The following is a 109,025-nucleotide window of genomic DNA, read 5'->3' as shown; positions in this document are numbered from 1 at the left end:
TCCACACATTCTCCAGGAGTGAAGGCATACATGTTAGGTGTCCTTCTAGTGCACATATGTAAATTACAGTGAAACAGTTATTATCATATAAACTGACATGGACTCATTATAGACAGCTAAGTTAGGTAAAAATATTGTAGGCAGTTGGGCAGGGTGAGAGGCCAATGTGGCTGAAGGTGTATTCACTAAAGGCCAGGCTTTAGGAAAAAAAGGAACTACTCATTCATATACTTTCCCTACCGATAAGCAGCAATGACTGATATTCTAAATAGGCATCAATCACCTTGGGGTGTAGAGAACCAAACCCCCTTAATGAGCTCCTTCCAGGAGAGTCCTTATCTGTTCCAGGTAGGCTTGCTACTTTTTCTGAATTCAATCCCCATTTAATCAATATCATCTAAGCCTCTTATAATTGTTCTGGTTCACCATAGTTTTGTCCCACCTCATACCCATCTTGTGACTTTCCATTGGATCAATATTGCCTAAGTGAGTGTACTTGTAATCTTATTAGTTGACTATAGTTTTATCCCACCTTGAACCTGCCTTCCCTTGTGACTTTGATCAGTAAAACACCCATTGAGAAGTGGGGTCAGCATGAAACTCACTTTCTGGGTAACCTCCTGTCCTTCCTAGACAGAAACTTTCTTTCTTTCAATGAATTCTTCCTAGTCTTTGTTTCTTTTCTTTTTCTTTCTTTCTTTCTTTTTTTTTTTTTTTTTTTTTTGTACTAGGAATCAAACTCAGTGCCTCAAACTGACTAGGCAGGTACTGCACCACTGAGCTATATCCCCAGGCCATTCTTCCTGTTTTTTTGGTTTTTTTTTTTTGTTGTTGTTGTTTTTGGGGTTTTTTTGTGTGTTTTTTTGGTCTTTTTTCTTTTTATTGGTACAGGGGATCGAACTCACGACTGCCTGCTTGTAAGGCAGGCACTTATGCCGCTGAGCTAAATCCCTAGCCCCCATTCTTCCTACTTTTAACCTCCATTGTTCCTAGAATGCCTTCCTCAAATTTAGAGAACATAAATGCGGCATTTTAGTCATATAGCAAGTGTGGAGTTTCTTTCCTCTATAATACTATGAAGTCAAAGAATGAAATTGCAGACAGAAAGGAGATTAAAGGGAAACTGTTATTGGAAATATAAGAAAAAATAGCTCATGCTAGGTATCCAGGAGGGATCTCCTAGAGTGAAGTTACCCATGCTCCCTTTCTAGTGCGGAACTTCTTATGGATAAGTGCAGCACAGGAATCACTCAATTTAGTGGCCACATGTTACAGGGTACTCTGTATTTTTAAAAAAGACTAGTTGGAATTCAGCCTCCTAAACATATTACTTAGTATGTAGAGTTCAAAGGAAATCTGTATTTTAAAGAAAAACTGGTTCTTCTGCATTTTAAATTCTTCGAAACTCAAGAAGCTTAAGGGGTTGCAACTCTCTTGCCAGAAAGGAACTGCATTCCATGTTGCATGAGACAATCCATTGTGGATCAAAGTCCTAGTCCACTGTCTATTCTCATTTTAATTCTTATTATTGTGCCTGATCACTCAACTCTCACAGGCCCTTTTGCCAGTCAGCTACCTCCTCAGAAGCTGACTAAATTGTCTCTTACAAAAGCAGCTGTTTGAGTGAGATGGACTGCAGAAGTGGTCCACATTGGCCCTCTCATGATTAACATAAATGCATCCTCTTTGCTCAGTGACTGACTGAAGAATGACCATACAAATTAAGTTAGTCCAACTAAAATAAAATTAAAGACTCTTCTTGTTTAACTACTGGAGATAAAAGCGGAAACTACGAGGGCCACTTTGCTACCCTGAAGGAAAAATTGAGAATGACGAGAGACAGGAGGCAAAATTTGAAGAGTCACAAAGGAGCTGGATGGGATTTCAGATCAAACCAAACCTGAATCCTTACAATGTGACTGGGCTTTTGGCATGTAATCTAGAAATTCCTTATGTTATCTAAGTCTTTTTGAATTGTGCTTTCTGCTACATCTTGAATATAAATTTGGTTTCATGAAGAAGAGAATAAGTAACAGATTCAGGAATATGAAACTGGCTATGAAGTAAGTAGAATAGAAAGCAGTGAGAAGAACTCTAGACTGGACAAGGAAATTGGCCTTTCGTTCAATGGCCATGCAGCTGAAACTTCAAACACAAGACCTGATAATAAAAATTTGAGATGTGGGGGTATATTGATTGCTTACTGCAACTTTCCAAAAGATGTCACTGGCAAGAGGCAAATTTGATAAATTTGTAATTCAAGATATTTAAGAATATAAACTAGACATGGTGGCACACTCCTATAATCCCATCATGCTGGGTGGCTGAGGCAGAAAAACTACAAATTTGAACTCAGCTGGGCAACATACAAACTTAGCAAGTCCTTATCTCAAATAAAAAATAGAAGGGTAGGGCATGTAGCTCAGCACAAAGACCCTAGATTCAATTCCTGTTACTGAAAAACTATATAAAAAGTCTTCTGGATTCAAGCCATACATAATCCACCACACACACCATTAAACGTAAGGACAATGACCACAATTGTACCAACACTGGGCTGCAGACTAGAAGTGAGGGACAGAACACCAATGCCTCCTCTCCCAAGATATCATTATCAATTTTCCTAAGGCAGAAACCTGGAAATAAGCAGGACTGTTAAACCAAAGGATCAAGACAATAAAGCAGAGCAAGCAGAACCCTCGTTGCAGACTAAAAGACTACCCTAGACATTCTGGCTGGCTTTGGTTACAAGCCAGACAGAAATGGCTGCATTCTTGGTACACTTCAGAGTGTTCCTTTAGCTTCAGCCTTAACGTATGATGTTGGACATTTCCTGTTCATCATTCTTTTTCTTGGATCTAGTTCTGGTCAAGATGTATCTCTGCATGACTTTGGCTTCCTACTCCACTTTTTTTTTTTTTTTTGGTTAAGCCAGGTCGAACACATCCATAAGTAGAAAATGAAAGAACCCAAAGTGTAACCTTAGAAGGAGGTCTAAATGGGTCTTATTAATTTTTATCACACAATATCTAAGTGGGCAGGAAAGTGGTTTTCCTGACTCTTATTTTCCCCATAAATTATACTTCTTCAGTCCCCAGAACAATTGGATTTAAAATTATTCTGAAGTACACCAGAGTTCTGTGAAGTAGGAAGTCAAGAAGGGCAGGCAGGATCTTCTGATCTTCAGTGACTTGTGTACTCTGAATCTTGCACAATTACGGATTCAAAAATGACTACATATGTATATACATATAGGAAAACCATTTTCTTAGGCCATATAACAGGGACCTGTTCTTAGCTATTTGTACAATTATGTTTCATAAAACAAAAAATGTCTAATAGAGACCATTGGCCATAAGGAGGAAGTGGAGGATGACAGCCACTCCTGAAGCAGAAAACTCTCCTAGTGAGGCAGGAGACCAGGGCATGGCAAAGCTGGCTGAAGAAGGAGGCATACCCTGTTAGTCACAAGATCTCAGGGTACCTGAGCGTGACAGTTCTCAAAGCCTAGCGTGGAGACCTCTCACTAGGACTCCAGCAGTTTTGCTACAGAAGAGCTCAACCTGACCTTAGCTTTAGGAATGGGTGACATAAAAAGGACATCAACACTGAGCTCTTGCAACTGTGGTCCCAGCCTCACACTGTAGAGTGGGTTTTTCCTACATTTTCTTTGCTGAAACTCACTCTGCTAAGTCTGTTTCTTTTCTACCTTTAATAAACATAAAGCCTTGCTACTGTCTTACTTCTTTTGACCAATTCTTTGCTCAAGGCAGAACCTTAAAATGACCTCTAAAAGGAGACCCTAAACCCCATAACACTCACACAGGAAGTGGATGAAGAGAGATCTGGGGACCCAGGTCCACACAGTGTCTTCTGGAATAGTAGCAAGGTTCTACATCAGCTCCAAAGGTAAATATTAGCAAAAGCAGGCTCCCCTGCAATTAAACCATTTAAAGGATTTAAATAACCCTACCAGCAGCTTCCAAATCTGTGACCCAGAGAAAGAGATGCAAAGCATGCAGGAAGGGAGGGTTTCTGTATCCAGAACAGGTCTGGTGTTCAAGGTCACGGAATATGAGTCAAAGCCCTCTGAGGTTACTTGGTCCCTCCACTCTCTAGCAGATTTAAGGAAGGGTTAAGCTGAGGCTGGGATCACATCCATATATAAGGGCGAAGGGCAATACAGCCTAGTTCACACAAAGTCAAGTCCTTTTGAAGTGATATTTTACCCTATAGAGAGAATTATTTGGGAGAGCTTAAAGATCCAGATCATTAAAAACTGAAGTACTGAACAAAAAATGATGGTATACGCCTGGGATTCGAGCACTCTAGGAGGTTGAGGTGAGAGGATGAAGTCTAGCCTGGACAATTCAGTGATATAACAACAACCTATCCCTGTAGGGGACCTGGCCAAGACCCCCAGCTAGCTGTCTGTATGAGGGCTACAGCAAAGGATGAAATAAAAGACAGAGACAATATTAGGAATGCATAAAAGGAGGGGCTGGGAAGTCAGTGCCTTCAGGATGGGCAAAAACAAAGACTCTCCAAGCTTCCCACTATTGACTGAGCACATACATACATTTCGGAAAGGGCTATCAGGGAATAGCAGTGGTGCTTGACTATGATGGACTAGTAAAAGAGGAACAAAGCATTCTTGCAAGAAAAAGGCACAGGTGAAAACAGAACATTTCTTCCCCCAGTGAAACTTTTAGTACTGCTACTGCACTGTTCTAAAGATCTTTATCATCCTGGGAAGGTCCTTACCTTGCTCTAGGGGTGGCAGGGAGTCACAATCCTTGAGACTTCAGCCACAGCTGGAAGAAAGCAAGAGTCTTTTGGACGCTAGCCTCAATTTATAGTTTGTGGTTCCTAACATATCCCAAAATTTAAATGTAAACATAAAAAGGGGCAGGGATGTAGCTCAGAGAAAAATGAGTTTGCTATTCCTGGGTTCAATCCACAATACTGCAGAAGGAAAGAAAAGATTGAAGTAATAGAGAATGAAGTCTCTAATAGTCATGGATGCTCTTTTAGTTTATTTAATGTCATTTACTATTTAACAAATATTACTTAAGTATCAATTATGCAATAAACACTAAACAAAGTACTAAACATGCAGAGAGCCGAATAGGGAAGGCCTGTGTCCCTACAGCTTACCCAGGGCAGCAGTCCCAGGGATAAGTGGGTAGGTGTGTGATTATCTCCCATTGTTATGGGTTTTTTGTTTTTTTTTTTTTGGTACCAGGTATCAAACTCAGACCTAGCACTTGTGAGGCAGGCACTTAGGCCACTGAACTAAATTCCCGGCCATCCGGTTGTTGTTGTTGTTTTGTTTGTGAGACAGGGTCTCTCTACGTAGTTCAGGCTGGCCTTGTAGCCCTGGCTGGTCTCAAACTCACAATAATCCTTCTGCTTCAGCCTCCTGAGTGCTGGGATTACAGGCATGAGCCACCACACCAGGCTTTCGAAGCCTTGAAAGGTGAAACAATTTTTCTCTATGTTGGGACTTTTCATATAACATGTTATGGCACTGCTGGTGCTCAGTGTTCAGACAGAAGAAATTTTAAAACATTCTTTCCAGGTACAGTGGTGCTTGCCTATAGTCTCAGCCATCTGGGGAGGCTGAGGCAGGAGGATCACTTGTGTCCAAGAGTTCAAAATCAGCCTGAGAATATTCCATAGACTGTACTGATCTATACAGAGAAATGTACTTAGATCTAGTATGGATAGAGATTTCAATCTTATGCAAAAATTGATGGGACAAGAAAAAAGTGCCTTTTTTATCCATATGCTATAACAGCCTTAGGAGATGAACCAGTGGGATTCTCTGAAGGTCTTGGGCTGATAAAAAAAAAAGAGCCTTATAACAGGGCAGAGGACCCAGCCAGGACTGCAAGTCCAATTTATTCCTCATTCTGATGATATCTTGAGCTCCAATTTGGCCCTTCTTCACCTCCTACAAGTACAAAAGTATAACTGAGGGTGAAAACAAAGACCTAAATCCTGGTTTAAGGAAATCATCAGCATTATTGTGTCCTCCTGTCCTTAGGATTGGATCTAAAGTGACCTCCAACAGTCTCACATGTAGGGCTTTCAGAAGGTGATTGTACCATGAAGGCTCTAGCTTCACTGGTGGATTAATCCGTAGATGAGCTCATAACTGGAAGGTCAGACAGTACTGGTAGGCCATGGAAACAGGAGGATTTGAAGGGAGTGGATCATGGGTGCAGGACCTCAGTAGCTGTCCGTGGCCCTCACCCTTCCTCTCTAGCTCTGCTTCTGTACTTCCTCACTTTGCTTCCAGATTGCCAGAAAGTGAGCAGCTTTCTTACGCCTTGGAGCCAGCCAACCAGGGACAGAAACTGTGAGCCAAAATAACCCTCTCTCTTCTTCATGCTGTGCAGTCAGTGTTTTGTCACAGTGATACAAAGCTGAATGACTCATAAACATTGGCTCAGAAGAAATGGACAGGATTATGAAACTAGAGTGGGACAGTATTTTCTTTTGTGACTTTTATCTTTCCCTGTTCACATACTCAGTACATTCCTTTGAACTTTCTAAATTCCTGTATTGAAGAATGCTTCACTGGATTCAGCCATGTGAGTGCATGGCAGAGAGCTAAAGCAGAATTTCTATTAATGATTCATATGAGCCCCACAACTCACCCCTGAGGCCTCACAATCCCAGGGAATGCATGATAGGCTATAGGCTAATAGTTCCCACTGTCACAGCTATTAGAAAAGTGAGAAAGGTATGATTTCAGCTATCAGTACACAGCTAATTCAGCAGTGGTTGATGAGAATAAACCTTCTTCCCTCATCTTTAATTACAAATAGTACAAAGAATTTATTCTATTCGCAGCCAGACAGAAGAGAAAAGACTTGAAGATAAGATTTAGGACAAAAAAATCTCACAGAGGCTGGAGTGAGCTGCTTGGTCATCAGCAGAGGAAAAGGCCACATAGGCACAGAAGTGCCTGCAGAGCCCAAATGTGTGCAACAGCAGAAGGTACCACCTAAATTTCTTGTTTAATTGTAAGAACTAGAGGTGAGACCTGAAAAGACCATTTTAATTCTTGGAAGAATCATTTAAAATGCACACAGGTAAAGCGTAGAAACCTCTGATCGAGGAGACTCTTACCTTTGGCTTGGCAAAATTGTCTTCCTGAGGAATGGTTTGATTCATGTAAGGTGCTTAGGGCACACTGATGAATAAAAACTCACACCTCATTCCCTTCTCTGTAACATTTCAAGTTAGAGAAGCCTCTGGAGAGAATAGTTAGCTATGAAAAGACCAAAGTAATTCTGGGTGTAGGACACACACCTGTAACCCCAGCACTCTAGGAGGCTGACAGGAAGATTGCAAGTTTGAGCCCAGCCTGGGAAACTTAGTGAGACTCAGTCATATTCATACATACCAAACAGTCACAAAACAACAGGGGCTTACAAGACACCTGAAATAAGCTTGGAAGAAACGAACCCAAGAGCAGCCACAGCACTGAGAACAAAGCAGACAGGATGGTCTTGCAATGGAGTTGATGGAGCTCCCAGGAGGAGCATTTGGGAGATCCCAAAAGGGAAGCTCCCACATCAGCAGCAGTAGAGGAGAACAGGACATCTGGCAGCTGTGACCTAGGTTCAATTCTTGGGAGCTCAGAGCTGTTCCACAGAGCACCCCTCCACCAAGTGCTGGGACTCCCTCCTGCACCATGTCCAAGCCCCAGCAAGATGGCTCGAGGCAGCCATGCCCAGGCCCTGGAATTTCTGTCTTCAGGATGCATTAAGGGCTGAAAGAAGGGCAGTTAGACTTATTCTTGTTTATCACATTGTGTGCAGCTCAACACTGGTCACCAGGACACTATGGAATTGAAGGATAGCATTTTGCAAAGCTGAGTAAAAGCCTTGAGAGACATAGAGGTGGGAGTGTTAAACTGTCTCTAAGGGAATCAGCAGATGAAAATTCAGGATGCCAAGAGTGGGTTGGGACAGATACTGGGGCTCAAGCTCATCTCTCCTGTTCTCTGCATAAACATAAGGCCTGAGGCTCCACAAGACAGGAACGATGTGACTCACCAGTGGTAAGCCATGGAGACTCAAAGCCACCTTCACAGGCTGATTCCATTGGGGCCAGTAAGTATCTGCTGCCCCCTTGACTCCAGCCCACCCATCAGCTTCTGCTGATGATGCTGGAGTTTCCCACCCCAGTGCTCATCTGCGACCTCATATGGCCTGAACCGAATACAGACACTTGCAGGGTGTCTTTTCTGGAGGAACTGAGGGGACAAAAATCTGAGACAAATCGTATCTGCTTCATAACGTCCAGCAGCTGGTGCTACAGAGAGCAAAGACCCACACATGCCCTAACAGCCCAGATAGTGCTTCCCAGCCCCTTCCTGTCACAAACAAAGGCTGAAAACACAGAAGAGCAAGGAGAAAAAAATCTAGGCTAGAGATTAGAAACAAAAGAACCAGTATCAGATTCCGAAATCCAGGGTGGAAACCAGATGCAAGGTGATGGACACAAGTAAAATAAGAAGGAAACAGTTCAGACCAGGAATTAAATGACCCTCATTTAATAGTCCAGGTGCACAGTATCCAGTCAGACCAGGGCCTGGTTGGCAAGTACAAATGTCCAGAAAAGATGCAAGGCACCTGGACTGGGAGTTCCACAGAGGTATATCAGAACCAGTGCCTCTCAACTGTTTAGTATCTTGTTCATTATTTATACAAGAATTGAGGGTAGCTCGACCAAAAGTTTGAACAAGAGCTAGAAATTCAGCTTCCCAGAATGCCAAATGTGCTTATTCTCTGTGTGTTCACCAGGGTACTGGGCACTGGAAGCAGCAGAGTCCTAAGCTCTTCTCTCCTAAGGCAGCAGCAGTCAAAGGCCTTGGACCACACAGAGGAGCCTGGGGGACAGCTAGGCACACCACTGAGTTGTGCTGGTCCACTTGGCCTTCTCCTCCTCTCACACTGCCTTAATCCTCCAGGGGCGACTGGCTACTGGAAAATTTCCAAAACTAGAATACGTCCTGTATGATGATTTCTTTTTATGTTACTCAAAGAGAAAGGCAAAATGAAGGACAGAAGACTGGCAGGGCAACTCAAAGCTGAAGTGAATGAGGAAGAATGAAAGCCAAAAAGGAGGTTTTTAAAATTTATTTTTCAAATGCTGGGTGTCAAATCCAAGGAATTGTGCATGCTAAGCAAGCACTTACCATTTAGCTACCACCAGCTAATTTTTTGAGATAAAATAATGGGAGTCTAGAACACTTGATTTGTTTTAACAGGTTCTCACTAAGCTGCTAAATTGCCCAGACTGGGCTTGAATTTGTGGTCTTCCTTCTTCAGTTTCCAAGAGTACCGGGCTTGCACCACCATGCCTAGCTCGGATCAAGAAATGACTGTTACATTTAACTCTGATGAGGGATTTTAGCATGAATCCTAACATTTCTAGTAATTATTTGCCTTTCCCAGATATACTTAAACAAAATTAGAGTGATGACATGCAATTGAATTATTTCCAAAAAGAAAAAAGAGCAAATATACAGGCCAATCATATAAAGGGAAAATCTTAAAATAAGGTAAAAATAAAAGAGCTGCCTCTTCCTGTAATATGATTAAGGGAGTCACAGACCACACATAGACACAGAGACAGGAACAGATGGAGAAAGGCTTTCTCAAAAGCCCACACTCCTTAGCTTCTGTTGTACTGAAATATGTATTAAAATTCTAAATGCCTCTGCAGTAATTTTCAAACACCGTCCTTTCCATGGGAACACCCATACAGCAAAGTGGTAGGGTCCTACAGTACCTCAAAGACAGTAAAGAATAAGAGGGTAGTGGTCTTCAAAGTTTGAATTTCTTAATGTTTAGAGAGCAGTTCATTTTATCATACTATCTAGATATTTCCCCAAGAATAGGGTAGTTTGCAACAGTTTTGCTAAGGAGTTGCACTTAATAGAACATTCAGTCTTATTCTTTGTTTGAAAATGTACAATTCTTGAATAAAATAAAATATAAAAATTCTGGAGTCATTTGATCTCTAAAAGTTATTTCCACTGATTTGCTTTCTCCAAACAATAAATAATCTAGAAAAACTAACTGCAAGTTAAAATATAAAGTATGCATCAGGTAACTTATTATGGCTTGTGTCTAGATGTTCACCCAAAGCCTCATACAGTCAAAGATAGGCTTTTCAGAGGTGGCTGAATCTAGCGTGTGTGATGCTGGGATTAAGGATGTGTGATTATTAAATCAGGCTATTAAGTTGTTTGGCACTATCCTAATCCTGGTAGCCTAGATAGTACATGAAAGGGGCAGAAAGATGCTGCTAAGGTCCCTTGCTTGCTTTGCTACCTTTGGCCTGCCATTAACTGTTTCTCCTCTGCAATACCCCTCTGCCATGCCACCCTGCCTTGAAGCCAACCAGCTGTGGACTGAAACCTCTGAAAACTGTGAGCTAAATACACCTTTCCTTCTTTAACTTTGGGTGTCGAGTATTTTGTCTTAGCAATGATAAAAGTGACTAAGACACAAGTGTTATGTAATCCAATGTTCTATACACAATGTGTATACATAAATATAATTGTATAAAGATGTCACTTAAAATTTCATCATGGTTAACCAATGTAATTCTAACTTTCTGTAAACCACATTCATAATTCATAAAGTTACAAAGTCTTTTGTAAGCTATTCACCACTAATTTTTATAGCCATAAAATTAAAAATCCCTGTCTTTGAGGAAATGATTGTATTTTCTATGAATTTTTAAGTGGCTGGATAAAGGTCAAAACACTACTGTCCACTGGTTTAGAGTCCCTTCTTGCTGGACGTTCCCTCCTCCAGTTACTTCTGCAACACCCACTCTATGTCTCGGAGGCCTGCTGGTCCCGTGTCTGAACCACAAGGAATCTCAGACCTCAGTTCAAGATTTCAGATCTGGAGGTTTTCTGGCTGGAACCCACTCCCATCCCCATCTTTCTGCTCCCAAAGTCCCCAAACTGCCACCAAGGGCCAGATTACAGCTCCTCCATCTTCAAACTTCTTCTGTACTACTTGCTGGCCCCTTCATCATGGCATGATGCTTCAAAATAAACATTTCAACTATACGTTTGTCCACCATAACAAGAGTATACTTCAAGAGGGCAAAATACATCTTATGCTTCCTTGTTTCCCCCATATGTATCCAGCTATGATATCCAGAATCTGATTTGGAAGTTAGGCATCTTTTAAAATATGTCCATCTTGCCGGGCATGGTGTCTCATGCCTGTAATCCCAACACTTGGGAGGCTGAGGCAGGACGATCATTGCAAGTTTGGGACCAGCCTAGGCTACAAAGTGAGCTCAAGGCCAGCCTGAACTGCAGGCTTTTTTGAGACCCTGTCTCAAAAAAGACAAAAAAAAATAATGTTCATCTTGATCATTATATTCAAGATTTCTCTGACCTAACATTTACTGGGCCTTGTGACAGGACTGTACCCTAATGAGGGAATATAAGCCGACTCCAGTATGGCTACTCCTTGTAAGTGATACAGGTGAAACTGTGTTCTCCCACTAAATTTAATTGGGAAAGTGCTAAGTTCCAGCTCAGTTGTATTTGGAGATGGGACCTCTAAGAAAGTGATTCAGGTTAAATGAAGTCAGAATAGTGGGGCCCTGATCCATTAGGATTAGTGTCTTTACAAAGAGACACATCAGATTGTTCATGGTGATATACGTCTGTAATCCCAGCATTCTAGGGTGTTGTAGCAAGATCATACATTCAAATTCAGCGTAATCAATTTGGTGATTTTGTGAGAATTTGTCTTTAAATAAAAAACAAAAAACCAGAGTTGGGGGAAAGCCAGGATTGCAGTTTAACACAAAATCTCTCCAGGGTTCAGTACTGAGGCCAGGGGCAGAGTCATTCTTTCTTTACATATTTGCACACAGGAAAGGCTATGTGATGTTGAAGCTTTGTTAAGATAGCTATCTGAAAGGCAGGAAGAGAGCCCTCACCAGAAACCAGCTTTGGTGGCACGTTGATCTGTGGAAAATAAATGCCCGTGGTTGAAGTACCCCTCTATGTATTTGTTAAAACAGCCTGAGCTGAGACACAGGAGTTTCATCATAGAGGCAGGCTGTTTTGTTTGCAGAATGTGTCTCAGCTCACATGAGATCAGGGGAGGTGTCCTCTACATAACTGTTGTGACAATGTAGTAAGCCTGCAACTCTTGAAAATCCCGAAGCACCCTCTGCCAAACCCCATGCAATGGGCAGCTGTTCTGGGTCCAGGATACTGGTATAGATTGTTTGCTTGTTTAACAGGGTCTCACTATGTAGTCCAGATTGCCATTGAGCTTATGGTGATCTTCCTGCCTATCTCCCAAGTTGCACCATGCCTGGAAACACTGGTATAAGTTGATGGGGAGATTGAAATGACAAATGACAGCAATATCCAAAGCAACCCAAGAAAGCACTCATCTGTTGAAAGTATTTGGCAAGGGAAGTATCACAGTCATGAGCAAAAGAGTTTTCAGAATCCTGGCCCAGTGAGAGGTCTGGGATTCACCTAGAGCCCAAGGCTTTCAGAAAGTCCCCCAAGCAAGCCCTGCATTCCTGTGCTTTCTAATACCTAAGGAGCACAGAGAAGAGCAAGCTTAGCAGTATCAGCATGTGTTCACCAAGACTCTTCCCTCCTCAGCCAGGCTCCTAAAGAACGAAAAATAAAGTAGGGAACAGATTGCTGCTACAGTGGTACACTTCTATGTCCTAGCACTCTAGGAAGCTGAGGTAGGATATGGCAAGTTCAAGCCCACCCTGGACAATTTAGTTACTTAGGGAGAACTTGCTGCAAAATTTTTAAATATTTTAAAAATAAAGATTGGGAGCCAGGCATGGTGACACACACTTAGAATTCTGGCACTTGGGAGGCTGAGGCAGGAGGACGGTTATGAGTTCAAAGTCAGCCTGGGCTACATAGTGAGTACAAGAACAGTCCCTGAACTACATAGCAAGACACTGTCTCCAAAATAAATAAATATAAGATTTGGAATGTAACTCAGCACAAAGGCCCTGAGTTCAATCTCTGGTACCACACACATGCGCACACACACACAATGATGAGAATAGAGGGTCATTAAACAGCAGAATTCAGCCACAGGAGTTGCGGAAGCATCAGACCTCCTTATACAAAAGGCTTCCAAGGTGCATGAAATGAACAGGGACAGGTAAGTTACCCTGTGACCTCTGACCTCTAATTACCCCAACACCCCTAGGTATTGGAAGCTTATGGGTAGTCACTGCAGTGTCTTTTTCGTCTGATCCATCTTTTCTCTAAGGTTTTGTGTATTTCTATATCTCCTTCCCCTGCTAAATGAGTAAGCATCTCCCTGCATATCAAGGTCATATTCCCAAGAGAGTCCAATTTGACCCCCAAGCCCTCCCTAGAGGACTGCTTTCTCGAAGGGCCCCTTGCTGGTGCTGCAGGCAGCCTGCCTGGCCCTTCCAGGCCATAACCTGCGGCAGAGTGGTGGGGAGGGGTGAAGATCCCAGCATCCTGAGGTTGGCAGCCCTGTCTGCAAGAGCAGGGAGTTCTCAGCTCTTTATACCAGAACGTAGCGAAGGGCTCAATTCCCAGTGGTCAGTTCTGGTGGTCACACAGTAAGAAGCCTGCAGGAGACTGGTCTTAGAGTTCAGTGGTGCTGTGATCCATCAGAGACCTTATGCCTTTCTGGCAAGTTTCTGGACAGAAGTCAGAGCAGTTTAATGAATGCATCATATCTTAAGACTTCCCCTGAAACCCTCAAAAAGTGTCCTTATGTCTCAATAATAAAAAGAGTCACGGTCTCACCTCCAGCTGCAATAGTGGTATGAGATGGTAGCAATGTTGACAGGAAAATAGACTCCAGTGACAAATTAGAGAGATGTGCACCATGCCCCTGCTCTGGCCAGTGAACAGTCCACTGCCACACAGCAGTGTATGCCAGTGATCTTCAGCTGAGACACTGTGTTGGACAAGTTATATAAGCTTTTTGAGGCTCATGTTCCTAAAATGGAAAATGAGACTGCTAATACCTACATTACACAGCTGTAAAAATTAGTAAGCAATATTATATAAGAAAGTCCATTTCAGTGATGGATATATATTCAATACACATCTGTCTCTTCCCATCACCTACAGAGTAAATCCACAATAAATATTTGGTGGCTATAAACATCACTTAACTGGAGTGTTATCCTCTTGAATCTTGCTGGGTATTTGTAAAAGAAAAATAAAGGATTGATTTGACATGCAAAGTAAAAGTAACATGAAGGTTGGCACACTATGAATTAATTTAAAATGCAATCATACCCTATTGTATTTAACAGAGAGCTCACCAACTACATTAAAGTATCTAACTCATTTCTGGCACCTGATTACCCACTGTTACTTTCCCCAACTGGCAACTTATGAATAGTTTTTCCTGCAACTGGGGCAACTATAATTCTTTCATTTTGGCCTTTTGGCCCTCTCCCTCTCCCACTCCCTCTCCCTCTCTGTTTCCCTCTCCCTCTTCCTCTCTTGCATGCAGAGTCCATCTCATCTCCCATAAAGCACAGTAACTATAGTTTTGCCTTCAGCTCTCTTCCTCACAAATGGTTCACAACAATAGTTAAAGTCTGTTTTTCACACCTACAACTTTGACGACATACACAGTGGATTCAACTTACATTTGATTTCCTGGCTCTTTCCCAAATTATCCCTGATTATATCACCTCCCAGTTCTATTTATGAATCTTTTCCCCAGGCAATTATACAAAAAACCTTTGGTTTTTTCTTTTGCCTGCAAGTTGTCATCAGAGATTCCTGCTCCCTATCCAAGCAAGACCCATGAATTCTTCCTAAAACTCACAATTCATCTCAGAGCCCTTCTCCTTCAGGAAACTTGCATAGCAATGGTATACCAACAAAACTGGTCCGCCTGAATGTTCAGTCTTTCAACAAGTCTGCAAACCCATCAGACAGGGATGGGGCCTCTTGCCCTGAGATTTGAGTGCCTCTGTTCTCATTATAATGCCTGCACTATACGGTTGTGAACACCTGGAAAGTGCTGCCACCATCTTGAAGGCAGTTCCTTGGTGGTACTTCTCAAGTGGAGCAGGACAGCCTCACCATCACCACGTGACACTGGTAGAGTAGACAATGCCTCAAACTCCAAGGGGGAGAGTTATAGGCTTGTACTCCCAGGCCCTCCTGCTTAAGTGGCCCACAGTACTATTTTTGCTGGGACACATTATTTAAAAATACATAAACTATGTAGGGATTTTTTTTTTGGTTTGTTTCTGTTCTGATAGAATGAAATGGCTCTCTCTCTGAATCTCTCTGTGTCTCTCTTTGCCTCTCACTCTCTCTGTTGCTCTCCATATGTGTGTGTGTGTGTGTGTGTGTGTGGGTGTGTGTGGGTGTGTGTGTGTGTATTTTATGTGTGTATTTTGCTTGTTTGTTCACTCATCTTTTTGAGACAGGATTTCACTACACAGTTTAAATTGGCCTTGAACTCTCTTTGTAGCCTAGGATGGCCTCAAACTCACAGTGATCCTCCTGCCTCAGCCTCCTGAGTACTGGGGAATACAGGGATGTGGCAACACACCTGGTTCAGATGCAGTTGTTAAATACTGTTTTCTATCTTCAATTGGTAGGACCCACTGATGTGGAACCTGTGACTGCAGAGAGCTCTTGATTCCATGTGCTTTTATTTTTTTCTCTATTTAAGTTTTCTCGGGACTGTTAGAACATACCTGAACTTGTATCTAGTTAGACTAAACAAGAGTAAATTCTCAGTAGGTATTGCCAGCCCACTCTCTAAGAGGTGGCACCAACTCCTCCCCCCCCCAGCACTGTAGGATCCTATCTATCTCCGCACATGCTCACAAGTACAAGCGAGATGTCCTCAGCCTTAAGCACGGCCCGGCTCTTGTACTTGGTGAAAGGCCACAGGAGTGTCCCACAGGAGATATTTACAAGCTGTGAACACCAAGCTGCAGGGTGGGATAGGACAGAGAGGAAGAGGGAAACAAAGAGAAAGGGTGAGAGTATTGTCAGTACATTGGTGGACAAGTGTACTTTATTTTTAATTGCTGACTTGGGAGGAAGTAGGACCTCTGAATCTCATCTCCATTGGTGTTCCCTAGCTTCTGAAACAATGTTGACACGGTGAATCCAAAGTGGTCTCCATAAGACCTTGTTTCTTTATTTATTTTTCTTAGATGGGGTCTCCTAATGCAGTTCAGGCTGATCTTGAACTCAGTATATAGCTCAGGCTAGCCTCGAACTCATAATAATCCTCCTGCCTCAGCCTACTCAGTAAGGGATTACAGACATGCACTACTAATGCTTAGCTCCATAGGACTTTTTGCTCACCCTGAGGAAGGCATCTTTTGAAAAAATTAATGTCCAGAATTAGTGAGTGTGGGGTCCATGACATCCTTCCAGTGCCTTCCAGAACAGCTCCCTGACTCTGGCAACTTCTTCAAAGGATATTATATGTGGATTGGAGAACAGCGTCCTAGTCCTCTAAGGTCCCTCCTCAGCAAACCAGCATCAGCAGCACCTGAGGGTAACTTGGGTCTCTTGATTCCATGTGCTTTTATTTTTTTCTCTATTTAAGTTTTCTTGGGACTGTTAGAACATACCTGAACTTGTATCTAGTTAGACTAAACATGGAAATTCACTGTGTATTCAAGATGAAGAGCCACTGAACTTGGGGGACATAGTACCTATCACTGCCTTCATCAGCAAATGCTGGAATGACAGTCATAAAGCCAGAGGGTGCCACACACATGGATCAGTGGACCCCGCCAGTGAAGTAAAGGCTCTGGAAAAGGTGGTGAACCGGTGAAGGGAGCTAGGTGCTGAGGTCAAGATTGGCTCTGGTTTACCAACGATGTATCAGGTTGTACCCTTGGAAGAGGATGTAACATCCTGAAGTTAGTGCTATTACCAATTAGTGGAAATGTGAATAACTGCATAAGCCACCCAACAGAGAGACTGTAACAATAAAACAAAAAGAGAGCAAGAGCTTTAAGGGGGAAAAAAGCATAACAATAATACCATTATGAGACATTAGAATGATAGTTTATACAACTCAACTACTAAAGTAATCATTACATATAATCTTGATTATTAATTGTAAACAATACAATGTAAAAATCTTATTAGCAAAGAATTCCATTTAATAACATTAGCAGGGATATTTTCTTAGAAAATATTGAGCAAAATAGCAGGTTTTAGAGACAGATCCACAAATGGATTTGAATCCAGTTTCACGCAATTGCTGAGTGAGTAAATTATTTAGTGTTTTTTGCTTTCCATTTTCTCACTGAAAAATGAGAACAGCAAAGTGGTCTTTGCAGGCTATCATAAGGATTAAAAATCAACAGATTTAGAATTTCAACTATACAAAAGGAGTATGCTCTAGAGCTCTGTTCTACAAAAATATGCTCATAGTTACAATACTGTATCATATATTTTAAAGTTATAGTAAAAATACAAGTCTTTTGGTGTTTTTATCACAATAAAAATTTTTAAATAAAAATATGTATAAAACAGATGTCACTAATAAAAGGGAAAAATAAATTTAATAAAATTATTTTCTAAAAAAAAAAAAAGATGTCACCAGGAGCCTTTAATTAGTACTTACTTGTTTTAAATTGTTGAAATATCATCTTCCTTTTATTTGTGCTTCTCTTTCAATAAAAATAATGCTTATGTTTAGCCAATAACTCTGGTTATGCAAGAATTTTCTGTGGGTGAGTGAGAGGTCAGGGAATCTATGACTTGTTCCAGATTTTGCAAGTAACTGATCAGACCCTTTCCAGATCACAGCTTCCCTTCTCCCAGCTGTTCAAACCTGCAGCCCAGCCCACCTGTCCTGTGCAACCTTCTGGGGTTTCACCCTTCAGGAAGAGAGCCCTAAAAAGTCTGGGTTTGAACCCCAACAGTGTTGAGAATTTGTTAACTCTAATGGTTAAAGCATTAAACCTCAAAGTGAGCTTACATTTTGATTTATTGATCTTTCACATTTTTAGGACTTTTCCCCTTAGCATTTTATTAGAAAAATGTTCAAATAGAGAAAAATGAAGCAAATCATACAATGAAGCTCCATACAACCACCCATTAGATATTATGAGAAATATTTTTGGTGCATTTTTTCATATAATTACCCATCTATCCATCTCTCTACTTCCTCATGATCATCTAACTTTAAAATACATGCTTCACAATGCACTAGATAATAGGAAGTCCTGATTTGTAGCATCTCTTGATTTCTGTAGCATAAAAAAGCCAACACTGGGGCTGGGGATTTAGCTCAGCAGCGTAAGCGCCTACCTTGCAAGCAGGCAGTCGTGAGTTCGATCCCTGGTACGGATAAAAACAAAAAAGACCAAAAAAAAAAGCCAACACCAAGCTACCAATGTTACCTCAGTGAGCACAGAGCTGGGAAAGGGGCCAACAGTCGGCTCTCATAGGCTGTGTGAGCCAGTCACACCGCCTTCTGTTGTCAAATGTTTTATCTTTCTTATTCCTTTTACATTCTTACTTTTACTGGTTAGTGCCTCAGTCAGAGACAGCAGAGTGTCTTGCATCACCTCTCCCCTTTGTGTACACTCCACCTTTACTACAGTCATCTGGGACCACTGAAAGTCCCCTTGTACGCTCAGCAACTCAAGCAGTTGGCAGGCTCAGCCCCTCCCAGGAGCAATAAACCCAACTTCAAAGAGCACTTAGGAGGACTACCAGGAAGGGATCCTCTTAGAGAAAAGCGAAAGGTGTAGCAAGGAGAAAATACTCCCTCCTTTTGGCCTTTTTTTTTTTTTAATTTAGCTTTCTTTAATTTAGCTTTAAAAAATGTTTTATTGCTGTATGTTTGCAATCTATGAGTACATTCATCACGTTGAATTTGATTTTTCCCTTTCTCTACTCTTTCTGTATTTTGCTTTTGAAGGAATGTTGGAGAGCCAGGTGCTCACATCTAATTTCTGGAAGATATCTCTGTTCCTAGAAAAAACAAATTAGGGGGTGGGGATTTAGCTCAGCAGTATAAGCGCCTGCCTTGCAAGCAGGTAGTCATGAGTTTCATCCCTGGTACCGATGAAAAGGAAAGAGACAAAAAAAAAAAAAACAAATTAAACTACATCTTTCCTTCCTATATCTTGAGTGTTTATGTTTATGAAACTCAAAAGGGAAGGGAAAATTACCTGCAAATGGGCTACTAAACAGTACTGGGCTTGTAAACAGGGAAAAATGAGGCATCACTACCTCAAATGGGATCCTTTTTCTCACTCATAATGGTGGAATGGATAAGAAGTTTGTACACCAACTGAACAGTGAAGAAAAATTTTATCTTTAGCCAAGAATAGAAGTGGGAGGTAAACTTGCATATGAACTTCAGCAGGCCACATGGTTTCAGAGACTTTGTATATGGAAACAAGACACCTCCCAGACCCTAAATGAATACCCACCTCTCCTGGCATGGTGTCACTTCTAAGGTTACTTCTGAGCCCTCTAGAATTTTCATTGTTGTCACCCTCAAGTCTTTGTTCTGCTGGGGCAAAATGGACCTACCAAAGGTGAGGTGGTTGCTTATTTGTTTGTTTTGTGGTACTAGGGATTGAACCCAAAGTCTTCACACTAAACTATGTCACCCAGCCTTTTTTTTTTTTTTTTTTACTTTTTACTTTCTGACAGGTTCTCGCTAAGTTGCTAAATTGCCCAAACTGGGCTTGAATTTGCAGTCTTTCTGCTTCATCCTCCCAAGGACTGGGATTACAAGTGGGTGCTGTCATTCCTGGCATGAAGTCTTATAAAGTAGCTAATCTGCGGTGCTCAGTAGTACTACCCTGTTGATCTGAGCAATAAGAATTAGAAGCAGGATAATAAGCAGCAGAAAGTAAAATTACACTTAGGATGACCATAAGAAGTGCTTTTCAAATACACATTTCAGTTGGAGTTAAGGACATCTCAACAATTAGAAATAGTCTCTTTCTAACAAAGAATTAAGATCAAGTTGAGTTTGAGTCTGAAGTCAGTCAGCTATTAGAAAAAGAGCAAACTACTGGTCAGCATTACTCTACCTAAAACATACCCAGGTACACAGTAGGTAGTCAATTAATTCATGGTGAAAAATGAGTCCGTTTTTAAAAGATTTTCCTTTGGTCTTTATTTTTCTTCAGAATGTCAGTTACTTATTGCTGCATAATAAGATTCTAAAATTTAATGGTCTAAGATAATGGCCTCAGAAGGTCCCTCAGAGAGGAGATGGGAACCTCAACTCGCTTAGGGAATAGGTTCTTTATTTACCACAGAAAAAAACTTTGGGATATGTCAGGGTCAGACATAGGCCTACTGTATTTGGTAGTGTTAGGGGTAAGAACTTCAGCTTGACAAGCTGAGCAGGTACGGCTCTCACAAGGAGGATCAGACTGCCAAGCATCTAGGATCTGCTGTGTTTGTGTGTGTGTGTGTGTGTGTGTGTGTGTGTGTGTGTGTGTGTGTGTTTTGTTTTTTTCTAGCTGTTAATAATGAGTCTGGGAAAAGGCTTTTGATCTTAAGCTGGTCTCTGTGATTATCACTGCTCAGGGCTGTCTCAGTTTTGTGGAATCTTTTCTGGAATTCAAGGTGACTATAGGTTTGGACCATGACTGGAGACTTCTGGACACTAACTGGTAGCTGCATATCTCTTATTTTGAATGTCTTGTACTCTCTTAGAAGGGGGTAAGATGACTTCTGTAAATTCAGTGTTAGTTAACTTTGTATCAACAGTTTTTAGACAAATGTTTCCTAAATGATGAACATGTCTTTGTGCAGGGCTGAGGAGGGATCTAACCCAAAGGTTTAAGGTAACAAAGTGAATTGATACACAATGAAGGTCACGCTTTTTCCTGCCTTTTAGGTATCCGGAGGCACAAGTGGAAAGTCCCTAGGTTTTTTTTTTTTTTTTTTTTTTAATTAAAAATGACTTTTAAGTTCTTGACTGAAAAAGAAAACATAAACCATGCTTTTGATGAACAACAGATTAAGGAGTTGTCCTCTGTACTTTGTGGGCTATGTCTGGGTTAAGACAGGACATTAAGCTTCTCTCAGTTGGCCTCCAAGCATCTGCTGTCAGCTGGTGGAGTGATTGAGGGGGTGCCCCAGCCACATGCTCATGCAATTTGTGCTACAGCGCTATCACCCGAAAAAACATGGGTCCAAGGTTCGAAATGCTGTTTGGCCCAGGGATTAAGCCAGGAAAAGAAATAAGAAAAATATCAGAAACACAATGAGTTTTTACCCGTGACAATAGGATTTATGAGTTCCTGGGGTCATCAGAAAATTTTTTTCTCCTTAGACAGACTACTGCTGAGGAACACTTGTAGTATAGAATACTTCAGCAAAGGCCTGGGCTAACTTCATTCAGGGAACAGATGTTCTGTTCTCTGGTGTTACTGTTTCCTGATGTTTGATTGACACCTTCATTTTATTTCCCCACTATTGTTTGTTTTATTAGTGCTTCCCCTCCCCCCAGAGGTTCTTAGTCAATGCTGCCTGAAAAATCAAATAAATATCTGTCTGCTGAGTTTCTTTTGGCTGAGGGTTTTATTTTTGTTTTTTATCTTTAGAGACGTTTCTAGTAGGTTGCAAGTGGCTAATCTGGTAAACTCCTCCTGGTCAGGATCCTGGCTGGTGACCCAAGTAGCTTAAGGTTCTACAGCTATACGCTGCAGGAACCATATTGTTCTACGTTTGCCTTTATCCTGAGGCCTGCAGTCGGAGGCCATACCGGACTGTTTCAGAAACAGTGGCAACTGTTAGAGGTAATACTGTGCTTTCTGTATTTTGGCTCCACCTGTACTTCTTACAGAACGGTATCCAGATCTTTACCCAACAGCTGGACTTGGAGATCACTCTGTGGATTTTGTCTTTAGATACTTCTCTCTGCATCTTATGGAAAGTCTCCTTGTGGGAAAAACAAAAGCCACAAAATGCTTCCAATACCTTCTGTAAATAAGGTACACCAAAAACGTCAGGTGGCTTTTTAAATCTCCATTTCACGGGTGCGGTGTTGCATCCAATAATCTTAGCACTCTGGGAGGCCAAGGTAGAAAGACCATGAGTTTGAGGCCAGCCAGCCTACACAGTGAGACGTTGTCTTGCAAAATAAAACCAAAAATATCTACTTTTCCTGCCTGCAACCGTTCGTGGTAACTGTTACAACATCCCAGTAAAACCACTGGGTAGACTCGTGGAGGTCTGGCAAGACCTTGGAACCCACCGGGTGGAGGAAAACCAAAGGCGGGGCCCACTGCGTGCTGCTAGGCTGCAAGCGGCTAGTCTGGTAAACTCCTCCTGGTCAGGCCCGGCTGGTTACCCAAGTGGGTTAGAGCTCCACAGGCCACCCAGCCCTCCTCCCCGGTGCAGACAATGGCTCAGCCCGATCACTGAAGTCCAGCCCTGATCCTAACGGAGAAGGCAAGGTAGCCACGCCAGTCCCGTCAACCCCGAGGCCTCAGCTAGGGGACGCCGCAGGCGAGGTTACGAGAGCACGTAAGAGAAGGGCGCACGAGCTCTGGAAATCGCGAAGTTGGAGAAGCCTAGCGGGCTGTAACACCGCGACCTGCATCCCCAAGACCGATGCGACCTGCGCGAGTGCGCAGGCCAAACTAGAGCCTGCACAGACCTCCAAGGAGCTCCACCAGCAAACTAGCGATGCGGCCGCCCCGCCCACTGCCCCTTCCCCCGGCCCCGCCCTCCAGGCCCGCCCCGCCCACTGCCCCTTCCCCTCCAGGCCCCGCCCACCAGGCCCGCCCCGCCCCGGGGCCTCCGGGTAAGAGGCGGGGTGAGCAGGGCAAGAGCTGCGGGTGGCTCAGGTCCAGGTGGGCGGAAATGCGGGAGAGGGGCGGGGCTCAATCGCGGCTCAACCGCGGGGGCGGGGCACGCAGCCGGGGGCGTGCCGGGGGCGGGGCGAGCGCGGAGCCCGGCCGGCCTGGAGCTGGACGGCGGGCGGCACTAGAGGGAGCTCCTCTGCGCCCGGCCCGCTCGCCCGTCGCTCTGAGCGCCGCCTCTCAGCCGCGCCGCCGCGATGGCGGAGGACAGCGAGTCTGCGGCCAGCCAGCAGAGCCTGGAGCTGGACGACCAGGACACGTGCGGGATAGACGGCGACAATGAGGAGGAGACGGAGCACGCCAAGGGGTAGGCGGCTGCGCGGGCACCGGCGGACTGACAGGGTGGCGCGCGCGTGGGCTCAGCGCGCCCAGGCTCTGGAGCGGGGCCGCGGCCGCTCGGGCCCGCTCCCTTCCCGCCGTCTTTCTGTGCGGCGCAGTCTGGCCCCAGGCAGGAGGAGGGTGGGCTGGGCAGCTGTCCCCGGAGCTGTCACCTGCAGCGTCCCCACTGCCGGCCTCGCCCACCCTGCCGGGCCCGGCCGTCCGTGGGCGCGGGGCCTCGCCGCGTGTGCTCGAGACCGTTCTCTGTGAGCGCAGGTCGCCCTCGGCCCGTGGCCAGTTGCTCAGGTTCCTCGGGCTCTTCAGGGCCCCCCGCCACCCGCTGCCCGGCGGGCGCTGACATCTGGGAGCGACCGCAGAGCGCCGTGGGGCCGCACCCGCCGCCCTGGCCGCCGACGCTGTTCAACGCTCGTCCGATTACTCTTCCTCCGCGCTTGCCCTCCTTTCTGCCCATGAAGACTTCCTTTGCCTTTCTGTTAGAGAAAAGAGTGCTTCTGGTTAAGGCTGCTATTGAAGTTTTCTTTCAAGAGGCAAGGGGAGGTCATTTAAAATAAAGACCAGTGTACTTTCAGAGGTGCCGCTTTGCATCACCCTTTGGCCCTGTTGGATTCTAACTACATACTGGCAGCGAGCAGTTATTATTGCCCCCTTAGAAGTGAGATTTTGCGAACCCTGATGACTGTAGAAGTGGGTCAGCCTAAAAACAGATGAGGCCTGAGTCACACAGATGGCTCGTTTATTCAGTTCATGGGGAGATTCTTCCAGTGATCGTTGATTGAGAATGTAACGTGATGGCATTCTATTTTAGGTCACTTTCAGATTTATTTAAGAAAGAAATCTTTACTGACCTTTATTGCGTTTTAAAATGGTAAATGACAGGTTAAGAAAAAGAAAAGCTGACTACACATCTCTCCCATTGAAAAGTTGTTTAAAAAAAAGATTTGCAATGAACATTTCAGTGGCAGCTGCAAGTGCTGAGTGTTATTCAAGTCTAGATTTTTTTAAAGAGGAAGATAAATTGTACAGAAACTCAAGCCTGAGTTTCTTCATGCAGTGACAGAAACTAGCCTGTGGTAACAAAATATAAATATGTTTTTGAAACAAAAATCTGTTGTTAGAAATAGGCCTATAGTAAATGCAAGCAGGTGGATTTCTGAAATAAGTTCAGCACCTGTGTATTATCTTTCTGGGAGATCATAGACTTCCCTCTTCCCCCTTGCAATTTCTGCTTGTTGTTCTTTGATGTCCTAGGTTGAGGATTTGATTACAGCTTCTTTGATTACAGAGTACAGAATGTCTATGGTACAAAGAACTGCTCATCTGTGTAAGCATTGATTTGATTGAGATCATCCCCTGACACCTTGCTATAGGCTGTGTGAAGTTTTCAGAATAGTTTCCAGAGGCATCTCAGAACACTCTGCAGAAGTTTCCAGTTTTGTGCATCAGAAAATTAATTATGTTTTAGTACAGTTAATCAAAACTTAGAGATGCCCAGTGGGCTGAAGTATTTTAACCAAAAGCAGGTAACATGATAACAGTTTCTACTGGGGAAAGATTAATATAATGAACTTATTGTAGTCTGTTGAAATGTAAGGCGATTAGTAAGACTCCACGTTGCTGCTCTTGTTGGACTGCTTTTTTGGATTTGAACTTAGAGAATGCCAGATCTGGGCGAATGATTGTGTTTGATTTAGCTGGTGTTCCTATGCTGCTGTTCCATATAAACTTATATTGGTAAATGTTAAAATTTGTAAAACTCTTTTGTATACTTGACCTCTACATTGTCTTTCAGTTTAAAAAAGTAACAAATAATGAGCCTTTGGAGGAATGAGTAGGTGAATGCCTTCCTTCTAAAGAGGCAATCACTTTAAGGCTGTTAGACAGTATTCAGTGCGCAGAGCAGAGTGAGAGTCAGTAGTACTCTTGTGGCCTGAAACAATTAATTTACTCCTCCCATTCAGTGTAATGGTTGTTTTAATATATGGTATTGAGCTATCAGGCCTCAAAGGAAAAATTGAGATTCTTATTCTTGGAATATTCTTATTCAATTTTTTTTTGAGATTTTTATTCCGCACCAAAATGTAAATATCACTGTGTTTGCTTTTTTTTTTTTTTTTTTTTTTGGTAGAATTTTCTTTATGGACCACAAAAGGCATTTCATTTTATGAATAATGCTGAAAGCCCATGAATGAAACATATGTGAGTTATTTTGTGTTAAATAAAAAGCAATAGTGTTAAGTATCATAAAATACTTGAATCTTACTTCTTTATATCTTACCTTCATGATAAGGTGACCTTTAACTCTTTGGTCTACCCTAGTAAGGCAATGGTATACCACTATAAAAATGTCATGAGTTCTTAAAAAAAAAAAATGGAGAAGGGGTGAGATTACCAGCTTCAAACTAGCAAAATTGTAAAGATTAGCTTTATTATTTTTAAACAGTGAATGGCAGATTAGAACTAAGTTAATAGAGGATTAGATCCTTTTGATAACTTGCTTTAACCCATGATTTACAATTAGGAAAAAGTAAGTAGAGCCTAAAAACCTTCAAGCAAATTGAAAGTTCTAAGGTAATATTGTTTATAGGTTTCTTTCCATGCAGAGACTGTCTACATAAATAAAATTAGTCTCAGCATGCCTTTCCATGGGAACTATGAAAGAGTCCAGATGACTGAAGGTTTCTGTTCTGCTGTGGTGGCGGTGTTTACAGGCAGGAGAAGTTTACTGGGTTTGAGGTTAGGTAGTACTAATTTAAGTCCCTGGAGTAGATTGTACTTGAGGGTTAAGGCATTTTAAATTAAATTTTTTCTTAGAAATATTGAAGAGTAAGGAAAAAAGGATAAAATAAAGTGCGAATAGAAGGAAAAAGATGGAAACAAAGATTGTAAATGGAGAGGTGAGGAGGGGGTTAAACAGAGAGTAGGGGAATGGGAAAAAATTTATATCATGTACAGGTACAAGGTCTCTATGATGAATGTGATTGGTTCATGTGTCTAAAATGTATCAGTAAAATCTGATTGAAGAAAACATAAATATCAAAGACTTAGATTTGACTAAATTGAATACTTTGAAATTCTTTTCAACAAAGATCATAACCTCTTTTTAAAATTCTTTTAACATAAAATATAACCAGGTTAGGGAGAAAAATTGAAGTTACTCTCTGTGCAGTGTATTTTAGTGTATTTGACTTTATTGTTGAGCTTATCTATGGGAATGCGTCCTTAGCTGTATGGAATTATTATATACAGCTAAGTTAGGTAAAAAATATATGCAGTCAGGTAGAGCTGGGTCCTCAAGAGAGTTAGTACAAATGGTGAAAACATTACAGCTGTGGTCAGAGGCACATCTGTTGGAGCCTAGGCCTCAAAATAAAGAGTGACCAAGCCTACCTGCTTCCCAGAGAGATAAACAATAAATTAACATTGACATCAGTCACCCTGTTGGGTGCCCAGAACACCCTGGTTCATCTGTTCCTGAAAAGGTCCTTCTTCTTTCCATGTACACTTGCTATGTGACCTGCTTCTCTAGTAGATCAATTCAGCATTACCTAAATGCTGAATTTATAATCCTGTGGCTTGATCATAGTTTTGTCCCGTGTCATGATTTTGTACACAGCTTGTGATTTTGCTCACACCTCATCATTTTTGCTCTATAAAACTCATTCTGTAAAGTGGGGTCCACAACACCCATTTTTCGGGTCTCCTCTTTGGTCTCAAGAACTCTCTGTCTCAATAAATATTTCCTACTCTTAATCCCCATTGTTCCTTAAAATTCATTCTTTGATTTAAAAAAAAAAACACCAATTTGATATACCTAAAACATCTGAGTGTTGAGTGTTACATTTATTTCTCGATAACAGAATCAGTGAGAAAAATACACTCACTAAGGTTTCTCATCGTGAAAAAAATTTTAAGACATAACTCAAAGTTACCCTTTCTGAAATTTGATCTATTATCAACTGCGTAAATCTAAATGGAAATAATAACAACCCTTACCCAATGGACTTCCTCAGTTCACAGAATACAGTTATAAATGATTAAGTATCAGTTGAGGCTTGCATCTGATAAAATGATTTTACCTTGTGACCCAGACACTTTTCTAGAAGTTGAGTAAAATACAGAAAATTCAAAGTATAGAATATGTGCTCAGCCATCTCTATAAATTAGCTCCACTGTATAATTCTACAGAAATTGCTTTTAAAATTCAGTTCTTTTCCAAGTTCAACAAACAAGATTGACTGGTTTTTTATCAAATCACTTTCACTGAGTAAAATATGCTTATTAGAACTTCAAACAATCTGAGAGAGAAATTTCTTGTCATCCCATTTTCTAGAAATGCCAGTTAAATTAACAGTTGATGTCATATTTTATAGTTTTTTGTGTTATTAACATAAATAAGCTCATATAGCATTTTATATGGAAGGATTGTTGTTTGGAAGACTTCTGGGATAATACAAATGCCCAGTTTGGTAGTCACTAGTCTTATGGGGTTATTAAACATTTGAAATATGGCTGGTAGGACTGAGGAGCTGAATTTACTTTTTTTATTATTATTTTTTAGATAAAATCTCCCTAAAGGTAGCTCAGACTGGCATTGAACCCAAGATCTTCCTGCATCAGCTTCCCAAATTCTGGTAGTACAGACATAAACTACCACGCTTAGCTCTGAATGCTGTATTTTATTTTAATTAAATTTAGATGGTCCTTTGTGGCTGGTGGGTACAGTATTAAGACAGCTCATATCACATCCTGCCTTTGAATTTTGTTAAGTTTCATAGTACTCAAAATACTTCTTGTTTATAGTGGCACAGTTTGTTGGCACAAATCTTGGAAATAGCCCAAATGCCCATCAACTGATGAACCGACAAAGATGTGAATTTTAATACATGGAGTACTACTCTACCATAAAGAAGGCTAAGCTCAAGAGATTTCTAGGTAAATGGATGCTCCTTGAGGCCATACTCTCAAAATAAATCAGACACATGTAAATACTGTATGGTTTCTCTGGTATGAGAGAGAAAATCTGTAAATAAGGGCCAAAATGTATAAGTATTGTGAAATAGTAAGAAAATGTTCAGGTGGGGAGGGGAGCAAGATGGGGGGAGGGAAGAAGGGAAAATTTTAGAAAATGAGAAAAGGAAAACATGGAAACGAAGCTTTTATAAATGATGATGGAGGAGGGGTTAAAGCGAGGATAGGGGAATGGGGAAAAAAGAAACAAGTTAAAACAAGTTATAACAAGTACAAATTCTCTGTGATGTGTGTTATTGTTTTGTGTAAAATGTACCAATAAAATCTGACTGGAAAAATATGTTTTAGACCACAAAATAGAGCCAGGCATAGTGGTGCACGCCTGTAATCCCAGCACTTGGGCCGCTGGGACAGGAAGACCACACTGTGAGTTCAAAGCCAAGCTGGGCTACACAAGCAAGTGCAAGGGCAGCCTGAATTACGAAGTGAGATTCTGTCTTCAAAACAAAGCAAAACAAAATACTTTATTTTCCTGTCTTACAGCATGTGTCAGATTTTTGTTGTTCCTTTTTGTTTCTTCAGAGGCTTATCTTTAAATTTTGAACAAAAATGTTTTTAATTCATATTTCTCTATCGATGTTAAAAATTAACCACTATATAAAATATTCTCTTTCACAAGACAAAAATATGTGGGCTTTGACTTGTCTTTGCTTTCATTTCTTAGCTTTTGTTGATAACTTGAAATTTTAGTTCTATATGACTTCTTTAATTTTTGCCCTTGTGACCCAAAAACATTTTTCTTAACTGTTTCATTGTACTTCACATCCATATTACCAAAATTTTTCAGACTTTCTTGACAGCTTTACTGTTTTTATTGCTTACCATTTTTCTTTGTAAGCCACATCCTGTCCTTTGCTTAAGTACTTCCTCATGTACATTTTTTTCTTAAAGTATATATGAAATATTAAACTAAAGTGTACCCTAATGTGAATTGGAGGAGAGACATGACCAGTCCAAGAATACATATGTAGTGCTCAGAACCCTGCCTATGGATTTCTTTAGAGAACTCTTTATCAGAGTTTTGTGTTGTATTTGAGACAGGATTTCACTACATAGTTCAGGCTGGCCTTGGACTCACTATGTAGTCTGGGCTGGCTTCAGATTTCCAGGGATCCTCCTACCTCAGCTTCCCAAGTGCTGGAATTTTAAGTGTGTACCCTCACACGTGGCCTCCAACAGGTTTTTGATAGGATGACTTGTGTGTCACGTCAGTGTGGGGAAAATGAAAAAGTGACAGACTATTAAGAACTTGCTATAGCTTTGGGCATCTTCAAGAGAGCCCACTCCATACTCTAAACACTAGATGTGCTTTTATCTTTATTTTTATTTTTCGTCCCTTTTTGCCCTGCCAAAACTTACTCAGTAGAGTCTCTTTTTCCCCTACCTTTCTTTTTATTTTTGCTATCTCTAATAAATGTGAAACTTTGCTACCATATTTGTTTGTTTTACTCAATTCTTTGTTTGAAACAGAAAGGATGTAGAAATCATCTCTTAAGCAGAGACTCCAGCACCCTAGAACCCGGTAACAGATGTTGCGTTTTCTGAGTTCTTATAGGTCTAAGAAGTGGTAGAGCCACACATAAGCTTGTTGGGACATGCATCTAATTTTTTTTTTTAATTTAAGGAGAAAAAGAAAGAAAAACAGAAAAAGGGTACAAGTTATACAGAATTTCAGAAAAAATAAACAATAGGAAATCACTAGTTAATAGATTACATATTGTTATCTTAGAAATAGTTGTTCAAGTTAGAAAATTAAAGCATATAAAGTGGACTTTCAAACAGTGAGACTGCAAACAGTTTTGTTCAATGATCCAACAAAATTCAATAATATGGTTATCTATCTTATACACTGTACAATGACAATTACACATTTTGGGTTTTATTACTCCCACAGTTCTGATTACTTTTTTTTTTTGAAGAGAGTAAAACCAAATTGTGACATAACAGAACAGAGTCAGTCAAATCAAAAGGATGGACATAATAGATAATGTAGAAACAAAATACTAGATGATCAACAATGGTTACCATACTGCCTCTTGCTATCTTAAAAAGATTTGCCTATATCACAAAAGCGCCTGCCTTTCAAGCAGGCAGTCGTGAGTTCGATCCCTGGTACCGATAAAAAGGAAAAAGACAAAAAAAAAAAAAAAGAATTGCCTATATCATCAGTTATAATAAAATTGAACAAAACAGTAAAGAAGAAAACCAAAACATTGGAGACATTATAGGACTTTAAAAGAAGATAATAGTCAACCGGAATGGGCGTTGTAATGAATCTTATTGTCTTTACAGTTGTTGCCTATACTTTTGAACTTGGTACTATCAAGCAAAGCAGAATAGAGGAAAATCAGTCAAAGCAAGAACACATCTAATTCTGTAGCAGTCAGTTTCTTTCTAACTCTCCAAACATTTTTTTATTATTTTCCTTGCTTCAGTGGCACAGGTATTTTTTCTGGTAATCTGCAATCTGCTTCCTTTTTCTTTCTTTTTGTTTTGAGACCAGGTCTCACTCTGTAGTTCAAGCTGGCATTGAACTCACTTTGTAGCCCAAGCAAGCCTCAAATTGACAGCAATCCTCTTGCCTCAGCCTCCCCAGAGCTAGGATTACAGGTGTGCCACCACACCTGGCCTCCTTTTTCTTTTATACATAATTTTATTATTTTTTCTTTTTCAGCCAAGAAGCTTCTATGACTTTGTCTCTATTTTATAATCAAAGAATTTTCATGTTCTTTTGCTTCTAGGATCACCTTTTCTTTAATATCTAAACAAAATTGTTACTGTGTAGCTCCTTCTAAAAGTGGCTCACCAAATAAACTTGGCTTTTCTGGAACTCACAGCTTCTTCTGGTGTTGGAGTACAGATTCTTCTTGTCTAAAACAAAGAATTGAACAAAGCAAGCAAATACAGTGACAAAGTTTTTTGAAAAAGTAAAAGTGAAGGCTCAGGGAGAAACCAGCTCTGTAGAATGAGTTTGGGCTGAGTAAAAGGAAAAAGCAAATCAAATAATACCCTGGAGGAATATAGGGTGGGCTATTGTGAGAAAAGCCACCATAATGAGCTCTTTTTGGCATCTGTGTCCTTTTATGTTGTCTATATCTGGAAGAAACCTTTAAGAACTTCTACTTACAGAGCCTGTGATCCCACTCCTCAGGCTGACGTCAGATCTAGGCCACCCTATTGAAACCTGCTAGAATTCTCAGGAGTCTACATGCAGGACTTTGAGAACTGTCCTGCGAGTAGATTCCAGGTTCTTGTAATTAATAGCTCATAAGGATTTCCCCAGCCAGCTGTGCCACGCCCTAATCTCCTATCTCAAAATGACTCAAGCAAATACATGGTTATAGGGTTTTCCTTCGATATCTAAGTTTTCATGTTCCTCAAGTATGTCCAAGCCATAGCCAAGTTTCCCATCCCTGGGTTAGAGATCCTTAAACTTCTCTTCTTCTTCAGTGTTTGACTTTGGAGTAGAACAGTTATTTGTCTTTCATTTTCCTCTCAAAAGCTCACTAATATGGGCTGTTGTGCATATCATTTACCAAAGTGTTGTGAATTGTGAAACGTAATGAATTCAAATTTGGGGTCATAACTGTCTGTTGTTTCTCACCGGGAGGAATTTGTCTCTGTCCATGCTCCTCTATAGGCCATCATGTGTGGCTTTCCCCACAATGTTCTTCTCTCTGAGAGTATTCTCCTAATCTGGCTCTATCACTTGTCTAAATTCAAGGTCAGCTCACATACCCTTTCTTTCCTGAAGCCCTCTACAGTCATGATGGCCAGAGTTGATGGCCAGAATCCTTTATATGTCCTTCCCATGGTTCCTTTCCCATCTCTCTCACCCAGTCTTCCCAATCTTCTGCTCAGGCAGACCCTCATTCTACTGCTGAGGGAATCGTGGTTGCTAGAGATGTGTCTTGTCCAGGGGCACAGGACTAACAGGTGGGAAACATAGTTCTTTTCTTTTTTTTTTTTTTTTTTTTTTTAATTTTTATTTAAGGAGAAAAGAAAAGAAAGAAAAAAAACAGTGAAGGGGTACAAGTTATACAGGTTTACAGAATAAAAAAATGCGCAGTAGGAAATCACTAGTTAATGGATTACATATTGCCATCTTAGAAATAATTGTTCAAGTCACAAAATTAAAGCTTGTAGAGTGGACATTCCAACAATGATACTGCAAACAGTTCTGTTCAATGATCCAATAAAACTCTGTGGTATCATTTTCTATCTTATACTTTTAAATATACATGCAGTTATATAGTTTAGAGCACTTTCTTTTCCTCTCTTTTGTACAGTGACTATTACACATTTTGGGTTTCATTGCTCCCACAGTTCTTGTTGCTTTTTTGGAAGAGAGTAAAACCAAATGTGACATAACAGAACAGAATCGGTCAAGTCAAAAGGGTGGACATAATAGATAATATAAAAAACATAATACAAGGTGATCAACAATGGTTACCATAATGCCTCCCGCTATTTCTAATAGAATTGCCTATATCATTAGTTGTAATACAATTGAACAAAACCGTAAAGAATAAAACCGACAAAACCAAAACATTGGAGATATTGTGGGTCTTCAAAAGTAGATAAAAGTCAACGAGAATGGGCGTTATAATGAATCTCATTATCTTCTCAGCTGATGCCTAAACTTTCGAACCTGATACTATCCAGCAAAACAGAATATAGGAACCTCAGTCAAAAACAAGATGGTGAGAGTAATACAGGGTTTCAAATCGAGATAATAGAAAGTCAAAGTGGGTTACTATATTATATCCTGCTATATTTTTCCCTGTAATTAAATGGATAAAAATAAAAAAGTAAATAATGGAGTGGAGATTGAGAAAAAAAGAGGGCATAACAGCGAAACAGGGCAGATCAAAACATAACCATTTAAGCAGAATAGTGTTTCACCACCAGCTAATCCTGACCCAAAAATGGTTACCATATTGACTCCCTCCCTGAAGTCCTTGAGTACAACTTCATATACTGTAGCATTAAGTATATCAAAACAATGTAAATCCATTTAAGAGAATGACAGCATTATAGAGTATTTAGAATCGACTAACAGAAAATGAACAATGGTCTCTGTATAATCTCCTTGTCTTTAAAAGGTTTTTTCTTATACTATCGTACATAACAAAATCCAATAAGCTACAACCTGTTTAGACCATTGGAGACAGAAGAACAAAAGCTAGATGAGACTTCAAAACAAGATGGTACTAAATCAGCATTACCTATTAAGATGTCATTTTCTCCAAAAAAAGCTGTTCCTATCATCCAATCTTCTCTGTCTCATTTCTGTTGAGCTCTTTTTCTGTCAGTAGCTGTCAGTTTGTCTTCTTCGTTTTGTTCTCTGCTCTATTCGTTGTGGCCTCCCCGCCCCTATTTCTGGGTTCTTTGTATTTTTCTTTTTTTAGAATATCCTGCAATACTTTCTGTAGGGTTGAATTGGTGGTTGCAAATTCCCCCAGTTCCTCTTTATCTTGGAAGCACCTCGTTTTTCCATCAATTTCCAGGGACAGTTGTGCAGGATATCTCAATCTTGGCTGTAGATTATTATCTTTCAAAGCTTGAATTATTTCTCCCCATGCTCTTTGTGATTTGATGGTTTGTGAAGAGAAATCTGCTGTAATTTTGATGGGTCTTCCCTTGTAAGTGATCTGTTTCTTGTCTCTTACAGCTTTTAATATTCTGTTCTTGTATTGAATTTCTGGAATTTTTATTATTATATGTCTGGGTGTTTCTCTGTTAGGGTTGTAGGTAGCTGGGGTCCTGTATGCCTCATACATTTGAGTATCTTTACCTTTTGCTAAATTAGGAAAATTCTCCTGGATTATTTCTGTGAGTAGCTTTTGTAGTTCACTTGTTTGCGTCCCTACTTCTTCTTTTATGTTCTTAATCCTTAAGTTATGGCTCCTCTTATCATCTTCTTGTCTTTGTATTATTGCTGTGTGTTTCTTTGTTATTTTTAAGAAGTTTTTCATTTCATTCTCCCATGTTTCAAGTCTGCCCTCCAATTCAGATAGTCTGTCCTTAGTTTCTTTCAAGCTGTTATGCCAGTCTTGGGTAGACTTCTTGATTTCTTGATAGTCCCTTTGCACCTGCTTCACATACTCAATGCTTTCTCTGTTTTCTCCATCAAGCAATTCTCCCCTCTTTTTCTGTTCTTCCACTCCACCATCTGCTTTTTCCTGGGTGGTGCTTAGCATTTCTCTAACTATTCTGCATACTTCTAGCTTCAGGTCATTGATAACTTCATTCCTGAATTGGTCTATGAGGCTCTCTAAATGGCGCTTAATGTATATTGGTACAGTGTCCACTATTGCCTGATTCTCAGGATTGGGGGTCGAGGAGCCTTTTTTGTTGCTTCCCTTCCCCATATTTTCTGTTCCTTATAAAATGTAATCTTACACAGGAGGCCCGGCTTCCCTGCCTGTCAGCTACAGCTTGATCGAATTGCGCTGGCTAGTTGTTCCAGCTCACTGCTGCGCCCCAGGGAGTTGCGGAGGAGGCAGCCTACGCGGAAGTCGGTCGCTCCTCCAGGCCACCGTCAGGCTCTGGGATCTGGGCTAGGCCAGCCTAGGGGGTCCGCGAGCAGCGTCCCTCCGGCCAGGCACCTTTCACCAATCCCGTCCGAGAGGGAACCGTGCGGCTGCAGTTGCCGCCGCGCCCTGCTCTTACAGGACTGCCCGCGCCCAGAAAATCCTCCGCTGGAGTCAGACTGCGGTAGGGAGTCAGTTCCTCGCTCACCTCGCCTCCAGTCAGCCTTCCTTCCTGTCCGTCGCGTTTCCGACTCCGTTCCCGAGCTCGGCGGTCGCGTCTCTCCTTGCTGAGCCGCTGTGGAGGTAGCCGGCCGCCGCATGGCGGGAAATCCAAACCGCGGTTTCCAATGGCGCGGAGTCGAGCCTCCACACCGAGATTTTTCTGTTCCTATTTTAGCGCCAGGACTGTATTCCAAGTTGGATTCTCTCAGCCCAGTTTGTTCCTGAGTCAGCAGAGCATATCTCTACTGGTTCGTATCTCCTTAGTCCGCATCATTCCTGGCCTCTGAGCCGAGCCTTTAGAGAGCGTTCAGTAGTTGCTGTTGTCTGTCCGCCATGTTCTCCAGAGTCAACATAGTTCTTTTCATCTGTTGTTTAACATGTGCAGAGTATCTACAAGTTGGCTCAAGTAAAAGATTTTATTTAGACATGTACTAGGTAATCTCAAAACAAACTATAAGTGACAATTATTAAAATAAAGGACCCAATGTTTATCTCTCTAGCCTTATCCACCTTTCTGTGTCCTTTTCTCAGTCATCTATTCATGATTCAAAGAGTCTCTTTCTAGTTCAGATTCTCCAGAAAGCATCTCATTGATTTCTGGCCACTGGGGCTCATTCAGGTTTGATGAGTCAGCTGGGTAGAAGACAGGAGGAGGGACACGGATTATCATATGGTACAGTATAGCATGGAAGGATTTCTGTGGTTGCTGTATTCAGATCTTGGATGCCCCCTAAGGTCTTTGTGTTAAAGGCTAGGTCCTCAGGTGAATGCTTCTAGGAATTTACAGATAATCTAAGAGATTGGGACCACTAAGCAGTCCTTAGCTCCTGCTGGCAAATCCCTGAGGAGATTTAGTCCTTAAACTTCTTCAACATTTGACTTTGGAGTGGAGCAGTTCTCTTTCTTTTATTTCTGTTTCAAGAGCTCCCTCCCTTTTGCTCCTTAGCTTGTAGCATAAGCAATTTTGCTCAGCCTCACACTCCTGCCATCCTGTGCTGCCTCGGCACAAGCCCAGAGGAAGTGGACCCACTGATTGTGGGCTGAAACCTCCAAAATGCGAACTGAAATAAGCCTTTTCTCTTTATAAGCTTGTTTTGTCTGGTGTTTCATCATAGCAACAGAAAGTTGGTGAACACAGTGTTTTCAGAGGAGCTGGTGAACAGGCTGACACCTGGCTGTAGGCTGAATTGTGTTTCTCCAAATCCACAGGGGGAAGCCTAAATCTCCAAAGTGAAGATGTTAGGAGATGGGACCCCTGGGAGGTAATGGGTGATAAAGATGCAGCCCTCCTGTTAGTTCATGATAAAAGAGACAGTCCTCACCAGAACCCTACCAGGTTGGCATCCTGATCTTGGACTTCTGGACTTCAAAACTGTGAGAAACAAATTTATCTGTTGTTGAAGTCACCTGATTTTTGCTATTAGCAACCCATATTGACTCAGATACACTTGTGAACATAACTGCAAAATGTGTCTATCTACTTATCGGTAGATTATAAACATGAAGATAGCACATTCTGTGTCAGATTCTTGCAATATCTAGTACATTAGATATATTTGTGGCTTAATAAAGACCTCTTAAATATATTCTGGTGATTTTTAATCCCACAGACAAATTAATTTAGAAGTTTAAGAATTCCCCCAAATTCATTAAGGGGTTATACCTAAATTTTTGAACTCATGCTATATGGCTTCTGTATGGTTTTTTTTTTTTTTTCCTCATTGAATTGTTACAGTAATTGTCCCAGTTTCAGTATCTTGATATTTGGGAAACGTGCTTTTGTGTTTGAGGATTCAAGTTTGCCTTCGTGATTCCAGTGGAAAGCATCATTTGCACAACCTCACCAGCTTGACCAGGACCTTTGACTTTGTGCACAGAAATTGTTCTCTTCCCTAGCCTTTGCAAATTGAACCTGTTGTCGCAGGACCGTTCCTTTTTCTGCTTGGATCTAAATCTGTTTTTCTGGTTGTTTTCCCTTCCAAAACCATCTGCAACTCTTCTGTTTCTTCTGAATCTCCAGTTCCTTACATTCTCTTTTACTCTTATAAGCCAAGAATCTGCTCTTATTTCAAAACTGATGAATCTTCTTACCACTGCAATTTCATTTCTCTTCCTGTAAGTTTAACTACATGATATAGCAGTCTTTTTTCTACACCAAGAAGATTTGGTATGTACCTCACAAGATTTTTCAGGGAAAAGAAATAGTGTTTTACTATCCCCTGTAAACCCAAAAATTTCATCCAAGTGTGGACAGTCCTTTAATGAGAGAACTAACCATATGTGTATAAGCTTGGTTGCCTTATCTATAGGTGTATGTTTGTGTGTGTGTGTGTGTGTGTGTGTGTGTGTGTGTGTGTGTGATTAACCTGGGATAAATATACAAGGAGATGTAAAAAATGAAAATTTGGTATGCAAGAAAATTTATAAATGGACTATCAGGCAGGACATATACATTCAACTCCCTCAAGCCTTTTGGAAAATTTAATTTTTCTACTTGTCTTATTTATCTCACCTGTAGGAAGAGATTAGGTATACAGAAAGTTAGGTATACAGAAAGCATGTGTTTGTTGAATTACTAAGTAATTTGTATTCTTTCAATAATTATATATAATGATCTTAAAGAGACATAAAATTTTAACCACTTTATTCTCTGCTCTATTCTAATCTTGGCATATCTGCAAAGATAGGCCTGCCTCCACTAGACTAGTTCCTGGCCAGGGAGTATTAAAATTTTTATTATAGTTTGGCATTATCTCTTATTCAAAGTGGGTTTTATGTGAAGTAGGCACCAAAAATAATTGATAGTGATTAAATAATTGTGGAAGGAGAAGGCTAATGAGAAAGGATATACTTTCTCACATTTAGAATATGGTAAAAGTTCAAAAGAACCAGTAGTTAGAAGCAACTCCATGTGAAACTGTGGACCAGAAGCTAACTCCAGCCCAGTTTGAATCTAGGGCCTATTTTGTTTATCTGTTTCCCCAAACTAGCCACCTTCTGTTCCTAACTTCCATGTAAGTATTTAAATTGGACCCATAGGTGTAGCCTCCCTGGCTGCACCCACTTACCTGTTGGGCTGAACTTTCTAAGTATCTCAGCCCTCCCCTCGCCAAACCTGAGAAGCCATTAACTCTTACAAGGGTTTGCATATAGCTTATGGCTTCATCCAGAAATGGCGTGGCTTTACCGTGTTTCTACATTATTTCAAGAGCTGGAGAAAGAACACAGTGAGTAGAGGATGAAGCTCTTAAGCCCATAGATAAGGCCACCACAAACAAGACAGTGACAGTAGGAAGGTTGATTTCTCACTTCGAATTATGGGTTACACTTGGAGAAAAGGGCAAAGAAATAAACATTGGAATTATAGATGAGGTGTTGACAAGGAACAAATCATCTAACTTCTGTAGGAACCTGAACTGCAGCTAAAATCCATACTGAGTTGGTGTTCCTGATGCTGGATGAAGTCAGATTTGTGGTAAGTTCTGCTGATTATTTGACTCAGTCTCAGCCAAATTTCCCACCCGTGGGTCTGAGTTCTCTTTTATCAGCAAGGTAGTGTGATGCACCTGTGAGCTCCCTTTGCTGTGTTTCATAAACCCAACCAAAAGCTCTTTGCATATTTCTTCCTAGGAGTGACTTTGCTTCTAATGAAGCGATCTGGTGTCTTAACTAGAGCACCAGGGTACATACACACACACACACACACACACACACACGTCACTTTAGACTTGTTATAATTTGCCAAAAACACATAGGCTAATAAAAAAGGTGTTCAAAAATCATGAATAGGCATTTCACAAAAGAACATCTAACAGTTGCACAAAAGAAGATTATAAATCTCTAAAATTATAACCTGCAGAAATGCATAAATAAGAGGCAACATACATGGATTCTGGAACTAGACTGCTTAGATTATTAGCTATGACTTCTAGCTGTGTGTGTGTGTGTGTGTGTGTGTGTGTGTGTGTGTGTGTGTGGTATTTTTGAGACAGGGTCTCACTGTGCAGTTCAGATGGCCTTGAACCTCACTTTGTGGCCCAGGCTGTTCTCAAATTTGCAGTGATCCTCCTTGGGAGTGCCTCAACCTCCCAAGTACTGTCTAGCCAGGTTCTTAACCTCTATTTGTTTCAATTTATATAAACATTTTATAAAATGGGAATAATAAGATTTACCTCAAAATTTTGACAGTTTACAAGGTCAGTACCTGCCACATGCAGTAGTAAGTGTTTTAAACTGTTAGCTGCAATGAAAATGTTGGTGGTGGTGATGGTAACATTGATGGTGAGGATTGTGGTGGTGACAGTGGTGGTGGTGGTACTGATGATGATGATGATGATGATGATGATGATGATTGTGGTGACAGTAATGATGTGGTGGTGGTAATCATGGTAATTCTGATAGTGGCAATGCCAGATTGTTCTTTGCAGTAGTGGTTTCAGTTTGCATTTGCCAGAGGAGTATAAGTGTTCCTTTCTTCACATTCTTCTGTTATTATTAGACTATATAATGCTTGCCAAATCAGTGGGTAAAATGAAGTGTATTTCTACAAGTCTGTTGGCTGCCAGAGAGAGCTTCCTACTTTGTGAAGTGCTTGAATATATCCTCAGCCTATTCTTCTGTCAATCTTTTGTCTTTTTTGTATTGCTTTTTTTATTGATTTCTCATTCATCCAACAAATATTTATTGTCATATAAATTTTATATGTCAGATACTATTTCAGGTACTAGGAATACAATGGGAAACCCTGTTTTATGGATTTTATGTTCTAGTTAGGAAAAAAATACAATTCTAGCAGCAATATGTTACAAGAAAAGAATTAAAGCAAGACAGTCATATTGATAACTAACACACACTTTGTATGCCAGCTATTGTACTAAATTCTTATATTTCTTAACTCATTTTATCCTCACAATTTTTCTAATCTATATTTTGATAACATCGTCCTATTATAGCCGTAGAAACTAAAACACAGAACGGTTAAATAATACATGCCAAGTAACATAGCTAGGAAGTCAGGAAGCCAGGGTTATTGAGCAATACAAAAAAACCCTATTGCCTGTGGTTCTGGCCAGAATATTATTTTCATTTCTTTCTGCTAAACTGGAGATAAAATGTGAAGGGAAGATAGCTTGTATATTCTGGCAGTTAATACTTTGTTGTGTATTATAAAGGTCTTGCCTCATTATATAGTTTAAATTTTTTTATAATCACTTTGCCATGAAATGTTTGATTTTGATATAGTAGAATTTGTCACCATTCATAGTTTATGTGTTTGGATCCTTCTTTTCTGACATTACAGTTACTGTCTTCTTCTTGCAATTATTCACTCTACAGGTACTTGAGTATTTACTATATGCCAGACACTGATCTAGGCATTGGACATATGTAAATTAAATAGGCAAAAATCACTGCTTTCATCTTCAAAATTTTGTTTTCTAAGTTTGAGTCTTTGATTCACTTGGAATTTGATTTTGTGTATTGTGGGAAGTAACAAATCAATTTTATTGTTTTTTTCTTATAAGAAGTCCATGTGTCTGATGCTGTCGATTAAAGGTGCATTTTTTTCTTCTTTTTTTAATTTTATTTAAGGAGAAAAAGAAAAAAAACAGAAAAAGGGTACAAGTTATACAGAATTTCAGAAAAAATAAACAGTAGGAATCACTAGTTAATAGATTATATATTGTCATCTTACACAAAGTTTTTCAAGTTACAAAATTAAAGCATATAAAGTGGACATTCAAACAGTGAGACTTCAAACAATTCTGTTCAACGATCCAACAAAACTCAGTAATATGGTTATCTACCGTATACACTTAAATATACATGCAATTATATCCTTTAGAGCACTTTCATTTCCTCTATCTTTTACAATGACAATTACACATTTTGGTTTTTATTACTCCCACAGTTCTTATTACTTTTGAAAAGAATAAAACCAAATGTGACATAACAGAGTCAATCAAAAGGATGGACATAATACATAATGTAAAAACAGAATACAAGGTGATCAACAATGGTTAACATAATGCCTCTTTCTATCTTAAAAAGAATTGCCTATGTCATCAGCTAGAATAAAATTGAACAAAACAGTAAAGAAGAAAACCAATACAACCAAAACAGTGGAGACATTACAGGACTTCAAAAGAAGGTAATAGTCAAACCAGAATGGGCGTCATAGTGAATCTTATTGTCTTCACAGTTGTTGCCTATACTCTCAGACTTGGTACTATCAAGCAAAACAGAATAGAGGAAAATCAGTCAAAACAAGATGAGAGCAATACAGGGTTTCAAATCAAGTTGATAGGAAATCAAAGTGGGTTACTATAATATATCCTGCTATTTTTTATTTATTTTTTCCTTTAATTAAAAAGATGAAAATAAAAAAGTAAATAATAAAAAGGAGATTGAGATAAAAGAGGACATAACAACAAAACAGCACAGATCAGAACGTAACCATTTAAGCAAAATAGTGTTTCAACACAAGATATCCCGACATTAAAAATAGTTACCATAGTGTCTCTTTCCTTGAAATCTTTGAGTATAACTTCGTATACTGTAGCATCAAATATATCAAGACAATGTAAAACCATTCAAGAGAACGACAGTATTACAGGGTGTTTAGAACCAACTAACAGAAAATGAACAATGGTTTCTGTATAATCTCCTTGACTATAAAAGTTTTTGTTTATATTATCACATATAATAAAATCCAATAAAATACGACATGTTAAGACCAATGGAGACAGAAGAACAAAAGCTTGATGGGACTTCAAAACAAGATTATATTAAATCAGCACTAGCTATTATAATGTCTTGTTTTCTCCAGAATAGCTGTTCATAGCATCCAACCTTCTCTGCCTTGTTTCTGTTGAGCTCTTTTTCTGTCATTAGTTGTCAGTTTGTTTTCTTCATTTCACTTTCTGCTCCATTCATTGTGGCCTCTCTGCCACTATTTCTGGAATCTTGGTATTTTTCTTTTTTAGAATGTCCTGCAATATTCTCAGTAGAGTTGAATTGGTGGTTACAATTTCCCCTAGTTCCTCTTTATCCTGGAAGCACCTTGTTTCTCCATTAATTTCTAGGGACAGTTGTGCAGGATATATCAGTCTTGGCTGGAGGTTATTATCTTTCAAAGCTTGAATTTTTTCCCCCCACGCTCTTCATGATTTGATGGTTTGTGCTGAGAAGTCTGCTATAATTCTGATGGGTGTTCCCTTGTAAGTGATCTGTTTCTTGTCTCTGATGGCTTTTAATATTCTGTTCTTATATTGGATTTCTGGAATTTTGATTATTATATGCCTGGGTGTAGTTCTTTTTGGGTTGTAGGTAGCTGGGGTCCTGTATGCCTCATACATCTGAGTATCTTTACCTTTTGCTAAATTAGGGAAATTCTCCTGGATTATTTCTGTGAGTAGCCTTTGTAGTTCATTTGTTTGTGTCCCTACTTCTTCCTTTATGTTCTTAATTCTTAAGTTATAGATCCTCTTATCATCTTCTAGCCTTTGTATTATTGCTGTTTGTTTCCTTGTTATTTTTAAGAAGTTTTTCATTTCATGCTTCCACATTACAAATCTGTCCTCCAGTTTAGATAATCTATCCTTAGTTTCTTTCAAGCTGTTATGCCAGCTTTCAATCGAGTTTTTAGTTTTCTGGTAATCTCTTTGAACCTGCTTCACGTATTCTATGTTTTCTCTATTTTCTCCATCAAACAATTCTCCCCTTTTTTTCTGTTCTTCCATTCCACCATCTGTTTTTTCTTGGGCAGTGCTTAGCATTTCTGTAACTATTCTACTTCTATCTTGCTTTACTTCATTAAATACTTCACTTTTGGACTTGTCTATGAGGCTCCAGAGATATCGCTTTATGTCTACTGGTGCCGTGTCTGATATTGCATGTTTTCTGCCCCCATTCTCCTTTGCATTTACCTTTCCTGGATCAGTGTTCTCAGGATTGGGGATTGAGGACCCTTTCTTGTTGCCTCCTCTTCTCGTATTTTTTGTTTCTTCCATACAGGTGTATATAGGAGGCCCAGTTTCTTTTTTGTGGGTTATAGTTTGTTTGAATTGCGCCGGCTAGGTGTTTCCACCCACTGCAGTGTACTAGGGAGACACAGATCTGGGCAGCCTCTGCTGGGCCCACCCCTGCAGCTTAACCTACTGAAGGCTTCACTGCTAGAGTTCACCGCCAGGTGCTGGGACCTGGTTTGGGCTAGCCTACTGGGTCTTAGTCCGCGGCTTCACCCAGGTCAGGTACTCCCCACCAATCCCGCTTGAGAGGGGAATATGCAACTAAAGTCACTGCAGCGTCCTGTTCTGGCTAGTCTGCCTGGTCCCAGAATGTCCTCTGTTGGAGCCTCTTTATATATGGAAGGGTCCTCGTTCCTCTCACTCACCTCAGGTCAATGCAAGGCTCCCAGCCAGTCCCACTCTCAACTCCATTCACCAATTCCCACTCTCAGAGCTTTCGCATTTCTATCCTGCTGTGCTGATTCAGATGCAGCAGTGGCGGCAGGAAATTCAAATCATGGTTTCCACAGGTGCGGGTTCCAGCTTCTGTGCTGAGATTTTATCTGTTCTGGTCTTGGCATCGGAATTGCATTTCCATTTGGTTTCTCTCAGCTTAGTTCGTTCTGGGTTGGCAGGGTATATCTCCCCTTGCTTAGGACTCCTCACACTACAACATTCCTGGATTCTAAGCTGGCTATCTCAGAGAGCCTCCATAGCTGCTGTTATCTATCTGCCATGTTCTCCTGGTAAAGGTGCATTTTTGCAACTGCCTACTTTTTGTCATCTTTATCACATATCATGTTGCTTTGTATCATGAGTTGTTACTGGCATGTCTGTTGTATTTCAGTGCTATTTCTCTGTTCATGAGCTCTGCTGTATGTTAACCATGTTTTGGTTGCAGAAGCATTGTGACTGTTACAGACAATACAGAAAAATATAAAAACAGAACTGCTGATGTTTCTTCTATTTGATAGTGTGGAGGAACTGAGTTAAGTTTTGTTTTGATATTCTGTAAAATCTTACATTAGCTTTTATCTTTGAAATTCATATACCATCAATTTAATTTCTCTGATGTTGTTCTTAAAATTAATGTGTTAGTGGTGATTGGTTGAATAGTATAATACTCTAACAGACTCTTAACCCAATGGACATTTTTTCCCTTTCCAAACAGACCTAATCAGGTGTTCAGATAGGGAGTAGGGGGAGATCTTGGTTCTCTGCCATTCAGGTTCTAGGGGTTCCTGGGTGTGACTGTCATCTCGTAGCATCTCATCCTTTGTCCACACCCAGTCAGCACAGGGGAGGAATAGAGTGATGGGACCAACAGAAAGTGGCAGGTATCACTGCTGCTCATGTTAGGAGCTTGAACCTCCAGGCAGTTGGGAACCATGTCCCACTGTAGGCCCAGTGAGCAGTAGAATAAATTCTTGAGGACATTCTCCAGGACCAACTGAGAAGTTTCTGTGGCTCTGTATATTGCACTTAGAATAAGCATGGTCTATTTTCCATGAATATTTCTTTAGAATTTGCTAGTGTGTCAAATTAAGTTTTTGATATTTCCGTAGCAGAAAAGGGGGGTATTAGTTTCCATGTGAGGCTTGAATATGCCCAGAGAATCCTGCCAACTGAAGTATTAGTACTTTCTGAGATAGCAAAATAACGTCTTTTCTTTATAGATCTTTCCTATGAAATATTTCTCAAGGAAGAGAGAAATGGAACTTTCACTTAAATGTTACAGCTTATGTCGAGATATCTCATTAAAACCTCATGCAATCATGGGGTACTTTTCAAAGGTGACTGGATCTACAGTGTGTGGTTACTAAATCAGCCCACTGACTTGTTTGGCCTAATTCTGGCTAGGATTAAGGGTGTAAGTACCACACCCACGTAGCCTGCATGCAACATAAGGGACTGAAAGAAGGCTAATGTGCTCTTGCCTGCCTGCTTGTATTGGGCTATTTCTTCTCTATGATCCCCTCTACTATGGTGCCATGCTTTAGGGCCAGCCAACAGTAGACTGAAACCTCTGCAAAGTGTGAGACAAATAAAACTTTTCTCCTTTAACTTTGGTGTCAGGTATTTTATCCTAGCAATGACAAAAATAAAACATTAAATTTGAGAGATTTTTATAAAATGGCAACATGATTTCCATGGTCGACTGTCTGTTACTCAGTTATCATCCTTGAGCACAGAGTCTGAATCAGACTTGCCTCACAGGATTCCCAAGAGGAATCTTGTCCCAAGCAAGGACATATTTCCTGAATCCTGCTACTGTCTGACACATGCCTCCTTCGACTCTTTAGATTCCTAAGGAGAACAGAACCTAGCCAGGCAACATGGATCTGCTCAGACCTTTCAAGATCAGGAGTTTCACTTGTAAATTTTTTTAACAGTTTTCCAGAAATATAATTCATAGGCCATGCAGTTCACCCATGTAAAAGGTACAGTTCATTGGCTTTTCACACATTCAGAGTTGTGAACTGTCAGCACAATCAGTTTTAGAACATTTTCATTACTATGAAAGGAAACTAGAATTCCTAAGTCATCTTATATTCCCCTCCCGAGCTCTCCAGCTGCCCAGCCTACTTTCTGTTTCTATGGTTAAGCCTGTTTAGATATTTTATATAATATGTTGTCCTTTAGTGATTTCTTTCACTTGTGTATTCAAGATTCATCCTTATTGTATGTATAAACATTTCTTTTTCTATTGAAGAATAATATTCTGTTGCACAGACATACCATATTTTCCTTATCCATTCATCAGTTTATAAATTTTTAGATTGTTCCCATTTAGGGGCTATTAGGCCTAAGGCCACTGTGAATGATCTTATGCAATTTCTGTGTAGATGTTTTTATTTCTCTTTAGTTATCTACGTAGGAATTATCCTGTATTGGGAATGTATGTCTCACATTCTGAGGCATGGCACATAGAAATGATAGACTGCTCATAAAAACTTATTTAGGGAACCAGGGTCTAGTGTTTTTAGTTTTTAGCATATTTGGATCTACCCCCTGCTTCCATGGTCTCTTTCTGTGATTTAGCACTTTTGCGTTGCCTTCTGGGGGAGACAGTTCTCCCGCATGGCATGGCCCATCAGTACCTTCAGTACCCACCCCAGCCATGCCTCCCATTCTGTAGTCCTCTGAGAAAGCTTGGGTATTGGAGATATTTAAACCTGAATGTTATGCCTAACAGCTATGGTGTCCCAGCGGTTTCTAGAGAAGACTTAGCCAGCAATAGTGAAGTAAGGCAGGCACGCGAGAGAGCTCCCTCGGCTGTGGAGCTACAGGGCACCCTCCCTGATGTGGCCTTCTTCGGCACCTCACATGGTCCTTGCTGAGCACACAGAGATGCTCAGTAAGCATTTGACGAAGTATTGCTATGAACTTTACCATCAAGATGGGGAATTGTAGCTCTCAGAGTTATTTTACTATCTGGCAACATATGACTGGAGCCACCTTTACAGCCAGAATCATCCATGCATTTATTCGACAAATATGTGGTATTAATGTCTGCTAGTGCAAGGCATTAGAGACCCCAGTAGTACAAGTATGCATAGATTTTTTTCCTTAATGTGTACCTATAAATACATACCTAAATCATGAAATAACAATACAGCAGAAGTACCAGCCTTCAGAACAATGAGGAGGAAAGCCTGAAACATTCTTGCTCTCAAATCAGAGAATATACAAAACCATACACATCCACAGCGTATTTCCAACTCTAGTACCTGGCTGAAATATGTTTGTATATGCCCAATTGTTAGGTGTTTGTGGGCATCTTTAGTCACCAGGTGATTTTAAATATAAACATCACAGTAGTACACATTTAATTCCGCTGATGAAAGTACACTACTCATTTAGGGGTGGGAACGTATTTTTTAGATCACTTGGGTGCCACTTGATAAGGTCTTAATGTATCTCTACAAATGAGCTCTGCTTTCTATTTTAGGATTAGGAACAGGGAAATAGGAATCAAAAAGCACTCATTTCTTAAAAGTTTCTCTCACTGTCAAACATATATGTCATATTTGGACTTTACAGAGGCACAAATTATGCATTTTAAATTACAAGTTTATAATTTCTTTTTTCTTTTTTGGTACTGGGGATTGGACCCAGGTCCTTCTCACTGCCTTACATTCTCAATCTATCTTTCTTTCTTTCTTTCTTTCTTTCTTTCTTTCTTTCTTTCTTTCTTTCTTCATTTAGAAATAGGGTCTTACTAAGTTGCTAGTTGCCTAGGCTAACTTTGAGTTCATAGTCTTAGTTCCTTGTCCACACAAAGTGCTGTGCTTACTGGCATACTTCACCACACCCAGCTAAAATTTCTTACTTTAGCACAAGGATTTAAAATTCATCAGCCTTCAAAGGTAAGAGGTCTGTTTTATTGTTACGTCTGTGGTTCCTTATAAAGATGAGAGTGGATGTAGGTACCAGATGTATAGTTAGCATTTTGTTGTGATTGCTGAGTGGCACTAGTGTGTGGAGGGTGTTTACATGAGTACTGAAAGAAAGTGGACTGGCTCCTAACTGGCCTCGCCTTGAAGGAATTCATCATATCCTATTGCAAATGCAGCTCATCCACCCTCCCCAGGTTCTGGGCTGGTGAAGTATCCTGCATGGTGTTCTCCTAGCCCACAGTGAGGAGGCCGGGGAAACCAGTGAGTGCTGATGTCTGCCGCACATCTTCAGGAACAGATACTCCAATGAAGAATCAGAGAACACTGAGCGTGCTTGGAAGGCAGCAGGAGGACTGTGGTAGGGGCCCTAGTAGGAAGCAGGAAGGAACAGCATGGTTTCTCCAAGGAGGTGATGCTTGGGCTGAATCTTGAATGACTTACAGCTAGCCAGAAAGATGAAAAGTGCCCTGGCAATGGAAGTAACAGTGTTATACAAGGGTGAAGGACTCTGATGATCTGGGCCCTTATTGTTAGTGCAGATATTTTTATACTATTTAGGAAAGTCTGAATTAGTTAAGAAAACTAAAGATAAGCATGCCCTGTGACCTAGCATTTCTCTCTTTGGATTTACCAGCTTGAATGCAGAAAGATGTAAGTGCCTGAATATTTTTTGCAGCAGCCTTGTTAACATAGGAAATACTCAATAAAATGAAGTATATCTTGAATGCTACATAGCTGGTGAGGAGAAATGAGGTAGCTTAATATATCTAACATAGTAAGAATCCCCTAATATGTTAAGTGGAAGGAAGGGAAAATTCATATTTCAAAATGCCACACTTAAGATTCAGTTTTTGTTTAGAAATTATTTATAGCAAGGAGCTGGGGGTGTAGCTAAGGTAGAGTGCTTGCTAAGCACATTTGACCTCTAGCACCACAAAACAAACAAACAAACAAACAGAAAACCAGAAAAAAAAACATTCATTGTTAAAATGAGAATGTGCTTAGGAGAAGAAAGACAATGTTGGAAGCATATAAACCAGAAAAAATATTGATTGCCTTTGAGGGATGATATAAGGCATTAATATATATTAATGACATTCGAGTCTTGTGTGATTAATGTATAACATAATAATTAGGTAAAAATCAAGAAAGAAAACAGGTAGGTATAGATAGAGCTGAATGATATATTGCGATAGGTCACGGCCAGTTAACTTCCTTACACAGAGTGATAATATAATAATTTCTGACACTACATTTTAATTTACCTTCTAGGATTCTGTGGTAGAGTAAACCCAAATAAATGGAAAATTTAAATCTCCTTGTATCTTTCTGTTAGGGTTTTCTGGCAAAATAGAGAAGCAAAGGAAAGATAAAGTGGCCTTTACTAAGGACTCAGAGAGGAGCCTACAACCCATGGGGGTTTGGCTCTGACCAGATAGAGAAAGCAAAGGGTTATATGACCTCTGATCAGAAGTGCCACATGGGACAGGCATTGATGATGTATGAAGAACTGATTGTAATTTTCTTCACACACCCAGGAAAGGAAGTTGTAATTAAGGCTGAAGGGGAAGAAGGAGGAAGTTGTTACGAGGGTAAGCATTTTTGCTTTGGCCTTCCACCATGTTAGACTGCCGCCATAATGTACAATAATCTACACTAGGACAGGAACCTTTCTTTCTTGTCTTTGTTTTGTTAGGAAAGGGAAAAGACTCTCTTACTACTTCCTTCTGGATGGGGGTGTCATGTTGGGGTTTAGGAGGGGTTGATAGGATGACAATTGATGCCCATGCAGAAGCTGGTACGAGATGTTTCAGCCAGGACAAGGAGTTTATTGTTGATGAATGTTTGCACCATAGACTGGAGAAATAAAAAGACAAGATGTATGAGGAGGCAGGTCTCTATCATAATTAAAGGACCCAGGAGAGATAGAAGTAAAGGTGCCATGATTGAATATATGGTTCCATCAGAATCATGGTGAGGAAGAATCTGAAAAATGAGCTTAAGAGTTGAGAGGGGTGAAGGGGTGAAGTTATAGGAAGCAATTATTCCCCAATCCGAAAGGGTAAAAGTAAAAGTGTAGATAGGACTTGTCCTTGGTCCAGGGATTGAGCTGGAGAGAATGGTAAGCATGAGAAATGTAAGGCTTGATAATTAAATCATGTTTGGGAAATTATATACCAGGGGTGGGGAGGGCTGTGGCTGTGTCACTATAAGTGAGACAGGAGCCCAGACCCAGAGGGCTCTCATGTTTAGCTAAATGGCTGATGGTGGAAAGAACTAAGATAGTTATTATGTAGAAAAGTATGGCAGCAGTTTTACATAAAACGTGGGAGTCTTTAGGAAAGACTGCCCAGAATCTTACAGTGAAAAAAATAACTAATAGAATGTAAGGGATAAGGAACCAAATAGGAGAAGAAAACATGGCTTAGTCTGAAAGTTGTGGCTGTGGGCCCTTGGTGAGACAGAGACAAGTGGGAAATAGGAGATGTGATGACTACTCAGCATATTTAGAGTCAGGGAAGTTAGGGCACTGCTTACCTTGAGTGACATGGAACCAGAATGGCAGGCCAATGACCTTGATCACCATTGGAGTTTCAAGGATTACTAGGTAAGGCCCACTCCAATTTGGTTGCAGTCCTGTGGAGTTAGGAGATGTAAGCTAAATTAGGTCTACTGAGGATATAAGAGGATCTGGTTTGGTCCCATCAGAGGGTTTGGGAAGACAGAGATTGGCATGTTGTTGCAACAAGTGTTGGAGGAAGGAGAGAATTGGATTGTAGTCTGCAAGAGGAGGGAGACTTTGGGATCTAGGAAGATTGTGGAGTAGGTATGGTCAGCCATACATGAGTTCAAACAGACTTAGAAAAGTAGGATCCCAGGAAAGTGCTCTGAGCTTGGCTAAATAAAAATGGGGGAAGAAATTGAGGCCAAGGTTGGTGCATCTCTTAAAATGAGTTTTTGTGAGGTGTGTTTTTATGAGGCCATTTGCCTTTTCTATTTTTCCTGAGGATTGTGGATGGTATGGAATGGGTAGACACCAGGAGTGATTTGAGAAATAACGGTTGGACCATTATCTGACTAGATACTCTGAGGTAGACCAGACCTAAGAATAATTTGTAACAGGACTTTAGTAACTACGTCAGCAGTTTCCCTGGTTCTGGGAAAGGCTTCTATCCATCCTGAAAAGACAAAAGTAAGAATATATTTAAGAGTTTTGAGGCAGGGCATGTGTGTAAAATCTATCTGTCAGTCCTGACCAGGAGTATATCCACAAAATTGGTAAGTAAAAAAAGGGAGTGGAATATGTCCCTTAGGAGAGGTTTTAACACAGAGATGACAGGTGTGGGCAATCTGAAGGATGATAGCCCTCAGAAAAGGATGTATGACTACTGGGGCTAAGAATCTGTATAGGGCCTGTGATCCCACATGGAAACACTGACTTGTGAAAGTCAGCGATGATGTCTAAGGCCTTATCTGGGAAACAAGTTCTGATCCTTGGAAAAATCCATCCGAGTGTTTTGTATGTAACCTGGTCTATGAAGCAGTTATATTTGTTTTGGTAATTAGGCTGAGGTCGAGTGTTTGGGACTAATGGGAGAAGATGAAAAGGACATGGCCTTTGTGCAGCTAACTTGGCTTGTGTATCAGCAAAGGCATTGCCCTGAGCAATGGGATCTGCAGAATTCTGATGTCCCCTACAATGAATAACTGGTGCTTGTTTTGAGAGTTGGTCTGCTTCTAGGAGTTTAAGGATGAGAGGTATACTAATGATAGAGGTTCCCTGAGTGTTGTTGATAAAACCTCTTGCCAGATGACAGCATGGGAGTGTAAAATGCTAAATGTGTACTTTGAATCAGTGTATATATTTGTGATCTTGTCCTTTGCTAGTGTAAGAATTTGTGTTCTTACAAATAAGTTCTTCACTTTGTGAAGATGGCCCAGGTAGCAGTGGATTAATCTCTGTGATTCTTGACTGTTCATTGCATATCCTGCTCTTTTCCGATTGTCTGTATTTGTTGAACTACCATTTGTGAACCATGTGTCATAGGCTAAAGAGAGAGGTGTGCTACTAATCTGAGGGAAAACGGTAAGAGTTATCTGTAAGACTTCAATACAGTCATGGTGAGGGTGGTCTTCTGAGGTGGGAAGCCAAGTTGCTGGGTTGAGAGACTACTAGTTGTAGAGGTAGAAAGGTCCTCCCAGAAACTACTAGCAACAGCAGTAGAAGGGTCCTGAGAGAGGATTAGATGTACCTGTTGAAGGGGAGAAGGGGTCATCCGGGCAGAGAGTGCCTTATGTGAGATAAGCTCATTTGGATGATGATGTGAGTATACTGTAATAGATTGTCCTGACAGGAACTTTTTAGCTTCCTGTGTCAGTACACAGGGCTGCAGCTGCAAGGGCTTGGAGGCATCCTCTCACTTTGTTGTCCAGCTGTTTTGACAAGTAGGCTACAGCTTGAAAAGAAGGTTCTTTTTTGTGTTTTGGTACACCTACAGCATTGTGACCCTGGGAGGTAGCATTCCAAGAGAAGGATTAGGTGGGATCAGGAAGGGTAAGGGCTGGGGCCTTTAAGAGAGACTCTTTTAGCTTTCAAAAGGAAGCATTGTGTGAGCATCGTGGGATCTGGAGACTCTTATATGGAGCCCTTGGAGGCTTTGTAGAGGGGTTGGACTAGAGCTGCAAAGTTAGGAATCCAGAGATGAAAGAAGTTAGCTAAACCCAGAAAAAACAGAACCTGTTGTTTGGTTGTAGGCATCTGAAGATCTCAGAGAATTGCCTTGTGATCTGTAGTGATAGAACGAGTGGTGGGAGTGAGAGAGAGAGAGAGACCCAGATATTTGACCTTTGGGGTAGCTACTTGGGCTTTTAGCAGGAGAAACCCTGTACCCATGACTGGAGAGAAAATTGAGGAGACTGGCTGTATATTGTGTGGCTAAAGTATGGGACAGAGAACACAGGAGAAGGTCACCAACGTATTGAAGAAGAATGCTAGGTTTGAGGTCAAGAGCTGTAAGGTCAGCAGCAAGAGCTTGGCTAAAGAAATCAGGACTGTCTCTGAACCCTTGGAAGAGCACCATCCAGGTAAGTTGTTGAGACCTGAGAGTGTCTAGGTCAGTTCACATAAACACAAAGAAATCCTGACAATCAGAGTGTAGAGGGATGGTGAAAAATAAAAAGCGTCTTTAAGGAATAGGATTGTGAAGTTAGTGGTAAAAGGAAGAATATGAGATAGCATAGTATAAGGGTTTGGCACCACTGGGTGAAATGGGGTAACAGCGTCATTGATCACCCTAAAGTCTTGTACCAGACAATAGGACCCATTAGGCTTGAGTACAGGGAGAATGGGAGTATTGTAGGGTAAATAGGTATGTTTGAGAAAACTATTGTCTAAAAGATGCTTGATTATAAGTTTGAGCCATCATAGATATTTGGGAGCTATAGGATATTGGGAAATGCAAGGAAAGATTGAAGGATCTCTAAAATGAATAAAAATGGGTACAGCATGTGTAGTGTGGGTAGGGTTGGAGGTGTCCCAGACTATGGGATCAACAAGGGAAGAAGGGAGAGGAGAGGATGGGTTTCTGGCACATTGTGATGGTGTTTGGAGGATGAGAGCTGTGGGGAGGAAGAAGGTAAAGGAGCTTTTGGAAGTTAAGCTTTTGGAGCAGATACCTACCTAAAAGGGATGTGGGACATATTAGTATTACCAGAAAGCTGTGGGTAAAGAAGAGAATTTGGAGACTGAGGGTTTAACACAATAGCCTGAAAACTCAGGAAGAACACTAAACGTTGCCCCCAGTGTCTACAAGTACGGAGAGTGTCTTATCTGAGACATCCAGTGATACTCAGCGCTCCAAGAAGGATGCCTTAATGGGAGCTGTGGGCCCCAGGCCCTGTCAATCTTCAGCAGCAAGCCCAAGTAGATCAGCTAGCAGTAAATCTGGTGATGACAAGATCTCCTGTGAAGGTCAAAGAATTAGAAGATGGCTTACCTGCTCTCTGATGGCTAGAATAATTGGTCTTCCATTGGCCCTTGAGACTGCAGAGGGGGCAGGGCCCCAAAAGAACTTGTGGATTGGAGCACTCTTGCCCAGTATCCTTCCTTGTTGCACTTGAAGCATGGTCCAGGAGGGGACCTGCCTCAGGCAGATCTGCCTTGTTTTGGTTTACCTGTCTTGGGAGCCCCAAGTGCCATGCTAAAAGATCAGATTGATATTTAGCAAGTTTCTTTTTTATGCCTCTTTTTTCTCCTATTGAGTTCTGTCTCTGTTGTTGAAAACACGAAAAGCCATAATAAGAAAGTCTCTGTGTGGGGTTTGAGCGCCAAGTTCAGCCTTTTGTAGTTTCACACTAATGTCAGGGGCAGACTGCGAAATAAAATAAGAGTTAATAACAATTGTCCCTTCTTTAGAATCTGGGTTTACGTTAGTAAACTTAATTAGGGCATCCCTAAGACAGGTTAGGAACATAACATGGTTTTCGTTAGTCTCTTGGACCTTTTCTAAAACCTTGTTATAGTTAGTATGCTTGTGAGCTATGTTATTAAGACCCACAATTATACATTCAATCATCTTATGTACTTTATAAGAACCTTCTCCAGGAGACTTTAAGATCATTTCTTCCAGAGCTCAAGGACCTGTCCAGAGCACAGCCACACTGGGCTGCACTTGGCAGGTTTCAAGCCTGCCCAGGACATGCCCAGTGACCTTCTCCCAAACTGGAAACTCAGCTGGCAGCTCAGGTAAGTAAATGTGTCATCCCAAGCCCCGGGAAGACTTTAAGATCATCTCTTCCAGAGCTCAAGGACCCGCCCAGAGTCCAGCCACACTAGGCTGCGCTTGGCAGGTTTCAGGCATGCCCAGGACATGCCCAGTGACCTTCTTCCAAACCGGGAAACTCAGCTGGAAGCTGGGGTAATCTGCACACCACCCCGAGTCCCGGGACACTTTAAGATCATCTCTTCCAGAGCTCAAGGACCTGTCCAGAGCCTAGCCACACTAGACTAGCCTTGGGAGGTTTTGTGGACCAACTATATTATGCCCAGTGACCTTCTTCAATTGCGGGATTTGACAGCAGGTGAAGTGAGTTCCAGGGCATTGGTCTTTGCCCAGGGAGAGCTTTAACCCATCATCCACAGTGGATAGGTGCCTGCCCAACTGCCTGGAACACTGAAGGTGGCATGGGAGGCCGTGTGGGCCTAAATGGACAAGGCTAAGCAACCTCCATTCAGTCCCAGGCGCCTAGGGCATAGGAGACAATTTCCAACACATCCAGAGGAAGCCTTGGAACAACACTTGAGGCACAGAAATATAGGAAAGTGACAAAGTGAAAGACCAAAATGCAATCTCAAACCTCCAGTTCATCCCAAGAAATCTTAGGAGCTATGTACATAGAAGAAAACATATGCCATACACCTGAAATATTGGACAAAATAGCAACTGAAATAAAGAAGCAACTCCAGGAAGCTTTAAAGGAATTCAAACTAGAAATAATCTCCGAGGTAAAAGAAGAAATGATAAAAGAAATGAAAGAGATGCTGAATGTATCTAAAGAAGACACAGTTAAAAAAATTGGAGGAACTAAACAAAAAGGTAGAATCCCTGGATGAACAATATAAGAAACAGAATACATAAACTAGATGCAAAGAGATATACAGGAAATCAAAAATTCCATTGAAAACTGTAAAAACAGCCTCAATGAAAGTGAAGATAGAATTTCAGACCTCGAAGACAAGATTGCAGCTAGTGAACAGGAAAGGAAAGATCTTTTAAAAATAGCAAGAAATCAGGAAATAACAATTCAACAGCTGTAAGATGATGCAACGAAAAACAATATAAGATTAATAGGGATAAATGAAAAAGAAGGGGACAACATAAAGGATGTCAAGAGGATATTTAGAGAAGCAATAGCTGAAAATTTCCCAAACATGAGATTGGAAACTGATATCAGAATCAGTGAAGCATATAGAACTCCAAATAGCCATAACCAAAATAAAACTACACCCAGACATATAACAATCACCATCCCAGAATTTCAACAAAAGAATAAAATATTAAAAGGTGTCAGAGAGAAAAGACAGATGAGATCACCTATAAAGGAAAACCTATCAGAATCACAGCAGACTTCTCAACACAAAAAAATAAAGTCAAGAAGAGAATGGAATGAAGTATTTCAGTTCCTAAAGGAAAATGATTTCCAACCTAGACTGATATACCCTGCAAAACTGTCCTTCAAAATGGATGGAGAAAAAAGATACTTCCATGACCAAGAACAGGTAAAGAACTTCATGATCACCATGAAGAACCATGATCACCACACAAAGAATACTAAAAGACAGTTTAGATACACTTAGGAAAAAACCACTAAGCAAAGCAGACAATTAACAGAAAGATAAAGATGCAACAGCAGAAAGATAACATGTCAACAATAAACCAACATATAACAGTTATAACCATTAATGTAAATGGTCTCAATGCACCAATTAAAAAAAACAGACAGGCAGAATGGATCAAGAAACAACATCCAACCATATGCTGTCTACAGGAAACCCATCTAACCCAAAAGGATACTCACAGACTGAAAGTCAAAGGATGGAAAACAATATTTCATGCAATAGGGACCCCCCCCCAAAAAAGCGGGGTTAGCTATTGTGTTTGCAGACAATGTAAACTTCAAACCAATAACGATCAGAAGAGATAAAGAAGGTCATTACATGCTGGTTAGGGGAAAACTTCTAGTTATCTCTAAGGGAAGAGATAACTATCTTAAATATATTTGCACCAAATTCCAGAGCACCCAGTTATATAAAACAAGTATTAACAGAAATGAAAAACCAAATTAGCAGTAACACAATTATAACAGGAGACCTTAACACACCATTGACACCAAGGAACAGATCAACCAAACAGAAAATCAGCAAAGAAATAACAGAACTGAATCACACCTGTGAACAAATGGATTTGATAGACATATACAGAGTGTTCCATCCAATAACATCAGAATACACATTCTTCTCAGCAGTACATGGGTCATTCTCTAAAATAGACCATATATTAGCTCACAGAACATATTTAAATAAATGCAAAAGAGTTGAAATTATCCCTTGCATGTTACCAGATCAAAGCGCCATGAAATTAGAAATTAATGATAAAAGATACTGCAAAAATCCCACAAACACATGGAAACACACTCTTGAGTAATCAGTGGGTTACAGGGGAAATCAAAGAAGAAATAAAACAATACCTAAAAGCAAACAAAAATACAAATACAACTTACCAGAATCTGTGGGGTGCAATGAAGCTGTCCTCAGAGGAAAATTTATTGCACTGAGTTCCCACATCAGGAAAACAGAACGAATACAAGTAAACAATCAGATGTGACACCTCAAACATCTAGAAAAATAAGAGTAAGTCAAGCCCAAAGCCAAAAGAAGAGAAGAAATTATAAAAATCAGAGCAGAAATTAATGCAATAGAGACTAAGAAAACAATCCAATGTGTAGGGAGCAGCTTTGAATAGCTGCTGCTGCCCTGCCCCTCCTGCCTGAGGGCATTTTGTGTGTCAGCCTACATTTCCCATGATCCTCATGTCCGCCTACATTACCCATAATCCTCTCCTGCTTACGTCATATATCCAGATGTGATGATGACCTATCAGATAACACTCTGTGCCCTCTTCCTGCCCTTGGCCCGCCCCCCACCCTATATAAGTTGTAGCCATTTTGGAAATAAACGAGACTCGATTGGAATCGCATCCTGTCTCCATCTCTCTTTTCTCTTGCCCTGCCCCCATCCCCGATCCCCTCTCCAGGTGAGACCCAGGTGAGACCCACAAACTGGTCCGCAGGCTGGGTCAAGTGGCGCCCAACGTGGGGCAGGTCAAGTGGCGCCCCACGCGGGGCGGATCACCAATGAATCAATGAATCAAAGAGTTGATTCTTTGAAAGAACTAATAAAATTGATAAACCCCTAGCCATCCTTATTTTAAAAAGGTAAGAAAAGCTCAAATTCATGCAATAAGGAAGGAAAAAGACGAAATCACTACAGACTCTGTAGAAAAACAGAAGATCATCAATACCTATTTCGAAAACCTACCCTCATTGGTTTGATAACACAGGAGAAATAGACAGATTCCTAGAAACATATGAAGTACCAAAGCTAGGTCAAGAAGATGTAAAACTGCTGAATAACCCAATCTCTATTAATGAAATTAAAAACATAATTAAGTCCGTACCTACAAAGAAGAGCCCAGGCCCAGATGGATTCACTGCGGAATTTTACAAGAAATACAAAGACTGAATGCTGACACTCCTCATACTCTTCAATGAAATTAAAAGGGAAGCAATCCTTTCTGAGTCATTCCTGGAAGCAAATATTACTCTAATACCAAAACCTGAGAAAGACCCAACTGAAAAAGAGAACTACAGACCAGTCTCCCTAGTGAACACAGATGCAGAAATCCTCAATAAAATACTGGCAAATAGGATGCAGCAAATCATCTAGAAGATTATACACCATGACCAAGTGGGATTCATCCTAGGCATGCAGGGATGCTTCAACATACATAAATCAATAAATGTAATCCACCATATCAATAAAGCCAAAAGTAAGAATCACATGATCATTTCTATAGATGCAGAAAAAGCTTTTGATAAGGTCCAACATTCATTTATGATAAGAACCTTACAGAAAATTGGAAGAGATGGTCTTTACCTCAATATAATAAAGGCCATTTATGACAAACCAACAGCCAGCATCATACTAAATGGCCAAAAATTGAAGGCCTTTACTTTGAAATCAGGCACATGTCAAGGATGTCCCTTGTCACCATTCCTATTTAATATAGTACTGGAAATACTAGCCAGAGCAATTAGACAAGAGAGAGAAATAAAAGGGGTAAAGACAGAAAAAGAAGTTAAATTATCATGATTTGTAGATGACATGATACTCTTCATAGAACCCCAAAACTCCACTGAAAGGCTCTTAGATATAAGAAATAAATTCAGCAATGTAGCTGTATACAAAATCAATACTCAAAAATCGATAGCATTCCTATACACTAACAACAAAATCACTGACAGAAATAAAAGAAGCCACACCTTTCACAATAGCAACCAAAAAAATGAAATATTTAGGAATTAGTGTCACAAAAGAAGTGAAAGACCTATACAGGGAAGATTATAGTTCACTGAAAAAAAGAAATTGAAGAGGATTTCAGAAAGTGGAAAGACATCCCTTGCTCATGGATAGGAAGAATAAATATTGTGAAAATGGCCATTCTCCCAAAACTCTTATACAGATTCAATGGAATTCCAATAAAAAATAACATCAACATACCTTGTAGATCTCGAGAAATCACTCCTAAAATTCATCTGGAGCAAGAAGAGACCTAGAATTGCAAAGGCAAGGCAGGAGGCATCACAATCTCTGACTTGAAGTTATATTACAAAGCTACACACTGAACCACCTTATCTTTGATAAAGGGGCCAAACGTGTTCACTGGAAGAATGACAGTCTCTTTAATAAATGGTATTGGAAAAACCAACTCTCCGTATGCCACAAATTAAAACTAGACCCATGCCTATCACCATGTACTAAATTAAAATCTAAATGGATCAAAGATCTGAATATTAAAACAGAAACACTGAATCTATTGGAAGACAAATTGGGTAAAAGCCTTGAAGACATATGGGTAAGTAGAGAATTCATGAACAGGACTCAAACCACACAGGAAATACTTTCCAGAATCAATAACTGGGGTCACCTCTTATTAAAAAGTGTCTTCATGTCAAAAGAAATCTCCAGCATAGTGAAAAGAAAACCCACAAACTGGGAAAAAATCTTAGTGAACTGTCCCTCAGACAAAGGACTTCTGTCTAAAACAGATAAAGAATTGAAAAAAATCAGACCCCCAGAATTCAAAGATCTAATCCAAAAATGGGCATCTGAGATGAATACACACTTCTCAGATGAAGAAATACAAATGACAAATAAATACATGAAAAAATGTTCATCATCATTACTCATTAGAGAAATGCAAATTAAAACCACACTGAGATTCCATCTCACTCCTGAAAGAATGGCCAAGATCAAGAAAACCATCAACAACAAATGCTGGAGAGGCTGTGGGGGAAAAGGAACTCTCCTGTACTTTTGGTGGGAGTGTAGACTAATGCAACCATTGTGGAAGTCAGTCTGAAGATTTTTCAAAAAGCTGGAATTGGAAGTCCTATTGTTCCAGCTATTCCACTCCTAGGCATATTCCCCGAAGAACTGAAAGCATCATACCACAGTGTTATATGTGCACCAATGTTTATAGCAGCACAATTTCTAATAGCTAATCTTGGAAACAACCTAAGTGTCCATCAACTGAGGAATGGATAAAAAATTTGTGGTATTTTTATACAATGGAGTACTACTCAGCTATAAAGAATGATCACATTGAGATATTTATAAATGGGCACAGCTTGAGACCATACTTATAAGCGAAACAAATCAATCACATGTATAAATACCGAATAGTTTCTCTAGTGTAAGAAATGGTAAGAATATATAAAAGTATGTGGTAAACATGATTTCCCATTATATTGCTTTGAAGCCTTATAATGTTTTCATTCATTAATTGGAATGGTTTTATTCTGGGTTGTTTGATTTTATTTTCTGTGATGGTATGAACAGTTATTTTGAAGAAAACAAGACAATATAATAGCTAGTGCTGACTTAATATCATCTTGTTTTGAATTCCCACCAAGCTTTTGTTCTTCTGTCTGTATTGGTTTATCATGTTGTATTTTACTGGATTTTATATGTGATACTATAAACAAAATTTTTTATGACAAGAAGATAATATAGAAACCATTGTTCCTTTTCTGTTAGTTGGTTCTATATTAATACCCTATAATACTTTTATTCTCGTGAATGGTTTTACACTGTCATGTTGTGTTTGCTGCTATAAATATATGAAGTTATACTCAAATATTTCAAGGAAGGAGACACTATGGTAGCTACTGTTATGTCAGGTTATCTTGTGGTGAAACACTATGTTGCTTAAATTGTTTTCTTCTGTCCTGTTATTATGTTGTTATGTCCTCCTTCATCCTAATCTCCTTCTTTTTAAATAATTTTTTAATAAAAAAATAAGAAACTTCTCCATTTTGGTAATCCCAGTTAGAGTCCTGTTCATGCACCGCAGCAGGCCCAGGATCATTCTCAATAGTATTTCCTTTGTGTCTATGATTGCCTTCCTCTTGAGCTGCTTGCTGTAGTTGAGCCCACTCTTGTGAGCTGAGGGTGGTGTTCAGAGTCACATAAACATCCTTGAAATAACAATTAGTTACAAATTCAAACTGTCTAATGTAATTTTATGAGTTAACAGAAAAGGAATCTAATTTATGGTTGATCTGAGATAGGTTGGCAAGGGAAAAAGGAACATGAATACAAACTATTCCCTCTGGACCAGCCTGTTCCCAAAGGGGAAATAAGAATTGAGGCTGAAAAGGTTGAGGAGTGGGAGGTATAGATGGTCCCTCAGCAGCCAACCACCTAGAAGGCATCTGTGGGCAATTACAGAGTGATTGACCATAAATGGCCACTCATCACTGCAACAGGGAAGTACAAGATTGTAACTGGTTATCATGAGTTCCACAACAAGATGACTGCTGCTGGTTATATAGTGAGGGAGCATAAGATGGTGATGGTCATCATATAACCTGCAACAAGATGGCTGCTGCTGAACACATGATGAGGGACTGCAAGATGGCAGCCATTTACCCTGTCTCTCTCACAAGGTGGTGACAGACTGTCACATAGTGGAGGACTGCAAGATTGTAGCTGTCTTCCATGTGAGCTGCAGCAAGATAGCTGCTGAGGACCACATGGCATGGGACCACAGATGGCAGTAGAACACCACGTGGCCTACTAGGTAGCTGAAACGCAAGAAACTGAGTATGGTGAGCCAGGGAGGAGAATGGCGATGGGAGTAGAGGGGATAGAGGAAGTGGGGCCATCCAATGGGATAGGTAGCTCAGGTTGAGGGGATTAAGGAGTCTGCGATTGATTGGAGAGAGGAAGTAAACAATTAGAGACTGCAGGGGGTGAGGAAAGGGGAGAGGATGAAGCAGGGGTGAGGAAACTTCTATTAAGAAGATCAAAGGATTTGGGCTTGGCGATATGGAGGAGAGGCAATAAAGACAGGAGGCGCATCGTCTAAGGAGTCTGGTGGGGAGAAAGGGAGAGATCTTGGTGGAGTAGAGTGGCCAGAAGTACTTGGGCTGCCGTACATGACTGAATGAGAGAAGAACACATCCTCAAAGTGAAATAGGCCTGGACATAAGTGATTTCTACCAACTTGCCACCACTTGTGACAAAAGTTACATAAATCTTGAAGGATAAAGGGGTCAAATGTGCCCCCTTTAGGCCATGGGCGGCTATCCAGCTGGTAAGTTTTTGGGTTTTATGGCCTTTCTGAGGCCAAGAACCCCAGAGGTGTATTTTTTGGGGGACAGGGAATGGTATTTCCCATAGTGACCAAATTAAAGGTGAGCCCAGAGAACAACTCTGCCTCAAAATGTAAGAGCGTTAGCCCTGCCCAAGGTGTGTGAGAGCTGTCCTGGGTCACACTGATCAAAAAACATCATCACCTGTTTTGAGAGTGTAACACGGAAGTTCCCAACACCTTCTCATCAGCTGTCACTGAGTGTGCAGAGGTGGGTAGTCCCAGAGGACAGGAAGGTAACAGTTCTGCTTTGGGCTGTCTTGCTCAAGGAATGTGAGAGCTGCTATCTTTGTCCAGAGATGTCAACAGATTTTCTGAAGTGAGCTTACGAATTTCTAAAGCTGAGAACGGCTCTGCCTTGGTTACCCAAAGAGCGTGAGAGCTGTTATAGACTGAGAAATTGAGACAGAAAACCCCAGACAGAATGATAGCTCACCTATAACAAATGAGATGTATCTTTGTTGGATGCAGGCTAACAACAGCAAATAGGCAGGTCTTGGAGGAACAAAGGGTGCCTTGTAGGCAGGGGAGCTCAAAACTGGGGGTGACTCCCAGGAGCTAATGCACTCTGACAATTCCTGGGTTTTGGCACCAAAATGTTAGGGTTTTCTGGTGCAATAGAGAAGAAAAGGAAAGAGAAAGTGGCCTTTATTGTGGGCCTGTCAGAGAGGCCCACAACTCGTGGAGATTTGGCTTTCTCCTCTGACCAGATACAGAGGGAGCAGAGAGTTATATGACCTCTGATCAGAAGTGCTACATGGGATGGGCATTGGTGATGTGCAAGGAACTGGTTGGAATTTTCTTTGTGCACTCGGGAAAGGAAGTTGCAATCAAGACCGAAAGGGAAGGAGGAGGAAGTAGTCATGAGGGTGAGTGTTTTTGCTTTGGCCTTCTACCATGTTAGACCAGTGCCATAATTACAGTAATCTATCCTAGGGCAAGAACTTTCACTTTCCTTTTTTCTTTTTAGAAGATAATAGTAATGGAAGGACAAGAGTTCTAAACTGAACATTTTACCAGTTAATGTTTTTGTTATTTAGGGTGTTTTATTGTTTTTCTTTTTATTGTAAAAAACCTTTATCAGGAAAAATTTACTTGTATACAAAAAAAGTAGTTTCTTTGGTTTCTGTTGCTTCAAGATTACAAACATTACCAGTTTAGGGACAGCATTCTTGCCCAGCCTGTGTGAGACCTTGATCACCAGCAATGAAAAAGAAAAAAAAAAAATTAGTGGTTTGTTGTCCCCAAGCGGTGCATGAGATGCTTATAATAGACCTTTTTACATATACCCCTCCCTTAAAAGATTGAATAAAAAATAGACTAGTAAAATAGTGATCTGTGAAAGCTCTTTGATTTTAGTTAGAAAATGTGATTTATAGCTATTTTCCTACTCCCATGAATTCTATCACCTCCATTATGACTGAATATCAACCATGTTTTCTTGCTGTGACTCTTTAATCTACGTTTAATTCCCCGCTTATATCTGAATAGTCATTTTTTTGCTGTGGATAACATGTGTATAGCATGATTAATTTTATACAACTCAATTTCACATAATGACTTTTTTCTGTGATTTTGTACCCTCCTTGCATTTCTTACAGAAGTCCTGGAGGGGATTTGGGAGCCAAAAAGAAAAAGAAGAAACAGAAGAGAAAAAAAGAGAAGCCAAATTCTGGAGGCACAAAGTCTGACTCTGCATCTGATTCCCAGGAGATTAAAATTCATCAGCCTTCAAAAGTAAGAGCCCTGTAGTTCCTCACAGACACACGAGTAGGTTTGGGCTAGCTGATATGTGTTAGCCTTCTATCATGATTGTGGTGTGGCTCTAATACTCAGCCTGTTGTGGCAGCCACAGGACTGGGAGGTGCATATTGCCTGTTTGTGCGTGTAAGCACGTGTGTGTATGTATGTGTCTGTCCTTCCTACATTTCCCTCAGCTTAGTGCTTTAGTATAGTTATGAAAGAAAGTCTCCCTCTGAGCTTGTTAGGTTTTTGTTTTTTGATGTTATACTTAATATTTATTTGATGACTTATATACAGTTCAGAAGATATTCACACATTTTAATTTTTCTGGGTGTCTGTCTAATTACCGGCATAGCACAACGCCATCTGGCAGCAGATTTCAGCAGGAGCAGCCACAGGTAAGTTTCATGTTGACTGTGAATCAGAACAGTCTTCAGTGACCATTTCTCATTCTGTCACCAAGGGAGGGGACATCTCACACTCTCCCCGAAGAAACACCCATCCTAGACTAAATCAGACTATCCAGCTGAGCCCTGTTTCTGGTTGTTTGTGGGGTGTAGCTGCCTGGCAGAGAAGATGACAGCCACCACTGTCTGTGGGACTGATTGATCCCTTTCGTGCTGGCGGAGGACACTGCGCTTGGATGCTGGCCCCTGGGAAACACAACCCAGAACGAAAAGAAAGGGGCAGAATTAAAAGGGCAGTGGATCTGATAGCATTCTGGCTACAAAAAAAAAAAAGGCAGTGGAGTAAAGATGATTTTAAATTATCTTTCAATTTTTTGCAGTACTTGAGATTGAACCTAGGACCCTGCTCATGATAGGTGATTGCAGATCCAGATTAGTTTTCCTAGGTTATGTCTGGTGTTACAGAAATGGCCAAGACTTTGAGGTTGGCCCTGGTTCCTTTACTATATATGCCTGTGCCTGAGGTAGCTCCTTAAACCCATTTGTAAAGTCTGCTTCTCCCCAGTTTGTGGACTATCATGAAATTAAAGAGAGGTCATATTAAAGAGTTTCGTATTACAAAGCACTGTCTGCATGGTACATATTACCATTATGCAAGTTTTGTAGGCTTAAATATTTTTTCTTATGGAAATGTACATTAGATCATATTGAATAAGTCTTGAGGGTGGTTTGTTTTTACAATTAGTTGTTTGAAAGGAGTAGGCTTTACTGAGAAGAAAAACTACTCACCCCAGTTTTGCTCTGCCTGAATTTGCAGGGAGAAATAAGGTGGAATTTTTCTCCCTAGCTTTTCAGTGGTTCTCAGGTAACCCATGCTCTGCTCACTAAACATAATTTCCAAGGACCCAGAGGAGCCCACCACAGGCCTACAAACCACTCTTCTCATTTCTCAGTGTCACTTTGTTGGGTCCTCATGGCATCACATACCTGCAGGGGTAGGCTTCTTTCTCATTCCTGCTTCTGCCACTGCCATCAACTCCTACCCATCCTCTGTGCCTAGGGATGTGCAGCCCTGCCTTCATGGCTAGTCACTGATGAGAAACTAAAACCAGCAAAAGCAGAAGCACTGCCAGCATTGTGGGTAGAGAGGGGTCTTTTGTTTTTTAAACTAGGAACAAGTCAACAGTGTTTTCATGTGGGCTTTTCTCCAGTGTATTTTCTGAAAACTAGGCCTTTTCCCCTTAAATGTAGGCCAGCTAGTCCATATTACTCCATAATTTATAGTGGACCATAGTTAGAGAATATTCTGGTCATTCTTTTTTTCCCAGTACTAAGGTTTGAACCCAGGGAGTACTGTGCAATATTGCAGCCCTTGTTTATTTTAGTAAGGTCTTGCAGAGTTGCTCAGGCTGGCCTTTAACTTGTGAGCTCCCTACCTCATCCTCCCCAGTAACTAGACTTACAGGTATGCATTGCCACACTTGGCTGGCTGAATTTATACAGACTTTTCTTTTCTGTTCAGTGGTACTGGGGATTGAACCCCGGCCTCAGGCAGGCTATGCAGGTGCTCTACCACAGAGCTACATCCCTAACTCCTTTTTATATACTTTTTAGTGGTAGAAAACTTGGATGTTTTTTTCAAGGAATTAAATTTGCAAAATAATGGGTGAAGTGCCAGGCATGGTAGTGTATAGCCTGTAATCCCAGCACTTAGGAGACTGAGGCAGGAGGATCACAAGTTCAAGGACAGCCTTGATTACAGAGTGAGTTTAAGGCCACTCTGAACTACATAGCAGGACCCTATCTCCCGCATACACCCCCCCCAAAAGTGAAGAGTAGAGTCAATATTTAGTATTCAATAAGGAACAAACAAGAAAAGAGGAACACTGTACTACCTCTTACATAGGAATAGAATGGTAGGCAGTTAACTGATACACACCTGACCTTTCTCCCCCACTGGGGCTGCTATGGAAGTTAAATGGATAGGTTTAAGAATTCCTCGTAAGGCTGGTAGTGTAGCAGTTTTAGAGTACTTACCTAGTGTGTTCAAGGCTCTGAGTTTGATTCCTAGCATCGCAAAAGGGTAAGGTGTTAAAAAGAATTTATCACTGCTGCGTTTTCCTTAGTTCTTTGTCACCATATGTTGGAAATAGTGCTTAGCTGAACCTACTTGCAGAAATCATTTAAGTAGTGAGCATTAGAATATGAGTGTTTCACCAATGGTCATTTCACATTGAGAGGACCTAATGTGAGTCAGACTAATGATGGAAGGTAGGTAGGATATAAACCCCTCTAGGGGCTTTCTCTTGGAGCTGGAGTTTCACTAGTGTCTGGAACAAAGAGGCTGATCCATGTTTCCTGCAAAACAGAAGCCAGAAGATCAAATCGACTCCCAGGAAAATAAAATTACCATGACAAATTCACTGTAGACCTTGTAGATATATTTTTATGAGCCTGACCCTTCCTTTGCCTTTTTAAGCTAAACTGAAATGCTCAACTTTTTTTTTTCTGTTTTGTTTTGAGACAAAGTTTCACTATGAAGTTCAGGCTGGCCTTAAACTCACTTTGTAGTCCAGGCTGAGTTTGAACTCACAGCAATCCTCCTGCCTCAGCCTCCCAAGTGCTGGGATTACAAGTGTGTACCACCACTCCCAGCTTCAAATATTAATTGAACTGTGCTGTGATTTCAGTTCCTATTGAACTTATAAGATCTCTTAATAGATTATGTTGTAGAGAGACCAAATGGATATGAATTTTATTTTCCTAGAAATCAGCCACTTACAATGTTGAAGGCTCAAAAGAGACTCAAGCAAAAGAAATAATCTAAAGGTACAATGTATTAGGACAGGAATAGTATTTTGTTAAATATATATGTATCATTAAGATGCCATCCTTCTGATACTGATCTCAATCAGTACGTAAGGTAAACAATTCGCAAAATTCTGGTAATCATGATATGCCATCAGACTTCTGGGTAGAGTCATGAAACTTTTAACTTGCCCCTAGTTAGACTTCAGGAGTTTGTATACTGAGTCACTTCAATATCAAGAACCCTAACAAAACCTACGGAATAAAGCAACCACTGGACAATCTGTGTTCAGTAAACCCTGTTTTGTGTTACATCAAATGGTTAAGCTTCCCAGGTTAAAATAGTTTGTTCCAGGCCACAGATTTTAGATTCGAAGTCGAGCACAATTCCAGAATCACTGTTTAGTAGCCACCAGAATGGCAATTGTACCTTTCCCTCATGTTCTTATGTGTTGACTTACAGTAGAACCAAAGGCTTCTGAAATTTTTTTCTAAAAACTTTCAAATTGCAGTGAAGAATATTTTTTGAATGGTATCAAAAATTCTAAAACTTTATCTGGGTGTTGTGGCACATACCTATTATCCCAGTACTGTGAAAAACTGAGGCAGGAGGGTTGTGAGTTCAAGTCCAGTCTAAGCAACCTAGTGAGATTCTGTCAAAACATAAAAGGGGTGAGGGCTAGGGATATAGCTCTATATATAAGACCCCAAGCTCAATTCCTATTACTGGGGGAAAAAATAAAACACTCTAAAACTTCTTATTTTGCATATTAAAAAGTCACTGATTTCCATATTCAGTCCTGTTCACTGCTATCTTAAATTATTTGAGAAATTCATAAAAAAGCTAGGGAAAATCTTCAAAGAGGTGAAAGGAATATTGACTTTGAGAAGAAAACTTTAAAATGTAAAGGTATTTTGTATTTTATAGATTGAGACTATGTTTAGGTGCTAAGAGTCAGGATTGACAGAGGAGCTACTTGCCACCTTTTCTTGGAGGCTCTGTCCCCATGAGCACTAGTTAGGAAAGGGCTGGTTGTGGTTTGTGAGGAAAGGAGGGGCTTGGTGAGAGCTTCCTTCCATACCCTTCTCCTCACAGCCCAGCGCTAAGTTCAGATTTCTTTTTCTTCCTTTTTTCTCCTTCTTTTAATGAACAAAGCTTCTGTCTGCCTCATTTGTTCCCCATCACAGCCACTGAGCATGCACCCTAACAGTGCTCTTGAGACTGGTGGCTGCTGGCTGCTGTGTGACAGAAATGCACGCCCTGCATGTGTCTCCTGTTGGCTTCCCTTCACTGAGCAGCACTGGTGGGGCCATTGCAGATGGGTTGGACCTGAAGCTAGTGTGCTTCAATTTACTGTAGATTTCCCAAGCCCAGGGCCTGTTCAGGTATATAACTGTTACCTGTAATAATGTGTTTGCTTCTCTCCTCATACATTACCATCCTGGAGCCATGGCGTAGAGCAAGCCTCAAGGAAGCTGGGCAGTGTTTAGGGATTATAGGCTTGAGTCATGTCCTGTGTGTCTGTGTCTTCACTTTTGCAGAATGCGACCATCCCCATGCAGAAGCTGCAGGATATCCAGAGAGCAGTGGAGCTGCTGTCAGCATGCCAGGGCCCGGCCAGGAACATTGATGAGGCAGCCAAACGCAGATACCAGTTTTGGGACACACAGCCAGTACCCAAACTAAGTAAGTGCTTCTGTGTGTTTGTTTGTTTCTAAAACAAGATAGGATAGATTGACAATTTTAAAAAAAACCAAGGGAGACTTTATTTCACTTATATTATTTGTGTCTTATCATAGATTAAAAATTGCACAAAGTTCATATTAGTCTTCTTGAAATAAATGTTAGGTAATGACATTGGATTTCACTAACAATGATTTTAGTCAACTGCTATTCCTGTTACAATATCCTATTTCTTTACTCTTGAATTGTGATACTAAATTACATATCATATATAAAGTCTATACACATGCACATGCTCACTCACACATGATTCTTCTCTGACGCTTCCGTTTTACCTTTGAGCTTCATGATGTTTCTCTTAGTTACTTTCGCATTGCTGGGACAAAATACCTGACACACCCACAAATCAAGGAGGAAAAGATTTGTTTTACCTTACAGTTTATAGAGGTGTCAGTCCATAGTTGGCTGGCTTCAAGGCAAAGTGGCATAGCAGTGGAGAAGCGGTCCATGGCAGGGCAGGCAGGGGCAGTAAGCAGCAGCCTCCCTATTCCTTTTATCCTATCCAGGCTACAAACCTATTGGTTGGTGCCACCTCACCCAGGGTAGATCCTCCCATTGTTCATACCCAGAACTGTGGTAAACCAATTTAGTTATCACATACCCTTAATCCCAATATCACACATCCTAGATCCAGCCACCTCCCACAAGTCCCACTTATGAGGTCATAAGGCTTTGGGACAACATCTAGATATGTCATAACAGAGTTCTTCTTACATGTGAACTTTTGTCATTTTCACTCTGTAGTTATTCCAAAGTATTCTGAAGATGTGTGTGCTAATAATTACTGAAATAAACAGTTTCACACCATTTAACAAAAGGTTTCTGAACACTCATCATGGTGTTGATAGCATCAGCCCAGCACTGTTTGGCATCACAAGAGCAGGATTCAAAGACTGTGTATGACTTTAGTCCATCACAGGATACTTCTTCCTTGGCATTGTGCCACTCTGTGGTACGCTTACTTAGACTCTTACCAGATCAGTTTCCAGAATCCTAATTTACACAAAAATAGATGATGGCATGATGTCATAAAAATATTTAAAATGCATTACAACAGAAGTCTCCTACTTTGTCTTACGTGTGTATGAAGATCCTATATAACTATTTCTGCTTTTTTATTTCTTGATTATTTGGGATTTGGATTAGTATTACATAAAAGGTTAATTGCTACCTGAAACTCTAAATAGCCTAGCTACCTACAAATAATTCATTTTTGTTAAATATAAATTGCTGAGCAATCCTTCTCTATGCTTTCAGATATTCTTGAACTTTTGAAACCATAGCTCCTTTCCTATCCATACTTACTCCAGTGTTTTAAAAGGAGCAAACTTCTGACTGGGTGGAAAGGAGAAAGAAGGACTAGGTATAGCTCAGCAGCAGGGCACTTCCCTAGCATGAGTAAAGTCCTAGGTTCCGTTCCAAGCAGTGCAAAGAAAGAAAGAAAAAATGCATCTTTGCTTGCGTTTTAGTTCAGGTTGTAGAAATAGTTTAATAACAAATGAAGATTCTTTAGCATAAATTTACAGGATTCTGAGTAGCTCTGAATCAGATAACCATTACCTAAGAAAATCTAGATTTATTGATCTAAATCTGTTGGGTTTGTCTGAATGCTGTAACTAAGCTTCTGGCCCATCTCTTGGAAAAACCACTTCTAGCCAGTACTGAACCGCAGAATACCCCTTTGGAAAGTAATTCATTTTACTTTGCTCCTCTCCTTAAGTCCTTACTTGATTCTTCACTTTCTAGAATTTTTAGTGTACATCACTGTTCAGTCAGAGGCCCTGACAGAAGAGGGAAACCAGACTGATAGGGAAAGAGTGAGCCTAACACTGGGGGCAACACTTAGAAATCAAGGAGTCTTTGCCTCACCGTTTCTGTCTATCCAGGAGGTGTCCCAGTTCAGTCCAAATACACTGTGCTCTTCCATTACTAACTGGAATGGGACTGTTCCAAAGATAATAGTTAAGAGCCAAGGATTAAGAAGTGGTCACAAGGGACTCTGTATGGGAGAGACTGGGAATTTGGCCATTTGGGCTGGCTAGAAGTCAGAGAAGATGAAGTAGGTCAGTTTTTCATCACTGTGACCAAAATATAGTACTTGATAATAACAGCTTATAGGAGGTATTATGATTTGTGTCTGGATGTCCCCTCAAAGTGTCATGTAGTCATGGAAGGGGGCTTTTGAGAGGTAACTCAATCTAGAGTTTATGATTGATTCATGGTCTAATGCTACGATTATGGGCCTGAATGGTATCCACCCTAGGATAGGTAGCCTGCATATACTATAAAGGATAGAGGATTCTTGTCTCTCTCCCTCTTCCTCTCTTCTTGCTTTTGCTATCTTCTGCCACCATGAGTTCATCTTCTGTTACCCTTCTACCATGTGGCACCCTGCCTTGGAGCCCTGGACTGAAACCTCTACAAACTATGAGCTAAATAAAACCTTTCCTGCTTTAATTTTGGGTATCCAATATTTTGTGTCAGCAATGAGAAAAGTAACTAAGACAGGAGGAAAGCTTAATTTTGGCTCATGGTTTCACAGGATCAGTCCATAGTGTTGGCTTCAAAGCAGAAATATGGCAGATAGGCATGGTGAGGAAATAAAACTCATGTTTACTTACGGCAGCTAACACAGAGAGAGCAAGGAAGAGCTAGAGAAAAAGGTATACTCTTCAAAAGCACTCCCCAATGACCTACTTTCTCCAGATAGGCCCCACCTTCTAATAACACATTCAGCTATGAACTCATCAGTAGATTAACCCATTGATGAAGCTAGGTCTGTAATCTAATCCCTTTCTAAAAACTCCATCTCTGAACACATGAGCTTTTGGGGAATACAGTTTAGATCCAAACCATAACAGAAGAGTAACTAAGTTAGGGAATTAAATTGGAGGTATTGGAGCTGGTACAGACCCTGTTGCATAAAGCTCCATGATCAGAAGAACTGGGCACTAAGATCTTTCAGTCAGCAAGTGTTTGCTAAGACTCTGTTACTAAATACCCTAGGAACAGTAGTGGCATTAGAACAAGTGGTAGCCAGCCCAGAACTGGAGGGAGAACATACTTTAGGTAGGAAAAGCTTTACTCAGGGAAAGATGCTGTGAGAACGTAATAACTGCCCAGGGGCCATCCATGTGACAGCCAAGAGCAGGGCTTCAGCAGAGGGAAGGCACAATAAGGCCCTGAGCTGGGGAAAGCCTGAGAAAGGTCAGTGTGGCCAGAGGATGAGGGGCAAGGGTAGGGAGGGCACAAGAAGGGTGAGGCAGGTGACAGCCACAGGAAGAGCCAAGGTTTTTGTCAGCTATGTGGAAAGTTTTGCAAAGGAAATCACTAGAGACTTGGACCACACTTGGCTTTAACTACATTTCTAGCAGTACAGATGGAGAGAAATAGCTAGCCTTGAAATGAATTTTAGGTTTTGCTGCTCAGAGTAGTTAGAGGTTCCTGTCCCTGATTTGTGGAAATGCAATGTAAATTTTTTTCTTTGATGCTAAGGATTGAGCCCAGCACCTCAACTTCTACCAGATAAGTGCTTTACCACCAAGATTCAAAGGTGAACATCTCTGTGGCTGATGTACCAGCCCTGCATTGCTCCCAGTGATGCTGTATAGTCAATCTGCAGCCTGGGGTTAAGGCTGAGAGATCCCTATAACTTCACAGCATCACTTTTGTCACTGGGTGACACAGGATTCCCCTTTGATTGAACAAGTGAAATAGTCATTTGACATCACCACCTACTTTTCCTGTTTTAACTCAGAGGAAGCTTGAATAATAGCATATTTTAAAAGATTACATGAAACGCAAGTATCCTACATCTGATTATGTCTGCGTCACTGATCTTTTGAGATTGTCAGAATACTTTGTAATTTAATATCCTCTCCTTTTGTCTGTCTTTCCATCTCTATCTTCAGATGAAGTCATAACTTCTCATGGTGCAATTGAGCCAGACAAAGACAATGTACGTCAAGAACCGTATTCTTTGCCACAGGGTTTTATGTGGGATACTTTGGACTTGAGTAACGCGGAGGTGGTGAGTAAAATTCTTCCAGACAATACCTGCATTCACAAAAATTGTTTCTGACTTGATCCTGAGCACCATCAACTGGATACTTGTTTTTATCTTGTAGCTCAAGGAGTTATACACATTGCTAAATGAGAATTACGTAGAAGATGATGACAATATGTTCCGCTTCGACTATTCACCAGAGTTCCTATTGTGGTATATCTTGCTGGTCATGCAGACTGTCAAAAGGCCATCTGGCTGGGAGGTGTTGGGTCTTTTCTTGGGTCTTTTAGACACTAACTCTTGCTTGTTTTTCTTGTCTTCCCTGACTTTAGGGCTCTGCGTCCCCCAGGATGGCTCCTGCAGTGGCATTGTGGGGTCAGAGTATCTTCAAATAAAAAGCTAGTAGGATTCATAAGTGCCATCCCAGCCAACATACGAATTTATGACAGGTATGAATGAAGGCTTGTCCATGTCACTTCTGTGTATTTCTTTTCAAAGAACTGCATTTAAAAATTACTCAGTGCTGGCTGTTTGTTTGATGAACAGAGGCTATATGGGGACTCTGCTTAATTTTGCACTAAACCTAAAAACTCTAAAAATTAAATTATTAATTTTCAGGGCCAGGGATGTATCTCAGTGGCATAAGCACTTGCCTGGCAAGCGCAAAGTCCTCTGTTCAATTCCTGGTACAAAAAAAAAAAAAAAAATTTACTAGTTTTTTAAAAAGAAAAAGGACAGTTACCTCTGTCTGTGCTCCATCTGTCGTCCCTCTTTCTGCCCTCCCTTCCTGTTTCTCCTTCTCTTTATTTTTCTGGATTTCTGTTTATGACTGTCAATCTCATACATGAATACAAGTATACATTATGTATTTATGCGCACATGTACATGTAGTAAATATGTGTGTATCGGGAAGCTATAAATAGGCATTTCTGGTTTATTTCTGGGGAAAAATTACTTAGAATTTTAGAAGGAATGAAGGATTTATCTCTATTGTATAAGTGTGTTGCATTTTTACTCTAGATTTCCAGCTCAGAAAGTCTAAGATCCAGCTATGAAGATCAAAGCTCTAATGTATAATACATATGTATGCCACCCCATATGTTAGTCTAGTTTATTTGCTGATAAATGCATGTGATCTTGGAGAACGTTGTCTGTTAATCGAAAGACCTGCACACGTGGAGGTCTGGACATGGCTTTGAAGCTGTTCAGATGTTTATTGAAGCTCAGTGAGGTCTAGTCACAGACTCTCATATCGGTCCTCATGATCTGTGTCTTACTATAAAGCAGTATCACCACAATTACACATGTTACAAGGAAAACAAACTTTGAGGCACATTTGATCCAATTTTTAAAATGAGAACTTATAAAAAGATCAAAGTCTTAAAGTTTATTTAGAACAAAGACGTTTAGACCCCATGCCTAGAGTTATATTTGTTGTGGTGGGAGAATAATATAAACAGTGTTGCAGTGTGATTTTGTGAAATATTTTTCTTAAATATTGTGCAAAGATGCCTCCAACATTGTTAGTCCTTGACATATTATGAATAATGTCTTATTTTTTAAAATGTGCTCATCTCATCTCAGTTTTCAACATCTTTGTTTCTCAGTGTGAAGAGGATGGTAGAAATCAATTTTCTTTGTGTTCATAAGAAATTGAGATCCAAACGGGTAGCCCCAGTGTTAATTAGAGAAATAACCAGAAGAGTGAACTTGGAAGGAATTTTCCAAGCCGTGTACACTGCCGGAGTGGTCCTTCCTAAGCCTGTGGCCACATGCAGGTAATGGTAACTGCATCACTGTCTTGAATCTGCCTGTTGCCACACATATCGAGCACCACTACCTTCCTGTCAGAAATAGTGTTCTTCTTGGGCAGAGTAGGATAAATTTCGGTTGGCTGAGAATTATGTACTTTGTTAGTAGCAGAGATGGAGACCAGGGCCTGGAGTCATGGAGTCCAGAAGTGGCCCCAGTTCGTCATGCAATTTTTGTGACTAAATTAAGTTAACATTTTTCTGCTAATGGTGCTAGATATATATTTCTGTTTGTATTCTACTTAAAGACATGTTCTGTATACCTGAAGAAAATGTAGGGCATTGTGATCTTAAAATGTTCAGTGTCACACTTGTTCTTTCATCTGTAAACTCAGTTTTGTGCCATCCTTTGCAGCACCACTGATTTTTTCCAAAAATCTGATGAGCAGCAGCTGAAAAACCTCAGATATGCCTGTTTTCTCAAAGCAGGCTTAAGTTGTGTGTGTGGCTTCCTTAACTCCATCAGGCTTTTGAGGTTATTCCACTAGGAGAGTAATCAGACTGTCACTAGACTAACCTGATGTAAAATGTCAGAAAGAGCTATCTCCCTCCACTGTTTTTATTGCCTCAATAGGATGAAACTTCAAATAAACATAGTATGAGGTAAAATTACAAAATTACTATAGTCTGTTAAATTATTACATTCATAAATAAAGAAAAATATATATGTGTTAATATAAATCACTTATCCCATTGCTCAAATTGGAATCACTTAAGAAATTCAAACTAGTTTCTCAGAAAGATACTTTTGTTGGTTTTATACCCTACTAACCCAAAAACTACTTACTAAGGAAAATACTTTCATGTTCTTATATATTTTTGTTTTGCTCTTAGAAAATCACAATTATCATTAAATTCTTGCCTACCTATGCAGTATTAATATTTCTCTTGAAGTTTTATGGTTCCTCTATAGTGATAGAGACAAAAAGTCACAAGCTATAAAGTCATATAAATAGGAATATAAGACATTTCAGAGAAGAAAAATTGGCTGATAAAATTACTGCGGAGGAAGAGCAGCAGTGCTTACCACTGTGCTGGGTACAGCATAAGCACCGAATAAATTCTTCTGAACAGCGAAGATGAGACAGTGAACACATGTACAGGGAGAAACCAAGTGATTATTAAAACCTTTATTGTATTCCAGATACTGGCATCGATCCCTAAACCCCAGAAAATTGGTAGAAGTGAAGTTTTCTCACTTGAGTAGAAATATGACATTACAGAGAACAATGAAGCTTTACAGACTGCCGGATGTAAGTAAGAATGATCTGAAGTTTTTTAAAGCTATAACAACTAAATCTTTTAATGCAGAAAATAATTTTCTTGCAGAAGTCTAAAAACAGACTCATGGATTTAAGGAAGGGAATATATAGCTATAAAGACTGCACAGAGCTCAAGCTGGAAAGTGGAGGAGTTTTTGAAACACCATTTTGCTTTACTTTGGATTTTTTTATTTGTTTGTTTGTTTTTTAAAGACAGGGTCTTTCTATAGTTCAGTCTGGTCCTGAACTCACTGTGTAGCCCAGGCTGGCATCAAGCACACAGCAATCTTCCTGCCTCAGCCTTCCAAGTGCTGGGATTACAGACATGAGCCACCACACTTGACTTTTGTTTTTAAGATTCTTTAAATTATTCATCTTATGATGGATGAGATTGGAATAAGAAAAGGAGGTTTTGAAATTCTCAATATTGTCTATTAAAAGGGAAGGAAAGTTCAGGCTATAAGCAGTAAGGAATTGAAATTCAGAGAGAGGACTCAGGGAAAGGAAATAATGCCTCGTTAAATCACCATCTTTTAAAGCTCTCCTACTACTAATAAGAAAAGTTCTCCCTTTTAAGAGGGAAAAGCTTAAATGCGCTTCTATGAGCTTCACTTTATTTGTGGCTTGGATAGTGTATTATTTATCACAAGCTAAACACATTTATTCTTGCCCAGGTTCTGCAGGGCAGGGATCCAAGTGCCACTAGCAGGATCCCTTGCTTTGGGTGTAGTGTCTCTTATGAAACCACCATTAAGGTGATGTGGTCCAGGGCTTGGAGAAGAATCTGCTTCACACAGGTGTTGGCAGGAGTGACTTTCTGCTGGCTAGTGGACACCTACATTCTTCCCAGGCTACTAGAAGCTACCCTCAGTTCTTTGCCACATGGATTCTCTATTGGGCAGCTCACAGCATGGCAGTTGGCTCACCACAGCCACTGGGGACAGTCTGCAGAGATGGATCAACTCAAGAAAGTAACATTAGTCACTGCCGCCTTTTCTATTGGTTAGAAGCAAGCCACAAGCCCTATTCCTATTGGTTAGAAGCAAACTACAGCCCCACTTCCAACAGGAGCAAATCGCATAAGGCATGAACTACGGGAGGCAAGATCACTGGGGCTGGCTCCCCTGAAAGGATCTTCTGACCTGACTCAATCATATTTTTGTATGAGAATCAATTTCATGAATAACAAGTTTAATAATTGGTGGTAAATCACTGGTCAAGTGTCAGTTCTGAGACCCAACTTTCTTTCTTACCGTCAACCTGAGTTGCTGGGTTCCTTGTATAGGAACTATGTAATTGTAATGACTGTCCCCTCTACCCTGTAAAATAAAGCTTGTGATATTCTTTCATATATATTCAATTTGTTCTCACAGCTGCCTTTTGGAGTTAGCACTTCTTATTCCCGATATACAAGTGAGAAAACTGAAGCTTATGAAGGTCATCACCCAGGCATGGGTGGATTTCAGTGTCCTCAAGCACACCATTTCATTTCTGCCAGCACCTCTCACGACCCCAGCCCCCAGATGGTCCACAGCGTAGTCATTCTAGTGCAGCTTTGGGAAGAAAAGAAGAATTATCAAGGCCAGACAACTCTCTTTGGCATGTGCTAGCCTCCTTTACCCTTCAAAGACATAAGAAAGAAAAATGAAGAATGGTTAGTGGGAAAAAGCAAAGGAAAAGAAAGGAAGATATTAAAAACTTGGAAGGTACGGAAGTAGATGCCCAGGTATCTACTTGCTGAGTTAAAAACTGGACAACCCAGGATACAAGACCCCACCATCCCTCCTGTGAGCCCAGATGAGTGAAACCACTGCTAGCCATCAAGTCATTAGAGAGGAGTTTCCTACTATTTAGCATCAAAAATATGATTGAATATGACTTTTCTATATGCCTAAGTTTCATTTTTTAATTCTTACTGTTTCCACCTACAGTGCTTGCGTTATATCTTCCTCAAGGACTTCTCAACATAGGAGTTAACATTTATTGGGGCCTGCATTACACTGGACATTTAAAATCCATAGTCTCTGGTCTACTCTGTGTTTAGCTGCGTTGGATGATTGTTTTTCTTTAGCATGTTGCTGTTCCTTTTTAAGTCACATAAATAACCGTCAACAGTGCTTACTTCTCTGCTCTAGGATCTTGACTGTCACACACTTTGACAGTTGTGTCTTACTTAGTCTTTGAGCTATATTTCCTCATACAATTTAAGCAGATTTTTCAATTTCCAGAGTCCAACAAGTAATGGATATGAGTTAGGTCCTGGAAAGTATATTTGATTCATATTGTAATTTGATTATGAAACTTAAAATTTTCTCAGTTATGGGAAATGTTTCTTTGGTTTTCATTGAATTCTTGTAAATATAATGCTTCACTCTATTCAGTTACACAAAATGTTAGTTTTTTATTAAAGCTTAAGTCTTCCTACTTCTTCCTAAAGACAGTAGCTATAGTTTTTGACACATTTTAACATTCGTTTCATTCTTCCATAGTTTTTTGTTTGGATTTTTTGGGGGTGTTTTGTTTTGCTTTGTTTTTGAGCATTGTCTGCCAGAAAAAGTAACTTCCCACATTTAGGCCCTTTATTCTTTTTTATCTAATATAGCCTGATGTTCTTTTCTGATTTAGTGCTCCTTAGTGTTTATAAATTCTCAAGAAGTTATACTTTCTACTTTTACCCAAACACTTATTTCATACTGTCTCCCTCATCTAAATCCTACTATGTCTTTCTCACCTTCTGAAACATAAGATTGCAGTTCTTGAAATGTGGCCTAAGAATCCTTGAAAGTCTATAAGATATTTGAATCTGTGGAGTCAACAGTATTTCCACAAGAACACTAAAATATAATTTGCGTGTTTCACTTTCATCCCCTTAGGAGTGTACTGAACCGTCTTCCAGAGGCTGTAGAGAAGATGTCCTTATGTATTTTGTTTTTAAATGTTCTTAGTTTTTATTTCTAATACTAGAAGGATTGATAAGTAAACCTACATAAGCAAAGCTCTTTAGGATACTCAGTAATTATTAAGACTGTCAAGGGGTTAGGAGACTGAAACACTGAAGAATTCTTGCTGTAAGGATGTACACTGGGCGGCAGGTGTGGTGGTTTAGGCCTGTAATCACACGAATTTAAGGCAGGAAGATTACAGCTTCAAGCCCATTCTGTGTAATTGAGTGATGCAGCAAGAGTGATGTCTCAAAAACAAAAAGGGTATCACTGGGCTGGGCAAATGGTGTGTTTTAGTGATTTATCAGTATAAATATTTAGTGAATGAGATTTGTGCTCCAAAAAATATTTTCTCTAGAAAGAATTTGGCAGACTTTCTCATTTCTGAATGTTTGCTATTAACAGATATTAAATGTCCTGTTTTTATTAATTAATGTAACTGCTTGATGTTATTTCTGAACCAGAAACAAAAGAAAAAATGTTATTTAATCAGAAATCTGCCTCATTGTAGAAGATAATTGTGTGTGTGTGTGTATATATATATATATATATATAGTATATGTATATATATATATGCAGTATATGAATATACTTGTATATGTATAGATTACATATATATACTTGTATATGTGTATATTATGTGGTTTTGGTCATTTTACTAGCATTTAAAAACATTTATTTCAAACTGGGAACTATTTCTGACTCAGTTTTGAAAAGACTAAAAGTATTTTATGAATTACCTATGAAATGTTAAGGACTAATTCTCTAATGTAGATTAAATGGTATGTTAGCTGTGATACTGTATCTTTATATATCACACAATCATCATTGAAAGGCCCCTCAGTAAATCCATACCTGGACACTGTTGGATCTGTAAATATAAAGCATGCATCCCCCTCTGCCATACCTATCTTTACTCAGTTCTGTTAGATCTCCAAAGCTTTGAAACCTCAGCATAGCTACCGACAGTTGATCAGAACTGACACTCCAGATAAACACCAATTCCCCTCATGGACTTCTGTCTAGGGGCCCACCAGAATTATGATTTAATTCTACATAAAGTTTTTCAATATTTATAAATCATTAAGCACAGAAAAGGTACAGTAGAAATATTTCATGTTATTTATCTCCTAAAATGTATTCAGTATTTTTTCAAGGGGATAAAAATATCATTTACTGGAAAAGAAACACTATGGTTTTAATTTTTGGTTTGTTGGGCTTCCTCACATCTAGCCTGAAGTTTCCTGATGCTGGACAGATCTACAGAGCCAAAGTGATGTCAGGAGCTTTTTTGAAGACAAGCAGTTGGATGAATTCAAATGGGAACCTGTCCTGACCTGCAGGCTTTTTTATTCCTTGGCCTTTTTTAAAAATTATAAAACTCTGTGGTTTTATAACCACAGAGATTAAAATGCTTACCTTGAGCCAGGCATGGTGGCACATGCCTGTAATCCCAGCACTCAGGAGGCTGCAGCAGGAGGATTGGGCTACAAAGTCTGGGCTACAAAGTGAGTTCAAGGCCAGCCTGAACTGTGTAGTGACTCTGTCTCAAAGACAAAAAAAAGGCCCGGGGATTTAGCTCAGTGACATAAGCACTTACCTGGCAAGTGTAAGGTCATAGTTTGGTCCCTGGTATCAAAAAAAAAAAAAAAAAATCACTGTCTTGGTTACTTTTCTCTTTTTGCTAGACAAAATACCAATGTGCAAATGTCCACAATGAAGGAAGGAAAGGTTTATTTAGCTCACGGTTTGTGGAGGTTTCAGTCCATATGCAGCTTGTTCCAAAGCACAGTGGTGGTGTTGAGTGCAGCAGTTCATGGTACCAAAAAACAGCAGAAGCAACAAGAGCAAAAAGGGAGGAATGCAGAGAAAAGACTCTTTCTGTCCTTTTTATTGGATATAGGCTACCAACCCTAAAGTGGGTATTGTGCTTACACTCATAATCCCAGCACTAGACAGTGAATCAGTTACAAACTCTAGATTCAGCTGCCTTCAAAAAGTATCCCCCAACATGAGTGTGTGAGGCTTTGGGGGGACATGCATACACAAGCTCTAACAGTCACCTTTGACAATTTAAAGCAAATATCCCAGAAGTCATGCAGTTGTTACACTGTATCATATCAGTATCAACATTCTTGACATTGATATGTAAATCACCTTGTAGTGTTCCCTTTGATTCGTTTGGGTCATATTTGTGGCTCATGAAAAGAAGACAGGATACATTGTCTAGCATGTTTTAAACCATTGCTTCTCCCTTTAATTGATACACAGGTCATGAGGGAAGATTGGTAAATTGCAGAATCTGATGCATGAAGTTTGGGCAGGTATCAGATTCTGCAGTTTAGTGAACTCCTATGTAATGCTTCTGCAGAACATACCTTGAGCAAAAACTAACTTTATTCCTCTTAGGCTTATATTTCATTTGTTTTATTTTGCCTCTAACAAGGTTACAAAGACCTCAGGCTTGAGACCAATGCAACCAAAAGATATTGGAGCTGTCCGAGACTTGATCAACAGTTACCTGAAGCAGTTCCATCTGGCTCCAGTGATGGATGAAGAAGAAGTGGCTCACTGGTTCCTCCCTCGGGAACATATTATTGACACATTTGTAGTGGAGGTAAAGCTAATTAAGTAATTCTGAGAAGGACAAAAACATTGTGATAAACAGTGTGATGAGCACTGTTTTCTAGGAAGATAATGATGTGCCTATGTCTTTCCTCTTCCTCCATGATGTAGAAAAGCCACATCTTCTTATAGTTCCATTCCTGGACACAAATGAGTTTTTCCCTCAACACTGGGAATTGAGCCCAGGGCCTTCACACTGAGCCTTATCCCTCCCTCTTTGTTTTGTATTTTGAGACAGGATCTTCTTGCTAAGTTGCTAAGCTACCCAGGCTGTGCTCGAACTTGGAATCCTAACTCAGCCGTTAAAAGTGTTTGGATTGTAAGAGTTTGCCACCACACCTGGTTTTAATCTTTTTTTAAAATAAAATCTGGAATTTATTAATTGATGTCTCCATTGGAGGCTCAGGAGAGAGTTGAGAAGTTGGGGGTTTAATCTGGTAAGTACTTGAATGGGAGAAGTGGAAAGGGCCAGTTGAAAGCAACTCGAGGTCTGTTAGCAGCAGTTCCACATAAGTCTTTACTCAGCACTGGAACAGAGGATTGCAGGCCCAGGTCGGGTAGTAATGGAGGAAGCCAAGGTGGGGTGACTGAGGACATTTCTGAAGTACAACCGAGCAGTCTAAATTTCTGTTTCTAACACAATGCAGGCATAGCCATCTTTGTGCACACATCTTCATGCATCCGTGCATATTCCAGGTCAGCACTTTTCAAATGTTTTCATCACAGATCTCCTTCACTTTCTGACAAATTACCTATAAATATTTGCCATATTCAAAATTTCAAATTCTAATATTCATTATTTTATGTTATAATGATATAATAGTAAATCCACGTTACCTAAATATATATTTCATATGGAAAATATGTATCTCCCAAACCACAGAATTAGTGAATCATCTTACATTTCTTGCAAATCTCATTGATATCTGACTTAATAGAAGACAATTCCTTATCTATTTCTACTTTCATTCTGTTGTAATACTCTGCATGAACTATTGAATATTTGGAAAAGAATGAGTACTTTATCTTTTCAGATAATTATATATTTCTTATCCAAAATCAGTGATTTTTTTACACTCTATTAAAATTCATTGATCGTCTTGTTTGTTTTGGTTTTTTGAGACAGGGTCTTGCTATGTAACCCAGGCTGGCCTCAAACTCTTGGCAATCCTCTTTCCTCAGCCTCCTGAGTGCTGGGATTACAGGTGTGCACACCACTATACCTGGTCATTGGTCTGTCTTTTTTTTTTTTTTTAAATGGTCCTGGGCATTGAACCCAAGGCGTCACACCTAGTAAGCAGGCACTCAGCCCCTGAGCTCCCCTGTCCTTTGCATGATACTCCTGCTTGCATATGAGTTTATACCATTATGCATTGGTCACCTGGAAAACAGTAACTCACTGAATTATAGAAGTCTTTCAAATACTGACATTTCATTGTATGATACTAAAAAATCACATGCATAGATATCACCATCTTTGTCATAGAGGAGTCTATAATGTACCTCAAAGTGAAGGATACATGTTTTCTAAAACTCTTAACTGGTACCTGCAAGTTCATGTTTTATCCATGGCAACAAATCCTACCAGTTTTCCCCTGGGAATAACAGCCTCCTATCATTCATGTCAAGACAATGTGATGAATACGGACTCTCAGTGATCACAGATTGCCAGCCCCCAGTGAAGAAGTGCTCGTTCCCTGGAAAAGTGGCCATAGGCTTGCCATGTGTGCACTGTCAGGGGGAGAAGGCAGTCGTTCAGCAGTGCAAACTCAGCATCTGCTTTTATCACTGGCTGATAAGAACAGACAGACTCCTTACCCAGCCTAGGAAACTTCCCTTTTAGAAGTCTGCTTTCTAGGAACTGTAACTCTGTTCTCTTCTTGGCCTCTACCCAGCTTAATAGACTGGGCTCAAACTAGAGGTCTCACTTGTTCATGTGACAAGAAGTTGTGCTGCAAGGCAAAGCTACTTGCAGTGTGTCCAGGAAGACACTTACTGATGTTTCCTTCACTTCTCAGAGCTCCACTGGGAAGCTGACTGACTTCCTGAGCTTCTACACACTCCCCTCCACAGTCATGCACCACCCCGCCCATAAGACCCTGAAAGCTGCCTACTCCTTCTACAATATCCACACAGAGACACCGCTGCTGGACCTCATGAACGACGCACTCATCATAGCCAAGCTGGTGAGTGGCCCATCCTCTTTATGCTGTCTGGTTCTCCACATGTGTACACCAGCAAATGTAATGGCTAGAATACCTTGTACAGCATTTTATTCCATGCAGGTGTAATTCACACAAGTCATTCCTTGGTACACTACGGGCAAGTCATTTGTAGAATTTTACTAAGAGTTTTTTCTTAAACTGTAGTGGTTGTATTTTATTGCAACTTAGCAAAAAGCCATCTTGTACAAATTTAAAACTTTTTTTTTTTGGTAGTACTAGGGATTGAAATCAGCCAGGGCTTCATCCAGAGCTACATCCCCAGCAATTTATTTTAATTTTTTTTTTTTTTTGAGACAGTCTCACTAAATTATCCAGGCTGGGCTTCAATTTGCAATTTCTCTGTCTCAGCCTCTCAAAGTGCTAGGCACCATGCTGCGCTACAAATTTAAAACTTTTTAATGCTTATATAGAAATACATAAAACTCATAATCCAGGGAACCTAGAAAAAGACCCTATCATAATAGAAGGGAAACACAAGTAAATATTTGTATTAAGAACATAATCTGCAGTAAATTTATTAATTTAGCTAGTCTCCAACTTTTAAAATTAAAGGAATTAAATTCAAAATGTGCCTTATTGTTTCTTTTGTCTATAAGTTAGTATCGTTATTGAATTACTGCCATAATAAATAATTTTCCCTTAAAAAAAAAAAAAAACCAGCTTGGGGGCTGGGGATTTAGCTCAGCGGCATAAGCACTTGACTTGCAAGCAGGTGGTCGTGAGTTCGATCCCCGGTACCGATAAAAATGAAAAAGACAAAAAAAGGTGGGGGGGGGGGGACTGGGGATTTAGCTCAGTGGCATAAGCGCCTGCCTTGCAAGCAGGCAGTCGTGAGTTCAATCCCTGGTACCGATAAAAAACGAAAAAGAACAAAAAAAAAAAAAAAAAAAAAAACCCAGGTTGGATGTGATGGTGCATACTTATAATCCTAGCACACGGGAGGATTGCCATGAATTTGAGGCTAACTTGGGCCACACATGAGTTTAAGGCCAACCCTGTCCTACAAAGCAAGTCCCTATCTCAGCAGCAAAAAACTCTGAATCAAGTGACATACATTGTGCTGATAAACACTGAGTGTGGGAAAATAATTTTTCATGAGAAATTAGAAACAAATAAAAAATGTTTTTCTTGCATTTTTCTCATACTTGATCACTGAAAACATTGTTTTACAAATCTGTTATTTTTGAATTCCCAAATCAACATTATCTTCAGATTGCTTGTTGTCAACTATAGTATTTCTTATATAGTAAGTTGTTTAAGGTAAAAACTCAGAAATAAAATTTTATGTGTTTCATCTATATCACATTGCATATAATACTATTACTAATCATTTTAATGATTTATTGGCATTTAATGACTATTTATTAGCAGGATAGGGAATTGAATCCAGGAACACTGTACCACTAAGCTACATCCCCAAACCTTTTTTTTTTTTTTTTTTTTTGTCTTTTTCCTTTTTATCTGTACCAGGGATCAAACTCACGACTGCCTGCTTGCATGGCAGGCGCTTATGCCGCTGGGCTAAATCCCCAGCCCCTCCCCAAACCTTTTTATTTGAGACAGAGTCTTACTGAGTTGCCCAGGCTGGCCTCAAACTTGTGATCCTCTTGCTTTAGCCTGCCATGTAGCTAGGATTACAGATATGCACCAAGCCTAGCTAAGAAATTTAGACTTTACCGTTAAAATGTATTGCCGCAATGAACCCAAAGAAAATACACTATTTAAAGTCTTTACAACTTTGGTTCCTTGGCAGTAGCTTCAGCTAAGTCAGGAACTTAGGCCAATAATTAATAATCTGGAAGTGGAACTATCTAGACATCCTTCTGAAGCAGGAACAGAAAATTTTGTGAAATCTTAGTAGGTTATTTTATGTAAATGCCCAGCCATCAGGTGTACATTTTTTGATTCAGCATTTCTGAAGTATCTTGCTGACTTTATCATACTCACTTGGTAGCATTATAAAACAATTTTGAACTGAATTCCTAGCCAGTACTATATATCACAAACATTAAGCTCCATTATAAGTTCAAAAAGTCTGTTAGTAGAGAAATTGTTACACTGAAATGTGTATTAGAGAAGACACCCTAGTCCCCTAATGTTTTAAATTGTAAATCTCTTTTACACTGGCAGAAAGGATTTGATGTATTCAATGCACTAGATCTGATGGAAAATAAGACCTTCTTGGAAAAACTCAAGTTTGGTATAGGAGATGGCAATTTGCAGTATTACCTATACAACTGGAGATGTCCAGGGACAGATTCTGAAAAGGTGAGTGACACTGACAAAAAACTTTGTAAACAGTGAATCTGCCCAGACATTTCCATACTTTCTTCCCTTAAAAAGGCTTTACAAAGAGCTTTTGAAACATTCATGTATTGAATTACATTATGATTTAATTTTCTACCTTGCCATCTTGCTATCATTCTATTTCTCTCCTCCATTTAGGTTGGACTTGTACTCCAATAGATGGATCTGTTGATTTCTAGAGCTCTCACATCCTCATTTGTTAATATCCTATTTAACAACTCCTGGAACTGCCATTCCAAAGAAGAGAAAAAGCACAAGTGAAATTGAAGGAGTCGGTAACAATCAGAAAAAAGGAAAAACACCTGTGTGACAAGTAGTACACATTTGTAGCTAGAATGTTAAATTTATCCTGTTTCTGTTTACCCACTAGTCAGAAGGATGAAAGGGTACAAAGAATACATTCCTCTAGTTTTCAAACTGTAGGCGCTTGTGAAGAAAGGGTATTTTCCCACTCTATAGAAATGGAACTGTTTTTCTATGAACTAAGCAGAATTCACAGCATTGTGTAAGAAAATCTTTGCTGCTTTGTGGAGATAAACTGCTGCATTTGTATTTATTAAATAGTGGTATATTCGTCTGTGTAACAGAACAAAGGATCCACCTGGAGAATGTTGACATACATCACTGTCCGTGGTGTCACAGGGGACGTGTGTGGAATGACAACCAGAGGATATCTAAGATAGAGCAGTATGAACATGGAGAGGGCATTTATTCTTCTCTAAGCAAAGTTGCCAAACCAATAAATATACAGATTCGTACTTGATCTTCAGCAAGTCATGGATCATTTCAAAAGCAGTCTTGAGCAAACACTTGTGTGCTCCTCCCCATGACCAGACAGATCTTCCCACTGCTGTATCATCTCATCAGCAATACCCAGGACAGGTGAGGGCAAGGAAGAAAATAGCCTCAGATTAAAACCAACACCCGGGGAATTTATTAGTGCTCTCAGCACCTTGATAGTTTGAATGTTTTATTACTTATGCAAAATTGCACATATTCCTTTATGCTTTTAATTTATCATGAAAACTGTCATGCTGATGGAAAATGTGTTATTTGTAAATAAGTATTCATCATTTTGTTACTGATGGTCTTTTTACCTACAATTTGAAAGTTTCACAATGTACATATATGTGTATATACTGCAAGTACCCCAAGGGAAAAAAGATGCAAAGCAAGGCCAAATAGACTGGCCTTACATGCCACAAATAGACACTCCTTCCTGTACCAGTGCCTCACTGTTTAATCCAGAGCAAGTTACTTGTGTCACCCAACATGATGGAATTCCCTTCATGTGGTTAAGAAGCCACTGAAACCAGTCATACCACCAAGGGGCCACTAGAATATTGCCATGGGCTAATTCTGGCCCATGGCCTGTTTTTATACATCCCACAAGCTAAGAATAATTATTACTTTTTTTGAGTGATTGGGAGGAAATCATCAAGACTAATTTTTAGACACATAAAAATTACATAAAACCCAAATGTCAGCATCCATGAATAACTTCTATTGAAACACAGCCACACTCTTGTGTATGTAGTAACTATGGCTTCATGCTACAAAGGCATGCTGGGTATTAAGACAGAATGTGTCTCCAAAACATGAAATTTGTGGTAAAGGTTGAAAGCCACAGATGTGGTGCCCAGGACTACCACTAGAGGGGACATTTGGGCCCCACAGTTAGGACTAGTTTTCAGATGACTCAAACCGAATACACTGCCCTTCGTTCCCAACAAGAGAAAAATCAAAAAGCAAAACTACAGCTTCACTGGGACTGACACACCAGCATTAAGTAAAAAGTACTTTTGAGTCACAACTACCTATATCTCCACTTCTGTCCATTTTTATGGGACAAAGTCTTGTATACAGGTTTTCAAATAATTGAAGAATTGCCAGTCAGAAATTTTGTCACAAGTTTACGTCATGAGAAAACTGTGAAACACACTGATCCTCTAAAGACTCATTCACGTATCTGTTGCAGAATTCATGTCATTTAACTGGATCACTTTAAAATTCTGTAATTAATAGCTACATTGGCCTATTCCTTTATGCAGATTACTAATTAACCTTTAAGTAGTAAAACTGTTATTAAAAAATACATGTTCTATACTATTTATAATGAAAATATTTTTTGGAGACAGGGTATTACTATGTAGTTTAGGCTGGCCTTGGAACTCTCAACAGTCCTCTTGCCTCAGGCTCCTGAATGTTAACATGACATGTATGCATCACTATGCCTGACAAAAGGATCCATTTGGTAAGGATCTTAAAATTTGGACCAAGATGGTACTAAGTAAAATTGAAATGAACAGGGTGGCATAATCCATGAGTCACCCAAGATTTTTGAACATTTTGGTAAACCATTACCTTCTCTCTAGACAAGTGACTCTTCCAGAAACACTGCGTACTGTATGCATCATATAGAACATCTGCTATGCTGGTTCCTAATCTTAAGGGCCTTTCATCACCTAAATCCAATGAAAGAATCCATGATCAGTTGTTTCATTGTCTCTGCCACACTTTACCACCTACCACCATCACACTGTGGTTTGTTTGGTGCTGGGGGTCAAATCCGCAAGTTCATGCTAAGCATGTGCCCTACCACTGAGCTGCACTCCTGGCCCACACCGTGCTTTTTATACATGTTAAATTTCCAAGAGAGTAAACTCTGTACACAAAATGAACTCTAATTAAAATACCTTATCTAGCTTTTTTTCTGTCCATATCAAGTTTTTCTCACAAACCCACAACCAAGCCTACCTACAATGAAAGCTAACATAGTTAAAAAATGACGGCTTCTGAGGACAGTGTAATACTTGCATTTATCTTTCTTCTAAAACTGATACTTCTCAGTTGTTTCACTGACTCTACTAACTAGAACTATGTGACCCATTTTCTAAGTCTGGGAGAAAACTATTTAAGTGTTGTAGGATACAGATGTTCTTGCTAACAAGCAGTGTACCAGCCTTTAAAACAGTGAATTTACAACAGCATGGATATTAGTTTCAATAAACTTTTGATACTCATTTTTTAAATTTTTCTGAACTTAAGTGTATTTAAGCTTCAGCACATTGTGCCACACAATAATGAAGTCTTTTATTACACATCTGAAAGAAACATGACCACACAGGATCTCGGCAATATACATAAATGTAGCTCACTTTATTTTAAGTCCTCTTTATAAGGTGTCCTTTTGCAAACTGCATAAAACGACATTTCTCCAAGATTATTTCAAAATAGTCTTTTTACTTTTAGGTGGTTTCCTTATCTTATTAGGGTTGGGAATAAGTTTCTTTATTTTAAGCGGTTGTAATGGTATAGCACAACCCAGCCTCCTTTCAGCAAGTTTTCTCTTATGTTTTGAGAGGTCTTCAAATGAAGTTTCCAAAACCTCTTGTTGATGGTCTTCCAAAGATCCCGTCTCTGTATTTTCTCCAGAATCTTCAATTCGGCCTTGAAGCCATGGTACATTTAAGCTGGGCACTCGGGGAATGATAGCTCTTACTTCATCTTCAAAGCTGGAGGTGCCTTTTCTGAACCCCAAGGCTAGCACACATTTTAAGCCAATGACAGGGGCAATTCTCTCACTGAGCCGGGGAACCTGACAGGCAGGAACAGATCTGCTTAGACTTAACTGGATCAAGTGTGAAGTGATGATGGCAGGCTTGACTGACTTGCACACAAGCACCAAGAGCAGCTCATTCCTCTCTAGGGCCCGGGTGACCTCGTTAACACCAAGGGCAAGCTGCTTCCTGACATGCACAGGTGTCCAACCTGATGCTTGCTGGTCAGCATCAGGCTTTTTCTCCTGCAGGTCCTCAATCATACTAATGTCTAGGCCATATTTTTCTCTGCCTTGCCTTTTTAGAAGAGGTAGCCTTTTCCTTTTCTTTTTCTCCTCTATTTTCTGAAGTCCAATAGATTTGAACCTGTCCTCAAGAGTCTGTAATATGAACTGCATGTCCTCTCTCGCCAGGGGGCTCCAGCAGAGAACGTATGGGTTGTTCAATGACGTCTTCACAGTCACAGGCCTTGTCTTACGAACAGAACCCCTTCCTGGTGCTTGAAGGGCAGCAGCCATTTTGAAAATCCTTCAGAGAATCAAAATGACAATGGAAAATTCATGTTAGCCAGAAACATACTCTCTCAGAGTCATGGTAAGCTATAGCAAACCTAATTCCAGAGACCTAGTCACGTGACCAAATGTTTGATCTCTTTTTAAGACTTAAGTAATTTGGGGCTTGCACAGAGTGTGCAAGGCCTTGGGTTTCATATCTAGCACTACAAAAAATGAAAAAAAAATGATTAGTAATTTTAATTTCCCCCATTTTTTCATGTAAATTTATATTTCTTCCTATACAGGCAACATGAAAAGTTTTACATTACTGTAATCAATCATAATGAAATTCTATTTGCTTTTTTGTTTATTTAATTTCCATTTCAGAGCTATTGTATAACTCAGTAGGAGAGAGCCTGCATGCATTACAGGCCTGTGTTTGGTCCCTAGCACTGCAGTAAAAAAAAGTTGTTTTACTTTAGTGGCTGTATGGTTTAATCTTAGCATTTCTGAAACTGCTCTCTGGCTGTGCTTTCATTCATTCATTCAGCAAATACTTTCTGACCTCCTCCAGCAACAGGTGGTGTTCTGGTTATTGGGGCTTGTGGTAAGCAAGACTGGGCAATCCACAGAGATCATCATTTTTTTTTAAGGGCCCCAGAGACCTCTGCAGTGATTAACAGTTGTGATTTTAAAAATGCAAACAGCATTCTATAGATGATTAAAATTTCAAGTAATGGGTTGAATTCCTTTTGGAAGTCTCCCTCCCTACTTAGCAACTAAGTTTCTTGTATATACTTCCTAATATATTTGATGCATGTGAAGGTATATGTGGCCCTCTTCTCATGGTTATTGAAAGCTGACTGACAATTTCATTAAAACTAGAGAAATCTAATGAAATTTAAAGATATCAGTACAATAAGAGGAAAGATAAGGGCTTATAAAAGGGTTTCTTGTTGGGGCAATGTTATAAGTCACTATCTAGGGAGCATATCCTCTTTATCCTTCCTAGAGGCAAATGTGTATTTCTTTCTCTTTCCTATTTTCTTCCTCCCTTTCCTAGGGCTCAACTTAAAACCACAGTGAATCACTTGGCAAAACTACAGGAAATAAAGACCCCCTCCACTTAAAAGTTGCATGTACAATGTAGACAGGGAATGTGTCCAAATGTATAAAACACTTCCACAGTCTTTCATTTTACATAATCATGTAGAATTCTCCAATGTGTGAAGGAGGAAACAGACTCACTTCAAAGTCAACTAGTTTTTCTACATTTTCTGTTCTTTCAATCCTGCCTTCACCTCAAAAGCAACCTGTGACTTTTAAAAATACACAGATGGTTGGTTCTTATCCCACATCTACTGAATTGGAATTTCTGAGTATGGCAAATGCAGCTGAGCCTTATGAATTAGAACCAAAATTAGGATCTGCTGGTGTTTGCGGTAACACAGGAAACCTTGGTCATGACAGTACTGCCCATCCATCTGCTGTCTAAATTGTCCATCTTGTGGCAGCCACACTGGGCACTTCCCTACCCCCCATTGTCTCTTCCTTGCCCTCAGGCTGAGGGAATTGGGAAAAGTAGCTCATCCAAATCTAACCAAGTGATTGCTGGCAGTTGGCACTGAGTTAAAGGTGGTCGGGAAGAGAGAAATGAATGAGCAAAAAACTCTGCCAGTCATATACTGTTCTGAACATCCAAACAACATAGGGCATTTACAATTACGTACATCGTAGCCAAAGAATAGCAAGCTAGGCATTAACTCCTGTGGTCTGCAGAATCTGGTACGAGAGAATAAACAGCTAAAAGCGTAAGACCGAAATACCTCCCAGAATACAAGAACCAGCTTCAGAGGAAGGGAGAGAAATAGAAAGGACTCGCCATGTTGCCTTTTGAGCTACGTGACTTTGCCAACTCTAGGATCAAGTGCAAACTATAAGGTGACTGCTATTCAAAGGCCTGCACAAGCTGGCCATCTCCTATTCGTCTCTTTCACCTTCAACCCACCCACCGTGTGTATTACACCCAGCTTTGAGGCCGTATTTGTAATAGCCTCCGAGTACTCATACGCTATTCCCCCTATCTCAATAACCTTCCCACCCTTAGCCCCATTTGCAAATGGATTACTCATCATGCATTGTCCATAAAATATTTAAAAGGCAATAACAGTATCAGCTTGAAGTTTAGGAAGAATTATCAGCATAAAAGCAGCACAATGCGGTGCAAATTAAAGTCAAGCTCGTGCAAGATGCTTAGGAAACTGTACAGCAGAGGAAGTGAGAAAAGGTCCATTTCCTGGAGGAAGTACCTTCCTAACAACCTACATCTTAAGAATTCTTACCAAAGGTAGTACGAAACAAAAGAAGGGTATCCCAGCAGAGTCTAAAGCCAGGCCAGAGTGTAAAGCACAGATAGCAACGTGTAAAGCATAAGCTTTATACGAAGATTCTGAGGATTCCGAGCAAAATAAATGTGTTCTGCAAGACAGGAAGCAGCAAAGGCTCCCGATCGGACACAGAAGAAGGGCTGGCAGCGAGCACTTAAGAGGCGCTGGGGAGGCGGCGACCGACCGAAAGGGGGCTACTCCGGCTGCGTCCCCAACTCAGGTCTGTCTCACCCCACTGCCAGCGTCCCGCTGGCCACGCTAGAGGAGCCCGGAGACCGTGGGAACTCGCGCGCCTGCGGGGTTGGCCTACCCTCATCCCACGCGAGGCCACGCCGCCTCGCCGACCTGCGGGCCTCTCCACTCACTACAGTGATTCTCGCTCCACGCGAGCGTCAGCGTCGGATCCGAGGGTGTCCGCGCCGAGCGTGCGCAGAGCCGTCACTTCGCGGCCCCGCCTTACAAATGCGGTAGGTAGGCGGGGCAGAGTCGCTCGGAGCGCTTCATCTTGTTTGTTCTAGATTACGTCGTTCCTTAGGTCAGTTGGCCCACAGCGTTGCCCAAAATAGACACGGCAAGACCTCATCTTTTAAAACCTTGCGTAAAGACGAGAGGGAGGCTTCGGTCAGTCGCTAAAGTTGCAGCGCGCAGGCGCAAGATACGTCTCGCGAGACTCTGCGGCTGCCGCGGGAACAGCCCGCCATCTTGTGGGTCTGGTAGTCTGCGGTCGTGTCCGCTCCGGGGTGTTGTGTGTGCTGCGAATTTCTTTTTTTCCGCATCTTGGAGTCCTAACCTCTTCTCGATCCAGAGACGCAGAATCCGAACCCGGGTCCTAGTGGCTGCATGTCCATTGAGTCCTGGCGGACTGAGCCACGTCGTGAAAATCAAATAAATGAGAGAGATTAGATAAATTGAATAGAGCACGTCCTTCTAGGAATTATGTAGGAATCCTGATGCCCTCGAAACTCGAGAGAGTTGGGGTGCTTTGCGGGTGCGACGGCAACTGGAGTACTCCATCAGTCTGCGGTCAGTGTCCAGCTCACAGAGCCCCGGGAAGCCGTCTTCAGTCACCAGAACAGTCGAATAACATTTGAAAGGCGAGGAATCTGGATGTGTTGACCCACACTTAGCAGCTGCTTCTCCTGCCCCAGCCCACCCCTTCTTTTCAGTTCTCCAGACCAATTTGGGGATATTCTGTTTTCCTCTTCTCCATATATTCCTCCTTTTCTCAAACTCTACATAATCATTTTCTTCCCCATTTTGTGGTCTAGCTTCTGTAATTTTAATTTTCATCACCTAACTGGCCATAAAGTGAAAAGGTATTGCCTTTGGTCGGTGACTATTTCAGGTTACACAGGTTAAAGTAGAATGTGATTTTTATCACAATTAGATGAAAACGAACACTTACAGTGAGTTTATCACATTTTAATAATATGAATAGTTCAAAAAGATGAAATGTAAACATATACTTCTAAAGACAAAGACACACAGGTCTAATTATATAATACTAGAGTACTGAAAAGGAAATTTAAGTTTCCCCCCATTAAGTCCCAGAAGTGTAGAGCGACCATCTTCTGAGCTTGCATTTTCTCTGGAGATCGTCTTTCCTTGTAGTAGGTGGCTCTGGAGCCAGGCTGCCCATGTTTAGATCCCAGCTTCACTGCTGGCCAGCCTAAGACTCCAGCTTCCTAATGAAGGGATAAAAATAGTTCTTATTTTGAGGATTAGAAGAGATGATTTCTTTGAGATGCTTAGCACAGGCCTGACACACATAATAAATGCTTGGTAAGTTGTAAGTACAGTGAAAACCCTGGCAAAATTAGACCAACAAGATTTAAATAAACTCTTTAATTCACTGCTTGTATTTTTAGACCAGCAATATAATTTCGACAAGAATTTTGTTAAAAAGAACAACTGTGTTTCAAAGGCAGTTACTCTCATTTATGCTATACAAACATTACAACAAAAAGCTTTAAAGTCATTCATGATCCCATACCCTCAAAACATGTTTCTTTTCAGTTCTCTCCTAATTTGTTTCACCCCTGTGCATGCTAAAAATAGTCAAATTTGCATTCTGATTTTCTTTCCACGTAATTTTCCCATGTTTCTCATAGTCCTCCAGGGGCCACCTTAACATTCTATTCCAAGTGATCAGTTTTCCTTTTAAATTACATCTGTTAGTTCTTTTGCTGTGAAGTATCAGGTCTTGGAATAATTTGTAAGAACTTTGACTAGTTTACAAATCTTGTAAAAGCTTTCTTTTACACTCTATAGTTAGACCATTACTAGATTTATATGTTTTCCATTGTAGCAAGAAATGCCCCCCCCCCCAGCCAGTCTGTTAGATGTGGAGGTGATAGTGCCTGTTACAGTTCCTGTTGCTCCTGTCTCCTCAGAATGGCTGGTCACTATGATGCATATTGCTAGAACCAATCAAATACAGCCAAGTATTCTGCTTGTTGCTTGCAACCCCATAAAAACCTCCCCCTCTGAGATTTTGGGGCCTGATATTTTGGGAATGACCTCAAACAGTGCCCACTGACATAAATAATCTACCTTGAAATTCTGGGTGTTGTTTCATTGTTTCTGCTTGCAAGTGCACCTTGATAGAAGCAGTTTTAAGATTCTGGATGGTAAATTGTGTCATTAGCTGCAATCCTGTAATGAAATAAATGAAACTTCAGCAAGAAAGTCTAAGAATGTAGAACTGCCAGATTTTTTTCTTCCCTCCATGCATTCTCATTTGTTCTCCGTGTGCATATATATATATATAAACACAATTGTTATATGAACAACAAGCAGTGTTTTCAACCAGTTGCTAAGAATAGACTTTAATGATGAGGTGCAAATGAGAACAACCTTTAGGTCTGTGCTATTGGAAGCCCTGATAAAGCAACTTGGGGAACATCTGTGGGCATGAAGGCAATGGTAACAGGGTATTTCAGTAGCATAGAGGCACTGCTCTGCTTCCATAGGTAAGGCCAATAAGGAGAAAGAACCTAACTGGATTCAACCCAAACCAAAGCAAAACCAAGCCCAAAGTGATGTCAGCTCCCTGAACCTTAGTCCCACGAGCCAACATCCCTCATTCCAGAGTCGAGTAACGGGTGTCATGAGTGGGGAGTCACTCTGCACTGAGGAACCAACTTGAACTTTTGCATACAGTTGTACAGACAACATAGCAGCTTGCTGTGCATGCCTAGGTGGAGGGACTGGGAGGTGGAAACCCCTAATCTCAACCAACACTACAGACATGTATGAGAAACACTCTGCAAGTAAGTCTTCACAGAATCCTTGACCCAGGAGTGATTGGAGGGTTTTCAAAACTCAAGTCAGTCTGCAGTTGTGCCTTGCCTTTGTGGTTATGTGCGGATGTTCAAGGTTGTCTGGGGCTTTCACTTACTGTTCTACTGAGGAAGAGAAAGATGAAAGACTTTTAAGTCAGATGATCATAAGGTTAGTGTGAGATGTTCTAGTAGAATTTTTTAAAGAGTAATTTTAGACCCACAGTGGTTTTATTTTGTTTTTGAGGGAAGAGACCTAATGTGAACAGTCTCTAAAATTTTAGAAAAATAATTTGAGATGAAGTTTGCTATGTTGCACAGACTGGTCTCAAACTCCTGGGTTCAAGAAATGCTTCTGTCTCAGCCTCCCAAGTAGCTGAGACTGTAGAGGTGTGACACCAACTCAGGCTTTTATTGGGGGGGGGGGAATGAGGGTCCAAACTCTTCTAAAGCAATATAAGCAGAATTAGTTAAGTCTTTAAAGACAGAAATATGTGCATATGTCTGTGTATGTATGAATCAGGTAAAAACATACCATTCAACTTTATTGATGCAACTGGGATCTTCTATGCATCAGGCAGTTGCTTCCCAGTGTGTTCAAAGGAATTTTCATCTGGGCACAAGTGGACAGGCAGAGGCTTCCAATGGTGTGACCTCAGCCTCTCCCTCCAGCACCAGGCATGGCTGAGCTTTTGCAAGTTCGAATTCATATACACACATCCTGTTTCAGGTTTGCCGAAGGAGACCTGAGTGAACCTGAAAAACAGAGACCAAGGGATATTAAAACCTCCTGCAGGGACTGTGGAGGCAGTGATAACGAAAAGGAAGCCCAGTGTAGCTGCACACCGCCTGCAATCCCAGATACTAAGAGACTGAGACAGAAAGCCCTCAAGATCAAGGCCAGCCTGGCAACTCAGCCTGTTTCAAAAACAAACATAAAATGCGTAGGGATGTAGCGCACTGTGCCAGGTTCAATCCCCAGTGCCACAAGGAGAACGAAGAAGGAAGAAGGAGAAAGAAGGAAGGAGGAGAAGTTGGAAGGAGAGAGGAAGATGAAGAAGATGATGCAGATGAGGTGAGGAAGAGGAAAAAGGAGAAACCTGGGGGCTGTCAATCTGCACTTCTTACACTGGATCCTGTGAATGAAAAATGCCTTGTTCACAGTAAGTACTCAACAAATACTTGAATAAATGAATGTGAAAGATAAGGTGAAAGGAAATCAGGGGAATCAGAGGGCATTCCATCAGTGTGGTGGCACATATCTGTAATCCAAGTACTGTAAATGCTGAGGCAAGAGGATCTCCAGCGTGAGGCCAGCCTGGGCTATGTAGCAGGACCATGTCTGCTGTCTCAAAAACAAAAGACTCAACCACAAAAGGCCGCAAAACTAAAGGTAGAGCTTTATTAAACTGGCTCATACATTAGATAAGCCATAGATGCACCTTTTATTTTTCATAATTTTACATAATTGCGTAATATGCACCCACGCTGGCCCTGGCACCGGGAGGGAGGACCGCACTGGCCAGGTCCTGCGGGTGCACAGCACGGTGCGGTCCTATAATTTTACATAATATGCATCTACGGCATTCATCTATAATCTATATTTAATAAAGTTCTTTTTAAAAAAAGGTGCCAGACCAAAACAAAAAACAAAAAACAAAAACCTTAAAATGGGGTGGAGGTTTCGCTCAGCGGCATAAACGCCTGCCTTGCAAGCAGGCAGTCGTGAGTTCGATCCCCCGTACCGATAAAAAGGAAAAAAGACAAAAAAATAAATAAATAAATAAAACAAGGTGCCACACAGCTGAGCGCCACTGTCCCTGGTATATTATTACCAGCGGGTGGAGAAGTGAGACCTCAGGGAACCGGAGATGCCGACCCGACCCACGGAGGACCTAGACGCCCTCCAACAGCCCGCGTCCCGCCCCCACTCCGCATCCCCGCCACGCCCCCTCCGCATCCCCGCCACGCCCCCCGCCCGCGGCCCAGGGCGCAGCCAATGGGAGCGGCCGTCGGAGGAGCGCGGCCCTTTAAGGAGCAACGCTAAGGGCTGTGGCGCATTCAGTGCAGAGTCTTCTGGTGGCGGCTGTCGTCATGTCCCTGCAGGTAACACGGGCGAGGGAGACGCGCCGCGCGGGCTGCCGGTGCTGGTGAGGGCCAGCGCCCCGCAGAACACTCGGGGCCCGGGGAGGCCTCACCTTGCACCCGCCGGGAGGGAGGACCGCGCCGGCCAGGTCCCGCGGGTGGACGGCACCGTGCGGTCCGAAAGGCCTTCTCCTCGGAAGCGCCAAGTGTAAAAGTACTGTATCTTTGATATATTGGCCATGGGAAACTTCGGGAAAGAGAACAAATATAAATAAATAAAAAGCATCGGGAGTTCCTTCACCCAGGCAGTAAGCACTGGTAACAGAGCGCTTCCTCTAAGTCCTTTTCTGCCTGTGCATATGGCCATCGGTGCAGGTGTGTGCACGCGTGTAACACACCTGTGGGGTTATATGTTTGCAGTTTTCTTCCTGTACTTAACAGCATTTTTCAAGCATTTTCTTATTAAAGATTGTCTGAAGCATAATTTCTAAAGGGTTTAAATTTTGTAGGATGAACGTGGGTAACTTTAGCCGTTTCTTCAGGAGAGCAGTTATGGGGTAGTAAGCACACTCAGGGGTCTAGGAGGGTCACCCAGGCCTCGCCATCTCTTTGCCTGTGACACAGTTACTTCTTTCATCACTTTAATCTTTGCTTCTAACATAGATACTGTTATTCTAGCCGAGTGGAGAGCCTGGCACAGGTCCAGCAAGGCTATCTGTTGAATCTTTTAGATATCTTTTTGTTGTGTTTTTATATAATTCATATCAAAGTTTGTCTAAAATAATCAAGATTTTCTGTAAAGCAAAAGATCTGAGTGATTGCTTTTTAGATTAATATTTTGGTTTTGTTGTTGTTTTTTCTATTATTGCCTTCTTTAGTTGTTAAGCTTCATTTTTGCTTTAAAAATATTTTCAGTGAGGATTTAAAAGATTCGGAAATATCATAAGCCAGCAGTAAGCTAAAAGAGATTAATACCAAGTACTACAGTAGGACAACTCAAAAAAGCAGTTAAAAGAGATAAAGAGCATCTACGCTTATAAAAGTCACTTACAAAAGTGACACCCAGCATGATGTGATTCACCAGCAATCCATTTAAGTACTAGAGTAAAAATCTAAAAATAATAACAAGGGAAGCTGAGGAAAATACACTGGAAATACGCTATTTTTATAACTTTTATTTGAGTCTAAACTCATTTCAGAGTAAAAGTTTAAAAAATACTAACGAAAAATTTTAAGACACTGCACCTTTTGCATTTCGAGTCTTCTTGCAAATAACCTTCCCCTTCCCCTACATGTTTGCGTAAAGATCTGTGCAGATCTTTACAACAGTGGAGCACAGTAGCTCCACTGTGAACATTTTTTAAACCTTAATTCAGTTCCGCAGTGGATAAAGAACAGCTCAAAAAGATACTGTTAAGCCATACAAGCATGGGCTGAGCATGGTTTTTGGCTGCAGAAAGAGAAGTAGATGAAATGGGAGTCATGTTTAGAGCTGTCTTTGGTGGGTAAGATTGGGAGGGACATCCCCAGGGGTACTGGTAGCCATAGAGAAGGCAGATGTTGCCTGAGGAGGCTGTCACTGCTAAGGAGGATGTTGTCAGGGACCTCATGGGGAAAGCACACAAAGCTGAGGGCCCCAGGAGAGGCCTAGTGGCTGAAGTTTGTTTTACAGCCTGAGTAGGAGACCAACTGCACCAGTATTTGATTGGAACTTGGAGCACCACTCTGAGAATCAGCTGATTAGAAACAAGGGAATATAAATAAATAAACAAACAAACAAACTGTGGTCATTTAAAACTCAGAAAAGCATTTGAAATCCACAATCAGTTTTCACAGAGATAGATCCCAAGAAGGAATCTCATTTAATAGGTTAAATCACAAAATATCCTCTTTATATTAGAACTTATTTTATAAACTTAAAAGGCTGTTCAGCATCTTTCACCACAACAATTTCTGCCCCAAGAACAGGATTTATAATGTCAAATGTTATTCATATATGACTTTTCAATCATGAATATTTTCATAGTTCTATATGATTTTTAAATATTGAACTTTTCGGCACTATGGCTTATATATCACAGCCACCAAAAGAGTTTATGTTTAATCAGTTACACGCTGAAGAGGACTTATTAACATCACACTAAACTTTAAAGTTTGGCAGTTTTAACCAATCATAAAAAATGAAATGGAACTATTGTCAATCTACTGTTCTGTGCAAGAAGAGAGCTTATCCCTTCTAATAAACTGTGCTTGGACACCAGTTATGTGACCTCTCATCATCTACTACCCAAACAACCGCTAGTACTCGCTTTTCTACATTCAGATCAACTTTGTTAGCTTCTACAGTTGAGAAACAATATGTGGTATTGTCTTTATGTGCCAGATTTATTTTAAGTCATTCATATTTTATGAAGAACTAGAAGAGAGATTAAAGGCTTCAAACTTAAACGATATAGAGATGGAAAAGTTAATTATCCTAATTTGATCAGTATGTTATAAATACACATTAAAACATTACCCTATGAAGCAAGCCCTCTCTACAAATTGGCACCATGCACAGGCCGCTGGAGAGGGGAGGATACAGTCAGATGTACCCATTTGCAGACGGTAGGGGAAAAGAACAAAAAGCAAGTCCTCCCTGTGAATCAACACCATGTGTGGGCCACTAGGGAGAGAGCAAGACACCAGCCTCTTCCAATGCACAGGCTGGGAAATAAGAAGAGCCAAGCCCCTCACCAGAGCCCTGCAGTAAGCAACCTGCTGATCTAGAGAAACTCAGGCTGCAATGATGGCTATTGAGGCTGAATACAGTTTAATGCTTGTAGTGTTTAGTGTTTCAAGAACTCTGCAGGTCTAAAGCCGATGGTCTGAGTATCTATTCAGAGGATGGCAGTATGCAGTGTAGCATTTATGGGGATCTCCTTCTGAGGGTGATGGCCATTGTTGATTCCCTATTGTCTTTTTTGAAGTTCTGTATCATTTTCATTGTTTTATTGGATTAGGTTTTGTTCCGTTTCGTTTTGTTTGATTTTATTGTATCCAGTGGCATGGGCAGCTATTTCAAAAATAACAAGATACATTATGATGCCCATTTTGGATTTACTGTTATCTTGTTTTGAAGTCCTTTATTGCATTCATTATTTTGTTTTTATTGGTTTCACTCTGTTCTGTTTTGTTTGATTTTTCTATGTCTGAATTTATCTGCAGCTACTTTGAAGAAGCAGGAGGCATTATGGTAACCATTGTTGATTTCCTATTGTTTTAAAATCTTATGTCACTTACACTGGTTTGTTTTGATTGGCTTTGTTCTCTTTTGTCTTGCTTGGTTTTATTCTCTGTAAAAAAAAAAATAAAACATTAAAAAAAAAAAGAAAAGAAAAGAAAAGAAACAAGGGGCACTAAGGGCACTGCAGTACCCAGTGCTGATTCCAGAGTGTTATGATGTGAAATCCAGCAATATTATTAATCTTTGTTCAGAAGGATTTTAATCTAATAAGTTTTGTTAAGTCTCAACATAAATGAAGATATGGATAAATGTGTACATGCCTAAGTGTATAGGATTGATAGCCATAATACTTAGTTTTTGTTGGATAGTTGAACAGAACTGTTTGCAGTCTCCCTGGTTGAATTCCCATTTATATGTTCCACTTGTGTATCTTGAACAACTGTTTGTGGGGGAACAATATGTATGCATCAACTAGTGATTTATTACTGTTTATTTCTTTTCTTTGAAAATATGTACTATTTCTGCCCATTTTCTATTTTGTTTTGTCTTTCTTTAAATTAAAAAAAGAAACACAGTTCCTCACCCAGGCAGTATGCCCGGCTCCCCAAACAGCACAGGAAGCTACCCAAACAGACCCCTTCTTCCCCAAGTGCTTCTATTAATAAGAAGCAGCTGAACCCTGAAAGCTGCATCTCATCCCTGCTAACTTTAAGATCCTCCTGATATCCACCCATTTATACCCACTGAACTCAGCACAGGCTCATGCCACCCGCCCGCACTCTGTGAACCTGGCAGAACTGGGCCTTACAGCTGCCCCCTGTCGTGGAGCCTTAATTCTGCTGCTGGCTGCTTGGAGCAGTGCTCCTTAGTTCTTCCTCCAGCCCAGTTAGGCACCCTCTTTAGTCTGGAAAAAGGCTGCTTCCTGCCTCACCTGCCCTTCTGTGCGGCCACTCGCCCTTCTAGACTCTCACTGTGGCTGCCCCCACTTTCAGCAAGTCTCACAAGTCCCTGCTGACTGATGACTGCATAGGCCCCTGTCTGCCTAGCACAGGCCTGGCCATCACGGGTGTGCAGCTCATCGTTGGTGTGGTGCCTGCATTGAACTTTGAGAAAACTAAACTAAATAAAAAATATTGGCATCCTTAACACCTTTCTGTTGAAGACAGATACAAGTTCAGCATCCCTTGTCCAAAATATATGGAATCAGTGTTTCCATTTAAGATGCTTTTGGATAGGGACTAGATAGTTGCATATACATAGTGAATATCCTGAGGATGGGACCCAGGTCTAAACATGAGATCCACATGTGTTTCACACACACCATATGCATAGAGCCTGAGAGTGATTTTGTTGGTTAGCATCTGTGGTGTAACTGTGTTTGTGCCCATGTCAGCCAATGTGGATTTTTCCATATGTGGCATTACATCAGCTCAAAAACATTTTCATTTGGGACATCGCAGAGGAGCTTGATTCCTAGCCTGGAGTCCCACAACTGTGTGCCTCTGCTGGAATTCAGCCTGTATGCACCCAATTGTGTCCATGTGAGACCTGTGTTCCTTCTACCACCGCTCACTGTGGATGGGGAGGGAGAGACCTCACGGTGGAGCAGACCTCAGAAAGCATACTAAAGCACGAGTCCGACAAGTCAGGATGCCCAGGAAGGCAGCAGGACAGAGAAGGGATGACAGGCGCTGCCAAGGAATGGAATCCCCATCCAGAAAGGGAGGAGGGATGAACAATCCAGCTGGTGGGGACACGCTTCAGGGCTGAGCTCCTCTGTTCAGGGAGTCCAAGACACTTAGCACAGCTTGTTATGGCTTACCACTCCCAAAATGTGGAGAATGATCTTTAAGAAATTCCATCCTGGAAGGCAGGAAGCTTATGAGTTTTTGCAGAAACCTTAGACTACTTGCAGGGCTGTAGTAATATTGTTGTAGTAATATTGTTGGGAAATAGCTGGAGCCTTTCCAGCAGACAGGCTCCCTACAGTGCTGAGAGTGGGGCGGAGGACACCTGCCAGACTTGCCTGAGGTGGCCCTGCTCCCCCTGCATTAGTGAAACAGACTACATGCACATTCTAGAAAACCTAGACAGTATACAGTATTTGAAGCCAGAAAATTTACTAATAATCAGAGGCTGTTTACCTATTTTTAGTCTGTATTATTTTCAACACAACTTTCTTAAACCATACTATTTTTCTTGTGTTACTTTATTAAGAGTATGTTCAGATTTTCGCTAGACTTTCCTTTCTCAAGAGCCTTATAATAAAAATAAGAGTAACCAACATTCATTGAATGCTCATGATATACCGAAGAACTACTTTAAGTGTTCTGCATGTATAGACTTGTTTAAATCCTTCTAGCAACCTTGAGAAAAGTGTCATTATTGTTTTATATTCCACATAAAGAGACAGACACAGAGAGGTTAGGTGTTGGGCTCAAGGTGAGGCTGAGAGTCCAGTAGAGCTAGTGTCCTACCCATGACTGTGTAGAAGCAAAGATGGTTTCCCAAAGAGACACAGAATGCATTCCCCCATGTGCATGCTACTCTAGGGCCCCCGCTGGGCGCCAGTGAGGGGGCTGTTTTCAAGGCTGCTGAGGTTAATGACTCTTCAATCACAAACAACCACTCCACTGTGCCCCTTCTCCCGCCTTTGGCCTGCCTGGAAGCCCCCCAACATCTCTGCTGTGACCAAAGGTTCTGAAGTCACAGTGGGGCTCCCTTTCCTGTCCCCCTTGGGCCTTTGGCACAAGGGAGGCTCAGGCCTTGGAGAAATAAGTACAGGGCCCAGATGGGTCCAGGAGGCCTCACAGAGCTTCCTTGGATGATTCTCAGGCCACTGATAATTCTTGCTTATCCTTAACATAAGCATCACAAGGTAAAATACAGTTCATAATAAAAATAAGAAAGTCAGTCATCACGCCCTTCATGCAGTGTCATCTGAGCAGTTGAAGAGGGCTGAGGTACTAGGGTGCCTCGGCTGTGAGAAGGCAGAGCTGGCCCTCTCCTCACTGTGGGCCTCCCCAAGGGAATGGCCACAGCTGAGTCCTGACTGGGGGAAGCAGGGGACTGCTGAGGGCTGTCTGAAATGGTCTAAGGTGCACTACTTAAGCCTTGGTCCCAATTGCCGCACTGGAGGTGGTGACAGCCTTACATGCTGGGGTCCCTGGGAGGTCTTTGGATCACTGCGGGGCCCCAGTCCTGCCTCTTGCCCTCTCCCGCTTCCCTTGCTCCGCTGCCATGCCTGCTGTGGCCAGGGAGCCTGACAGTAGTCTCCTGCGCCGTCAGTCTTTCTTTCTAAGCTGATGATTTGCCTCTTGGATTTGTGGTAGTGATGCAAAGCTGTCTGTTAGGGAGGTTGGGGTTTTCAGACTCAGCTCAGGATAGGGCTATTTCCTTCTCCAGCATGTTTGTCTATCAACTCTAAGTCAGCTAAACAACTCTTTTTCTGGAAATCAGCTGAAATGAATGATAATTTTCAGTGTTGGTGCTTAAGCAATTCAACTAAATCAAGGATATTGATTGCCCTTAAAAACTAGCTAGTGCTCTGAGCAGGTGTGACTGCTGATGAGACCAGAAGCCGCTCGATCAGTGGAAGGGAGGTCTGGGCTGTATTGCTCCCCTGCTCTGAGGGGTGGGAACCCGGCCTTCCAAGAAGCGTGGCCAGGGCATGGGGATGTGGTACCCGCAAGGTGATCCACACAACAGCAAAAATGGATATGCTCAGCATTTTTTTTTTTTTTTTTTTTGTCATTTTCCTTTTTATCGGTACCGGGGATCGAACTCACGACTGCCTGCTTGCAAGGCAGGCGCTTATGCCGCTGAGCTAAATCTTCAGCCCCCGTCCAGCATTTTCAGTATAGTTCTCCATATGTCAGGTGAATGCCAGGAAAAAGAGATCCATGAGTTCAACTGAGGGTGATTCTGGTGGATCCAAAATATCAGGGGTTATTTTTTTGTCCTTCCCTTCTCTTCAGTTTGTATATAAAAACTTCAAAAATTATTTTTTTCTGTTTCTTTTCTTTTTCAGTACTGGGAATTGAATCCAAGGCCTCTGCATAGAGCTACATCCTCGCCCCCCTTTTAAATTTTGTATTTTGAAACAGGAACTCGCTAAGATATTATGTAGCCCAGACTGGCCCAGAACTCTGGCTCCGCCTGCCTCGGTCTCCCAGAGTTCTGAGATTCCAGGCATGCACCATCATGCCCAATAGTTATTTACTTCTGTTTGAAACCTGTCTCCCATCTGCCCTCCCTCTCAGAGGGCAAACAGCCACACCAGTGCCCGGCATGTCTGACATGTGCACATAAACACCACCTGCCTTTGTTTTTATTTTTGCATTAGGCTGATTTTGACAAGGTTGCAGCAGATGTGAGGAAGCTGAAAGCAAGACCAGAGGACGAAGAACTGAAAGCACTCTATGGGCTCTACAAACAGGCTGTCATTGGGGACATTAATTTTGGTAATTATGCCACATTTTAAAAGATAATACAATTGGTTTGAACAGTATTTGTAGAGTGCCCAACAAAAAGTAAACTTAAAGTAAATCTCTCTTTCCTCTTTTGGCAGCATGTCCATCAATGTTAGATTTAAAAGGGAAGGCCAAATGGGAAGCATGGAACCTCCAAAAAGGTTTTTAAATTCTTAAACCAGGTTCAAACAAACCTTAATCTTTCACTGCACCACTCTGAAATAATCTGCTTGTATCTTTCTAGGGTTGTCAAAGGAAGATGCCATGAATGCCTATATTTCTAAAGCAAAAGAACTGATTGAAAAGTATGGAATTTAGAATTCATCAGAGAAGAGTTTTCCTTCGAATCCTTCTTAATAGTATGAGCTAATATTTAAGGGCAGTGACACCGTCGACTCCAGACCATGGATACATTTGTTGTCAGCGTGAATTATGATACTTAGGAATATACTGAAACCATGTAGTTGACTAAATTTTATTTTCTTAAACCGGGTAACTTTAAAAGTATTTTTGCTGGACATGGTGGTACACACCTGTAATCCCAGCACTTGGGTAGCTGAGGCAGAATAATCATCATGAGTTGGAAGCCAGCTTAGGCTACATAGTAAGTTCAGCTACTGTGAGCCTGAACTACATAGATCCTGTCTCAAACAAAGCAAAAATGTTCTTTTAAAAAATTGTTGTTCTGGAAGTTTGTATATAAAAACTTCAAAAAAATTTTTTTTCTGTTGTCTTATCTGTTCTGCAATGACTTAGTGCCACTGAGATAATAAAAATAGTTTTATTATATTAACAGCTAGTGGGAAGTCAGTGCCTTTACCAGAGCTTCCCCAGATGCAGGGACTGTGGAGTCATAGGCCACCTATCAAGTCCTCATGCTGTGCTTTACTAGGTGACAGGGACAGGTTATTAGTCTAGAGAAGGGAAAGTAGCTTACTGTCACAGGGCCAGTATAAGAAATGACTGAGTTACGTAGAGCGATCTTGCACTCACTAAAAGCTGTATAAAATATAACAAATGCAAGGTGTGGTTTTGTGATAGAGCCCTTGCCTAGATTCACAAAGCCCTGATTTTGATCACCAGCAAAAGAAGCAAAAAGAAGGACTTACAAGTCTACGGCACTGTAGCTGTATAAAAAAATAACCTCATAGAAATATCCACTATTTCTCTTTAAAAGTTTTGCACTGGCCGGGCATGGTGGCTTAGGCCTATAATCCCCGTACTCGGGAGGCTGAGGCCAGAAGGATCCTTGCCAGTTCGAGACCAGCCTGGGCTACAAAGTGAGCTCAAGGCCAGCCTGAACTGCATAGCGAGACCCTGTCTCAAAAAGACAAAAAAAAAAAAAGGTTTTGCACTGAAGACAAAGAGTCAAACAAAATGCAGCTGGTGACGAAAATGCAGAGTGAAATACAGTGCTACACACCCCTCAGGCCTCCTGGCCAGTTCTTGGACTCTTCAGAGACAGCTTCAGCCAGGTGAGGCACAGCACTGTCATCCCATCTGGGAAGCCAAGGCAACAATAACACAAGTTTAATTTAGTGAAAAAAGATCAGCTGGAGATGTAGCTGAGTGTGCAGGTACTGGGTTCAGTTCCTAGTAACACGCGCACAAGTCTCATCTTTGTTTGGAAACCTTAGATTCTGTAGGATATAGAATTACTATCTCCCCAAAAGACTGTACCTCTGTTCCCTGAGTAAGACTGCAGTTATTATGGTATTAGCAGAAGAATAGATTGACTTTATTTTCCTTAAAAACAAAAACAGAAAACCCCTAGAAGGTGTGCTGGATGAATATCCAGGGGGTTAGGTGAGGGCAAAAAGCCAGTTCTAGAATGTTCCTTCTGGGTCAGAATGCCTGAGGTCAACTCTGGGAGTAAAGGGTTGTTTGGGCTCACAGTTTGGGGGTTCCAGGTGGTTCCAGTCTGCCCTGCTTGGTCTTGTTGCTTTGGGTCTGGAATGACACCCCACAGCATGCCAGGAGCTGGTGGCAGAGGAAGGAGCTTCTCAGGGCAGCTGGGAAGCAGAGCTCGGGGTCCTGTACCCCCCAGAGGAGAGTGCCCTGGGCCCTAACTCTCTTCCAGGCTGGTATCTGAGCTTTCAACACCCACGAGGAGAAAGCTCTACACCTGAACCAAAGGCAGCTTTGGCTCCCCTTCACATTCTTGAAATGGAAATAGTGGAGGAACCCAGTGGTGGTTACATTCGCTGAGGAGAGTGGTGGTTCCTAGAAAAAGGCAGTAGAGGAGTCTACAGAGCTACAGGAGTCTAATGATACTGATAATGATACTATTAGAAATTTGGTATAAGCCTGTATGGGGTCTTTATTATTTCTCATCACTGCATGGGAATCTGTACTGATCTTTAAATGTTTAAGCCAGGCATGGTGGTCCACACCTGTTATCCCAGCATTTCGGAGGCTGAAGCTGGAGGATCACTAAGTTTAAGGCCAGCCAGGGCTACATAGCAAGGCCCTGTCTCTAAATGAAAGGAGTGAATGAATGAATGAATGAATGGATGAATGAAAACCTAGTCAAAGTGGTACTCAGCTGTAATTTCAATTACTCAGGAGAGTAATTGAGACACAAGGATCTTAAATTCAAACTCAGCCTGAACTAACATAGCACCCTGTCTCAAGAAAACTTAAACATGGAACAGAGCTCCAGAGTTCCGGCCATGGAGGGATTCAGGCACCTTATTCACCCGCCCTCTTGGTAAGCTTCTGCAAAGTGGGCCAGGAGGAGAACAGAGCTCCAGAGTTCGGCCATGGAGGGATTCAGGCAGCTTATACACCCGCCCTCTTGGTAAGCTTCTGCAAAGTGGGCCAGGAGGAGAACAGAGCTCCAGAGCTCCTGCCATGGAGGGACTCAGGCAGCTTATTCACCTACCCTCTTGATAAGCACCTGCAGCTTGGGCCTGAAGAAGAACCGTCACCTGTGAGCCAACTTCCATGCGAGCTGAAAATCAAGCACCCTTTAACTGCTACCAGTTTCAACTTATCAAATGATGTATTCAGCCCTCTTTAGCAGAATGGCTTGCTGAGGTGAAAACTGAGTGTGACAGTAGATAAAAATCCTGAAGCCTTCACATCGCACTCAGCATGAGGGGACATATTATTCCATCCACTGGTACCTGCTTCATGTACACCAGAAAATGATGATAAACTCAGGCTCATCAAAATGAGGTGGCATTTCAGGAAGAGCCAGGATGCCAAGCCAGAGGTCACAGGTGTCCCAGCCACTCCAGCTGCCTTCCTCACATCCTGCCCTCCGTGCTGCATTAAGGCAGACCCTCTCAGCTCTGTGCTCAGCTTTATGCTGAGTCATTTTGATTTGAGGCTACATTATCTTGGAATGTCATAATTTGCAATATCATTAGTAATATTGGTGTCTTACTTGAACCACCCTAAAATTACAAATCGAGTATGCATTTACTTGTTTTAGTTTCTAGTTGTATTTATATACCAGATTTATTGTGGTTTGCACTGGGTTAGCAATAACTTCGTAGGCACTGACATAGTATTTTTCTGAAATTTTCCATTATTATTTGAATTAAGCACATCTTCAAAAAACAAATTAATAAAACTTATATTTTACCCTTCAATTTAACATTCTATATTTAACTGACTAATATATTCTGTTTATACTTTTATCGAAATACACTTCCTTTGTATACACTATTTATAAAGGGTTTTTCACTTTTGAGAAAACTCCATTATTTTGTATGCTTTT

General features: G+C 40.7%; 3 protein-coding genes across 12 annotated transcripts; 2 read left to right on the top strand and 1 right to left on the bottom strand.

Annotated features, from left to right (window-relative positions):
* The first annotated feature begins 22,977 nt into the window (after nucleotides 1-22,977).
* Nmt2 (N-myristoyltransferase 2) lies at nucleotides 22,978-86,556 on the top strand. Of its 4 annotated transcripts, XM_063253804.1 has the most exons (14): nucleotides 23,030-23,194; nucleotides 48,957-49,010; nucleotides 63,515-63,650; nucleotides 64,012-64,054; nucleotides 68,414-68,558; nucleotides 72,527-72,645; nucleotides 72,743-72,834; nucleotides 72,954-73,070; nucleotides 74,229-74,399; nucleotides 75,577-75,685; nucleotides 81,083-81,253; nucleotides 83,280-83,447; nucleotides 85,617-85,754; nucleotides 85,932-86,556. In XM_063253804.1, exons 1-14 carry the CDS (start codon nucleotides 23,167-23,169, stop codon nucleotides 85,950-85,952), a joined length of 1,512 nt encoding a protein of 503 aa, XP_063109874.1. In that variant the 5' UTR covers nucleotides 23,030-23,166; the 3' UTR covers nucleotides 85,953-86,556. The 4 variants fall into 4 exon arrangements, with proteins under 4 accessions (XP_023416958.2, XP_063109875.1, XP_063109874.1 ...); XM_063253805.1 differs by lacking the exon at nucleotides 48,957-49,010 and having other exon boundaries at nucleotides 23,015-23,194; XM_063253806.1 differs by lacking the exon at nucleotides 81,083-81,253.
* Nucleotides 86,557-88,924: 2,368 nt separating this feature from the next.
* Rpp38 (ribonuclease P/MRP subunit p38) lies at nucleotides 88,925-92,866 on the bottom strand. Of its 5 annotated transcripts, none has more exons than XM_063253809.1 (2): nucleotides 92,419-92,866; nucleotides 88,925-89,881 (listed from the first exon to the last, which is right to left on the bottom strand). In XM_063253809.1, the coding sequence occupies exon 2, from the start codon at nucleotides 89,869-89,871 to the stop codon at nucleotides 89,017-89,019; it is 855 nt and encodes a 284-aa protein (XP_063109879.1). In that variant the 5' UTR covers nucleotides 89,872-89,881; nucleotides 92,419-92,866; the 3' UTR covers nucleotides 88,925-89,016. The 5 variants fall into 5 exon arrangements, with proteins under 5 accessions (XP_063109879.1, XP_063109877.1, XP_063109878.1 ...); XM_063253807.1 differs by having other exon boundaries at nucleotides 92,545-92,866; XM_063253808.1 differs by having other exon boundaries at nucleotides 92,600-92,865.
* A 3,096-nt stretch (nucleotides 92,867-95,962) lies between these two features.
* Acbd7 (acyl-CoA binding domain containing 7) lies at nucleotides 95,963-106,091 on the top strand. 3 transcript variants are annotated; one of them, XM_063253802.1, is made up of 4 exons: nucleotides 95,963-96,678; nucleotides 105,172-105,289; nucleotides 105,397-105,459; nucleotides 105,543-106,091. In XM_063253802.1, exons 1-4 carry the CDS (start codon nucleotides 96,658-96,660, stop codon nucleotides 105,614-105,616), a joined length of 276 nt encoding a protein of 91 aa, XP_063109872.1. In that variant the 5' UTR covers nucleotides 95,963-96,657; the 3' UTR covers nucleotides 105,617-106,091. The 3 variants fall into 3 exon arrangements, 2 of the variants coding, with proteins under 2 accessions (XP_063109872.1, XP_003462343.1); XM_003462295.5 differs by lacking the exon at nucleotides 95,963-96,678 and adding an exon at nucleotides 97,241-97,621; XR_010048910.1 differs by adding an exon at nucleotides 97,354-97,621 and having other exon boundaries at nucleotides 105,172-106,091.
* The last annotated feature ends 2,934 nt before the right edge of the window (nucleotides 106,092-109,025 follow it).

Source organism: Cavia porcellus, unplaced genomic scaffold (assembly GCF_034190915.1).
Source record: "Cavia porcellus strain 051 isolate PalLab524CR breed Dunkin Hartley unplaced genomic scaffold, mCavPor4.1 scaffold_7, whole genome shotgun sequence".
In the NCBI taxonomy this organism is placed as follows: Eukaryota; Metazoa; Chordata; class Mammalia; order Rodentia; family Caviidae; genus Cavia; species Cavia porcellus.
The sequence above is the reverse complement of the archived record's forward strand: the minus strand, read 5'-3'. Positions and strand labels throughout refer to the sequence as shown.

Bases quoted from the DNA above. Each gene is read 5' to 3' on its own strand.
- Nmt2 (XM_063253804.1), top strand. From the start codon at position 23,167: ATGAGGAGGAGACGGAGCACGCCAAGGG. The intron at 73,071-74,228 runs GTATGAATGAAG...TTTGTTTCTCAG, and splicing joins AACATACGAATTTATGACAG to TGTGAAGAGGATGGTAGAAA. The intron at 85,755-85,931 runs GTGAGTGACACT...TCCTCCATTTAG, and splicing joins CAGGGACAGATTCTGAAAAG to GTTGGACTTGTACTCCAATA.
- Rpp38 (XM_063253809.1), bottom strand. From the start codon at position 89,871: ATGGCTGCTGCCCTTCAAGCACCAGGAAGGGGTTCTGTTCGTAAGACA.
- Acbd7 (XM_063253802.1), top strand. From the start codon at position 96,658: ATGAAAAATGCCTTGTTCACA. The intron at 105,290-105,396 runs GTAATTATGCCA...CTCTTTTGGCAG, and splicing joins CATTGGGGACATTAATTTTG to CATGTCCATCAATGTTAGAT. The intron at 105,460-105,542 runs GTTTTTAAATTC...GTATCTTTCTAG, and splicing joins AGCATGGAACCTCCAAAAAG to GGTTGTCAAAGGAAGATGCC.